This window comes from Salmo salar, chromosome ssa03, assembly GCF_905237065.1.
Source record: "Salmo salar chromosome ssa03, Ssal_v3.1, whole genome shotgun sequence".
In the NCBI taxonomy this organism is placed as follows: Eukaryota; Metazoa; Chordata; class Actinopteri; order Salmoniformes; family Salmonidae; genus Salmo; species Salmo salar.
In genome coordinates, this window is record NC_059444.1 from 77593891 (window position 1) to 77736533 (window position 142643).

At 43.0% G+C, this 142643-nt stretch overlaps 9 protein-coding genes and 1 long non-coding RNA gene across 15 annotated transcripts; 4 read left to right on the plus strand and 6 right to left on the minus strand.

Moving 5' to 3' along the window:
• Nucleotides 1–24318: 24318 nt before the first annotated feature.
• Nucleotides 24319–56838, minus strand: LOC106601686 (uncharacterized protein C16orf52 homolog B). Its single transcript, XM_045715501.1, has 3 exons — nucleotides 55778–56838; nucleotides 37666–37878; nucleotides 24319–26159 (listed from the first exon to the last, which is right to left on the minus strand). The coding sequence occupies exons 1-3, from the start codon at nucleotides 55881–55883 to the stop codon at nucleotides 25975–25977; spliced, it is 504 nt and encodes a 167-aa protein (XP_045571457.1). The 5' UTR covers nucleotides 55884–56838; the 3' UTR covers nucleotides 24319–25974.
• A 3734-nt stretch (nucleotides 56839–60572) lies between these two features.
• LOC106601733 (cytochrome b-c1 complex subunit 2, mitochondrial) lies at nucleotides 60573–81992 on the minus strand. Its single transcript, XM_014194083.2, has 14 exons — nucleotides 81876–81992; nucleotides 77306–77398; nucleotides 76745–76894; nucleotides 76536–76600; nucleotides 75569–75625; nucleotides 72035–72159; nucleotides 71722–71819; nucleotides 71563–71620; nucleotides 67846–67941; nucleotides 67491–67690; nucleotides 67175–67255; nucleotides 66998–67074; nucleotides 66655–66808; nucleotides 60573–60919 (listed from the first exon to the last, which is right to left on the minus strand). Exons 1-14 carry the CDS (start codon nucleotides 81906–81908, stop codon nucleotides 60836–60838), a joined length of 1371 nt encoding a protein of 456 aa, XP_014049558.2. The 5' UTR covers nucleotides 81909–81992; the 3' UTR covers nucleotides 60573–60835.
• A 3373-nt stretch (nucleotides 81993–85365) lies between these two features.
• Nucleotides 85366–89234, plus strand: LOC106601742 (NHP2-like protein 1). Of its 2 annotated transcripts, XM_014194098.2 has the most exons (4): nucleotides 85366–85457; nucleotides 85751–85830; nucleotides 86414–86534; nucleotides 88541–89234. In XM_014194098.2, exons 2-4 carry the CDS (start codon nucleotides 85828–85830, stop codon nucleotides 88801–88803), a joined length of 387 nt encoding a protein of 128 aa, XP_014049573.2. In that variant the 5' UTR covers nucleotides 85366–85457; nucleotides 85751–85827; the 3' UTR covers nucleotides 88804–89234. The 2 variants fall into 2 exon arrangements, with proteins under 2 accessions (XP_014049573.2, XP_014049572.2); XM_014194097.2 differs by lacking the exon at nucleotides 85366–85457 and having other exon boundaries at nucleotides 85546–85830.
• A 175-nt stretch (nucleotides 89235–89409) lies between these two features.
• Nucleotides 89410–98839, minus strand: si:ch211-256e16.3 (kelch-like protein 20). Of its 2 annotated transcripts, XM_014194096.2 has the most exons (12): nucleotides 98623–98839; nucleotides 97081–97369; nucleotides 95081–95215; nucleotides 94682–94873; nucleotides 94109–94252; nucleotides 92907–93093; nucleotides 92483–92629; nucleotides 92163–92291; nucleotides 91680–91856; nucleotides 91192–91338; nucleotides 90792–90957; nucleotides 89410–90438 (listed from the first exon to the last, which is right to left on the minus strand). In XM_014194096.2, exons 2-12 carry the CDS (start codon nucleotides 97348–97350, stop codon nucleotides 90267–90269), a joined length of 1866 nt encoding a protein of 621 aa, XP_014049571.1. In that variant the 5' UTR covers nucleotides 97351–97369; nucleotides 98623–98839; the 3' UTR covers nucleotides 89410–90266. The 2 variants fall into 2 exon arrangements, with proteins under 2 accessions (XP_014049571.1, XP_045571458.1); XM_045715502.1 differs by lacking the exon at nucleotides 94109–94252.
• An 807-nt stretch (nucleotides 98840–99646) lies between these two features.
• LOC106601748 (ankyrin repeat and SAM domain-containing protein 4B-like) lies at nucleotides 99647–106702 on the minus strand. Its single transcript, XM_014194103.2, has 2 exons — nucleotides 106395–106702; nucleotides 99647–101522 (listed from the first exon to the last, which is right to left on the minus strand). Exons 1-2 carry the CDS (start codon nucleotides 106553–106555, stop codon nucleotides 100361–100363), a joined length of 1323 nt encoding a protein of 440 aa, XP_014049578.1. The 5' UTR covers nucleotides 106556–106702; the 3' UTR covers nucleotides 99647–100360.
• A 377-nt stretch (nucleotides 106703–107079) lies between these two features.
• On the plus strand, nucleotides 107080–110161 carry LOC106601749 (peroxisomal membrane protein PMP34). Its single transcript, XM_014194104.2, has 9 exons — nucleotides 107080–107431; nucleotides 107656–107716; nucleotides 107985–108051; nucleotides 108407–108561; nucleotides 108783–108899; nucleotides 108984–109129; nucleotides 109237–109332; nucleotides 109533–109615; nucleotides 109762–110161. The coding sequence occupies exons 1-9, from the start codon at nucleotides 107357–107359 to the stop codon at nucleotides 109907–109909; spliced, it is 948 nt and encodes a 315-aa protein (XP_014049579.1). The 5' UTR covers nucleotides 107080–107356; the 3' UTR covers nucleotides 109910–110161.
• A 5633-nt stretch (nucleotides 110162–115794) lies between these two features.
• On the minus strand, nucleotides 115795–124316 carry LOC106601672 (decapping and exoribonuclease protein). 2 transcript variants are annotated; one of them, XM_014194022.2, is made up of 7 exons: nucleotides 124223–124316; nucleotides 120293–120789; nucleotides 119780–120006; nucleotides 117999–118218; nucleotides 117195–117330; nucleotides 116941–117035; nucleotides 115795–116765 (listed from the first exon to the last, which is right to left on the minus strand). In XM_014194022.2, the coding sequence occupies exons 2-7, from the start codon at nucleotides 120781–120783 to the stop codon at nucleotides 116615–116617; spliced, it is 1320 nt and encodes a 439-aa protein (XP_014049497.1). In that variant the 5' UTR covers nucleotides 120784–120789; nucleotides 124223–124316; the 3' UTR covers nucleotides 115795–116614. The 2 variants fall into 2 exon arrangements, with proteins under 2 accessions (XP_014049497.1, XP_045571459.1); XM_045715503.1 differs by lacking the exon at nucleotides 124223–124316 and adding an exon at nucleotides 121101–121324.
• On the plus strand, nucleotides 124275–126974 carry LOC106601743 (serine/threonine-protein kinase 19). 2 transcript variants are annotated; one of them, XM_014194099.2, is made up of 7 exons: nucleotides 124275–124430; nucleotides 124657–124755; nucleotides 124859–125004; nucleotides 125336–125571; nucleotides 125926–126023; nucleotides 126101–126254; nucleotides 126710–126974. In XM_014194099.2, exons 1-7 carry the CDS (start codon nucleotides 124424–124426, stop codon nucleotides 126753–126755), a joined length of 786 nt encoding a protein of 261 aa, XP_014049574.1. In that variant the 5' UTR covers nucleotides 124275–124423; the 3' UTR covers nucleotides 126756–126974. The 2 variants fall into 2 exon arrangements, with proteins under 2 accessions (XP_014049574.1, XP_014049575.1); XM_014194100.2 differs by having other exon boundaries at nucleotides 126107–126254.
• A 425-nt stretch (nucleotides 126975–127399) lies between these two features.
• On the minus strand, nucleotides 127400–134273 carry LOC106601744 (ras-related C3 botulinum toxin substrate 1). 2 transcript variants are annotated; one of them, XM_045715504.1, is made up of 6 exons: nucleotides 133941–134273; nucleotides 131251–131322; nucleotides 129814–129931; nucleotides 129499–129561; nucleotides 129054–129217; nucleotides 127400–128777 (listed from the first exon to the last, which is right to left on the minus strand). In XM_045715504.1, exons 1-6 carry the CDS (start codon nucleotides 133973–133975, stop codon nucleotides 128717–128719), a joined length of 513 nt encoding a protein of 170 aa, XP_045571460.1. In that variant the 5' UTR covers nucleotides 133976–134273; the 3' UTR covers nucleotides 127400–128716. The 2 variants fall into 2 exon arrangements, with proteins under 2 accessions (XP_045571460.1, XP_014049576.1); XM_014194101.2 differs by having other exon boundaries at nucleotides 129058–129217; nucleotides 133941–134269.
• An 89-nt stretch (nucleotides 134274–134362) lies between these two features.
• LOC106601745 (uncharacterized) lies at nucleotides 134363–136987 on the plus strand. The gene is made up of 2 exons (XR_006769245.1): nucleotides 134363–134598; nucleotides 135513–136987. It is a non-coding gene; the product is annotated as an uncharacterized lncRNA (long non-coding RNA).
• Nucleotides 136988–142643: the final 5656 nt, after the last annotated feature.

Here is a 142643-nt window from a genome sequence, read left to right on the forward strand (position 1 = left end):
AATCTTATAGAAAATGTGTGGGCAGAACTGAAAAAGTGTGTGTGTGCAAGGAGGCCTGCAACCTGACTCAGTTACACCAGCTCTGTCAGGAGGAATGGGTCAAAATTCACCCAATTTATTGTGGGAAGCTTGTGGAAGGCTACCCGAAACATTTGACCTAAGTTAAACAATTTAAAGGCATTGCTACCAAATACTAATTGTGAGTATGTAAACTTCTGACCCACTGGGAATATGATGAAAGAGATAAAAGCTGAAATAAATCACTCTCTCTACTATTATTCTGACATTTCACATTCTTAAAATAAAGTGGTGATCCTAACTGACCTAAGCCAGGAAATCTTTACTTGGATTAAATGTCAGGAATTGTGAAAAACTGTTTAAATGTATTCTGCTAAGGTGTATGTAAACTTCCGACTCAACTGTATATACTTACAACAATAAGAACAAAAACAAACTAGCATTAAGTGTGTATACGGACGTTTCACACAGAACATACTAACCCAACACTGTAGCTCTATTACCTCCTACAGTACTAGATCAACTGTATGTTGTGCTATTTCATTGAGGAAACATGAGTGTATTACTCTACCTGAAAATATGGGCGTCCCCCAAACTATACACAGTTTATGTTTTCACAAACCAGTGTAGGAATGGACTGGTTTTTTAAAGCACAGATACACTTAACTGTAGGAATGAGTGATGATCTATGAGGGTATTAAAAGATGGAATGCTTAACATTTATTTACACTAATAGATACTAAAGTGTTCAGTATGAAAACACATTCTGTTTGTATTCGTTGGCATTAGTGTTGAATACAGCCAGTCAGTCACCACAGAACAGTGCACAGTAGCTCTCACTGTCCCTCACTCTTCCCTGTGTGTGTGTATGTATGTATGTGTGTCTTCCTCTACTAACACAGGCACAAACTGTTCTCGCATGTACACACGCATTCCCAAATGACTCATCTAAAATAACACAAGAGGCATAAGAAGCATATTAAAATAGACATTATACCCTAATGAAAATAAACGCAGGAGCGAGCTGAAATAAACAGTGGGCGCTGTGCTGGGTTAGGTCCGTGAGACTGCAGGGACACACACACAAAGGCCGTGAGACAGTCCAGCAGGCCTCTCCCCTCCAGCTCCATGCTGTTACATCAACATCCAGAGTCCTCTGGTATCATCATGGAACTTGAGCTAAAGTGACTGGGCAGCTTTTTAAGGATACTATAGCAACATCTGAAAAAGAATAGTATTTTATCCCACCAAAACACTTAAGGGATACGTGTCAGCTATAATATCCTTTCAATGGTGAACAATAATATGCCTGTCATCCCTCTGGGTCAAAGGTGCAATCTGTAGTTTCCTTTCTGGTTAAAGAAAACTACTTGGCAGGCTGACGGGGTACCTAAATGCATAGCCATGGGAAGTAGTTTGGGGGAGGGGCTAGAAAAACGTTTTGCCCACGCTGCAGACTGATATATCGGTCTGCTAATACAGGACTATTAAATGCCCAGGGCAGTACTTTTCTGATTTTCATAAATTATATTTTTGATTTAAAAAAAATTCAACAACAACAAAAAAGATTCCGATTTTTGAGGGGGTTCTGCAGCACCCTCAGCACCCTACTTCCCGCGGCTATGCCTAAATGGTGTGTGTATGTGTGTGTTTGAGCATGGATTATTTCAGCATTTAGTCTGATGGCCACAGGGGACAAAAAGGTTACACCTTGTGGCGGATGAATCAGAATTAGTTGGGTAACATAGATAATTAAGATGTTTTATTTGCATAATATGCTTACGTGAGATACTTGTCATTAGAATGTATCCCTTTGGACTTTGGTGCTATGCAGAATATCAGAAAGGGAAGAGGACAGAATGGAACATTGTCTACATATGTGTGTGTGTATGTGTGTGTGTTTTACTGAGGATGGGCCTCTATGAGATAGCACTGACAGAGGAGATGTACGACGTCTTTTGATAATAACGCCTAAATAGCATTCCATTGGATGAGCTAATGGTTCTGTTCTATACCGTACCAGGGAGAGACGGTTCTTTCATACAAAACTTAACCTTTGTAAACTGTTCCTAAGATCTGTGGTTCGTCATGTACGTTGAAGGGGTGCATCTTGGCTATAAAAGATCTTTGTACTTATGTGTAGTCACTTTTCAATGGTTCATTAGAGATAGCGCATCATTGAAAGTCAAGTGTTTTTGCAAAAGCATCTTTATTGTGTATTTAAGTATAACTCTGACTGGTGTGTGAAGTTTGTAACTCTCCTCATTTGGTAATGCAGAAATTAGCCACCACAACCTTTAAAGCACAATGTTATGACCTCGATGACCTCTCTTAGGACTTCTTACCTGAAGGTGTCGACGTCTCTGGGGCCGTCCCAAAGGCTGCTGGTCTCAGTACCACAGAACATCAGGTACAGCTGACGCTTACAGCTGAGCTGCTCTTCTATCAGAGACTGGCACACACACACACACACACACACACACACACACACACACACACACACACACACACACACACACACACACACACACACACACACACACACACACACACACACACACACACACACACACACACACACACAAACATAAACACACACACACATTCAATGCTTGCTGAGAGACAAAGCCCATAGTAAATGAAGTAAATGATGAGGTGAAACTAGAGGTTTAAATGTCTATCTAGCTCACCAGTAAATGAGAGGTGAAACCAGGGGTTTAAATATGTATTTATCGTACCAGTAAACGATGAGGTGAAACCAATGATATATACAAACTCTGGATTGCTGATGCAATATATTGGCCATTGAGAGGCTTTGAAGCCACTGGTCGGCCATATTAGCACTCCTTTGTAGGAGCAGTCCTCCATAGGAATGAATGGAATTCTACAGTATTTCAATGAAATGTTTCAAGGACAAAATTACATGTATTTAAGAATGTTTTTGTTGTAGTGAGGACACTAATATTAGTATTCTCTAAAGAAATACTTTAAGGTCATTTTTTTAATACACTGCTCAAAAAAATAAAAGGAACACTAAAATAACACATCCTAGATCTGAATGAATGAAATAATCTTATTAAATACTTTTTTCTTTACATAGTTGAATGTGCTGACAACAAAATCACACAAAAATAATCAATTGAAATCCAATTTATCAACCCATGGAGGTCTGGATTTGGAGTCACACTCAAAATTAAAGTGGAAAACCACACTACAGGCTGATCCAACTTTGATGTAATGTCCATAAAACAAGTCAAAATGAGGCTCAGTAGTGTGTGTGTGGCCTCCATGTGTCTGTATGACCTCCCTACAACGCCTGGGCATGCTCCTGATGAGGTGGCGGATGGTCTCCTGAGGGATCTCCTCCCAGACCTGGACTAAAGCATCCGCCAACTCCTAGACAGTCTGTGGTGCAACGTGGCGTTGGTGGATGGAGCGAGACATGATGTCCCAGATGTGCTCAATTGGATTCAGGTCTGGGGAACGGGCGGGCCAGTCCATAGCATCAATGCCTTCCTCTTGCAGGAACTGCTGACACACTCCAGCCACATGAGGTCTAGCATTGTCTTGCATTAGGAGGAACCCAGGGCCAACCGCACCAGCATATGGTCTCACAAGGGGTCTGAGGATCTCATCTCGCTACCTAATGGCATTCAGGCTACCTCTGGCGAGCACATGGAGGGCTGTGCGGCCCCCCAAAGAAATGCCACCCCACACCATGACTGACCCACCGCCAAACCGGTCATGCTGGAGGATGTTGCAGGCAGCAGAATGTTCTCCACGGCGTCTCCAGACTGTCACGTCTGTCACGACTGTGACATGTGCTCAGTGTGAACCTGCTTTCATCTGTGAAGAGCACAGGGCGCCAGTGGCGAATTTGCCAATCTTGGTGTTCTCTGTCAAATGCCAAACGTCCTGCATGGTGTTGGGCTGTAAGCACAACCCCCACCTGTGGACGTCGGGCCCTCATACCACCCTCATGGAGTCTGTTTCTGACCGTTTGAGCAGACACATGCACATTTGTGGCCTGCTGGAGGTCATTTTGCAGGGCTCTGGCAGTGCTCCTCCTGCTCCTCCTTGCACAAAGGCGGAGGTAGCAGTCCTGCTGCTGGGTTGTTGCCCTCCTACGGCCTCCTCCACATCTCCTGATGTACTGGCCTGTCTCCTGGTAGAGCCTCCATGCTCTGGACACTACGCTGACAGACACAGCAAACCTTCTTGCCACAGCTTGCATTGATGTGCCATCCTGGATGAGCTGCACTACCTGAGCCACTTGTGTGGGTTGTAGACTCCGTCTCATGCTACCACTAGAGTGAAAGCACCGCCAGCATTCAAAAGTGACCAAAACATCAGCCAGGAAGCATAGGAACTGAGAAGTGGTCTGTGGTTACCACCTGCAGAACCACTCCTTTATTGGGGGTGTCTTGCTAATTGCCTATAATTTCCACCTGTTGTCTATTCCATTTGCACAACAGCATGTGAAATTTATTGTCAATCAGTGTTGCTTCCTAAGTGGACAGTTTGATTTCACAGAAGTGTGATTGACTTGGAGTTACATTGTGTTGTTTAAGTGTTCCCTTTATTTTTTTGAGCAGTATATAATTTTTCATTTGTATGTTTAGCTCACATAATATAATTTTAAAGTATGCATTAAAGTGTCTGTAATAGAATAAACATGTCAAAAACTAATCTAGACATGAATAAATGCATTTTTATAGCTTCCAAAATATATTTTTTTACAAGGGAGGAGGAGTACCAAGATGGCTGCATGGTAGCTTTATTACACCGCCCCCTGTCAGTCATCCAGGGTTTATAAACATCACTGGGCGAAACCAGGGGTCTAAATGTATATCTATCTCACCAGGAGGTTCCTCTGTAGGTCTGGCAGTCTGTATTGGTGCAGTTAACATCTGAGGTGTCAACTATGACCCCTACTCTGGACCCCTTCACCAGCCCAAACACCTGCCACACACACAGGGGAATGGCACAGCTATACTGTCACTCTGGACACTTTAGGTTGTATAGCAATAGTTATATACTGTATATGATGATGAAGAAGAAGATCTACTATGCCATACCTTCATACTTCCTTGGTTCAGCCATCTTATTCTGCCATGGTACAGCTCAATGGCCCTGTAGAGTCCAAACAACACGTTCATTATCACAAACAATGGCAGTCACGGTTGCAGCTGTGTGTGTGTGGGTGACAGCACTTGTTTTGTGTGTGTGTGTGCTTGCATGCCTGCGTGGGTGGGTGCGTGCCAGTGTGTATATGTGTGCGTGGTACCACATGCCAGTGTGTGTGTGTGTGTGTGTGTGTGTGTGTGTGTGTGTGTGTGTGTGTGTGTGTGTGTGTGTGTGTGTGTGAGTTTGCACGCATGTGTGTGTGTGTGTGTGTGTGTGTGTGTGTGTGTGTGTGTGTATGTGTGTGTGTGTAAGAGAGGAGTACTCACTGGTACAGCTGGAAGTCAAAGTGAATGAGTGCTGCAGCAGTGATCTCCAGCTGTCTGCTGAGGCCTCCATCCTCCCCAGCACTGCCACCAACACAGAGAGGTCAGAGCAGAGGACAAGGGCAACTGCTATTAGGTCATAGTTCATACGTGGCCGTTCAGGCAGCCTTGCTCAGGCAATAACTTCCCAGATGGGATAATTTGGATGGAGGTGCATAGGGCATTTGTAACATGGAACGAGCTAGACGTGCTAGGGACCTGGGCACGTATTAACAAAGCGTCTCAGTGTAAAAGATCTAGTATCAGATCCCTGCTCTTTTTCATTATGATTTAAGTCAAAACTGATCCTAGATCAGCAGTTCTACCCTGATACTCTTTGTGAATATAGGCCCTGATATGTAAAGCTGGCCCCTGTCACACACACTTACCTGATCTTGGTGGTCCCGTGTGAGAGGAGTGTTGAGAGGGAGAGGCCGGAGCTGTAGAGACTGTGGGTCAGGAGCTAATCAGAGGAGCTCTTCCACTCCGCAGCCTAACCCTGTGACCTCTGGGAGCACAGACAGTAAGGTAGAGGACAGATACACTCTGAGGCTCAGTACTACAGACATAAAGTAAGCCTTAGTACTATATACTGTACATAGAAACATTTAGAGGGATACAGACTAAGACATAAGGTAGGCCTATAGCACAGACAGCATTACAGACAGACAGGGGCAATACGGACTAAAACACAGACAGCATTACAGACAGACGGGCAATACGGACTAAAACACAGACAGCATTACAGACAGACGGGCAATACGGACTAAAACACAGACAGCACTACAGACAGAGAGGGGCAATACGGACTAAAACACAGACAGCACTACAGACAGACAGGGGCAATACGGACTAAAACACAGACAGCACTACAGACAGACAGGGGCAATACGGACTAAAACACAGACAGCATTACAGACAGACAGGGGCAATACGGACTAAAACACAGACAGCATTACAGACAGACAGGGACAATACGGACTAAAACACAGACAGCATTACAGACAGACAGGGACAATACGGACTAAAACACAGACAGCATTACAGACAGACAGGGACAATACGGACTAAAACACAGACAGCATTACAGACAGACAGGGACAATACGGACTAAAACACAGACAGCATTACAGACAGACAGGGACAATACGGACTAAAACACAGACAGCATTACAGACAGACAGGGACAATACGGACTAAAACACAGACAGCATTACAGACAGACAGGGACAATACGGACTAAAACACAGACAGCATTACAGACAGACAGGGACAATACGGACTAAAACACAGACAGCATTACAGACAGACAGGGGCAATACGGACTAAAACACAGACAGCATTACAGACAGACAGGGGCAATACGGACTAAAACACAGACAGCGTCGACACAGGCAGTAATAACGTGGAGAAAGAACTAGAAAGACACAAACAAGATTTACCCCATTACCCTGTGGATTCAGCATCTGAATGACTATACATTAGACACAAACAAACTACAAATCAGTTCAATTAAATAATTTCAAGGGAAGACTAAACACTATTTATCCAGGTTAGTCTCATGGAGATAAAATGTATTTTTCAAGAGAGAACTTGACCAGCTCACCAGTAAGTCCTGTGTTTGGTTGACATGGGTGACCAGTAGGCCATCGTCTCTGTGAGGGGCAGACAGAGACACATCTTCCCAGGGAGGGCAGTCATCTCTGAGGGAAGTACTGGCCGCTTCCATCACACCTGTTCACCAATGAACACCCAATAAAACCCAATAAAAACACACTATAAAACACACTATATCTCCAACCTTCATTCAGCATGGCAATATTGTGCATCATGCAACCCTTGGTAACAGTGTGCAACCCGCTGCAACACCTTTGGAGTGTGTAACATCCTCATAGGCCAGTGGCTTATTAACATGGATAAATTGGCCATCACCTCTGATCTAATGACAGACAACACAATATGACACTCTTGACTTCTTCTAAAAGAGTTCCTCAAAGGCATCTGTAAGACCTGCCAAAGTACAGTAACGAGCATCCTCTTTGCACACCCAGGCTGCATCACATCTGGCCGTGATTGGGAGTCCCATAGGGCAGCGCACAATTTGCCCAACGTTGTCCGTTTTTAGCCCGTGTAGGCCATCATTGTAAATAAGAATTTGTTCTTAACTGACTTGCCTAGTTAAATTTAGGTAAAAAATTAAAATAAACACCCTTATGAAAGGACAGAAGGCAGCAGCTCCCTGTAGTGTGGCCGTAGCAGAACAAATGGAGACATCCAGTGTAGTTAGAAGAGTTTGTAGTGAGACACAGTTCAGACAGAAGCAGTAACCCTGTGAGCTCTGTGGCCACTGGGGAATAACAAAACAGCAGCACAGCACTGTCACAGACTGACTGGGGCTTCAGTGTAATCAATACCCATTGATTCTGTTCATGAAGGATCTTAGCCATGCAGCCATCTGTCAGACACCTGTCCACCAGAGGAGGTGGCAGGAGCTATAAAAGGATGGGCTCATTGTAATGACTGGAATGGAATGGAATGGACCGGAAGAAAAAATACAGTTTCCATGTGTTCAATACTGTTCCATTATTTCCATTCCTGCTATTACAATGAGCCCGTCCTCCTATAGCTCAGCCAACCAGCCTCCTCTGTGGTTCACAGACTTCCCAGGAGAGGATAAGAAGGGAGGGAAGGTAGTGCCTTCAGACTTCCCAGGAGAGGATAAGAAGGGAGGGAAGGTAGTGCCTTCAGACTTCCCAGGAGAGGATAAGAAGGGAGGGAAGGTAGTGCCTTCAGACTTCCCAGGAGAGGATAAGAAGGGAGGGAAGGTAGTGCCTTCAGACTTCCCAGGAGAGGATAAGAAGGGAGGGAAGGTAGTGCCTTCAGACTTCCCAGGAGAGGATAAGAAGGGAGGGAAGGTAGTGCCTTCAGACTTCCCAGGAGAGGATAAGAAGGGAGGGAAGGTAGTGCCTTCAGACTTCCCAGGAGAGGATAAGAAGGGAGGGAAGGTAGTGCCTTCAGACTTCCCAGGAGAGGATAAGAAGGGAGGGAAGGTAGTGCCTTCAGACTTCCCAGGAGAGGATAAGAAGGGAGGGAAGGTAGTGCCTTCAGACTTCCCAGGAGAGGATAAGAAGGGAGGGAAGGTAATGCCTTCAGATTTCTATCACCTGAAGCATGCGCACAACATACAAATACGCATTTGCATAGATGCATGCATTTTAAAAAAAAAGTTTTTTTAAACAACTAAATGACAGACATAGGTTAAATTATTTGAATTCCATTTTGTTCTTTTTTTCTGTGAGCTCAATGAGTTTTTCGAGAGATAAATCAAATCCAGTCTGAATCGTGCGATGTAGTAGTTTCCAACAGGCCAATATTCCAAATAGTTTAACCCATAAAATGTGGTAATTAACTACAATGCCTTATTTACTTTGAAGAACTACTAAAATAGTGATTTTGCCAGACAGCATAGGCAGCAGCTCTATAGAGATGAGGTGACTTGGAATTAAGTAATAAAGTAATTAAATAAAACAAATGTAATATACAAAACAACTGAAATATTTGATTAAAGTTGAATAAATGATGGTTAATAATTGATAAGCAGTAATAGCCAGTCACTACCATCATGGAACTTTCATTAACTGTTTAATTCTGTGTTGTTACAGCATTCAAACCACATAATGCACAATGCATTTAATGTTGAGAAAAAAAAAATCTAAACCGAAATCAAAACAGTGATTATTTTTTAATAATCGAACTGAAACAGAACTGACTTCAAAAAACACAAATCATAAAGCACTAATCCCTGAGCAGTACTTGCCGATTTTATGCACGTGTTTACATGGTTATGCGCATGCTTCAGGTGATATAAATCTCAAGGCACTACCAGCGCTTTGAAAAATGTATATATACTGAACAAAAATATAAACGCAACATGTAAAGTGTTGGTCCCATTGTGCATAAATTTGTTTACATCCCTGTTAGTGAGCAATTCTTCTTTGCCAAGATAATCCATCCACCTGACAGGTGTGGCCTATCAAGAAGCTGATTAACTTCTTTGGGACAGGGGGCGGTATTTTGACGTCCGGATGAAAAGCGTGCCCAAAGTAAACTGCCTGCTACTCAGGCCAGGAAGCTAGGATATGCATATAATTGGTAGATTTGGATAGAAAACACTATAACGTTTCTAAAACTGTTAAAATAATGAATGTGAGTATAACAGAACTGAAATGGCAGGCGAAACCCCGAGGACAACCCCCCCCCCCAAAAAAAATATCCTACCACTGATTTCAATGGCTGGCACTTTTATAATAGGGCGAAAATGTCCCCGATTGCAGTTCCTAGGGCTTCCACTAGATGTCAACAGTCTTTAGAAAGAGTTTCAGGCTGGTTTTTGGAAAATTGAGCCAGAAATTGTAGTTTTTCTAGGTGGCTCCCATTTTGGCTGTAGTGTTTCCTGGTAAGTTTATCTCTGGTAGAGAATAACGATTCTCTGTCTTAAATTTGATCGTTTATTTGCATATTAGGGTACCTTAGGTTTGATTATAAAAGTTGATTGACTTGTTTGGATAGGTTTATTGGTAACGTTTGGGATTCATTTGTATGCATTTTGAAGGAGGGAAAACGAGTGGATTATTGACTGAAGCGCGCCAGCTAAACTGAGTTTTTATGGATATAAAGAAGGAGTTTATCGAAAAAAAGGACCATTTGTAATGTAACTGGGACCTTTTGGAGTGCCAACAGAAGAAGATCTTCAAAGGTAAGGCATATATTATATCGCTATTTCTGACTTTCGTGTTGCAACTCCCTGGTTGAAAATGATTTGTTATGCATTTGTGTGCTGGGCGCTGTCCTCAGATAATCGAATGGTTTGCTTTCGCCGTAAAGCCTTTTTGATATCTGACATGGCGGCTGGATTAACAACAAGTTAAGCTTTATTTTGATGTATTGCACTTGTGATTTCATGAAAGTTGAATATTTATAGTAATTTAATTTGAATTTGGCGCTCTGCAATTTCACCGGATGTTGGCCAGGTGAAACGGTAGCGTCCCACTGATCCGCAAGAATTAAACAGCATGATCATTACACAGGTGCACTTTGTGCTGGGGAAAATAAAATGCAACTCTAAAATGAGCAGTTTTGTCACACAACACAATGCCACAGACGTCTCAAGTTTTGAGGTCGTGTGCAATTGACATGCTGACAGCAGGAATGTCCAACAGAGCTGTTGCCAGAGAATTTAATGTTAATTTCTCTACCATAAGCCACCTAGAGAATTTGGTAGTACGTCCAACCAGCCTCACAATCGCAGACCACGTGTAACCATGCCAGCCCAGGAACTCTACATCCGGCTAATTCACCTGCGGGCGGGATCGTCTGAGACCGGCTACCCGGACAGCTGATGAAACTGAGGAGTATTTCTGTCTGTAATAAAGCCCTTTTGTGAGGGAAAACAAATTATGATTGGCTGGGCCTGGCTCCCCAGTGGGTGGGCCTATGCCCTCACAAGCTCACCCATGGCTGCGCCCTGCCCAGTCATGTGAAATCCATAGATTAGGGCCTAATGACTTTATTTCAATTGACTGATTTTCTTATATGAACTGTAACTCAGTAAAATCACTGAAATTGTTGCATATACAGTGCATTCGGAAAGTATTCAGACACCTTGAATTTTTCCACATTTTGTTACGCTACAGCCTTATTATAAAATTGATTAAATATAGAGGTCGACCGATTATGATTTTTCAACGCCGATATCGATTATTGGAGGGTCAAAAGAGCCGATCCCGATTAATCGGCCGATTATTTCCTCTTTTTTTTATAATGACAATTACAACAATACTGAATGAACACTTATTTTAACTTAATATAATACATCAATAAAATCAATTTAACCTCAAATAAATAATGAAACATGTTCAATTTGGTTTAAATAATGCAAAACAAAGTGTTGGAGAAGAAAGTAAAAGTGCAATATGTGCCATGTAAGAAAGCTAATGTTTAAGTGCCTTGCTCAGAACATGGGAACATATGAAAGCTAGTGGTTCCTTTTAACATGAGTCTTCAATATTCCCAGGTAAGAAGTTTTAGGTTGTAGTTATTATATTATTATAGTAATTATAGGACTATTTCTCTCTATACGATTTGTATTTCATATACCTTTGACTATTGGATGTTCTTATAGGCACTTTAGTATTGTCAGTGTAACAGTATAGCTTCCGTCCCTCTCCTCGCTCCTACCTGGGCTCAAACCAGGGACACATCGACAACAGCCACTCTCGAAGCAGCGTTACCCATGCAGAGGAAGGGAAAAAACTACTCCAAGTCTCAGAGCGAGTGACGTTTGAAACGCTATTAGCATGCACCCGGCTAACTAGCTAGCCATTTCACATCGGTTACACCAGCCTAATCTTGAGAGTTGATAGGCTTGAAGGGGTGGGTATAATTTGTGGAGCGTTCCAACAGGAATCTGTTCCAAAAAACGTAAAAGGTTGCCAACCAACAACGCATACAAAGTAGCAACGCATACAAACCTAGCTAACTAGCTGCCAAATAGGCATCAACTCACCACGTTGCTTATTCTTAATGTTTGTCCATAGGCAAACAGACATGTGAGGACAGACATTTTTCGGAATAAACGTGATGAAATAGACCACTCCCTACCCGGTATCTTATTCTGCCGCTATACAACTTTGTATGCGTTGTTTTTTGGAAACCTTGTTATTTACGAAGTTTTTGGAATAGATTCCTGTTGGAACGTTCCACAAATTATACCCACCCAGGTTGAAGTCATAAACAGCGCAATGCTTGAAGCACAGCGAAGGGCTGTTTGAATGAATGCTTACGAGCCTGCTGCTGCCTACCACCGCTCAGTCAGACTGCTCTATCAAATCATAGACTTAATTATAATATAATAAACACACAGAAATACGAGCCTTGGGTCATTAATATGGTCGAATCTGGAAACTATCATCTCGAAAACAAAAGTTTTTTTCTTTCAGTGACATACGGAACCGTTCTGTATTTTATCTAACGGGTGACTAAGTCTAAATATTCCTGTTAGGCATTGATGTTTATGGTTAGGTACATTGGTGCAACGACAGTACGTTTTTAGCAAATGCGCTTGTTAAATCAACACCCGTTTGTCGAAGTAGGCTGTGATTCAATGAAAATGAACAGGCACCGCATCGATCATATGCAACGCAGGACACGTTAGATAAACTAGTAATATCATCAACCATGTGTAGTTAACTAGTGATTATGTTAAGATTGATAGTTTTTTATAAGTCTAATGCTAGCTAGCAACTTACCTTTGCTTCTTGCTGCCCTCGCGTTACAGGTAGTCAGCCTGTTAATCCTTGTGGAGTGCAATGTAGGGCAGGTGGTTAGAGCGTTGGACTGGTAACCGAAGGTTGCAAAAACAAATCCCCCCCCTGAACAAGGCAGTTAACCCCCGTTTCTAGGCCGTCATTGTAAATAAGAATGTGTTCTTAATCTGACTTGCCAAGCTAAATAAAGGTGTAAAAAAAATATATATATATATATATATATATATATATATATAAAATCGGTGGCCAAATATACAGATTACCGATTGTTATGAAAACTTGAAATCGGCCCCAATTAATCGGCCATTCCGATTAATCGGTCGACCTCTAATTAAATAAACATATTTCTTCATCAATCTACACACAATACCCCAGAATGACAAAGTGAAAACAGTTTTTTAGAAATGTTTGCAAATGAATTAAAAATAAAAAACACAAATACCTTCTTTACATGGGGCGGCATGTAGCTTTGTGTTTACCGAAAGGTTCCTGGATCGAATCCCCGAGCTGACAAGGTTAAAATTTGTTGTTCTGCCCCTGAACAAGGCAGTTAACCGACTGTTCCTAGGCCGTCATTGTAAATAAGAATTTGTTGTTAACTGACTTGCCTAATTAAATAAAAATAAGTATTCAGACACTTTGCTATGAGACTTGAAATTGAGCTCAGGTGCATCCTGCTTCCATTGATCATCCTTGAGATGTTTCTAGAACTTGATTGGAGTCCACCTGTGGTAAAGTCAATTGATTGGACATGATTTGGAAAGGCACACACCTGTCTATATAAGGTCCCACAGTTGACAGTGCATGTCAGAGCAAAAACCAAGCCATGAGGTTGAAGGAATTGTCGTAGAGCTCTGATACAGGATTGTGACGAGGCACAGATCTGGGAAGGGTACCAAAACATGTCTGGAGCATTGAAGGTCCCCAAGAACACAGTGGCCTCCATCATTCTTAACTGGAAGAAGTTTGGAACCACCAAGACTCTTCCTAGAGCTGGTTGCCTGGCCAAACTGAGCAATCGGGGGAGAAGGGCCTTGGTCAGGGAGGTGACCAAGAATCTGATGGTCACTCTGAAAGAGCTCCAGAGTTCCTCTGTGGAGATGGGAGAACCTTCCAGAAGGACAACCATCTCTGCAGCACTTCACCAATCAGGCATTTATGGCAGAGTGGCCGACAGAAGCCACTCCTCAGTAAAGAGCCTGCTTGGAGTTTGCCAAAAATAAATCGTTTTTGATTTGTCATTATTGGGTATTGTGTGTAGATTAATGAGGGAAAAAATATACCGGTAATGTACTGTACGTTAAAATGTAACGTTATTAAACATTCTGGCTGGTAGATGTGAGAGGAAACTTTGGTTAAAATTCTCATTTATGCCCAACGTCGGGTTTCCAGGAAAATAATTATCATAATCCCAAAATGGCCCTTTTTTAACCACATTGGTTTAAGGCATCATATTCTTAGACTACTCCTTATTTCAAGAGAAATACTATATGGTTTTGAAAACATGCGATTAAATTAGGTCATATCTGAATTAGATAGGATGCAGCAGAGCTTCAGAATCTTGTCATTTGTAAATTGATACAATTTCACCAGCAGGTTCTACGTTTGCTTGCAGGGTCGACGGTGGACAATCAGAGCGTCTTCTTTCTCAAGACATTCTGAAGGCGCAAAACATGGACGTGTCCGACATGTGCTTCGCGCCAGTTTATGCAATCATCGTTTTTTTCTCAAAGCTTTTAAATCGTATATACAGTTGAACAGATATATTGAGGGTGCTTCGCTGAGAGTTTTCGTGTGGAAAGTAGAGGCTGAGACAGTCGTAACCTACCCTCTTCAATGTTTCTCATCTCCAAGGTGACCGACAATTTCCGATCTGTGCGCGTGTGTGCGCATTTTTGAAGGAGAGCACATAAAGACATAGAGGCAGGTAAATGCATGGAACATAAAATGCCTGTAACTGTATTGGCAGGAAAATGTTATATTGATTTAACATCTGAATTCAAAAGGTTAATATTTTACCTGTAGGGTAGGCATAGGCAGGCCTAATAACACTGTTCTCAGCCTGGTCTCATAGACTAGACGTAAAATAGTAAATGTCAATCCGGGAAACCAGCATTAGTATGATATGTTACGTTTAGTAGTGTTGTTAAGACAAATGGTTACTTAAGACAAGAACAAAAGTAGGATGGTTAGTCGGGGTGGGTGTATAACGCGAACGTCTAGCAACCCAAAGATTGCAAGTTCGAATCTCATCAGGAGAACTTTAGCATTTTAGGTATTTAGCAACTTTTCAACTTCTTACTACTTTTTTCTTCTTTGTAACTACTTAGCATGTTAGCTAACCCTTCCTCTAACCTTAACCTTTTTAGCTAAACGTAACCTTAACCCTTTAACCTAACTCCTAAACTTAATCCTAACCCCCCCAAATTGTAACATATCATACGTTTAGAAAATTTGTAACATATTGTATATTTGCAAATTTGTAACATATTGTATATTTTGCAAATTTGTAACATATTCTACGTTTTGGAAAATTCGTAACATATAATACGAATTGTAATTCATAACATATCATACGAAATGGATGATGGACATCCACAAATTAATACATACCATACGAAACGAAACATAACATATCATACAAATGGAGTGTCTCCATGTACAGAATAATACAAAAGACTCTGAGACCAGGTTGCTGTTCTTGGCAGGCATGATCTATTCTGTTGGGCTTCCACTAAAACTTGTAGGCCCAAAGAGGGTTCATATAGGCTACGTTTTCCCCATCCTCTCTGGTAGGCCTATTGGTATTTTTTATAAAGTCCATAACCCTGCCATTGTGCACAATTACTGCATTAAATATAATATACTCATATTTCCACAAGGTGCTTGCTATGCATTGTATCAATGCACTCTAAAAAGAAAAGGTTCCTGGGGTATCCTTTACGGCTTCTTCAAAACAATGGGGGAACCCCTATAAATTCTTTGAAGAACCCTTTAAAAGGGTTCTTATTATTAATGATACGCATAACAATAACACAATATTTTAGTTGTCAGTGCTTATTATGATTTTAGTGGCAAAGCAGCATAAAGAAATCCAAATATGAGGTAAACTCCCAGCAGAGTCCCAAGTCCAAAGGGTATATCCTCTGGCGTGTTGATGTTAATGTGTTGATGTTCTCTGTATCCATAGCCATAATGATTTTGCAGTGAGTGGTGATTGAACAGGTTTCCTGTTATATTCATCAGAGGTGTAGGGAGGTTGAAGTCTGTGAATCCAAAAATAGTAATTATACAGATGTTTAACAAAACATGCACACAACAGTATTCATACCTTGGTTTTTGTGTTAAATGTGAATGAAAAACACTGTTTTGATGATGGTTTTCATATACGTACCCTGTCCGTATTGTAGAGGCCTATTGGGTTTTCATTGAAGAGGTAAGGGAAGAGGATGGTACATGTGATCTGCATAACATACCAGTAGACATACCTTTGTATGCCTCCTCGTCTGTATACCTGCAGACACAGACACAAAAGTGAGTAGTTCAGACATCTGCACCCAATACAGCTAGCCTTCAACATATTATAGCCGACATAATCTTACCTGTTTCTTGATTGATATCCATTGAATTGTGTCCATTTTCTGTTTTAGAAAGATTTGCACAAATATGAAAAGATAGATGGTATCATTACAAAACAATATCCATTTAGATCATATAAGGGACAAAACTTACCTTAAATTGAGGAGATCTTTACATTGTTCAGTTAAGTGCCTGCACCTGCTGTCCTTTCAAATTCAAATCAAAATGTTTCAGTTGGGCAGTTAGGTTCCTGCAGGAACCCCCACCAACTAAGGAGGTTCCTCGATGAACCCCACCTCCTATCGGGTTTTTGGAAGAACCTTTTGGGGGCAATTTTCAGTGCCAAGAACACTAAGGATCTTCAAAGAACTTTGACGATCTTAGAAGAACCCTTGTTGAACCCCTAATTTTTAGAGTGTAGGCTACAGCTTCCTGCCAAATTCACTACAGTGACCTCTCTCCTCACTGCTGCTTGGAGAAGGAGAGACTGCTGCAGCCTGGCTGGTATTCTCTGCTCAGGTGAACTAAATCGAGTTGGAAGGCCATCAAATGAGCAGATGGGCACAACGTTTCCATCTAAGTGCATTTGGCAGCACTGACACAGTAATCTATCACAGTCAACAAACGTGAAAGCCACAACGCATAAAAAGCATGCATTTAGCAAGGAAAAACATTGTTGCATTCAATTACAACCTTTGAAAATGAAATGTTTCCATATACAATATTATTTCCTGTGAGATTGTGTTCCTACACTTCCCACCCACGTAACGTATGCCCCTATACATCAGCACCTGTCAGTGTGTAGGCTATAACATCTACAGAGATGATATCAGCACCTGTCAGTGTGTAGACTACAACACCTACAGAGATGATATCAGCACCTGTCAGTGTGTAGGCTACAACACCTACAGAGATGATATCAGCACATGTCAGTGTGTAGGCTACAACACCTACAGAGATGATATCAGCACATGTCAGTGTGTAGACACCTATAGAGATGATGTCAGCACCTGTCAGTGTGTAGACACCTACAGAGATGATATCAGCACATGTCAGTGTGTAGGCTACAACACCTACAGAGATGATATCAGCACCTGTCAGTGTGTAGGCTACAACACCCACAGAGATGATATCAGCACCTGTCAGTGTGTAGGCTACAACACCTACAGAGATGGTATCAACACCTGTCAGTGTGTAGACACCTACAGAGATGATATCAGCACATGTCAGTGTGTAGGCTACAACACCTACAGAGATGGTATCAACACCTGTCAGTGTGTAGACACCTACAGAGATGATATCAGCACATGTCAGTGTGTAGGCTACAACACCTACAGAGATGATGTCAGCACCTGTCAGTGTGTAGACACCTACAGAGATGATGTCAGCACCTGTCAGTGTGTAGACTACAACACCTACAGAGATGATATCAGCACATGTCAGTGTGTCGGCTACAACACCTACAGAGATGATGTCAGAACCTGTCAGTGTGTAGGCTACAACACATACAGAGATGATGTCAGCACCTGTCAGTGTGTAGACACCTACAGAGATGATATCAGCACCTGTCAGTGTGTAGGCTACAACACCTACAGAGATGATGTCAGCACCTGTCAGTGTGTAGACACCTACAGAGATGATGTCAGCACCTGTCAGTGTGTAGACACCTACAGAGATGATATCAGCACCTGTCAGTGTGTAGGCTACAACACCTACAGAGATGATATCAGCACATGTCAGTGTGTAGGCTACAACACCTACAGAGATGATATCAGCACCTGTCAGTGTGTAGACACCTACAGAGATGATATCAGCACATGTCAGTGTGTAGACACCTACAGAGATGATATCAGCACATGTCAGTGTGTAGGCTACAACACCTACAGAGATGATATCAGCACATGTCAGTGTGTAGACACCTACAGAGATGATATCAGCACATGTCAGTGTGTAGGCTACAACACCTACAGAGATGATGTCAGCACCTGTCAGTGTGTAGACACCTACAGAGATGATGTCAGCACATGTCAGTGTGTAGACTACAACACCTACAGAGATGATGTCAGCACATGTCAGTGTGTAGGCTACAACACCTACAGAGATGATGTCAGCACCTGTCAGTGTGTAGACACCTACAGAGATGATGTCAGCACCTGTCAGTGTGTAGGCTACAACACCTACAGAGTAGTATGGAGCAATTAACAAAACATTTAGGTTACTAATATATGCCATTTAGCAGACACTTTTATCCAAAGCAACTTAGTCATGCATACATACATTTCACATATGGCAGTCCACAGCAGGATTCAAACCCACAGCCCTTGGTGTTGCAAGCACCATGCTCTACCAACTGAGCCACACAGGACCACAGGATATTGGGAAAAGAAAGGGGAATACCTAGGCAGTTGTACAACTGAATGCGTTCAACTGAAATGTTTCTTCCGCATTTGAACCCAACCCCTCTGAATCAGAGAGGTGCGGAGGGCTGCCTTATTCGACATCCACATCTTCGGCACCCGGGGAACAGGGGGTTAACTGCCTTGCTTAGGGGCAGAATGACAGATTTTTACCTTGTCAGCTCGGGGATTTTATCCAGCAACCTTTTCGGTTACTGGGCCAACGCTCCTACCCGCCAGTCTATGCATGTATCAATGTACCTACATTCATTAACCTCTATCTAGATATATAATGTCATTTTAATGATGTGCTTAGGATATATATGTGTAATGAATGGTTAATATTTTAGAGTTAGGAATAATATAAAAATGTTACCTTTATGAAGACAAATGTAGAGTATGCAGGAATTAAAACAGTCAGTTCATGAAATCCTTAAGCAGTGGATTTTATTTTGGTACATTTGCTCAATAACATAAGTACAGGTGATGAAAAGGGGTTCATTGTTCATAAACCACAAATCAACAGAAGAATACAAATAAAAACACATTCTGAAAAGTTAAAATCCCAAAATATATAAACAATTATAACCTGTGATATTTCCCAGACATACACCACAAAAAACATACATTGGTGATTATTACAATAATTCCCCAGCATTTCCGGCAGAGAAATACCAAATAATGTTCAAAATTGACATCGACTTGAGTGTGCTTCATCGCTAAAGACTCTTCATTTTAGTCCCATTGAGGAGTCAGTGGTTTGTACAGTGAACATCTCTCTCCTTGATAACCTCAATGTGGTCTGCTAATAAATCTATACAGACAAGATGCAGGTTGTTTCCATCATCAAAGCAATGTACCATTTTGACTGATATAGGCCTATTGTGTGTGTGTGCGTGCATGCGTGCGTGCGTGTGTGTGTGAATCTGTGTTGGTATAAGTAAAGACAGCAGAAAATATATAGGGACTGTGTACTTGATATGGCCCTATGAACATTTCATCAGTAGAATGAATCATCACTCATCATAGAAGTCAGCTATTCTTCCACAGTTCTCTTAGCTCTCTATAAATTATACAGATTTATAATAATAATTTGATGGGTGCTTATATTTGTCCTATTTCACACCAATACAAGTGTGTATTAATACGCATGTGTGAATTGGAAATGTGTTTTTGTATCTACCACTCTCCCTGAGACACTCAGAGAGTGGGGTCACGGACAGATTTTGAAAATAGATCCATAACATGTTCTTGGTGATTGGGTATCCTAATATGATCAGATTGTGCTCCTACTTAAAATGTAACATAATGTGGAGAAAAATAGGCTTTATATTCATCAATATGAAATAGACCCATCATTATTATGTCTGCATGGTGTTGCTTCAGGCCAATCTGATTGCAGGGTTTCAATTTGATTACGTTCTGAGCTCTCAATTAATCAAGCTTAATTAATTGAGCTCTTAATTGCGATTGAGTGGTCAATTTAAGATTAGCTCTTTGTTCAATTCATCACCACACGACCGTGATGCTTTTAGTCAAGTTCACAACTGATTCATCTTAATTAACTTGAACTACAAACAAATATTCTTAATTGATAACTAATTTGCATTTGAGAATGGTCTCAAACACTCTATACATTTCTCCCGCCGGTTTTAATCATATAAAACTGTTTTAAAATGGTTTCAGCGTGAATATAGATCTCCTCTGCAAACTGTTTTACCAATGACTCATTCCAAGCACGAGAATGTGGCAAATATAGAAATATAATTCCTAGAAGAGAAAATGGCATTCTATTTTTATGATGGCAAATGGATGGATTGGTTAATCACAGACGAGCTGAGGGACCAGAGAGAGCCTCTGACCGCTTGAATCCAGCCAGCACACCCACACTGCTCTCAGATCTGTCAGGGCTCATCAGCCAGGGCTCATCAGCCAGGGCCCAGAGGGAAGCCCATGTAATTCTAGGCTGGGAGACTCATCCTCAAACCTCATAACTTGTCACTCAAACATACACACACACCCACACATAGACATACATAAGGTACCTGCACATGCGCAGATGCATGCATGTGCACACATACACTATGGCTCTGTTAAGGCTTTCAGCTGTCATTTAGCTCAAGCTACTGAGAAAAACAACAACATTGTACCAACAGAGCAGAGCAGAACACAAAGAGAGGGGAAGAATCTCAGATGGTGAGGGAATATGGGTGGAAAGAGTGTGTGCTCAGACAGAGCAGATAAACAGATTAGACACGTACTGTATGTAGATGAGTCACCATTGAGGAGGAAGAGATGTGGCTGCTGTTCTCTATGCATGTAAAGCTGTTCTGCAAAGAAGTCATGGTCCAGTCTGAAGGCAACCATATCAGATCACTCCATAACAGAATTAGGGTCTGGAATTTTTTCGGGATCACGTGATGTCACCTGGAAAACCTCTGAACCTAAATTATATACTAGGCTATACACTCTTAGAAACAAAAGGTGCTATCTAGAACCTAAAAGGGTTCTTCGGCTGCTCCCATAGGAGAACCCTTTCAATAACCATTTTTGGTTGCAGGTAGAACCCATTATGTTACAGGTAGAACCCTTTTGGCTTTCATGTAGAACCCTTTCCACAGAGGGTTCTACATGGAACCCAAAAAGGTTATACCTGGAACCAAAAAAGGGTTATCTTATGTTGACAGACAAAGAACCCTTTTTGCTAAGAGTGTAGACTAGGCCCAGAGTTGTTACTGGTCAGGTCACATGGTCAGGAAAAGTTTCCTGTCTCTGGTTGACTGAACTTAATCCTTAGGAGTCAAAGCCCATATTTAACCTTTTTTTTGGGGCACTAATCTTTTAACTGGTACCAGGCTACCCTCAGATGCATCTTGTGTGGGTCATAGAGCAAAACAACCGACATGTTTATGAGATTCTCACCTTTCCGTGTTCGTGAGAGTCTCACCTTTTCACAGAGGGGTCATGTTAGTGTGTAGCCAAAATTGTTTGGACGCTACAGACAGAAGTTGGCAGATTGGCGGTACCGACTTCTGACGAGTCCCGTGACGATTGTGGGGGTCGTAGAGAACACCATCGTGAGAGTCTCATCTTTCCATAGAGTGGTCATATAGAGTACCACAGTATGAGTCATAATACCCATAAAACCTAGCAGTCAAACAAGGAAATGGTTGCAATCGTTTATCCACCATTCATTTTTCCCCATTGGAGATTTTATAAACACTTAAAATAAGGGCTGTTTCGTACAGGCTTACCCTGGCGTGACATTTTGATAACCGTGTAAATCTCTCTAGGACAAGGTGACTTTTATCAATATATTCGCCTGTATTTACCCCCACAAAAATGAAATGCTAATTAGCTGCTAATATGGCTGTCAAATAACTGCAAATGCCATGATGATCTGGACAAAACTGCCAAATCAAGGCAAAGGTAAGAATCTCTGGATTAACTATGTTAGATACATTTGGTTACATTTCTTTGACAGTATAGCTGTTAGCAAAGGTGTCAGCGAAAGATGACGCGCAGGAGCTTGCAGGGATTTGTAGTCTTGTATGGTGTCTACTTTGACGCTAATTAGCATTTTCAAATCTGAGAGTAAATATATTGATTAAAGTTACCTTGTCCGAGAGAGATTTACACGGTTATCAAAACGTCACGCCAGGGTAAGCCTACACGAAACCCAGCCCTTATTTTAAGTGATTCTAACATTCCCTATAGGAAAAATAAATTTAGGAAAAATGATTGGAACCATTTCCTTGTTTGACCGCTAGGTTTTACGGGTATTATGACACCTCCACTGTGGGGCTCTATTAGTTTGGAGGCCAAACCGTTTGGACACTACAGACATTTTCGTGAGAAGACCGGGATGTGTCATTGTCTGACAAACACCGCTGTAGCTTGGCCAACTTCCACCGCAAATGCTCCATCTTAAACAGAGAGATTTTGATGGAGATGTGTTTATTATGCTAATTACATTTCCACAGGGGCACGGACATAGACTCTAGGGGGTCAATCTAGCTGGTAAATTCATTTGAATGGCAAAATGGCAGACTTCACCTAATACCCAAATAAGAACCAGCTCTCTTTATCCAAACAACCAGATTTTGGACATTCCTCATTATAAAATGGCCCAAATGGCACACTATTCACTATATACCAACAGATCAGGGAAGAGGGTGCCACTTGGGATGCAACCTAAATGTTTTGCTCTGGTATGAAGTTCGCTCCATCTGTTGTTATCCAAGGAGAGTGAAGCAGGTGTTACTAATGACACTTTCATGGTTTAACTTCATTTTAAAATACTAATTTCTTTCTCTCAGAAAATAACTTGTGCAAACCTTGGACTGGTGGAAGTGATTGGTAAATGTGGCCCTTTATTTTGGATTTAATTGAGTATGGATCACATCACAGGCATTGATTAGTTTCAAGATGGTTGACAGACAAGATGCTGTAATTAGATGGAAGAGGAGCCTTGACTATTACACCTGTAGAGCTCGTCTTTATTTGCATAGTTGGTGCCTTTTATTCTATACAGTCAGATGATGTTAGTGACTAGTGTCTTGCTAATCACTTACCCAAACAGTCAATGTGCACTTCCATATAATCAGATTAGCATTTTGCTGTGGATACATCATTCCTTTTTGCACTGTAAATAATTAGTGTTTGTAAATGATGGAAGGAAAAATTTTATCAGTTGCATTATGTAAATCTTTGTCCATTCTTGGCTGGACACTGAGCACACAGACTTCTGAACAAAATCCACATTTAACAGAAACATGAATGCAGTATGAACGAATGAAAGGTCACTCATAGGTTTGACTGTAAAACTTAACTGGAGATTAAGTCAATTCAAAGGTGAATATGGCAAGCACTGTTAAAGTCTTCAAAGAAACAACTTGAATCAATAGTGGCGGAGTTGGGAGGGTACTGTACGTTTTGTTCTTCACTAACTTCACTGGTGCTCATTTCCAGATGAACAATACTTTACAGGCTGACTGAAAACATTTAGCCCTTCAACTGAGATGCACCTTGGTTGCCTCGGTCTTCTACATAGGTTTGTGTTGAAAAAAGTGCAATGTCTTAAAACGTTCAGATGGGAAGGCCATTTGGAGATGGAACATTCTTCTACAGATTATCCCATAAGAAACTGAAAAATATATAACTGAAACCCCCCCCCCAAATTAAATTTTTTTGTGGTAAAATAAATAAATAAATAAATAAATAAGAGGTCCTCTGGATTATTTTATATATTAGTTTTAGATAACTTTTGAAACAGGGAGGTTTCTCCTACTGAACATCGCCCTGGTTTTTGTCATTGCCTTTTATCAGAGACCGGTGTGATTGGCTACTCCCTAGCCAGTCAAAGACACTAGTTGATAAATTACAAACCAGGAAACACATAAACCAGCTGACATGGTGGCCCTCGAGGCCTGCAGCTGAACACTAACATGTTGAAACAGAATAAACATTATACAGTATGTAGAGTGATTGTGTCAGACTCAAACACATCTGTCTTTTTTCTCTTTTTATTCAGTGAAAGATAAATCATTTGCGTTGATCACAAGCTTTATGCCTAGCCGCCTGATCAAGACAATACAATTTCTTGAGAACTCATCGCCATGGTTTGGAAAACATAATAATAGTAGTTTGAATAAGAAAAAAATGAGGTAAGAAGTTATTTTTTTATACATTTGTGGTGCCTCTTCTGCTATTAGCTATACCGTTGAATGCACAGTGCTTCCTAAAACAGAAATTCTGATCATGGCACAACAACAAATCAAACTAGGAACCAGAAAGGGCTTCTTCACAATCCATATTATACAGACCAACACAAAGAAAAGCTGAGCAGGAATGGAAATGGACAACAAATACTTCACCATGACTTAGAGATTGAGCCCGAAACACGTGTGTGTGTGTTTGTGTGCAAGTCTTTTGTGCATCTGTTAGTGTGTGTGCGTGTGTGTTTCACAGGCATCGGGCACAGCACAGTAGTGAGGCACAGCCCCACAACGACCTGACCTGCAGTCCCTGATGCCTTTTATTACTATTTTACAAAGCAAAAAATCCCTCCTGCCTGATCCCATCCATGTTTCATAATAATCCAGGTGCTCTCAGTCTTCATTCACTTTTTCCTTTCCTGTAGAGCAGCTGGTAGGTGCTTGACTTACTGTGTGGTGCCTGGCCAATTAAGGAACCATGGTCGTCAGGGCCTGGGGTCCTACCCTCCCCTCTCTGGAACAGTGCACCTGTCTAAATCCCCTGGATTATATGGGTCATGGTGCTGGGGTTAAGGTTAGGGTGAAGATGGAAAGGCCAATGTAGCAGTCCACCCTCCCTCTTCCAAAGGGGACTTGCTCATGCCCAGCAAGCTAGGATGCCACCTAGGATGTCATCTCAACCAACCTTCCCCCTCTACCCAAAATAGCCCCCTCCCTAGTTACTGCCTAACCATGGCTGAAGTGACTCTTGTCCCAGGCCACACATGGGGAGGCAGAGAGACAATGACCCCATCAGCAGCCTCTTAATATACCCTTACAGCTCCTCCAGAGGTTTGTTGGCCCAAACTTCACCTCAAACCACCTCAGTGAAAAAGGGGGAAAGGAGAAAGCAACAACCCCAAAAAACACTAAATGGAAGAATCCAAAACAACTGAAATAGTGTAAGAAGCCAAAAATAGCAACAGGAACGGTTGAGATGACAACGGTTTGTTTTCTCGCTGGGCAGGAAGGGTGAAGTGGAGATCCTCCCAAAGGTGTGACGTCAGTTACTGTCGCCGTGGCAACGGCAGGGGGTTTGGGGAAAGAACCCCTCCCCACCCCCCCATGGACCGGACGTGTGTCTCCCGCATCGCTCTCCAAAGTGCAACAACAACAATGTAAAAATAACATGTTTTAAATAAGCAAAGGCAGAGAGGGAAAAAAAGCCTGAGTCAGTTCGACAGCGTCCATATTCGTCCGTGTCTATTCATCTCAGTTAGTTTGTTACTCCGCGTTAACCGTCCCAGCTGCATATCGTCACACCGTCCGTCAGAGACATCCCATCCCTGCTTTCTGGCCAGTGTTTTTCTTTTTAGTCGTCCATTTTTCTTTTCCTCCATTTTATTTATCTCCTTTGTATGTTTTTCCTCAGCCCCAGCTTAAATTCCAGGTGGCAGAGCGGTAGCCGCAGTCAGCCGGGCAGGCACACCTTGCCTGCGAACAGCAGTCCCACTATGGTGAAGAAGATGGAGAGGACAAAGAGGACGTAGGAGGAGCCCACCACCGTGTTGTTGGGCAGCTTGTATGGCTGGCCACCCACCTCGTTGATGTAGAAACCGATGGGGAAGATGAGCGCCGCCATACAGAACAGGATCACTGAGGGGGAGAGAGAGATAATGTTAGACATGTTGGAATTGTTTTACTATTTCCTGTGGTGTTTGCTACACTGGAGACCGCTCCGCTTTCAATTAGGATGAAACCTGGGATGGATTGGATGCTTGTCAACCAAATCTCCCTCTGGGATAATAAAGATCGACTTGATTTGTTAATTGATTGAGTGACTGACTAATTAATTGATGAATTTAATGACTGAATCGTCACTCTTCCTCAGTAGGCCTATATACTACCGCACAACGTCACACACACTACAGAACCAAAACACTCGTCCAAGGCCCCAGACATCATCACGCCTCAACCCTTTTACATAAATAGACCTTAGCTGTGAAGGAGACACACTCCAGTCTCACCACCGTGAATGTACCAAGGCCACGAACACACCAACCAGACCATGCAGGCTTTCAGAAGAGCTCCAAAACAGGCAGGCAGACGGGACGCTCTTCGGCATAGGATAATAGGGCCTTTCAGTGGGCGTCCAAGCAGATCAATGATCAGAGGGAGAGAGAGAGATGGATGGAGAGGGAGGAATGGAGAGAGGAGAGAGAGAGGAGAGAGAGAAAGTGTGTGTGTGTGGACGTGTTTAACTATACTTGTGGGGACCAGAAGTCCCCACAAGAATAGTAATCAACAACAAAAAATGGAACAACTGCAGACAGTCCCCACAAGGTAAAATGCACATTTCTAGGGGGTTTAGGTTAGAATTAGTGTTAGGGAAAATAGGATTTTGAATGGGACTGAATTGTGTGTCCCCACAAGGTTAGTTACACAAGACTGTGTGTGTGTGTGTGTGCGTGCGTGCGTGCGATCGTGCGTGCGAGAGTGAGTGAGAGTGAGAGAGTAGGAAAGAGAGAGTCGGAGAGAGAGAAGAGTGAGTTGGCGTTGTAACAAACTGAGGCAATTTTATAATCCACTCAGCTAGAGGGAGCCGAGACCAGGGAGCATCTCCCTCTCTTCAGACAGTCAGGGCAGCGGATAGAGAGGGACTCAGGACCTGATCAAGACACAAACACCAACTGAACACCCACACATGTACGCACAACATAGATTCTGTGGGCTTTGAGTGAATCTGTCCATCTGAGGCAGTGTTACTAATCTGAAAAGGCAGAGCCAAGGACTTACACAAACTCTATAAAACGTACTCAAAAGGTAGTATAAATATAGAGTTGCATTACTTTAAAAGGTTACTTTAAAAGCTAATTCGATATACTGTAACTTAATCACTTAGGCTAACGCTAATTCAGTGGACATGTGGTGGTCTGCTGTGAAATAACTTCTGCTCTCCTCTCTCCTACATTTTAGAGTATCCGCGTTCTCCCCTGTCAGTAGCCATTGAAGTGCCACCCCATCACAAACACTGTCACATCATGACGGGGCCGTATGAGACATACCAGGAGCTATAGGCGAGAGACGTCAGACATGTTCCCCAGGTATGTCCTACTAAGCGCTAGCTAGCTAGCTAGCTAATATACCAATACGGAGAGATAGCTAGCTACAGTACAGTCTACTGAGAGCTAGCTAGCTACTGGCTAATGTACCATATATAAACAGCTAGCTAGCTACTAGGCTAGCTATTGTAGAATCTACTGAGATCGTTTCTGTACAAGGTACTGAAAACTAGCTACAGCGCGATAGAGGCTACCCAAAGATAGCGGAGAGCTTGACAGTCATTACAGACATATGGACCATGAAAATAGGCCACCACTTACTTAATGTGGCATCCTACTCCGTGTCAAAAAAGCAACAAGTATCATTAGATAAAAAAAACAAGTACAAATAAATAAATAAATATATACAGCACCAGTCAAAAGTTTGGACACTTACTCATTCAAGGGTTTTTCTTTATTTTTACTATTTTCTACATTGTAGAATAATAGTGAAGACATCAAATCTGTGAAATAACACATATGGAATCATGTAGTAACCAAAAAAGTGTTAATCAAATCAAAATATATTTAAGATTGCCACATTGTATAAATGATTGGAGACAGGCGCAGGAATACATAATAGGGGGTTTTAATACTCCACAAAAAATACAACATGCCATGAAAAGGCACGGGGAAGAAGCCCAAAAAAACCACATATACAAAAACACAGGGATGTAACCCAAACAAAAGAGCGAGGTTAAACCTCTAATAAGTATACAGGACGAGACCCGTAATAACAAGTGCACAATACACGCAGCACGAAAGCCGAAACATCAAAGCACAGGTATTCACAAGACCGACGGACATGGGAACAGTAACCGACCAAGACAATGGTGAACAGAGGGCACATATATACAATTACTAATCAGGGGGAATGGGAACCAGGTGTGCGTAATGAGACAGTTCAGCGATGCCTAGAGGACGGTGACGTAGACCTCTGGAACTGGTGCACGGAATGAGCAGCAGTACCGGTGGGATCTGTGACAAAGATTTTAGATTCTTCGAAGTTGCCACCCTTTGCCTTGATGACAGCTTTGCACACTTTTGCATTCTCTCAACCAGCTTCACCTGGAATGCCTTTCCAACAGTCTTGAAGGAGTTCCCACATATGTTGGCTGCTTTTCCTTCACTTTGCGGTCAAACTCATCCCAAACCATCTCAATTGGGTTGAGGTCGAGTGATTGTGGAGGCCAGGTCATCTGATGCAGCACTCCATCACTCTCCTTCTTGGTCAAATAGCCCTTACACAGCCTGGAGGTGTGCTGGGTCATTGTCCTGTTAAAAAAACAAATAATAGCCCCACTAAGCGCAAACCAGATGGGATGGCGTATCGTTGTAGAATGCTGTGGTAGCCATGCTGGTTAAGTGTACCTCGAATTCTAAATAAATCACTGACAGTGTTACCAGCAAAGCACCCCCACACCATCACACCTCACGGTGGGAGCCACACAAAGACACAGCGATCGGAACCAAAAATCTCAAATGTGGACTCATCAGACCAAAGGACAGATTTCCACCGGTCTAATGTCCATTGCTCGTGTTTCTTGGCCCAAGCAAGTCTCTTCTTCTTATTAGTGTCCATCAGTAGTGGTTTCTTTGCAGCAATTTGACAATGAAGACCTGATTCACTCAGTCTCCTCTGAACATGGATGTTGAGATGTGTCTGTTACTTGAACTCTGTGAAGCATTTATTTGGGCTGAAATCTGAGGTGCAGTTAAATCTAATGAACGTATCCTCTGCAGCAGAGGTAGCTCTGGGTCTTCCTTTCCTGTGGCGGTCCTCATCAGTTTCATCATAGCGCTTGATGGTTTTTGCAACTGCACTTGAAGAAACTTTCAAAGTTCTTGAAATTTCCCGGATTGACTGACCTTCATGTTTCTCTTTGGTTATTTGAGCTGTAATATGGACTTGGTATTTTACCAAATAGGGCTATCTCTGTGTACCATCACAACCTTGTCACAACACAACGGATTGGCTCAAACGCATTAAGAAGGAAAGAAATTCCACAAATTAACTTTTAACAAGGCACACCTGTTAATTGAAATGCATTCCAGGTGACTACTTCATGAAGCTGGTTGAGAGAATGCCAAGAGTGTGCAAAGCTGTCATCAAGGCAAAGGGTGGCTACTTTGAAGAATGTCAAATAAAATATATTTTGATTTGTTTATCACTTTTTGGGTTGCTACATGATTCCATATGCGTTATTTCATAGTTTTGATGTCTTCGCTATTATTCTATAATGTAGAAAATAGTACAAATTCAGAAAATTCTGGAATGAGTAGGTGTGTCCAAACTTTTGCCCCCTTTTTCTCCCCAATATCGTGATTACGATCTTGTCTCATGCTGCAACTCCCCAACGGGCTCGGGAGAGTCACGCGTCCGCCTAAACATGACCCGCCAAACTGCGCTCCTTAACACCCGCTCGCTTAACCAAAGTTTCGGTGGAAATACCGTTCAACTGACGACCGAAGTCAGCCTGCAGGCACCCTGCCCGCCACAAGAAGTCGCTAGAGTGCAATGAGCCAAGTAAAGCCCCCCTGGCCAAACCCTCCCCAAACCTGGATGACGCTGGGCCAATTGTGTCCCTATGGGACTCCCGGTCACAGCCGGTTGTGACAGCCTGGGATTCGAACCAAAGGCTGTAGTGACACTTCAAAACACTGCGATGCAGGGCATTAGACCGCTGCGCCACTCGGGAGGCCATAAATATTTATTTCTGAAGAGACAAGCACTTGGCGTCCATTTCAAGACACCAATTAGTGTGTTATCACTTCTCTCAGCAGGAAGTCTAACACTGATAATAAGTCACTGCTCTGGCACCCAACAAAGTGGAGTGACACACCAGTCCTGATGGGGCACAATACGGTTTGTGTGTGTGTGTTCAGTGTGTGTGTGCAAGCAGTGACTGGGCACAGGGACAAGGTCAGGAGTAAAATCATTAGGGTAGTTATCGGTCTTAATCCAAGTGATTAGCCTCTTGGTAGGACCAGTTAATTATAAAAGCCATTGTTAATTAGCATCATGAAACTCCTCATGTTTGGTTTTATTTTGGGGCTTTCAGAATATTTATTTGAAGATATTGCAGCCTCCCCAGCTACCAAATGTTAGTTCCCAGGACGATCTACACAAAATACTCTGTCAGTGGGGGAAAAAATTTAACAATTGTAAAAAAAAAAATCTGGAAAAATAAAACACTAATATCTTGATTAGATAAGTATTCAACCACCTGAATCAATACATATTAGAATCATCTTTAGCAGTGTTTACAGCTGTGAGTCTGTCTGGGTAAGTCTAAGAGATTATCACACATGGATTGAGCAACATTTGCCCCAAATTCTTCAAGCTCTGTAAAAGTGGTTGTTGATCATTGCTAGACAACCATTTTCAGGTCTTGCCATAGATTTTCAAGCAGATAAGTCAAAACTGTAACTCGGCCACTCAGGAACATTCACTGTCTTCTTGGTAAGCAACTCCAGTGTAGATTTGGCCTTGTGTTTTAGGTTATTGTCCTGCTGAAAGGTGAATTAATCTCCCAGTGTCTGGTAGAAAACCTGTTTCACTCTGCTTTCTTCTAGGATTTTGCCTGTGCTTAGCTCTCTTTAGTTATTTTTTTTATCCTGAAAAACTCCCCAGTCCTTAGAAGCACACCCATAACATGATGCAGCCATGACTATGCTTGAAAATATGGGGAGTAATACTCAGTGAAGTGTTTTTGGATTTGCCCCAAACATAACACTTCGTATTTAGGACAAAAAGTTAATTGCTTTGCCATATTTTTTGCAGTATTACTTTATTACCTTGTTGCAAACAGGATGCATGTATTCTGTACAGGCTTCCTTTTTTTCACTCTGTAAATTAGGTTAGTATTGTGGAGTAACTACAATGTTGTTGATCCATCCTCAGAGTGTGATCGGAGAAAACAAACTTTAAAAATCACCATTGCCCTCATGGTGAAATCCCTGAGTGGTTTCCCTCCTCTCCGGCAACAGAGTTAGGAAGGACGCCTGTATATTTGTAGTGACTGGGTGTGTTGATACACCACCCAAAGTGTATTTAATAACTTCACCATACTCAAAGGGATATTCAATGTCTGCGTTTTTTTGTTGTTCACCAATCTACCAACAGGTGCCCTTCTTTGCGAGGCATTGGAAAATCTCACTGGTTGAATCGGTGTTAGAAATTCACTGCTTGTCCAGAGGTACAGAGATGAGGTATTCATTCAAAAACCATGTTAAGCACTATTATTGCACACAGATTGAGTCCATGCAACTTATTATGTGACTCGTTAAGCAAATGTTTACTACTGAACTTATTTAGGCTTGCCATAACAAAAGGGGTTGAATACTTATTGAGTCAAGACATTTCACCTTTAAAATGTTTATAAATTATTTGAAAAAAAATTTGAAAAAGAGAACTCTACTTTGACATTACGAGGTACAAAAAAAAAGGCAAGTGACAAAAAATAATCGCAATTTAATCCATTTTAAAGTCAGGCAGTAATACAACAAAATCGGTAAAATGTCAAAGGGTGTGAATACTTTCTGAAGGCACTGTATGTCAAATAACCAAAGGAGAACGTTTAGGGAAGTGTTCGCTGGGTCTTGTCTATAAGTGCAACTGTCAATCGAAAGTCAAACAAGATAATTCTCTGATTCCTGTGAATTACCACTGAACAGACGAACTGGAAATGGACTAAATCAAATCATGTTGCTTTGCCAGACATACAATCAAAGGCTTCCATTCACACTGAGTGCCCTAACTAAAGCTTCAATCATAGGGCTGATTTTCCAAACGCACATAGATGGAAATCAAAAGAGGCTTGGGGCAATAACTCCTCATATGCTTCCACAACACTACAGCTACACATCATGTCCTCCAGCCCAAACCCACACAGGCTATTTTCCCCCTCAGAAAGGGACTGATTTAGCCTAGCTAAAACAGCTCAGATGATGCAGCTGGTTCTCTATGGCTCTCTCTACGCTAGCAGGCAGGCAGGCTGGCTGAATGTGTCCTGTCTGTGCTGCCAGCTAGCGAGGAGAGTGTTGTGTGGCTAACCCCCCCGGACTGGGCAGACACGGCTAATATTTACGTCTGTCCTCACTGCCGCGGCTATGCGTTTTCCCCCCTGCAAGCCAGAACCTCAGTGTTTTTCAAACTACCTTAGCTGATACGTTACTGATTCTTAGACTAGTGCCTGTCAGAATACTGTACCTCACTGTATCTGGGGTGTAGTGTACAGCGAAGTCAGACAGTGGGGTTTGCTAGGGCATAGTAGTGTCTGGCTAGGGCCTAGTGTAAAAAGTGTAGTGTACAGGGGCAGACGGGGGAATAGCTAGGGCCTAGTGTAAATACTGTAGTGTACAGGAGACAGAAGGAGGCCTGGCTAGGGCCTAGTGTAAATACTGTAGTGTACAGGGGACAGAAGGGAGCCTAGCTAGGGCCTAGTGTAAATACTGTAGTGTACTGGGGACAGAAGGGGGCCTAGCTAGGGCCTAGTGTAAAGACTAGTGTACAGGAGACATAAAGGGGGACTAGCTAGTAGGCTTGGGCGGTATGCAGATTGTAATACCTTCATACTGAAAGTTACACAAGTAACAAAAAAATTATACTCAAAGTTGTACGCACAAAAAAAAAATACTAGACAGCAAGGCTCTTGATCCAGGAGGGGATTCTCTGCTGTTACCCAGCTAAACCTGATTTTGGAAGAAGCTAACCACTTAGCTAGATAGCTAACTAGCTTCTAAATTAGCAAACCAAATGCACAACTGCAGAGCATTTAGCACATTTTAGACAGTTAACTTATAAGATTTGTAGCTGGCAAACATTTAGTTGTGAATTCCATACTGTAACTAGATCACCTGGTGCGTGCTGCACAACAGTGAGTGACTCACAAGTCTCCGGTCTTTCATCGTTGTGTGCTTGTAAACAAACATCGCGACTGAGAACTACCAGTAAGCTTCATAATTAAAAATTATGTTACAGGTGAAATGAAGAATGCAATCTAATGTATTGCATGATAAACTGTAAACCACACTATCTTCCAAGAGAGTTTTAATCTATATTCTTCGTAGCTGTCTATTTACCACCACAAACGGATGCTGGCACTAAGACCGAACTCAATGAGCTGTATACAGCCATAAGCAAACAGGAAAACGCTCATCCAGAGGCGGAGCTCCTAGTGGCCGGGGACTTTAATGCTGGGAAACTTAAATCTGTGTCCACATCACCAACAAACTAACATGGTCCAAGCACACAAAGACAGTCGTAAAGAGGGCACGACAAAACCTATTCCCCCTCAGGAGACTGAAAAGATTTGGCATGGGTCCTCAGATCCTCACAAGGTTCTACAGCTGCACCATCGAGAGCATCCTGACTGGTTGCATCACTGCCTGGTATGGCAACTGCTCAGCCTCCGACCACAAGGCACTACAGAGGGTAGTGCGAACGGCCCAGTACATCACTGGGGCCAAGCTTCCTGCCATCCAGGACCTCTATACCAGGCGGTGTCAGAAAGGCCCTAAAAAGTGTCAAAGACTCCAGCCACCCTAGTCATAGACTGTTCTCTCTGCTACCGCATGGCAAGCGGTACCGGAGCGCCAAGTCTAGGCCCAAGAGGCTTCTAAAAAGCTTCTACCCCCAAGCCATAAGACTCATGAACATCTAATCAAACGGCTACCCAGACTATTTGCATTGCCCCCCCCCTCCCCTCTTTTACACTGCTGCTACTCTCTGTTAGTTATCTATGCATAGTCACTTTAACAACTCTACCTACATGTACATATTACATTACTTACCTCAACTAACCAGTGCTCCCGCACATTGACTCTGTACCGGTAACCCCTGTATATAGCCCCGCTATTGTTATTTACTGCTGCTCTTTAATTATTTGTTAATTTTATTTCCTTTTTTTCTTAAAACTGCATTGTTGGTTATGGCTTGTAAGTAAGTATTTCACTGTAAGTCTACACCTGTTGTATTCGACACATGTGACAAATAACATTTGCTTTGAAGTTGACTACATGTATTTACTTAAAAAGTAGCAACAAATATTATAATTTATTAAAAAACCCTTAATAGAAATAGTTCGAACTGTATTGATACTGTACCAATACTGTACCAGTACCAATACTGTACCTGTAGCACTGCACCTCACAGGGTTGCTGTTGCTGCTGTGTAATGGGCAAGCTGGGCAGTACCTGTATTGGTACTGAAAAACCACCCCGTGGTTATTTCCAAATATCCCGGTATATATGGTATACCGCCCAAGCCTACTAGCTAGGGCCTAGTGTAAAGACTGTAGTGCACAGGGGGACAGAAGGGGGCCTGGCTAGGGCCTAGTGTAAAGACTGTAGTGCACAGGGGAAAAAAGGGGGCCTGGCTAGGGCCTAGTGTAAAGACTGTAGTGCACAGGGGAAAAAAGGGGGCCTGGCTAGGGCCTAGTGTAAAGACTGTAGTGCACAGGGGGACAGAAGGGGGCCTGGCTAGGGCCTAGTGTAAAGACTGTAGTGCACAGGGGGACAGAAGGGGGCCTGGCTAGGGCCTAGTGTAAAGACTGTAGTGCACAGGGGAAAAAAGGGGGCCTGGCTAGGGCCTAGTGTAAAGACTGTAGTGCACAGGGGAAAAAAGGGGGCCTGGCTAGGGCCTAGTGTAAAGACTGTAGTGCACAGGGGGACAGAAGGGGGCCTGGCTAGGGCCTAGTGTAAAGACTGTAGTGCACAGGGGGACAGAAGGGGGCCTGGCTAGGGCCTAGTGTAAAGACTGTAGTGTACAGGGGACAGAAGGGGGCCTGGCTAGGGCCTAGTGTAAAGACTGTAGTGTACAGGGGACAGAAGGGGGCCTGTGCTGGCTGTACAAAGGGGTCCTTTCAGGTGGCAGTGGCCCTGGGCCAGCTACGCCTACTGGTAGCTTCCTTTCCCCAGCCAGCAATCATCACCTGTTAGACCCCTATTAGCTACCCCCCTCTCCCTGCACCTTTCATTCTGTAACACAGAGCACCAATCACAGATGCCCCTTATCCCAACCCCCAGCCCCCTCACTCTCGCTCTCTCACATACTCAATCTCTCCCCCACTTTAACTCTACCTCTCTTTTAATCCCCTTTTAGTCTACCACTTCTCCTCACTCTACCTCTCCCTCCCCTCTCCCTCTTTCCTGAAAGGTGAAAGCCCAGCCTGCCCATTACACAGCAGCAACAGCAACCCTGTGAGGTGCAGTGCTCAGCACTGTCAGGGAAATACTCAAGGCCCTCTTACTTTCTACCCCGTTTAGAACCCCTCTCTCCTCCTCCCCCTTTCCTCCTGCCATAGCTGGCTCTCAGATTACAAGTGATGCTTTTCTACCTCTCCAGTCTCTCAATCCCACTCTCATTTTCTCTTCATCTCCCTCTCTCACTCTTCCTGGTCCAGTTGTCATTCTGTAGTCTCCCCTTCACACATCTCAATCTCTACCCCTACCTACAAACATTCTCCCGTTCCTTCTCTCTCAATCTCTTTCTTTCTGGCGGCAGGTAGCCTAGCGGTTAAGAGCGTTGGGCCAGTAACCGATAGGTTGATGGTTCGAATCCTTGAGCCGGCAAGGTGGAAAAATCTGCCGTTCTGCCCTTGAGCGAGGCAGTTAACCCCCCCAACACCACCTGCTCCCGGGCGCCGATGACATGGATGTCGATTAAGGCAGGCCCCCTCACCTCTCTGATTCAGAGGGATTAAATACGGAAGACAAATTTCGGTTGAATGCATTCACTTGTGCAACTGACTAGGTTTCCCCTTTCCCTGTTCCTTTAAAATGCATCTCTTTGTCTGAAAGAAGCCATCAATGGTAGTCTTCACTGCAGTGACAGAGTGGGAGAGAAAGCGATCGAATGTGAAAGCACAAGAGGGAGAGCGGCAGAGACAGAGAGGGAGAGTGTGAAAGCATGAGAGAGAGAGAAAGAGAAAGTGAGAGAGTATCACTGACGACCTGATACAGCCAACAGAACCCTGGATGATTGGGACTATATCCTCCCTGTTGCCAAGGCAACCTCATCACTTGGCTCAGAGCGATGTGTGATTGTCAAAAAATTACTCATAATCACATTTAGCACGTGACACAGATTTGCAATGAAATCATTGACAACGCATCTTTTTAGAGGGGTTGGAGGGAAATTGATTATTGGGTGATTCTTGGGTAAACACACCATAGAAAATATAATCATTCTTATTCTCTATATATGACTAACAGATAATGAATGTGATGCACCAATTCAATCAACTGTGTCTGTGTGCTAGTAAAACTCTGCCTCTAGGTGTGTGAGTGAGTGAGGGGGGGGTGTCTCTTCTCTTTGCCAAACAACCAATCAGAATATGAACACCGACACAGCCTTACGAAACAGCCCAGCTCAGCAGGGCTGCTGAATGTTGGGTTGGTATTGAGTTAAGAACTGTCTCCTCTGAATTCCTGTCTAAAAAGAGGGGATGAGTGTTGAAAGACAAAAAGAAGCGATTGAGTGGTACTCTATGACGCCCACACAGGTACCATAGAATGCACTTCTCAGTCGAAGAGCTGCAGGGAAGGGATGTTCTGGAGGCATCGAGGATAGAGAAGACACATACAAGTACGCACGCACACACACACCGCCCACACAAAAGACGCAAACATCACACACATTGGTTCCATTGGTTTACCTGAAATCAGCTTCAACACTGAAATGAAAGGCATGAATGCAAAGCTAAACCAATATTTTCACAGCACCCCTCTCCCTCGCCTCCCCCTTTCCTCTTCTCTCCCTCAACTTACTCTGTCTCTACCCCTACCCCTCCTCCGTGTAGGAGAGAGGGTATATCTGAGACCTCTGTATCTAGGCCTACAGCTTGTTTGGTCAAGCTACTTAACAGGGTGATAGAGAGGGTGCATTTTTTTTTACGTTTGAGTGACCAAGTACCACTATTTAGTGGTGAAGTGTAGTGTGTCTCTGAGTAACGTCTATCAGTAAAGGTACACTCAGCTGGTTGAGCTTGGCTTTGATTGGTCAAAGTACACTCCACCGTCATTAAGGTAGGGTCGTTTCGGTCACTAGAGTCACTTACTCCCGGTGAAGGCAATCCAGCGGGCGTATTTGGTGGCCTCGCGGCGCCAGTGGGATGCCACCAGCAGGCCACAGGTCACCGTGAGGGAGATGATACCCAGGATGATGAAGAAGAGCGTGGTGACCCACTCGGGGGGAAGCCGCGGGGGGATACAGGTGCGGTCCCGACCGTGGATGGTCTGGCACTGCCGCACCAGGCCTACCGTCAGGGCACCTATATATATATATATATAAATGAGAGAGTGAGAGAGAGAATAGGTGTTAGATCATACACACATTTAAATACTCACACCAGCCACACTGTTAGGGCACATCCTTGTAGGGCTGGGCAGTAAACCGTATTTTACTATATACAGGTATTGATACACAGTCTGGTTTGCATTTTTACTTTACCTTAGCTTACATAATAGTATTTGGTTTGTTATATCTAATTGAAAGGTAATAACTTAGTGATGTAACAAAAACAATATGGCAATCGCCCGTTCTTACCGTCAGTAAGAGACTGCGAACAGCTGAGAACTGCTAATTTCCTGGCAAGAGCTTCTAGTGCGCACCTGTGCTTTTTTTTGCCATGAATAGTGCCTGTGAGGCAGCGCAGGAGCCAAAGATGTGCAAATGTACTTTTTTGCCACAAATCTTGCCTGTGAGGCAGTGCGGGTGACAAAAGCACTCTAGAAATCGGCACAATGCCCCTTGTGGCGAAAATAACTGCCATTGAATCCATTTAAAATATATGGTACTAGGAAAGAAAAAGTGACTTTCACAAAATAGAGACATACAAAGACAAAACAAATGTGGTATGGTGTGGAAATAACAACAAATGAGTGAAGGAAATGCAGAAACTGATGAAAAAAACATTATTTTTGATTGAAGTTTGATTGAACCGTATAAAACAATCAGAAGAGAGAAAGCCCAATTAAAAACACTTAGAATGTATTTGTTGCCACCCTAGGGCCATGCACTACTCACGAAGCATATTTAGAACTTTTATATAAAATACTGTCAAATACCGTCATACTGTCAAAAATATGATATATTTTGTCCATATCGCCCAGCTCTACATCCATATCAGGGCAGCTGGAACACACACACTCAAACTGTTCCCAAACTGTTATCAAATTGGTAACAGAATTACCAACAAATCTGTAACAGAAAGACTGCAAATGAAATTGGCTACAATGGGAAATCATAGTAGTCACAAACCAGTTGGGTCACCTGCTACTGTCCTCCCTTCCACTGGTATACTGTTATGTTCAGCTCATAGGGTCACCTGCTACTGTCCTCCCTTCCACTGGTATACTGTTATGTTCAGCTCATAGGGTCACCTGCTACTGTCCTCCCTTCCACTGGTATACTGTTATGTTCAGCTCATAGGGTCACCTGCTACTGTCCTCCCTTCCACTGGTATACTGTTATGTTCAGCTCATAGGGTCACCTGCTACTGTCCTCCCTTCCACTGGTATACTGTTATGCTCAGCTCATAGGGTCACCTGCTACTGTCCTCCCTTCCACTGGTATACTGTTATGTTCAGCTCATAGGGTCACCTGCTACTGTCCTCCCTTCCACTGGTATACTGTTATGTTCAGCTCATAGGGTCACCTGCTACTGTCCTCCCTTCCACTGGTATACTGTTATGTTCAGCTCATAGGGTCACCTGCTACTGTCCTCCCTTCCACTGGTATACTGTTATGTTCAGCTCATAGGGTCACCTGCTACTGTCCTCCCTTCCACTGGTATACTGTTATGTTCAGCTCATAGGGTCACCTGCTACTGTCCTCCCTTCCACTGGTATACTGTTATGTTCAGCTCATAGGGTTACCTGCTACTGTCCTCCCTTCCACTGGTATACTGTTATGTTCAGCTCATAGGGTCACCTGCTACTGTCCTCCCTTCCACTGGTATACTGTTATGTTCAGCTCATAACGTTTTTTTTTTCTGTCGTCTGGTGGTCAAACCAAGAGTGTTAAAACAGTCCGAGTTTAGACAACCCTTCCCTCTCTCTCTGCCGTTCTTTCTGCCTTTCTCTCATTTCCAGTTAATGTCACCTCTCCCAGCTGACACCTACCCATGAGCCCCCTCCCTTTCCATTTAATTTAACCAGCATCCTTACCCACTGAGCACCGACCGACAACAGACCTCCATGGACGTTGAAAAGTAGTTGAAATTTGGTCAGTCCACCCTGGCCTTGATGTTAATGTCCAGAGACAGACCGGACTGGACCAAATCTGGACCAAATCACAAGTTTGGATAGTACAGTACAGTGAGTAGAGTACAGTAGAGTCCAATACAATACAGTACTGAGCAGGGGTTGGAACCGGTTCAGGGAACAGAACAGAAAACCGGAAAATAATGTCATTTTTTGAGGAAAATAATCAGAACCGCGAATGAAAGTTATCTATACTGTTCCAGAACAGAAATGTTATTTAAAAAGCATGAGAACCGGTTAATAACGTTACTTTATGTTCCGGACATTTTATTCCAGTCCCCCCAAAAAACACAAAGTTCCTATGCAACGCCCTCACCATGTCGCTAATCAACTTCTTCCAGTGTCTGCCGGCCTGCCACCTGGAAATATTTGCCAGTAAGTGTGCATGTGTAGACCCCTCCCCCTCTGAACCATAGTCTAGTAGCCTACTGACATTACAAGCGTGATTCAGAAATTAGGGAGATTTTAATTAGAGAATAATTCATTGACCTTTTCAATGCTAGTTAAGTATACTATAGTTATAACATTTCACATTGGATTTATTAACTACAAAAATATGTGTTTTTATTTTAATTCCGGTGCTGCTCTGCACACACAAGCTTGTTAGCTAGCTAGCAGGTCCAACGCTAAGCCAACTATGACGTTCAAAGACATTCAAAGTTCCTTTATAGAAGCCGCTCCTCTGTAGGTATAATTCTGTGGGCCTAATTCAGATAATACATGTCATAACAAGATTCCCAGCGCTTCAAGCCGAGCCTCCTCAACCCTCTCTCTCCCCACTGCAAAATGTCAGTCACATCTCACGCCCTACACTCATCTGTCAAGTGCATGTAAATATTTTGCCCGCTCCACCACAAGCTGCTCTATCTGCACTGATTTCAGAAGTTTAAAAAGGAACAGAAAGGCACCATATAAACCGTTACTTTTTTTTGGTTCGAACCGGTTCAGAACTTTATTTTGCTGGTCGGAACAGTGGAACGGAATGAAAACAATAATGGTTCTGTTTAGAACGAAATGATTGTAAAATTATTTTGGTTCCAACCTCTGGTACTGAGTACAGTACAGTGAGTAGAACATAGTATAGTACAGTCCAATACAATAGTACAGTACAATATAGTAGAGGACAGTAAATAAAAGCGTATTGTACAGTATATTGTCCTGTACTGAACTATACTGTACTCTACTGCGCTGTACAGAACTCTACTCATCTGTGCTGCGATGTCCAAACTTGTAAAACATGAGGAGAATGATATTCATACCCATAATTACACATTTCTGTGTAGTATAGATCAGGGACCCATGATGTATTCCCGTTACCATAATTCCACTTCACTTACTGTCGTTCAATAACCAAAATAGATTTTTGTTAAACTCAAGATGCCATAGCTGACACCCCATTCTTTCTGCAGACATCTTTGAATCTTATTGCTGCAATATGTAACTTTTTGGGCGACCCGACCAAATTCACATAGAAATGTGAGTTATAGTTCGGCCATTCACATTGAAAGCAAGTCTAAGAAGCGGTATATTTGTTCTATGAGCACTATTTCTATGCTTCTTCTTGTGTATTTTACTTTTGGGTTTGTACACCAGCTTTAAACAGATAAATACTATATTTTCTGTTATGGAAAATATAGTATTTCACAGCGATTTAGATGGTACAATGATTCTCTACAGTATACTTGCTTGTTTTGTCACAAACTGAAATTAGGCGAACTATTCAAATTTTTGCAACAAGGAAATGGTGTTACAAGTTCTGCATAGTGTATCTTTAATTCTGAGCATATATTTAACCGTTTTTGGAAAACGTGGTCACATAAAAACCTGAGGGAGATTTTACAGTAATTCCATTACCAAAGTATCCATCTGCACAGTTCTTACATTAAATTTGTTTTTGTAAAAAAAAAAGTGGGAATTGTTAAAAGTAGTCCTTGTGCATAGAGCTCTATTGTTTGTTAAACTTTGAAAATCAATGGTTTTTGTTTGGCATACATTTTAAAGTGAAAAGACTGAGACAAAGTGTAATTCCGTTACTGTGGAATTCCCCCCACCTTTAATCTGTCTGTGAATCAATGCCTGCTAGGGGCTCCTCTCTGCAGCCTACAGGGCCCAATTATGTCAGAGGAGGCTGAGGCTGTCGCTCTGTCACACACACAAGGACACACATACATGCACGTCTCCCACACACACACACACTGCAACAGATTGTAATGGTTCTTCTCACACACATGTGCACATACACACAGCAACAGATACATAATTATCCACTCCCAGGCACGTACACACACTGCATCCGGATGTTTGTCTTGACACCTCAGCATTCCCTGTATAAGGTTTCAGTTCATTAAGAAGTAGAGTCTTTGAATAAGTCTAAAATGCTGCAGGCTAACGTGACAGCAGTTTGCATCGCTACTATATATTTCATCTCACTTCTCCCATCAGACATAGTACAGTATTTCTCCCTTTTATTTATCTACCAAACACACAACTTCCTGTCCTCCCTCTTCCTCTTTTCCTACTTAACTTTCTCACTTTAAATTGAAGAGGCTTCTTTCTCTCCCTCCCTCTCTCCAGTTGAGTTCCTTCCCTGATCTTGAAGTCAGTCAGTAAGTATGCACATCTGTTGGTCTGGAACACGGAGGAGAGGAGATAATATCTAGCCTATGGCGGAGAGCCTACTGGAGCCATCTATCACTGATCAGACACACACTGAGGATTTATAGCCTCTGGACTGAGCCATGATGACGTCTGCCTGAGATAGACTAGCTCATGAGCACGCACACACACACACACACACACACACACACACACACACACACACTCTCTCTCTGATCAGACCACTGAGAACCATAGGAGAGACACTAAATCCGTGTGCGTTGGTCTTCATGGAGATTTCTACCTGAGTAAGCATAACGGTATCATATTATGCATGAAAGGTTTAGGTGGGAGGAACCTGTAGTCTTTTTCATGAAAGGTGGGCTCGGTTATGAAGAGTGGGTTTTACTACCACCTTCACCATAATCTTACCAGGTAGGCTATCGACAATACGTTCTCTTCTACAACAACTTGGAAAGACATGGTAGAAAAGATGATACAATACATATTGGTGGTCCAATGGTGGAGATGCTGAAAGACAGATTGGCCTGGGAATCTCCTCTTGTACTGGGGCAGGGCGGGTCTCCTCTCCTCTGGTATCCCACAGCGAGCCAAACAGTCCACTGGCCATCAGTCCAGAGGAAATCCTGTCCCCTTTATAACAGCTAGCAGGCCAGCACAACACTGCCTCTACAATAACAAGCAAACACAGCCTCAACCCTTCCCTAACCACACGTACAAACACTATGTAGGCCTAATGCTCCTCGGCTGGAGAATGCTTTCATGTGCTAGAACAATAGAGAACATTTTAGAGATTCTAGAATCAACATATTCTAGCTCTGGATATTGTAAAATAGGCTACATCCAAGAATTACAACATTCTAGAAGGCCATTATTTCCTTGCCTTGTGCAGTCTGCACTGGGGCCGACGTGTTCTTCTGTCAACCGGAAGAAGTCGGAGCTACTCAGCCTTTAGACTAAAGAAAGAAGGAGGTCGGAGCGAGGCAGACTAAAATGGCACCTGGAACGCCCACCAGAGCACTAGAGCTTACCCAGGAGCCTATTTCTGAAGTGAAGTAGGCCATATGTTCCTGCCTGGGTACTGTAACCTTGAACCTGTCTGAGGACGGGAAGTGTGTGTGTGTGTGTGTGTGTGTGTGAGAGTGTGTGGAACATCAGCGGGCTCTGATAGCACTAATAGTCTTGTTTTATGGCCATTTCCCCCTGGATCCTCCAGCCTCCTGATGATTCACTAGCTCTCAGTGGAATTCCTTACAACAGGCAGGCACGGCATGGCACACACACCACTGGACACGACACACACACGCCATGCAAAAACAGGGTACTCTGACACAAATTACACAAACGTACACACACACACTCCGTGAGACTACACATCTGGATAAATAAACCTGGAATCTAAAATGAAAAGTGTGAGCAACGGAGCGACGCCTCATTTCCCCCCAGTCCACCGCAGAGCAGAGCTGGTGAAGGGTACAGCAAGACCCACCACTGCTGCTGTGTACAGACAGACATCCAGATATACACACTGAGAAGAACAACCAGTAACACACTGTCCCACGCAGTAATAGAGCCTCGTCACACAGATACTGACAGTCCCCATAAAAACAATATTAACAGTTGTAATCTCCATGGATCCCCATGTCTCTATCTAACCGCCTCCCATGTGCCTCCCCTCTATTCTCTCTGTATTCACACAGCTCAAATCTGTTCCTCTTCTCCGGTGTTCCCTCCCATGTGCCTCTCCTCTATTCTCTCTGTATTCACACAGCTCAAATCTGTTCCTCTTCTCCGGTGTTCCCTCCCATGTGCCTCCCCTCTATTCTCTCTGTATTCACACAGCTTAAATCTGTTCCTCTTCTCCGGTGTTCCCTCCCTGTGCGTTCACTCTTCCCTGCCATGTCTGTTTTTTCACCATCTTCTGTTTCTCTCTGCCTCTCTGTGTCCCTGCATGTGTTCTACTGATCCCCGTCCCCTCCCTCTGTATTCTCTCCATCCTGATGTCTCACTGTTTATCAAAGCTTCTCTCTATGTTCATTCCTTCTTTCCCTCCATCCGTATTCACTCTTCTTTGAGTGAGATCACTGTTTCTCACCCCCCCTCTCTATCTCCATTAGATTACTGCTTCTCGCCCAGTCTGTGTCTAAACGAGAGGAAATGAGGGCTGTGTGAGTTGGTCCTGAGCATGGCAATGCTGTCATTAGTGTAGGTGCAGAGAGGTGTTAGCTACTGTTAGCCAGACAGCAGGCAGCACTGGAGGGATGAGTGGAGCAGGAGGCCTCTAAACTCTGCTGGGTGGAAGTATGGAGGTGGAGGTGGCAGGCAGCCACCGCAGGTTTTAACAGCCCGGCCGTTCTTGTACTTACATCACAGGGCTGCAGGGGAAGGTAGACTGTAGTGTTGACTGTCCCCAGACACACACACAAGTAGACTACACACACCCACACACACAAATTCAGACTACATAGCCACACACACAGGTAAAGACACGCATACATACATACAAACATTCATTCCAGAGACGTATACTACCAGGTGGCGTGGCGAGAATCTGTCTCCGCACCATGCGCTCTCACCACTGGTGTCCCCCAGGGCTCTGTTCTAGGCCCTCTCCTATTCTCGCTATACACCAAGTCACTTGGCTCTGTCATATCCTCACATGGTCTCTCCTATCATTGCTATGCAGACGACACACAATTAATCTTCTCCTTTCCCCCTTCTGATAACCAGGCGGTGAATCGCATCTCTGCATGTCTGTCAGACATATCAGTGTGGATGACGGATCACCAGCTCAAGCTGAACCTCGGCAAGACGGAGCTGCTCTTCCTCCCGGGGAAGGACTGCCCGTTCCATGATCTCGCCATCACGGTTGACAACTCCCTTGTGTCCTCCTCCCAGAGTGCTAAGAACCTTGGCGTGATCCTGGACAACACCCTGTCGTTCTCCACTAACATCAAGATGGTGACCCGATCCTGTAGGTTCATGCTCTACAACATTCGCAGAGTACGACCCTGCCTCACACAGGAAGCGGCGCAGGTCCTAATCCAGGCACTTGTCATCTCCCGTCTGGATTACTGCAACTCGCTGTTGGCTGGACTCCCTGCCTGTGCCATTAAACCCCTACAACTCATCCAGAACGCCGCAGCCCGTCTGGTGTTCAACCTTCCCAAGTTCTCTCACGTCACCCCGCTCCTCCGCTCTCTCCACTGGCTTCCAGTTGAAGCTCGCATCCGCTACAAGACCATGGTGATTGCCTACGGAGCTGTGAAGGGAACGGCACCTCCATACCTTCAGGCTCTGATCAGGCCCTACACCCAAACAAGGGCACTGCGTTCATCCACCACTGGCCTGCTGGCCCCCCTACCTCTGAGGAAGCACAGTTCCCGCTCAGCCCAGTCAAAACTGTTCGCTGCTCTGGCACCCAAATGGTGGAACAAGCTCCCTCACGATGCCAGGACAGCGGAGTCAATCACCACCTTCCGGAGACACCTGAAACCCCACCTCTTTAAGGAATACCTAGGATAGGATAAAGTAATCCTTCTAACCCCCCCCCCTTAAAAGATTTAGATGCACTATTGTAAAGTGGTTGTTCCACTGGATATCATAAGGTGAATGCACCATTTTGTAAGTCGCTCTGGATAAGAGCGTCTGCTAAATGACTTAAATGTAAATGTAATGTAAAATGTATACAAACAACACACACACAAACTGGCTTGCATATTCAATACCCGTACACAAACAAACACTACATACAGTCTTCAAAGATGGACTTCAAAAGGTAGGAAAACACATAGCCACGGTCTGAAGGTAGTTACCACTGCATACGTTTTCCAAACAACGTTTCCAGAAGACAAGTGTCTTCATATTCGTTCCATGACAGAAGGACAGACGCTTACACACACAGTTTTACTTAACACAACAACATAAAAGCGCTTGTTAAGGGAGAGGGCAGGAAGCTGGTAGTATACTTTTCAACAGCGAAGCACTTCTTTCTCCCCCTAGTCCCTCATGCCCTGACCATGTACTAAAACAGGATGCCGCCCAGTCAGTGCAGACAAAGATGGTGGAGGAGGATTCTGCTCTCTGGTACAGCTGGTACAGAGAAACAGGTGATGTTATTGTGGCTGTGTCCCAGCTTGGCTGTTGATAATAGCATGGCCACCTCCAACTGGCTCTTTCAATCTCTCTACACTCCCCTGCAACTCTTCCCTGGACAGGGTGTTGAAAATGTGTTCTCAGTTAACCTATCTGGTAAAGGGTTAATGATCAAATATTAACTTGCTACATTCACACATACAGCCTACAGTATGCCCACTGTAACTGTGCTTGCTCTACTAAAACAAGGCTAACCAAGACAGTTATCCAAACCTTATGCCCAATAGCACGCAAGGAAGCAACAGGGATGCTTTGACTGTACAAGGACGAGGACAAATTAAGAGCTATTTCCAGATATTTCCATTTTCAATGGTACGGCTTTGTTTAAACAACAAAAACTATTTCCTCAATTGTACCTCAGCATAAAGGTTGTTTCGTCCAACGATCAGAACAGAACATTTTCACAGCAGTGGGAGGGCTTGGCACCGCTTGCTGGCTTTGCCATTTAGAAGTAGACCAGAAATCACTCTAAAAACAGCCACCGACACGACCTATCACTGAGAGAGACAATCAGCCGTCCATGTCAACACACCGATGAATAGAACAGAAGAGGGAAAGTGTGAGAGACAGAGCGGGAGAGAGATAAGAGAGATAAATCATTTTCTCCCTTCGCAGCTGTAACACACATACACAAACACAGAATTTATACAAGCCATGACGGCCTTGCTGCCTGTTCTCTTTCCTGAAATTGTCACGACTATCACCTTGTGGTCTTCTACTATGGTGGACTTCTCCTCCACTGTGTTTTCAGGGTGATGCTGTAGCCCTCGGTTATAGGCATGGACTTGTGGAATGTCGGTGTTAATCCAATGTCTTTATGCCTCTTAGAATCTCTGAGCAGCGTGAAAATACAGAGAGAATCAGAAAAATGTTCAAATCTGTTGTCTTATCAATATATGTTGGTGTGTTCGTATCACCAAAAGTAGCACTCAAATCTTGCCATGAAAAGAGGACTTGGGCGGGAGTATAGAGTAAACTGTTTCACTTTAGTTTCACTAATATCCCTTTCACATAGGATTTACAGTATGTTGCATGTAATTGTTTTGCCATGTTTACATGACCCCCTTTCAAACTGGCCCATTTTTACCACATTCTTGCCGGCATAAGCCTTTTACATGTATATATCCCTAGCGCATGCCGGGACAGGTGACGAGTGAGAGTAGGGATGTGCAGATGTGTGTGGGCGTCTATTTGAATAAAATAGCTGTCATCTAACAAAAAAATGTTTATTGCACATAAGAGTTAGTAGGTGCCTGTACAGTGACTTCAGAAAGTATTCATACCCCTTGACTTATTCTACATTGTTGTGTTACAGCCTGAATTCAAAATGGATTTTAAAAAATCTCACCCATCTACACACAATACCCCATAATGTCAAAGTGAAAACATGTTTTTAGACATTTCTGCAAATGTATTGAAAGTGAAATACAAAAATATCTAATTTAGTTAAGTATTCAACCCCTGAGTAAATACATGATAGAATCAACTTTGGCAGCAATTACAGCTGTGAGTCTGCATCACATCCGGGCGTGATTGGGAGTCCCATAGGGCAGCGCCCAATTGGCCCAGCATTGTCTGGGTTTGGCCGGGGTAGGCCGTCATTGTAAATAAGAATTTGTTCTTAACTGACTTGCCTAGTTAAATAAAGGATAGCGGATGATTTAATGCTTTGCTAAATTCCATGTCTGCATCTTTGTGCTACGCTAAGAGAAACAAACTGAAGCAATATTCACATTGGTCACACAATGTCTTACAACCAATAATACATTCAGTCTCATAAATTACTTTCAGATGACTTAATCAAAAGCAGAGGCTGAAGACTGATGATAGAGCTCTTTGCTTGTTTCTGTTTTTTATGTTCAAATCTTTCTACTATAGCAATGTTGTTTGGGGGCAAATAGCGCATAGCCTATTAGTTACCTGTACAGGCATTACAGAAGTGAGGCTGTGTTAGGCCAATTATGCCAGTATAAATTGAGAACAGAAGAAGAAAAATTACAAAACAAACTGCATTTGTATGTTTGCTTTCCCTTCATCCCAAAATAAATCAGCCCAACAAATAACATTATCACTTCCATTAATGTGCTTGCTGGGAGTGTAAGATCTACAATTACCTCCCAAATTGTGGTGAGCAATTAGGCTAACCACTATGTATACAAACACATCACAATCAAACCATGATGACAGAGGGAAATTTTTGTGATGCGTCACAAAGGCCAACCCTGACAAAAATACTTGTTCTGCGATCCATTAAAAGGCTGCCAATGTGCTGGCAATTTTCTTCTCTATATTGAGTTACTTCTATAATGAATTGGACTGATAACACCTAACACCCGCAGCCTGTCACAAAACCAGGAGGGTATGATGAGAAGCACAGGACACCAAACACAGGCTTTGTGACTGTAAATCCCTGGGTGAGAAAAGCTAAGCCTGGTGCTAGCCTTCAGAGACGGGATGTTAAGAACGGTCTTTCCATCTCATAAACAGAGCCCAACAAAAGACCCACCATCATCATCAAAGAAGCAACAGGGGAAACTGGGGAGAGGAAGTGAGAACAGGGGGAGACATGAGAGGATGGTCGTTTGCACCGCTCTACTAAAACCAGCAGCCAAACCAAAACAAGCCCTTTTGGCCAATTGCAGCCTGAGTTGCACCTTGGAAAGTCTAATAAATTGTCCAGAATTAAAACATTATATAATTGGAATCGGTTATGACATTGTTTTCCCTATATTCATTTAGCAGTGGTGGCCCACCACTGTTAATTATTGCCACCACTGCAAAAAATGTTGTTGTTTATAATCAATATCGGCTGAGACTCGCTTTTAAATGGATAGTCGTTGGCTCAATGACTGAAAGTCTATGGGAACAGCTTGCATGTCATTGCCCTAACGCTACCCTTGCCACCACTGCTGAACAGAAATCCAAGGGGAAACACTAAGATGTGTGGTTTGCAATGCATGCAACCCTACACTCACCAGCACTTTGCTGTGGTAGGCTAATTGCAGGTGTGACCGTTATCAACAAAGCAGGAGTGAGGCAGATGGCACAGTCTACCAGGAATAGGTTACTGAGGCCATTGCTGAGTAGGCATACTGAAGCAACTCAGCATGCTTTCTAATTACATGTAATTACAATGTTATTTACTGTCGAACATGAGTTAGCTACTCTTCATTTCCAGTAAGGGTGTCAATATCGTCAAGTCGTTTTTGAAGACAAAACATGAATGTTATTGTCATAGAAGGCTTATATGAGTTGATGTGTGAGAGTGTGTGTGGACACTGTCTAATTGAAAGATAAAGACAGTGAACACACATCAAAATCAGTGTTTTGAAAACATCCATCCCTTTTCTTCTTAGAAAATAGGGCAATGAAAACAAATAGCTTCTGCTGCAGCAGCTGAAAGGTTACATTGGTTTCACATTGGTGCATGAACCCTTCCTGACCCAGTTCCTACTATAAGCCGTCATCATCGTGGGTGGAGACAAAGAAGAACATCAGCCTATTAATGGCATGTGGATATGTTTTGAGGCTTGTCAACAGAAAAAGACCAACTGGCATTCGGGAGGCCAGCAGGAAGCCTGTATTCAAGACTTGTAACAGTTGATCAAGTCTGTCGATTGACCTACAGGATTGATCTTGAAGTGGTCATTGACGTGGCCAATTGCTCTGATGACAGATCTATCTACTAAATAAACAACCGCTGCTAAGAAATTACTGGTTAGTGCTTCTTGGTCTTGCAAATATGAAATCATTACAACACTAACCTTACGTAATACATGGGAACAAGTGTAGTAGAGAATATAACATATCAAATCATTTCTCTGTGTCCCCAATATATCAGCAAAAACATTATATAGGCCTAAAATAATATCTACATGTGATATATAAATGATATGTTTATTATGCATCACTATTTTGGATTAGTAGCCCAGTGTTTCAAATCACAGAGGAACATATGTTCACTTGGCTACGCATGCCTCTCTCTAATATCAATATGCCTCATCCATTACTGTCCTGGTTAGTGATTACTGTCTTATTTCACTGTAGAGCCTCTAGCCCTGCTCAATATGCCTTAACCAACCATTTTGTTCCACCTCCTACATATGTGATGACATCACCTGGTTTAAACGTCTCTAGAGACTATATCTCTCTCATCATTACTCAATGCCTAGGTTTACCTCCAATGTACTCACAACCTACCTTACCTTTGTCTGTACACTATGCCTTGAATCTATGCTATCGTGCCCAGAAACCTGCACCTTTTACTCTCTGTTCCGAACGTGCTAGACGGCCAGTACGTATAGCCTTTAGCCGTACCCTTATCCTACTTCTCCTCTGGTGATGTAGAGGTTAATCCAGGTCCTGCAGTGCCTAGCTCCACTCCCACTCCCCAGGTGCTCTCATTTGTTGACTTTTGTAATCGAAAAAGCCTTGGTTTCATGCATGTTAACATTAGAAGCCTACTCCCCAAGTTTGTTTTACTCACTGCTTTAGCAAACTCTGCCAACCCGGATGTCTTAGTCGTGTCTGAATCCTGGCTCAAGAAAACCACCAAAAACCCTGAAATCTCCATCTCTAACTATAACATTTTCCGCCAAGATAGAACTTCCAAAGGGGGCGGTGTTGCAATCTACTGCAAAGATAGTAATACAGAACTCTGCAGGCTATCCAAGTCTGTACCCAAACAATTCAAGCTTCTACTTCTAAAAATTCACCTTTCCAGAAACAAGTCTCTCACTGTTGCCGCTTGCTATAGACCACCCTCTGCCCCCAGCTGTGCCCTCGACACCATATGTGAATTGATTGCCCCCCCATCTATCATCTGAGCTCGTGCTACTAGGTGACCTAAACTGGGACATGCTTAACACCCTGACCATTCTACAATCTAAGCTTGATGCCCTCAATCTCACACAAATTATCAATGAACCTACCAGGTACAACCCCAAATCTGTATACACGGGCACCCTCATAGATATCATCCTAACTAACTCGCCTCCAAATACACCTCTGCTGTTTTCAATCAAGATCTCAGCGATCACTGCCTCATTGCCTGCATCCGTAATCGGTCTGCAACCAAAACGACCACCCCTCATCACTGTCAAACGCTCCCTAAAACACTTCAATAAGCATTTCTCTACGGCTGGCCATGCTTTCCACCTGGCTACCCCTACCCCGGTCAACTGCCCGGCACCCTCCACAGCAACCCGCCAAAGCCCCCACCATTTCTCCTTCACCCAAATCCAGATAGCTGATGTTCTGAAAGAGCTGCAAAATCTGGACCCCTACAAATCAGCCGGGCTAGACAATCTGGACCCTCTCTTTCTAAAATGATCTGCCGAAATTGTTGCAACCCCTATTACTAGACTGTTTAACCTCTCTTTCGTATCGTCTGAGATTCCCAAAGATTGTAAAACTGCCGCGGTCATCCCTCTCTTCAAAGGGGGTGACACTAGACCCAAACTGCTACAGACCTATATCTATCGTACCCTGTCTTTCTAAGGTCTTCGATAGCCAAGTTAACAAACAGATTACCGACCATTTCGAATCCCACCGTACATTCTCCGCTATGCAATCTGGTTTCAGAACTGGTCATGGGTGCACCTCAGCCATGCTCAAGGTCCTAAACGACATCATAACCACCATCGATAAGAGACATTACTGTGCAGCCCTATTCATCGACTGGCCAAGGCTTTCGACTCTGTCAATCACCACATTCTTATTGGCAGACTCAACAGCCTTGGTTTCTCAAATGATTGCCTCGCCTGGTTTACCAACTACCTCTCTGATAGAGTTCAGTGTGTCAAATCGGAGGGCCTGTTGTCCGGACCTCTGGCAGTCTCTATAGGGGTGCCACAGGGTTAAATTCTCGGGCCGACTCTCTTCTCTATATACATCAATGATGTCGCTTTGCTGCTGGTGATTCTTTGATCCACCTCTACGCAGATGACACCATTCTGTATACTTCTGGCCCCTTTTTGGACACTGTGTTAACCTCTTACATCTAGACGTTCCGCTAGCGGAACACCTGCTCCAATATCCAATGATGGGCGTGGCGCGAAATACAAATTCCTCTAAAATCCGAAAACTTCCATTTTTCAAACATATGACTATTTTACAGCATTTTAAAGACAAGACTCTCGTTAATCTAACCACACTGTCCGATTTCAAAAAGGCTTTACAACGAAAGCAAAACAGTAGATTATGTCAGCAGAGTACCCAGCCAGAAATAATCAGACACCCATTTTTCAAGCTAGCATATAATGTCACAAAAACCCAGAAGACAGCTAAATGCAGCACTAACCTTTGATGATCTTCATCAGATGACAACCCTAGGACATTATGTTATACAATGCATGCATGTTTTTTTCAATCAAGTTCATATTTATATCAAAAACCAGCTTTTTTACATTAGCATGTGACGTTCAGAACTAGCATACCCCCCGCAAACATCCGGTGAATTTACTAAATTACTCACGATAAACGTTCACCAAAAACATAACAATTATTTTAAGAATTATAGATACAGAACTCCTCTATGCACTCGATATGTCCAATTTTAAAATAGCTTTCGGTGAAAGCACATTTTGCAATATTCTCAGTAGATAGCCCAGCCATCACGGCTAGCCATTTAGACACCGACCAAGTTTAGCCCTGATCAAACTCCGATTTACTATTACAAAAGTTTCATTACCTTTGTTGTCTTCGTCAGAATGCACTCCCAGGACTGCTACTTCAATAACAAATGTTGGTTTGGTTCAAAATAATCCATCGTTATATCCAAATTGCGGCGTTTTGTTCGTGCGTTCCAAGACACTATCCGAAATGGTAAATCAGGGTCGCGAGCATGGCGCAATTCGTGACAAAAGATTTCTAAATATTCCATTACCGTACTTCGAAGCATGTCAACCGCTGTTTAAAATCCATTTTTATGCCATTTTTCTCGTAGAAAAGCGATAATATTCAGACCGGGAATCTCCGTTTAGCTAAACAGAGGAAAGAAAACAAAGCTTTCGGTCGACGTGGGCACGAGCCTGAGTCTCACAGTACTGTAACCAGCCACTATCCAAACGCGCTACTTTGTTTCAGCCAGAGCCTGCAAAGCCACGATTCAGCATTTTGCCGCCTTCTGAGAGCCGTAGAAAGTGTCACGTAAGAGCAGAGATCCCCTGTAATAGATAGAGATAATCAACAAGGCCAAGAAATGGTCAGACAGGGTACTTCCTGTACAGAATCTTCTCAGGTTTTGGCCTGCCAAATGAGTTCTGTTATACTCAGACACCATTCAAACAGTTTTAGAAACTTTGGAGTGTTTTCTATCCAAAGCTAATAATTATATGCATATTCTAGTTTCTGGGCAGGAGTACTAATCAGATTAAATCGGGTACGTTTTTTATCCGTCCGTGAAAATACTGCCCCCTAGCCATAACAGGTTAACCGAAAAGCTATTTTAAAAGCTGACATAGCGATTGCATAAAGGAGTTCTGTATCTATCATTCTTAAAATAATTGTTATGTTTTTTGTGAACGTTTATCGTGAGTAATTTAGTAAATTCACCGGAAGTGTTCGGTGGGAATGCTAGTTCTGAACGTCACATGCTAATGTAAAAAGCTGGTTTTTGATATAAATATGAACGTGATTGAACAAAACATGCATGTATTGTATAACATAATGTCCTAGGAGTGTCATCTGATGAAGATCATCAAAGGTTAGTGCTGCATTTAGCTGTGGTTTTGGTTTTTGTGACATTATATGCTAGTTTGAAAAATGGGTGTGTGATTATTTCTGGCTGGGTACTCTCCTGACATAATCTAATGTTTTGCTTTCGTTGTAAAGCCTTTTTGAAATCGGACATTGTGGTTAGATAAAGGAGAGTCTTGTCTTTAAAATGGTGTAAAATAGTCATATGTTTGAAAAATTGAAGTTTTGGGATTTTTGAGGAGTTTGTAATTCGCGCCACGCCCTATCATTGGATATTGGAGCGGTGTTCCGTGAGCGGAACATCTGGATGTAAGAGGTTTTAACTAACCTCCAGACGAGCTTCAATGCCATACAACTCTCCTTCCGTGGCCTCCAACTGCTGTTAAATGCAAGTAAAACTAAATGCATGCTATTCAATCGATCACTGCCCGCACCTGCCCGCCCGTCCAGCATCACTACTCTGGACAGCTCTGACTTAGAATACGTGGACAACTACAAATACCTGGGTGTCTGGTTAGACTGTAAACTCTCCTTCCAGACTCACATTAAGCATCTCCAATCCAAAATTAAATCTAGAATCGGCTCCCTATATCGCAACAAAGCATCCTTCACTCATGCTGCCAAACATACCCTCGTAAAACTGACCATCCTACCGAACATCGACTTTAGCGATGTCATCTATAACATAGACTCCAACACGCAACTCAACAAATTGTATGCAGTCTATCACAGTGCCATCCGTTTTGTCACCAAAGCCCCATACACTACCCACCACTGCGACCTGTATGCTCTCGTTGGTTGGCCCTCGCTTCATACTCGTCGCCAAACCCACTGGCTACAGGTTATGTACAAGTCTCTGCTAGGTAAAGTCCCACCTTATCTCAGCTCACTGGTCACCATAGCAGCACCCACTCGTAGCACGCGCTCCAGCAGGTATATCTCACTGGTCACCCCCAAAGCCAATTCCTCCTTTGGTCGCCTTTCCTTCCAGTTCTCTGCTGCCAATGACTGGAACGAACTGCAAAAATCACTGAAGCTGGAGACTCATATCTCCCTCACCAGCTTTAAGCACCAGCTATCAGAGCAGCTCACAGATCACTGCAGCTGTACATAGTCCATCTGTAAACAGCCCATCTATCTACCTCATCCCCATACTGTATTTATTTATCTTGCTCCTTTGCACCCCAGTATCTCTACTTGCACATTCATCTTCTGCACATCTACCATTCCTGTGTTAAATTGCTATATTGTAATTACTTCGCCACCATGGCCTATTTATTGCCTTAGCTTACCTCATTTGGGAAAAGCTTCAATGAATGCATAACGTATAGCCCTACAATCTGCAAAGGGGAATCATTCTATCAGTGATGCTGTAACATTAAAAGGAAAATACAGTGGTCAATGTCAAAGATAAGAGTTAAATAATTCACCAATTACCTGCAGATTCGCCTGTGTTGATCCAGTCGGGGTTTGCAATGCTTGCGATTGCAAAGATATCCGCTGCCAGAAACAAACATCCTGATATAATTGTTAATTTATCCATATTTGCAGTCAAGTCTGTGCGCTTTAAATTAGCAGATATGAAAGACGTGGCTTAGAGTTCCAGGTAAGACCAAGGAGTTTAAACCTCAGAGATACCGTTTTTAGATATATGTTTACGTTAGATAGTTATCAGTCCACCTCACCCCCTTCAAATGAGATTCAACTGGTTTGGAGGTTCAGCCTGTCATTATTCCTTTGGACATGGCAGCAACAGCAAATCAACAAACCTTCATTCAGCTTACATATGGCTAAAAACGGAAGAAAAAAAAAATCACATCTCAAACGACCATCTTTTCGCCCCGAATCTTCCTCCGATAAAGCAAAAGGAGGTCGCGCAGCGTCAGGGCCCAGGTCTCCAGTCGCTGGTGTTCTCGCTCGGATCTGCACGGTAGCAGCAGCAGCATTTGGTTATTGAGACTAGCATGATAGCTAGCTATTTCCCACATTCGAACTCCGTGTGCCGAACAACAACCCAGAGAGGGTGCTTGACGGCCGAACCCCCATTTGAAGAAGTACTTTAAACCATTTTACGAACAAAACTCCGTCAGACAGAGGTACTAAATAATCTAATAATGCTGTGCCTTCAGTATGTCCTTGTTTTCAGCGAAGCTCTAAGGCTAGCTAGCCCTTCAGGAAAACGAGAACCCATCCTCCCTCTTGCTTATTCATGCCCCCTTCTTCTCCGCTGCTGGAATAGCATCCGTAGTGTAAATAGTCCGCTAGCTAGCAAGCTCTGGTGCCGACATAGCGAAGTAGGAACCAAGGCAGCTCAAGCAGGGTCGGCGGCTTTCGCATAATCTTTATATGGAAATACGATATTATTAAAGCCGCTAGGAAAGGTTGTGATTATGCTTTCCCTGATTAGCCCACTAGCTTGGCCCCATATCAACCGAACACCGTCCCTCACGCAGTGCGTTCCACAGACACAACAGCCCACTCACTCACTCACACACACACACACACACACACACACAGGGGGCATTCGCTATCGTCTCGCGAGATCGCTGCGTGAGAGACGTTTCAGACAGATGGGACCATGCAGAGGGGGTAGATGAGACCACTGATTTAGAAGGACATGACATTCATCAAATCGTTTATTATTCTCATCAGAGGAAGAAGTAACGCATTTTCTTTTAACACCCAAAGGCTCCTTATCCCATGTTTGAGTAAGTGTCCATTCTACCAGATAAAAGTGGTCCCCAATATAGGAGTGATGAGGGGGAACAACTACAATCTGAAATGTTTGTATGATTACCTTTTTATGACACATTTTTGCCAACAAAAGCATTTGTAGATGCCTTAGTTTATTCTCACTGACACATGCTGTAGTTAAGGTCAAAGCTGATCTATTAAGTGAGTGTGCCAGATAGCAGTACTTTGCTGGTCAGCGCTTTCCACTATTTCCATTAGAGCAGCAAAGCAATCAGCAGAACGTAACCACCCACCCACTCAACACAGCAGTCTCAGCAATGTGAGTCTTCACACTGGGCACAGTCAGTTTAACGTCTAGTTTTGATGCACGTTAGGTTGAGTTGTTAACTAACAGTGAATTCAATGTGAAATCAACCAAAAATGTCACCCTGTCATTGAATTTAGGTTAAAAGTAGGGTGAACAATACCTTTAAGTTGATGACTTTTTGCAAATCCAATCAGTTTTCCACAACATCATTACATTTTTTGGTTAAAATAACATGGAAACAACTTTGATTTAACCAGTTTTTACCCAATGTGTTTCTGCTTTGGAGAGAATATATAGATCACCCAGTTCTCATAAACTCAGCAAAAAAAGAAACGTCCTCTCACTGTCAACTGCGTTTATTTTCAGCAAACTTAACATGTGTAAATATTTGTATGAACATAAGATTCAACAACTGAGACAAACTGAACAAGTTCCACAGACATGTAACAGAACTGGAATAATGTGTCCCTGAACAAAGGGGGGGTCAAAATCAAAAGTAACAGTCAGTATCTGGTGTGGCCACTAGCTGCATTAAGTACTGCAGTGCATCTCCTCCTCATGGACTGCACCAGATTTGCCAGTTCTTGCTGTGAGATGTTTCCCCAATCTTCCACCAAGGCACCTGCAAGTTCCCGGACATTTCTGGGGGGAATGGCCCTAGCCCTCACCCTCCGATCCAACAGGTCCCAGATGTGCTAAATGGGATTGAGATCCGGGTTCTTCACTGGCCATGGCAAAACACTGACATTCCTGTCTTGCAGGAAATCACGCACAGAAAGAGCAGTATGGCTGGTGGCATTGTCATGCTGGAGGGTCATGTCAAGATGAGCCTGCAGGAAGGGTACCACATGAGGGAGGAGGATGTCTTCCCTGTAACGCACAGCGTTGAGATTGCCTGCAATGACAACAAGCTCAGTCCGATGATGCTGTGACACACTGCCCCAGACCATGACGGACCCTCCACCTCCAAATCGATCCCGCTCCAGAGTACAGGCCTCAGTGTAATGCTCATTCCTTTGACGATAAACGCGAATCCGACCATCACCCCTGGTGAGACAAAACCGTGACTCGTCAGTGAAGAGCACTTTTTGCCAGTCCTGTCTGGTCCAGCGACGGTGGGTTTGTGCCCATAGGTGAGGACCTGCCTTACAACAGGCCTACAAGCCACCAGTCCAGCCTCTCTCAGCCTATTGCGGACAGTCTGAGCACTGATGGAGGGATTGTGCGTTCCTGGTGTAACTCGGGCAGTTGTTGTTGCCATCCTGTACCTGTCCCGCAGGTGTGATGTTTGGATGTACCGATCCTGTGCAGGTGTTGTTACACGTGGTCTGCCACTGCGAGGACGATTAGCTGTCCGTCCTGTCTCCCTGTAGCACTGTCTTAGGCGTCTCACAGTACAGACATTGCAATTTATTGCTCTGGCCACATCTGCAGTCCTCATGCCTCCTTGTAGCATGCCTAAGCCACGTTCACGCAGATGAGCAGGGACCCTGGGCATCTTTCTTTTGGTGTTTTTCAGAGTCAGTAAAAAGGTCTCTTTAGTGTCATAAGTTTTCTTAACTGTGACCTTAATTGCCTACCGTTTGTAAGCTGTTAGTGTCTTAACGACCGTTCCGCAGGTGCATGGTCATTAATTGTTTATGGTTCATTGAACAAGCATGGGAAACAGTGTTTAAACCCTTTACAATGAAGACCTGTGAAGTTATTTTGATTTTTATGAATTATCTTTGAAAGACAGGGTCCTGAAAAAGGGACGTTTCCCCTGAGTTTATATTGCTTGCCTGTATGATCTAAGCTTTTACAGAACACAACCCTAAATTGACACTAGAATATGCAGGCGACCCAACTTGGAAAAATTGTATCCTGTGTGTTCATATTCACTCAATTGTAGGTCCCATTGGCTGACCAGGCAGAATGACATAAACACACATTCTAATAGTGGAAGAGGTCCTTAGTCCTTAGTTGACTGTGTTATATGTTAAAATGTGTTTGTATTATGAATTGTATTAATGTTTAAGGACTCTTGGAAGGTTAGTCCAAATGAGGACTAAAAGAGATCCTAATAAAATAAAATCTATACCCATTTGAAGAGAAAAAAAGTTCTTAATTTGTTTAATAAGATTAGATTTTCTCAGAGGACCCCACACTATAGCCTTCATGGCATTTATGGCACAGGAGGTATATTAGTGCATTTCCCTGTTACCACACAGTCAGTCAATCACTGATTCAAGCACCACTTCACCACCTCCAATGGGATGTTGAACCTAAATAGAACCACATGGATATCTAGCTTTATTATTTACTATGTTCCTTGAATACATGAGTCACTGACATCCAGTCGTTATCCGTGATGATTTGTCATGTTTAGTCATCAAGGCCTTTTTTGCTCCTCTCTCTAGCCATAGCTGTTATTCTTAAAGGCTGCTTTTGCTGTGCCATATTTTTGATAACGTGTTTGACCAAACTCCAGATTGATCAATATACTTAACACAAATTTTAACTTAACATGCAACAATTTCAAAATGTTTACTTAGTTACAGTTCATAGAAGGAAATCAGTCAATTGAAATAAATTGACCCCCCCAAACGATCCTACAGGTGAAGACGCCGGATGTGGAGGTCCTGGGCTGACGTGGTTACACATGGTCTGTGGTTTAAAGGCTGGTTGGACGTAAATTAACATTAAATTCTCTAGCAACAGCTCTGTTGGACATTCCTGCAGTCAGCATGCCAATTGCACGCTCCCTCAAAACTTGAGACATCTATGGCATTGTGGTGTGTGACAAAACTGCACATTTTAGTGTGGACTTTTATTGTCCCCAGCACAAGGTGCACCTGTATAATGATCATGCTTCTTGATATGCTACACCTGTCAGCTGGATGAATTATCTTAGCAAATGAGAAAAGCTCACTACCAGAGATGTAAACAAAATTGTGCACACAATTTGAGAGAAATAAGCTTTTTGTGCGTATGGAACATTTCTGGGATCTTTTATTTCAGCTCATGAAACATGTTGCGTTTATATTTTTGTTCAGTATATAAACAATACCCCCACAATTTTCCATCATTCTAACATACGTGGCTGCTACACTAGATGCAACATTTTTGCCGATATGGCAGCTCCAACAGATTTTCAAGGCTCTTCGTCTCCCCCTGCAGCAGCTGGGCGGAATAACATCAAAGATATATCATTACTCATTCACCTTGGTGATCAAATCAGACTGCCATTACTGTAGATAGACCATTTAATGAATTTACATCAAATATACAGAGAAATTGACAACAAAAATCATAATTATTCCTGATACCTGTGTACAATTATTGCAGAACAAACTTTAACATGATTTGTTAACAAAGAATTATCGTTTGCTGTGAGATGAAGTCATGGGCTTCATATCAGAACCAGGTTCCTTTTTCCGGAGTAAGCAGCCAGGCACAACCTGCCCAGGTTAAAATGTTAAATAACTGTTTCATTGTTTATGGTTTGTTTCTTTTCACAATTCATCCACGAAGGGTGTGTTGGCGAGGTGTCCGATAGCTGCCATCGATTTCTTGCCGTCCACAAACTTTCTCGCAGCCTGAAAAAACAAAATAATACACTTATCACATTGTCCTTTATTCCCCTTCAATGTGTCCCCAGCTGACCTGCTATAAATAAATGTAAATGTAGGAGGCACACAGAAATCAGTCTTCAAAAATGTTATTCATAGATCTTTTTTTTCCCTTTCTTTTTTACTTGGAGAATGGCGTTCCGATCACCTTACCCAAACATTATTATTTTACAAGACAGATGGAGGTATAGTTTGGAAGATAGACATAAAGAGGGAAAGAAAGGATTTAGGGGAACATACAGACAGCAACCCCCATAGCCAAGGGGGCAATATATTCACCATAAATATTCACAGGCATACACTGAGTGTACAAAACATTAGGAACCCCTGTTCTTTCCATGATAGACTGACCAGGTGAAAGCAATGATCCCTTATTTATGTCACCTGTTAAATCCACTTCAATCAGTGTATATGAAGGAAAGGAAACAGAAGGATTTTTAAGCCTTGAGACATGGATTGTGTATGTGTGCCATTCAGACGGTGAATTGGCAAGACAAAATATTTAAGTGCCTTTGAGCAGGATATGGTAGTAGGTGCCAGGCACACCAATTTAAGTGTCAAGAACTGAAACGCTGCTGTGTTTTTCACACTCAACAGTTTCCCGTGTGTATCAAGAATGGTCCACCACCCAAAGGACATCCAGCCAACTGACACAACTCTGGGAAGCATTGGAGTCAACATGGGCCAGCATCCCTGTGGAATGCTTTCGACATCTAGTGGAGTCCATGCCCGATGAATTACATTTACATTTTAGTCATTTAGCAGACGCTCTTATCCAGAGCGACGTACAGTTGTGAATGCATACATTTCATGCATTTTCTTTTTTTTTGTACTGGCCCCCCATGGGAATCAAACCCACAACCCTGGCGTTGCAAACACCATGCTCTACCAACTGAGCCACAGGGAACCTGAATTGAAGCTGTTCTGAGGGCAAAGGGGGGTGCAACTCAATATTAGCAAGGTGTTCCTAATGTTTTATACACTTAGTGTATATCGAATGTGAATAGATACAGTTGAAGTCGGAAGTTTACATACACCTTAGCAAAATACATTTAAACTCCGTTTTTCACAATTCCTGACATTTAATCCAAGTAAAAATTCCCTGTCTTAGGTCAGTTAGGATCACCACTTTATTTTAAGAATGTGAAATGTCAAAATAATAGTAGAGAGAATGATTTATTTCAGCTTTTATTGCTTTCAACACATACCCAGTGGGTCAGAAGTTTACATACACTCAATTAGTATTTGGTAGTATTGCCTTTAAATTGTTTAACTTGAGTCAAACATTTCGGGCTTGAGTCAAACATTTCGGGTAGCCTTCCACAAGCTTCCTGCAATAAGTTGGGTGAATTTTGGCCCATTCCTCCTGACAGAGCTGGTGTAACTGAGTCAGGTTGGTAGGCCGGCTCGCTCGCACACGCTTTTTCAGTTCTATAGGATTGAATTCAGGGCTTTGTGATGGCCACTCCAATACCTTGACTTTGTTGTCCTTAAGCCATTTTGCCACAACTTTGGAAGTATGCTTGGGGTCATTGTCCATTCGGAAGACGAATTTGCAAACAAGCTTTAACTTCCTGACTGATGTCTTGAGATGTTGCTTCAATGTATCCACATCATTTTCATTCCTCATGATGCCATCTATTTTGCGAAGTGCACCAGTCCCTCCTGCAGCAAAGCACCCCCACAACATGATGCTGCCACCCCCGTGCTTCACGGTTGGGATTGTGTTCTTCGGCTTGCAAGCCTCCCCCTTTTTCCTCCAAACATAACGATGGTCATTATGGCCAAACAGTTCTATTTTTGTTTTATCAGACCAGATGACATTTCTCCAAAAAGTATCATCTTTGTCCCCATGTGCAGATGCAAACCGTAGTCTGGCTTTTTTATGGCGGTTTTGGAGCAGTGTCAATATAGGACTTGTTTTACTGTGGATATAGATATTTTTGTATCTGTTTCCTCCAGCATCTTCACAAGGTCCTTTGCTGCTGCTCTGGGATTAATTTGCACTTTTTGCACCAAAGTATGTTCATCTCTAGGAGACAGAACGCGTCTCCTTCCTGAGCTGTATGACGGCTGCGTGGTCCCATGGTGTTTATACTTGCATACTATTGTTTGTACAGATGAACGTGGTACCTTCAGGTGTTTGGAAATTGCTCCCAAGGATGAACCAGACTTGTGGAGGTCTACAATTTATTTTTGAGGTCTTGGCTGATGTCTTGATTTTCCCATGATGTCAAGCAAAGAGGCACTGAGTTTGAAGGTAGGCCTTGAAATATACTGCTCAAAAAAATAAAGGGAACACTTAAACAACACAATGTAACTCCAAGTCAATCACACTTCTGTGAAATCAAACTGTCCACTTAGGAAGCAACACTGATTGACAATAAATTTCACATGCTGTTGTGCAAATGGAATAGACAACAGGTGGAAATTATAGGCAATTAGCAAGACAGAAAAGGAGTGCTTCTGCAGGTGGTGACCACAGACCACTTCTCAGTTCCTATGCTTCCTGGCTGATGTTTTGGTCACTTTTGAATGCTGGCGGTGCTTTCACTCTAGTGGTAGCATGAGACGGAGTCTACAACCCACACAAGTGGCTCAGGTAGTGCAGCTCATCCAGGATGGCACATCAATGCGAGCTGTGGCAAGAAGGTTTACTGTGTCTGTCAGCGTAGTGTCCAGAGCATGGAGGCTCTACCAGGAGACAGGCCAGTACATCAGGAGATGTGGAGGAGGCCGTAGGAGGGCAACAACCCAGCAGCAGGACCGCTACCTCCGCCTTTGTGCAAGGAGGAGCAGGAGGAGCACTGCCAGAGCCCTGCAAAATGACCTCCAGCAGGCCACAAATGTGCATGTGTCTGCTCAAACGGTGGCGGTGGTGCTTACAGCCCAACACCGTGCAGGACATTTGGCATTTGCCAGAGAACACCAAGATTGGCAAATTCGCCACTGGCGCCCTGTGCTCTTCACAGATGAAAGCAGGTTCACACTGAGCACATGTGACAGACGTGACAGAGTCTGGAGATGCCGTGGAGAACGTTCTGCTGCCTGCAACATCCTCCAGCATGACCGGTTTGGCGGTGGGTCAGTCATGGTGTGGGGTGGCATTTCTTTGGGGGGCCGCACAGCCCTCCATGTGCTCGCCAGAGGTAGCCTGACTGCCATTAGGTACCGAGATGAGATCCTCAGACCCCTTGTGAGACCATATGCTGGTGCGGTTTGCCCTGGGTTCCTCCTAATGCAAGACAATGCTAGACCTCATGTGGCTGGAGTGTGTCAGCAGTTCCTGCAAGAGGAAGGCATTGATGCTATGGACTGGCCCGCCCATTCCCCAGACCTGAATCCAATTGAGCACATCTGGGACATCATGTCTCGCTCCATCCACCAACGCCACGTTGCACCACAGACTGTCCAGGAGTTGGCGGATACTTTAGTCCAGGTCTGGGAGGAGATCCCTCAGGAGACCATCCGCCACCTCATCAGGAGCATGCCCAGGCGTTGTAGGGAGGTCATACAGGCACGTGGAGGCCACACACACTACTGAGCCTTATTTTGAATTGTTTTAAGGACATTACATCAAAGTTGGATCAGCCTGTAGTGTGGTTTTCCACTTTAATTTTGAGTGTGACTCCAAATCCAGACCTCCATGGGTTGATAAATTGGATTTCCATTGATTATTTTCGTTTGATTTTGTTGTCAGCACATTCAACTATGTAAAGAAAAAAGTATTTAATAAGATTATTTCATTCATTCAGATCTAGGATGTGTTATTTTAGTGTTCCCTTTATTTTTTTGAGCAGTGTACATCCACAGGTACACCTCCAATTGACTCAAATGATGTCAATTCGCCTACCAGAAGCTTCTAAAGCCATGCCATGACTTTGTCATGCACAAAGTAATGTCCAAACCGACTTGCCAAAACTATAGCTTGTTAACAAGAAATTTGTGGAGTGGTTGAAAAATGAGTTTTAATGACTCCGACTTAAGTGTATGTAAACTTCCGACTTCAACTGATATATATATATATATATATATTTTTTTTTTGTTATTTTTTTTTTATTTGTTATGTCTTAGCAATGAAGGTCAATAATGCAGTAGTAACGTAAGGTGTTAGAATCTGATATATGTTGATAAGTGACTGTCCCTAACAGTGCCTGTCCCTCTCTGTACAGGTGATCAAAGCTGCCATCATCCAGCTGACAGGGGTTGCGAAGGGAGGCGTGTCCGAGGATGATGTCACCAGAGCAAGGTGAGTTCACTAAACAACATGGCTCATTAAGTGGACATGAAACTTGGCGCTGTCTCTCTGTGGTTTTATTTTTATTTAACCTTTAACCTGTTGGGGCTAGGGGGCAGTATTTGCACGGCCGGATAAAAAAGGTACCCGATTTAAACCAAGCAGGAAGTGGAAAGTCTGAGAATTGTAGTTCTTCTTTTGATTCTCTATCTAAACTACAGTGTCTGTGGGGGACGTTGCACTTCCTAAGGCTTCCATTGGCTGTCAACAGCCTTCAGAAAGTGGTTTGAGTATTTTCCTGTGACTGGGCAGATAATAGGAGCTCAGTTACTGAGTGGTCTGCCTGGCAACAAAGGGATTGGATATGCGCAGTCACGCGAGCGCGCCATTCCTTCTTTTTCTTCTTGAATGAATATGCTATTGTCCGGTTGGAATATTATCGCAATTTTACGTTAAAAATACCATAAAGATTGATTTTAAACAGCGTTTGACATGCTTCTAAGTAAGGTAATGGAACATTTTGACTTTTCGTCTCTGGTTCCGCGCTCGCGCATTATGCCTTTGGATAAGTGATCTGTACGTACGAACAAAACAGAGGTATTTGGACATAAATATGGATTATTTGGAACAAAAACAACATTTCTTGTGGAAGTAGCAGTCCTGGGAGTGAATTCTGACGAAGATCAGCAAAGGTAAGAGAATATTTCTGATACTAATTCTGAGTTTAGGTTGCCCCGAACTTGGCGGGTGTCTGTATAGCTCACCGTGATGGCTGAGTGATGGCTGAGCTATGTACTCAGAATATTGAAAAATGTGCTTTCTCCGTAAAGCTATTTTAAAATCTGACACAGCGGTTGCATCCAGGGGTAGTCTATCTATAATTCTTTAAATAATTGTTATATAGTTTGTCAACGTTTATGATGAGTATTTTTGTAAATTGATGTGCACATTCACCGGACGTTTTGGTGGGAATACTGAACATCACGCGCCAATGTAAAATGCTGTTTTTGGATCGAACAAAACATACATGTATTGTGTAACATAATGTCCTAGGAGTGTCATCTGATGAAGATCGTCAAAGGTTAGTGCTTCATTTAGCTGTGTTTTATTGACACATGTTCTTGCTTGGAAAATGGCTGTGTGATTATTTTTGTCTATGTACTCTCCTAAGATAATCTAATGTTTTGCTTTCGCTGTAAAGCCTTTTTGAAATCGGACAATGTGGTTACATCAAGGAGAAGTGTATCTTTAAAATGGTGTAAAATAGTTGTATGTTTGAGAAAGTTGAATTATGACATTTTGTTGTTTTTGAATTTGCCGCCCTGATATTTCACTGGCTGTGTCCCGCAGATACCTAGCCCATAGAAGTTAACCAAGCCAGTCAGTTAATAACAAATTATTATTTACGTTGGTGGCCTATAATGCCTTCTTGCCCTAGCAGTAGTGAACGTTGAAGTGTACTCACGTTGACGACGTCTGCGTGGCTGACAGAGTCGATGCTCTGGGCAACTGTCTCTGGTGAGTGGTAGGCTCCGCTGGACAGAGCCTGGGCCCCCATCTCCTCCAGCAGGCCCTCGGAACTCTCCATGGACATCAGGTACTCCGCTTTCAACTGCTTCCTACCAGGTAAGAGGGGGGACAGGGTCAAAGGTCAAATCAAGGCAAGAAGGTATAATAGGCCATCAATGTAAATAATAATTTGTTATTAACTGTCTGGCTTGGTTAAAGGTGAAATAAAAATAAAACCACAGAGAGACAGCGCCAAGTTTCATGTCCACTTAATGAGCCATGTTGTTTAGTGAACTCACCTTGCTCTGGCGACATCATCCTCGGACACGCCTCCCTTCGCAACCCCTGTCACCTGGGCGATGGCAGCTTTTATCACCTGTACAGAGAGGGACGGGCACTGTTAGGGACAGTCACTTATCAACATATATCAGATTCTATCATATTCTTATGTTACTACTGCATTATAGTGTGCTCACCTCTCCTGCGGAGTCGGCTTGGGCGATGGAGTAGACTCCAAAGAGTCCAGAGTCAGCATATGTGGCATTGAACGCTGTGGCCTGCATAGGAGACAGAAATAAGCATTAGATGAACTTCTGTACACAAGATAGTCCAAGATCATTGTGCTTTCTAACCTCCACACCTTTTATTTTTCTCTGTGCGTAATTTAGACAATCATACAATGAAGACTCCAGTTATGTAGAATTTCAGCTATGTAGAATATCGATTTCTATTGTAGTGACCACAACCAACAACACAGGAATAACTGTAGCAACAAACAGGGAAGTTACTCACATCGAAGGGCTGTGTGGTTGCCTTGGCGATGCCCTGGCTCAGTTTGCTGGTGACGTTGGAGCCTCTCTTTACGTGTGGCCCGGCTCCCAGAACCCTTTGCAGCACACTAAAGGCATTGGCCTCCGCTGATCCAGTCACACCGCCCTCGCTGGCGATCAGCGAGTGGACCAGACCGGCCCCGTTCTGCACCCGCAGCTCACCTGCAGGGACACACAGTCACACACAGTTAACCACCATCAAGGTACGAACACACAACCCATCTTGGCTCACACACTGGGGTTGACTGAATCAGTGGCCCAGACTAGAGCTCAGCAGTTAGGCGTGCATTGCTTCTAAGGCTCTCTATGGGTCTTACCTCCGCGGTATACAGCCTTGGCCCCACCAACTCCAGCCCCACTGCGGACACTGAGAAACTGCTCTCCTACCTGCCTCAGCACAGAGTGATTCACACCTGGGGAGAGACGGCATAGACAAGGGTCATGTCACTGGAAGACACACCAGAGAGCCAGCAGGAGACACACACACACACAGGTGGACTGTCATCACATAGACATCACATGCCCTCAGTTCAGTGTTTCACACAGGGGTACATACTAGGGCCGGGAATTGCCAGGGATCTCACGATATTATCACCATACTTAAGTGCTGAAGCGATATGTAGTGTCATTCTATATGTATTGCGATTCGATACTGTGATTTTATTGCGATTCAATATATATTTTGCTCACCATATGTCTGCTGCCGAGGGACAAGAGAGAGCCATGAGAAAATGACTTTTGATCAGTAAGGGAAATATACTACATGGCTAAAAGTATGTGGACACCCCTTCAACTTAGTGGATTTGGCTACTTCAGTCACACCCGTTGCTGACAGGTGTAAAAATCGAGCACAATCATGCAATCTCCATAGACAAACATTGGCAGTAGAATGACCTGTACTGAAGCGTTCAGTGACTTTCAACGTGGCACCGTCATAGGATGCCACCTTTCCAACAAGTCAGTTTGTAAAATTCCTGCCCTGCTAGAGCTACCCCAGTCAAATGTAAGTGCTGTTATTGTGAAGTGGAAACGTCTCGGAGCAACAACAGCTCAGCCGCGAAGTGGTAGGCCACACAAGTTCACGGAACGGGACTGCCGAGTGCTGAAGCGCGTAAACATTGTATGTCCTCGGGTTGCAACACTCACTACCGAGTTCCAAACTGCCTCTGGAAGCAACATCAACACAATAACTGCTCACCAGGAGCTTCATGAAATGGGTAAGTTCAAGCGTTGGCTGGAGTGGTGTAAAGCTCGATGCCATTGGACTCTGGAGCAATGGAAACGTGTTCTCTGGAGTGATGAATCGCGCTTCACCATCTGGCAGTCCGACTGACGAATCTGGGTTTGGTGGATGCCAAGAGAACGCTACCTGCCCCAATGCATAGTACCAACTGTAAAGTTTGATGGAGGAGGAATAATGGTCTGGGGCTGTTTTTCAAGGTTCGGGCCCCTTAGTTCCAGTGAAGGGAAATCTTAACGCTAGAGCATACAATGACATTATAGACGATTCTGTGCTTCCAACTTTGTGGTAACAGTTTGGGGAAGGCCCTTTCCTGTTTTAGCATGACAATGCCCCCATGCACAAAGCGAGGTCCATACAGAAATAGTTTGTCGAGATCGGTGTGGAAGAACTTGATTGGCCTGCACAGAGCCCTGACCTCAACCCCATCGAACACATTTGAGATGACTTGGAATGCCAACTGCGAGCCAGGCCTAATCACCCAACATCAGTGCCCGACCTCACTAATACTCTTGTGGCTTAATGGAAGCAAGTCCCCGCAGCAATGTCCCAACATTTAGTGGAAAGCCTTCCCAGAAGAGTGGAGGCTGTTATAGCAGCAAAGGGGGGAGCAACTCTATATTATTAACCATAATTCTGGAATGAGATGTTCGACAGGTAGGTGTTGTCATGACTGTCCTGATCAGGTCAGGTTACAGGAGACCACAACCCTACAGATTATCTCTCACCCCCAACAGAGGAGGAGAGATCTAGGGGTCTGAAGATGTGGGGGTTTTATGACCCCTCACGCCCATGGTAAATCTTAGGCAATAGACAAAATTCCTTTGTCCTCTCACTATGGAGAACCAGCCTCAGAACATTAAACATGCAATAAAGGGACTTTGGAACAATGGTTTCAGTCAGCCACAATGGTGGTCATGACGATAGATGGAATATGAAAATTAATGTCATTTTTGTCTGGTTATTAAAGGTTAAAGGACGATGTTATTACGGAAACATTATAACTTTAAGAGTTTTCCTAGTATATGCTTGATGTTTATACATTGTACGTTGTGTGGAAAATGTCCAAATCAAAGAGAATGTTTTGGTAAAGATGAAATGTGATGTTAGTTGTCTATAATTGGATTGGAGTTAAATCTAGACCTTGCCTCTTAACTTGGTACGCCCAGAGAATTGCCCTAAAGGTGGTTACGCCAACTTCTGACCCGAGGGTATAAGACATGTGAGTTAAGAATGATCATATCAGACTAAGTGACCCGTGCTGCAGCTAAGGTCTGAAAATTCAACGAACCCAAAACAAGGTTGAAGACAAAGAAATATTTTTCTACCCAAGCTACGGATGAGTAGCTGTGTCTAAGCGGGTGAATTCAAGCCGGACCACCCGGGCTCCACTCCCCATCGAATCGTGGTATCTACGCTGTTTCCATTCCTACGCTGTGAGCTCTGAGCTACAGAGCTGGCTGTCCTCCGAAGATCCCTTTCAGAACAAGGGTGAGGAATAAGGCCACTAAGCCAAAAGGACACTGACATTGTGAGGACAACCAGAGAGTTGCACCAGAGAAGAGCGTCATTGAGATGCCTAAACGGGCCACGCGGAGAATCCACGGAGACCTTCAACACGTAATTACATCATTATATTCTGACCCATAAGAGCGGCAGTTTGGGGCAAGGTTAGGGTTAAAATAAGCATAGCTGACAAATGCATGTTTCTCTCGTGTACTTTCTCTTTTTCTCTCTTTTTGAAATCCCCATTTTGGGTAACACGTCACAGTGTGTTAGCCCGTTATACTAAGTTCTAATCAATAGTCTAGACTGTGTTTTTGTGTATCTTTTATTATCATTTTGCTTTCTAGTAAATAAATAATCAACTAAAATTGGTGTGGTACGAACTCATTGGTGGGTCTGTACAGATTCCCGGATTATGCGACGTTCAGAATGAGACTGTAGAGGAAATTGATTAATTAGCGACTGTTGTAAAATCGATATTCTGATATTCTTTGTGTTAATTTGGGAAATAGAAACTCAATAAAACAAATTTTCCCATGGTGCCCCAGGTTTATATTCATTTAATCACGCAATTATAAACCGTTAATCATTCGATGAGCAGAAGTCGTCACATTAACTAATACAACATCACTACAGTGTCCACATACTTAAGACCATGTAGTGTAAGTGCTGAAAACAAATTAGCTCCCTATTTAAAAAGAAGATAGAGAACAGGTTTTGGGGCAGGTACAGCCAACTAGCGCAAAAACAATATTGCGATATTATCAAAACAATACGATATCGTCAAAAATAATATCTCAATATGTAACTAGCGATTTATTTCCTATCACTTGTACATACCAGAGAGCAGTCATGTCACACACACACACAGTGCGTCATACTAGAGCAGAACAGCTGACCTCTACTCCACATATCTTTAGACAGCCTTTAACTCTAGGGTTTGAACAGAGGCCAAAGGAAATGTGATGTGTACACAGTACGCACGCACACACAGAGGGAGAGAGTGTTTACGTCGGCCTAATTCAAAAGATGTGACCCAATCAATAGGGTTGTTCCGATTCCCTACTCTTCTTCCTGAAGTGTGCACTTGCTCAATATCCCCTCAAGGATTTAAAAGTAATATATTGGTTAGAGTGAGTTTCCACAATATTTCTTTTCAATCCATGAGGGGCTGCACACTTCAGGGAAAAGGTAGGGCAAGGAATCAGAACAGCCCCAGAGACATGCTGAAGGAGCTGCAACATGTAGAAAGGAGAACCCAGGGTGACATTGGATCAAAAAGACTCACCTAGTCCTACAAGAGCCATTCTGGCACTGGTGAAATTGTTCTGGACAAAGGACTGCAGCTAAGGGGGATAAGGAAGTAGGAGAGAGTTTGAGAGAGCTAAGCTGTGACAAACACAAGGTAGCACTATAGTGAACAACACAGCTATTAACACAGTCTTACCTGTTCACCACTGACTTTGCCAACCATGTAGTCAGGACAGTACAGGGAGTTGGATAGAGCATTTTTGTAAGCAGCTTCATGCAACTTCTCAATGACACCTTCAGAGAAATAAACCCCATATAAAAAGACTTCAGTCAGTGTGTTGGCAAGGAGTACTAATAACAGGATGCTAGACAAATGACTATAGAATTTTTTTTTATCTGCAGCATACAAATATATACTAAACCAAAATGCTACTGGTAATTCAATAAAACATTAATTCAACAAGGAGCAATAGTGCTGGACAAGTGAATAGAGAGGAAGTGTTGCTGACCTATCTGTGAACACTGCTGGGCCAGGGCCCGGTCTACCTTGACCCTGGAGGTCAGGTCATCCACCTCCCATGGCCGGAACTCTGGGGTCGTGGTCACGTTGATCAGGTACTCCATCACTGTGTCTCTGAGGAGAAGGATGGACGTTGGATGGGCAGACACAAACATACGGACACACACGGACAATGCAACAGTCATAACTCTCAACATACAGTGGCAAGAAAAAGTATGTGAACCCTTTGGGAATAACTGGATTTCTGCCTAAATTGGTCATCAAATTTGATCTGATCTTCATCTAAGTCACAACAATAGACAAACACAGTCTGCTTAAACTAATAACACACAAACAATTAGAAGTTGTCATGTCTTTATTGAACACACTGTGTAAACATTCACAGTGCAGGGTGGGAAAAGTATGTGAACCCTTGGATTTAATAATTGGTTGACCCTCCTTTGGCAGCAATAACCTCAACCAAACATTTTCTGTACATTCGTGGCCAAAAGTTTTGAGAATTACAAATATAAATTTTCACAAAGTCTGCTGCCTCAGTTTGTATGATGGCAATTTGCATATACTGCAGAATGTTATGAAGTGACCAGATTAATTGCAAAGTCCCTCTTTGCCATGCAAATGAACTGAATCCCAAAAACACATTTCTACTGCATTTCAGCCCTGCCACAAAAGGACCAGCTGACATCATGTCAGTGATTCTCTCGTTAACACAGGTGTGAGTGTTGACGAGGACACGGCTGGAGATCACTCTGTCATGTTGATTGAGTTTGAATAACAGACTGGAAGCTTTAAAAGGAGGGTGGTGCTTGGAATCATTGTTCTTCCTCTGTCAACCATGATTACCTGCAAGGAAACACGTGCCGTCATCATTGCTTTGCACAAAAAGGGCTTCACAGGCAAAGATATTGCTGCCAGTAAGATTGCACCTAAATCAACCATTTATCAGATCATCAAGAACTTCAAGGAGAGTGGTTCAAATGTTGTGAAGAAGGCTTCAGGGCGCCCAAGAAAGTCCAGCAAGCGCCAGGACCGTCTCCTAAAGTTGATTCAGCTGCGGGATCGAGCCACCACCAGTACAGAGCTTGCTCAGGAATGGCAGCAGGCAGGTGTGAGTGTATCTGCATGCACAGTGAGGCGAATACTTTTGGAGGATGGCTGGTGTCAAGAAGTGCAGCAAAGAAGCCACTTCTCTCCAGGAAAACATCAGGGGACAGACTGATATTCTGCAAAAGATACAGAGATTGGACTGCTGAGGACTGGGATTGTTTGGGGCATCCGGAAAAAAGCTTGTCCGGAGAAGACAAGGTGAGCGCTACCATCAGTCCTGTGTCATGCCAACAGTAAAGCATCGTGAGACCATTCATGTGTGGGGTTGCTTCTCAGCCAAGGGAGTGGGCTCACTCACAATTTTGCCTAAGAACACAGCCATGAATAAAGAATGGTACCAACACATCCTCCGAGAGCAACTTCTCCCAACCATTCAGGAACAGTTTGGTGACGAACAATGCCTATTCCAGCATGATGGAGCGCCTTACTATAAGGCAAAAGTGATAACTAAGTGGCTCGGGGAACAAAACATCGATATTTTGGGTCTATGGCCAGGAAACTCCCCAGACCTTAATCCCATTGAGAACTTGTGGTCAATCCTCAAGAGGCGGGTGGACAAACAAAAACCCACAAATTCTGACAAACTCCAAGCATTGATTATGCAAGAATGGGCTGCCATCAGTCAGGATGTGGCCCAGAAGTTAATTGACAATTGGTGGATTGCAGAGGTCTTGAAAAAGAAGGGTCAACACTGCAAATATTGACTCTTTGCATCAACCTCATGTAATTGTCAATAAAAGCCTTTGACACTTATGAAATGCTTGTAATTATACTTCAGTATTCCATAGTAAAATCTGACAAAAATATCTAAAGACATTGAAGCAGCAAACTTTGTGGAAATTAATATTTGTGTCATTCTCAAAACTTTTGGCCACGACTGTAGTTGCGGATCAGATCTGCACAACAGTCAGGAGGAATTTTAGACCATTCCTCTTTACAAAACTGTTTCAGTTCAGCAATATTCTTGGGATGTCTGGTGTGAACTGCTCTCTTGAGGTCATGCCACAGCATCTCATTCGGGTTGAGGTCAGAACTCTGACTGGGCCACTCCAGGAGGCCTATTTTCTTCTGTTGAAGCCATTCTATTGTTGATATACTTCTGTGTTTTGGGCCGTTGTCCTGTTGCGTCACCCAACTTCTATTGAGCTTCAATTAGCGGACAGATAGCCTAATATTATCCTGCAAAATGTCTTGATAAACTTGGGAATTCATTTTTCCGTCGATTATAGCAAGCTGTCCAGGCCCTGAGGCAGGCCCAAACCATGATGCTCCCTCCACCATACTTTACAGTTGGAATGAGGTTTTGATGTTGGTGTGCTGTGCCTTTTTTTCTCCACACAGTGTTGTGTGTTCCTTCCAAACAACTCAACTGTAGTTTCATCTGTCCACAGAATATTGTGCCAGTAGCGCTGTGGAACATCCAGGAGCACTTTTGCAAACTTCAGACGTGCAGCAGTGTTTGTTTTGGACAGCAGTGGCTTCTTCCGTGGTGTCCTCCCATGAACACCATTCTTGTTTAGTGTTTTACGTATCATAGACTCGTCAGAGATGTTAGTATGATCCAGAGATTTCTGTAAGTCTTTAGCTGACACTCTAGGATTCTTCTTAACCTCATTGAGCATTCTGCGCTGTGCTCTTGCAGTCATCTTTGCAGGACGGCCACTCCGAGGGAGAGTAACAACAGTGCTGAACTTTTATAGACAATTTGTCTTACCGTGGACATATGAACATCAAGGCTTTTAGAGATACTTTTGTAACCCTTTCCAGCTTTATGTAAGCCAACCATTTTTTATCTTAGGTCTTCTGAGATCTCTTTTGTTCGAGGCATGGTTCACATCAGGCAATGCTTCTTGTGAATAGCAAACTCAAATTTTGTGAGTGTTTTTTATAGGGCAAGGCAGCTCTAACCAACATCTCCAATCTCGTCTCATTGATTGGACTCCAGGTTAGCTGACTCCTGACTCCAATTAGCTTTTGGAGAAGTCATTAACCTAGGGGTTCACAAACTTTTTCCAACCTACACCGTGAATGTTTAGATTATGTATTCAATATAGACAAGAAAAATACAATAATTTGTTTGTTATTAGTTTAAGCAGACTATGTTTATCTGTTGTTGTGACTTAGATGAAGATCAGATAAAATTTGATGACCAATTTATGCAGAAATCCAGGTAATTCCAGAGGGTTCACATACTGTTTCTTGCCACTGTAGATGATGAATCAAGATGATCTCAAGTGGCCCTGTGGGAAGCCTCTATGATAAATAGGTAAGAAACACAGCGTCTAATTACACCATGAATCAACCGTGTCCTCGCATACAACGGGCCCGTAATTCAAGTTTCCTCATCCATCAATTCAACACCAAAGTAAACCCACACACTATGAGGGAGTCTGGCTGTGGTAGTAAGGGTACTTACAAGTGGTCTCTCAAACACTCCACAGAGTAAACCATGGTCTCCCTCGATGACGTTACGCTGCAGACACACAGAAAACAGACATCTTAGCTACATCCTCCAGACTAGACTAGCTATGATGCACATTGGTTTGCAATGAGGTGAAAATAGGAACATTCTTGTGCTGTGTGTGCAGATAGGCATTTACTGGGATGATTCATGTACTAGCTGGCACAGCCACAAAGTCATAAAATCTGATTTTAAACCTAACCTTAACCATACTGCTAATCTTAAATTGAGACGAAAAAAAAACACATTTTTGTTTTCATAACTTTGTTTACGATATAGCCAATTTTGACTTTGCAGCTGGCCCATCTAGCGGAACACTTAGCTTTGCCCCCAGGACAAGATTCATCCCAATAAATGTCAACCTGCATGTGACTCTGTGCTTCTCTCATCTTGTTCATTCTACTCCATCCTAAAACGTGAGCCCCCCGTTGACTCCAGGGCAACTGTATGTGTGTGCATCTATAATGTAGTGAAGCTATAGCTTGTGTGAGGTATGGGTGTTGAAGTTGGTGTTAATGTTTCACTGCCTCCTACATTTACGTTTATTTACAACAAGTCAGGCGGGGACACAGAAGGAATAAGGGACAAGGAGGGAAGGGGTACACAACACAAGTGTATAATATAATAATATTCCATAATATTCCATTTAGCAGACGCTTTTATCCAAAGCGACTTACAGTCATGCGTGCATACATTTTATTTATGGTTGGCCCCGAGAATCGAACCCACAACCCTGGCAGTACAAGCGCCATGCTCTACCAACTGAGCCATACAGGGTAACATAGGGTATATTGTAGCATACACTCTGTATGTGGAGATAGGGTGATAGGGAACAGTATAATGTATACTGCATGAGGACAGAAATGGGCTTAGGGGACAGGGAGGGAGGGGACATAGTGCTGTACTCTCCATACTCACTGACCTCAGACTACCCCCCACTGCCTCCACACCACGACAGATCCTGAACGCAGACGCTCCCTTAGTAGTCTGAAAACAACAACAGTGACAGTGTTCATTCATTAACTTAAGGACTTTAAAAAAACTGTGTAGTTGTGATGGAAATTGCCCTTATTGTTGAAGTCATTCATAAGTCAGAGAGATCAATCCATTCATAAAACCACTGGGACTTACCAGGTTGGCTGCCAACCGCAGGACATGACTGACTCCCTGGTTCTCCACAGTCTCATAACGAGTGCCTGCTTTCACAAACACACCCACACTGGACACGGGAGAGTAGTTCTCCAACGACGCGATCACTAGACCGTTGGGCAGCTTGGACATCTAGTAGAGAACACAGGGAGGGAGAGTTATGATGTCACAGCTGGAACACACGTGAGACTGGCAGCATTGTTGTTTTGGAAACTGCAGAGTGAATAAGAGAGTAAACATTCCATTCTGTTCAACCGAGGTAAAGTTCTTGTGATCAACTACACAACCAAAAGTTCATTTTCCAATATGGAGGGAAAAATATGGCTGCACAGTAAGTAAAAGTGTGTGCATGGTAGTGCCTAAAACAAGTCTACACATGAACATAATCACAATGCTTAGCCATAGAGTAGAGCACATCCTCATCCCTGACACGCCACGCAAGGACCCACCAAGAAAAACTCCACACCCCAGTTTGGGCTACAACTAGGTCCCAGAGTTTTTCCTGTGATCCCATGTGAAAACGTCTTGGCCTCTATGACATACCTGTACACTCTGGGGGGGCAGGGCCGCCCCAGCCTTCAGGCCAGCCAAGGGCTCAGTGAGGACATCACTCCTCCTGGTGGCATAGCATCGTATCTGGGGAGGGAAATTATAAAAACCATGTCAACAAACACTCACCAGCACTTCCTCAGCTAGGGAATTACAATATGATACACTATTCAATTCATGTGGAGGGATCTAGATTTCCTTCTGTCCTCAAATGACCCCAGTCAAATGACTTCTTATTGCTGAAAATAATACTACAGGTGGATTAAACCAAACCATCATAACAGGTTTTGTTTAGGAGGATGTTTTGTGATACGAGCAGCTTCCTCTAGACCTAAAGACGGGAGATGAATTCTGAGCCTGGTCTAGACTAGAGCAGTGGGTATTCTTGATGATATTTAGTCCACTCTGAGGGTAGACTCACTGGGTGCCAGGCCAACCTGAAATATGTAGTATGTTAAGCCTTCTTCTTATTTGTCCTTCCAAGAAGACACATCATACATTGGCTGTAGCACCTTGGTTAAGATGAGGGTGAGGTGTAGGGAAACTCAATCAGTAGTAAGGCTAAATCCTAAAGACCTGATATGATCCAACCCCCAGTCAAACATCTAATGTTAGAAGAGATTATGGTGTCTGCTTGACCAGACAACCCGACAACAATATGAAAGAGAGAAATAGAAGCTACTCATTTTTGTTGCAGTATGTAGTCTTCCAGATGCTTTAATGTGGAAAATGATTTATGTTATTTCCACAGAAATGACCAAAACAGGTGTCTCCAACCTTTTCTGGCATGAGAGCTACTAAAAACAAAAGTGTTGCGAGCTACTCATTTTTTCCTAGCTTTCAAATAGGCCCAACTACTTACTCTTGTACACTATGTTTTCTGTTTTATTTTTCCTGGTTTTAGATTTGTTTAAGTTTTTCACTTTCAAAAGTATAATTGTTCATAGAATAACAACAAAATTGGATGGTCTGAGTCCATGTCAACGGTTAAATCACATCAGAATTATTTTTTTTTGTTTAGATATGTAAGAAAACTTAGGTATGTAAAAATGTGTAATTCCCCTTAAGTTACGCAATTAAATGGCCAAATGCGCATCTAGTGAGTGAGGAATGTGCTAGGACCTTGAGATGGCGGAAGCAGAAAGCGCGTCGAGTAGTTAGCGAGAAAGATTATTGGAAAACAGTGAAGAATGGAACAAAATGGGCTGAAGTTGTTGTGGAAAATGAGTCTGATGTATCGTTCCTTGTTGGAGTACGTTTTTTTTTGGATAAAGATGTTTATTTGGGAAACCCTTTTGAAGTCACGAGGATGGGAAAAGTGGATGCAGTCAAAGTAACCAGAAGTGGTATGGTGTTGATATTGTGTCTATCTAAAGAGCAAAAGGAGTGTGCATTGTGGCTCTCGAAAATATCGATGCATGAAGTGAACAGCTTTGATTTTCGGAGCAGGGCACCGGTAAAATGTTATTTCTGGCGTCCTATTGGACATTGATAATCATTATCTTAGGCCAAAAATTCCAGGAGTAGTTAATGCACGTCGCTTGACACATATGGAGAATGGGAAAAAGGAGCCGTTTATCTGTATTATTGTTTAATTAGTATATACCACCCTAAGATACGCCGTAAAAGCGTTCGTCCAAAACCGATGCAATGCAAGAAGTGTAAAAAGGTTGGCCATGTGTCAAGTCTTTGCAGACGGAAGGAATGTAATTGAAGAGTCTTAATGTAAAATGTTGCAACTGTGGTGGTGGGGATCGTATTTCCGAATTCCCTGAGTGCCCTGTTAGGGTGAAAGAGGTTGAGGTGTCAAAGATCAGGGATGTAGGAGGTGAAGAGCTTTGAAGGGGCAAGAGGCCACAGTTCTGAAGAAGATGTGGCGGTGAATATGCCACAACCAGTTGCAAATGTTGAATACACTTATTGTGAAAAAGGTGTATTTTGTAGCATTTATAGCCACAGTTATTAATTGTACTGCACAAGTGTCCAAGAAGCTGGACATCATATCTGCAGCAGATAGGTTTTTGGGCCTCCAAGACTTAATGGCAGAAGCACTGCAAGGACTACTATCACCAGGCTATGTTCCGGCATCACAGGATCCTTCTGAGCCTGTGTAGGGACCTGCTTAAAACAGAAAAGCTTTAGTTTCATTAACATTTCGTTACAGATAGTTTGTATGGATTTTTTTTTATGCATTTCTTACCCCAATTTTTCCCCCCTTCCTTTTTTGAGCCTTATTATCAACTCGTACAGTAGGTGGCGGAATGCACATATAATTGATGCGAACGCCATTATACCAAAGAAGAAGAACTAACTTTGCAGTTAACATTTAATTGAGAAGGTTTTAGGGAAACTCTGTGTCAACCCACAAAATGGTTATCATATTACTGGCTACACATAGTGTGAAGGAGAAACACGCGCACCACACAGACAAACGCAATATTGCTGGAAATGAATAGGCAGATAGTGTTAGGTTTGGCTTTTTAAGCCAATAGTGGCTAACCAGGAGTTGGATAATGTCAATGTTGCGTTGATTAGATAGTAACTGGGAGCTTGCTGTGTCTGATACTTGATACTTGTCAAATTGTATGTACAGAATTGTTTGGCAAGCTTCTCGTAGGTGGGCTGTGAGCTAATTGACCTGTTGGAGACGTCTGACCTAAACCAATCTGGAACCTGATATCTGAAAAGCTAATAAACTGAAAAGCTAATAGGCATGCTGCAAGGAGGCATGAGGACTGCAGATGTGGCCAGGGCAATAAATTGCAATGTCCGTACTGTGAGACGCCTAAGACAGCGCTACAGGGAGACAGGACGGACAGCTGATCGTCCTCGCAGTGGCAGACCACGTGTAACAACACCTGCACAGGATCGGTACATCCGAACATCACACCTGCAGGACAGGTACAGGATGGCAACAACAACTGCCCGAGTTACACCAGGAACGCACAATCCCTCCATCAGTGCTCAGACTGTCTGCAATAGGCTGAGAGAGGCTGTAGGCCTGTTGTAAGGCAAGTCCTCACCAGACATCACCGGCAACAACGTCACCTATGGGCACAAACCCACCGTCGCTGGAACAGACAGGACTGGCAAAAAGTGCTCTTCACTGACGAGTCACGGTTTTGTCTCACCAGGGGTGATGGTCGGATTCGTGTTTATCGTCAAAGGAATGAGCGTTACATCGAGGCCTGTGCTCTGGAGCGATTTGGAGGTAGAGGGTCCATCATGGTCTGGGGCGGTGTGTCACAGCATCATCGGACTGAGCTTCTTGTTATTGCAGGCAATCTCAACGCTGTGCGTTACAGGGAAGACATCCTCCTCCCTCATGTGGTACCCTTCCTGCAGGCTCATCCTGACATGACCCTCCAGCATGACAATGCCACCAGCCATACTGCTCTTTCTGTGCGTGATTTCCTGCAAGACAGGAATGTCAGTGTTCTGCCATGGCCAGCCAAGAGCCCGGATCTCAATCCCATTGAGCACATCTGGGACCTGTTGGATCGGAAGGTGAGGGCTAGGGCCGTTCCCCCCAGAAATGTCTGGGAACTTGCAGGTGCCTTGGTGGAAGAGTGGGGTAACATCTCACAGCAAGAACTGGCAATGTCTGTGGAACTTGTTCAGTTTGTGTCTGTTGTTGAATCTTGTGTAAATTTGTATTAACATATGTTAAGTTTGCTGAAAATAAACGCAGTTGACAGTGACAGGACGTTTCTTTTTGTTGCTGAGTTTGTCGGCTAAGCCTATCTGCAGACAGCTGAGTTAGACACCAAACACTTGGCTGCCACTGCGAATTCTGTCTGAGGTGCAAATAGTCTATAATAAAACACCTCAATGCTGATGCTTTGGACCTCAAGCATTAGCAAGTAGCACTGGGAATTCTGCAGCACACTCCAGATATAATATAATACATTGTTCAAAAACAAGGCAATATCAAAACATTAACTTGTCAAGCTTCCTAGAAATCAACAGTATACTAGATAAGACGGGAGAAAACCGGTGGCTTGTTGTCAGACTGTCGTACCTAAAGCTGCCAGTTACTAAATCCCATCACTACCAATCAACATTGCAGTGTGATTACTTAATAGGTGATTTGAGACATTGACTGTTCCATGGTATGTCACCTGGCTTGGATTGTCAGTGCGGGATTGATCTGAAAAACCAGCAGAACCGCAATGACCTTCAATGGGTTGAGCTGGAGTGGAACCATGGGCTACGTGACAGCTAGCTAGCAATACAGCCTGCCAGCGATTCGCCAGTAATGAACATGCCATTGTAAAATATAGTACATAGCCTCATTTGTAAGTAAGAATGGCTATTATAGGTTCATAAAACCGATTGGATACATTATCTCGGTCAAGATTATAGAAGTAAGCACGCTTAGCTAACTTTACTAGGGTAACCGACAGGCTAATTAACCATCCGTTTCCACTAGCCAACCTTGGCTACTAAGCCGGCGAGTCCACGGGGTGGGTTCCAATTGACTCCCCAACGGAAAGAATGCACGAAACCTCATGACACATCGTTGTAAAATACACGTTTAATAGGATAGAGTAACGAGACTCACGGAGAATTTATTTAGAGTTCGGATCCCTTTCATGACTCCCGTTTCTCTCCTTCAGCCGCAGTAAAATACAGATATGGACGCCCTGACGTCCTACCCACAATGCACCGCTCTTCACAGCCAATCCAAAAATGGTAAAAAGATTCGTCAAAGATATTTAACTTTAACGGGCCAATCGGTAGTTGAAACAATACTGTTTTGATAAAAAGCTGAGGGATGAGCCTGGAGAAATGTTACCAATTAAATTCATAGACAGAGCTATGGATGCAAGGACTGACCATCCATGATATCCAAATTAAAGTTGTAACCATGGTTTGAGGCTATACAATGCAGAGGAGGCTGGTGGGAGGAGCGGGCTCATTGTAATAGATGGAATCAATGGCACGGAGTAAAACATGTGGTTTCCATGTGTTTAATACGTTACAGTATTCCATTCCAGCCATTATAATGAGCCCACTCCTCCCACCAGCCTCCTCTGCATTGTATAGCCTCAAACCATGGTTACAACTTTAATTTGGATATCATGGATGGTGAATTTTTACACTGCTGCTCCATTCCATCATCCTATAGCTCCTTCCACCAGCCTCCACTGATACAGTGTTTGTTTACATTAACCTTGTTTACAACCATTGGAATAATACAAGCTAATATTTTGGGTTCTGATGAGGTATGACTAATGACATCATTGGGTACGATAGTTAGGGTATATACCATTCATTTATAAGTGCAAAATGGAAGTAGCAACTGCAGACTGCCCCTTTAACAAGATTAACATGGATCAGATTCAGAAGTTGTATGGACAGGCTGAGTCGACTGTAATGCATTTTCATATTGGAACTTTTGCCATAAGGGTATGTGTTAAATACACTACAATAAAACAAAACAGTTGTGGTGACTGAAGGAGAAACAGCTGAGCTGAAGAGAGAGGGCAGGTCTGGTGTGATCAACTGGGCTTGTCATCAAACCCACCACAAGACTGTCTTAGCCCACTGAGCTAAAGCCTATGCATTAGCTTGGGGAACTAGCGCAAGTCTTCAGGTCTCATGCAAGGTTACTCACACAAGTGAGACTGACTGCAAATGGATTTGAACCCATCTGCGCAATACAAGACTGGTATTCTTTCCTAAAAGCCTAGGCATTATAAGGGAGCTAATGCAAGTCTTGGTGTCTTGCAGCCATTAGCTGTTGGATTTTGAAATTTGAGGTATGCGGATTCTCACTGACTTAAAAAAAAACTATGTTCAGAATGTGCACTATCCCTAAATTCATTACAGCTGAGAGTTTCGTATCTCGATAGAATACTATTTCTACTGCGCGATTAAAGTTCCTCCTCCCGGGTCGCCGGTAGCTTCCACCATAGACAATCGGCACATAACTAATGCCGTGGAGAAAGAGATAGGTGAAGTTAAGTCAGCCCGGTTAATTGGAAACGGTACATTGCTAATATTTTGTGGTAGCCAGGCTCAGCAAGGGAAGATTCTGCAAATGGAAAAGCTTAATGGGAAGAAGATTAAAAGCCATGTCCCTGGTGCTTATTCTAGGTTGAGGGGAGTCATCACTGGGGTCCCAATATATATGTCCGCTATGGACATGAGATTAGTGCCACCTTAATTGGGGAGGATAGGCTCGTGGTAATGGCTGGAGCAGAATAAGTGGAATTAATCAAATATTTCAAACACATTATTTCCATGTGTTTGATGCCATTCCATTCCCTCCGTTCCAACCATTATTATGAGCCATCCTCCCTTCAGCATCCTCCACTGGTCCACAGATGTGAAGGGAAGCAGAGTGATTAAAGCCAAAATGTTGATCAGTAGGAAAGAGGGTCAAACAAGCGAAAGCTTATCAGTGCTGCTGAGGTTTGAGAAAGTTTTGCAGAGAAAGCTACAGATAGGATTTCTTAGTTTCAATGTTAGAGAATTTGTCCCATATGCATTACAATGTTTTCAATGCCAAAGAATGGGACATGTAGCGCCTCAATGTAAAGGAAAGAAAAGATGTGCCAAGTGTTGAAGTGAACATCTGACCGTAAGGCGCTACAGAGGGTAGTGCTTACTGCCCGGTACATCACTGGGGCCAAGCTTCCCGCCATCCAGGGCCTATATACTAGGCGGTGTCAGAGGAAAGCACAAAAAATTGTCAAAGACTCCAGTCACCCAAGTCATAGACTGTTTTCTCTGCTACCGCATGGCAAGCAGTACCGGAGCGCCAAGTGTAGGTCCAAGAGGCTCTTTAACAGCTTTTACCCCCCAAACCATAAAACTGCTGAACAATTAATCAAATGGTCACCGGATTATTTACATTGACACCCCCCCATTTGTTTTTTTACACTGCTGCTACTCGCCGTTTATTATCTATGCATAGTCACTTCACCCCTACCTCCATGTACAAATTACCTCAACTAACCTGTACCCCAGTACATTGACTCGGGAACCGGTACCCCCTCTATATAGCCTTGTTACTGTCATTTTATTGGGTTACTTTTTTATTATTTTTTACTCTAGTTTATTTGGCAAATATTTTCTTAACTCTTTTTTGAACTGCACTGTTGGTTAAGGGCTTGTAAGTGAGCATTTCACAGTAAGGTCTACACGTGACAAATAAAGTTTGATTTGAACATGATTACGGTGAATGTGGAAGGAATGTGAAGGTTAAGCATTATAATTGTGGGGAGAACACAGTGCAGCATTTGGTGGATGCCAGGTGCAAAGAGAGGCTAGAGAGGCTCAGAGATAGAGGATCAGTCATGATGTATCATATGTATAGGCTATAAGACAGATTGGTAGAACTGCAGTGTGGACTGATGGAGCTTCCATGGATGTTCCTGTAGTAAGTGGACCAACTGTAGGACCTACTGTAGGGGCTGGTGCTTCTGATGGGCCTGGCATTGTTTCAAGGCCTGTTCAGAAATCTTGCGCTCATGAATGTGCAGTGTCAAAGGACACTGATAATGAATAAAGTTGACTTCATAGCTTTTATTGGAAAGGTTATCAATACGACTCTGGTTGTGGAAAGCAGAAATGCAAGGTTGAAGGTTATTGTGGAGACGGCAAAATAGATATTGGGAGTAACAGATGTTACTGTTGAAATAGTTTTTGACATGGGGAGGGTTTTGGGGGGAGGGTGTGGTAGTAGTTAGTACTGATTTATTTGGTTTTGAAAGTTATTTTCATGGTAGCACAGAACTGGGCAGATCATGGTTGATCGTACATTTCAGCACAGTAGGTGGCGGTATGCACTTTAAACGTTTGTTTGCGGACCACCATGATATCATAGTAGTAGAATAAGAAGAAGCAGCAGCAGAAAACTCGTTGGCTACACAGACTCCCCAAAGACTTTTATAACTAAACCAGGATAGACCACAGCTCGTCGTTTCAAATAGAAACACATGAGTCATAGTGGGCAGAACAAGCAAGGAGGTGGGCAGAGCCAAGCACGAGCTAGCGAGATCCTATTGGCGAGTTCTAGCAGTATTTACATATTTCCCTTAGGCAACACCTACTCTATGAAATGCGAGTGTGCAATAACTCAATTCGCCTTTATGCTCCTTCTAAACAACGCAATTTTGTTTTACTTTGGCAAAGGGTAAAGTCTACAAAACTTACACCACTCTCTTCGTAACATACTTTACTTTTGGGAACAGAAAACTGTATTGAGATTAAATGTTTAATCTATGAGAAAATGTGTAGAATGTCTGCCAAAATACGTCAAGTTCCATTTTATCCCACCGCCGGCCAGTGGGCTTCCTCTTACTACCATATTTGTTAGTGAGTGGAAACTCCAAGCGGATGCTTCACATTTAAACATTCGGTGAAATATCTGTCTCGTCGTTCTATCTGTGGATTCACTTTGCACATTTTTAATACGTCTTTCAACAGGTTATTTCTGTCCTCTGTGAAGCACACGCCGAGAGGACAGAGGGATTTAACATCTTAATCACTGGAAAATTGAAGAAATGGTGAGCTCAGAATAATCGAAGTATGCCTGTGCTAGCTAAGTTAGTTAGCAAGGTAGCTAGCTATCTGTTGTTCAAATCAAATGTATTGGTCACATACATTTAGCAGATGCTATTGCGGGTGTAGCGACCAACCGACTAGCTGTCTTATTGTAGAGTTTATGAAATGTCTGGCAGCACCACGCCTCATCAGCGTGGTATTGTAACGTTACCACGTGTTTCCTCGATGTTTAAGATACATGGATATATTGGGGACTTCTAAACTAACTTGCATTATTGATTCCATGAAAGTAATTGTCTGATTTGTACAGATTAGATATTATTATTCCTAAAAGAGTAGCAAAAATGTATGTGTGGCGACTGTGACCGAGATATGTGTTTACAACATTCACTGTAGTAACTAGCTAACGTTAGCTATGCACTCTGGACAACCGCCAGTGGTCGCTATTGACCTGTCCTTTGAGTGGATCTGTCAAAAGACCGATAAAAAGAGCCCCCCCCCCCCCCAGCGGCTGTCCACGCTGTGTTGATATGTGTGGCCTGGTCCCCATATTAATTCTAACCACAATATATTTAACCTTATTAGGCTGATGCAGAAGTCAACCCCAAGGCCTACCCTCTGGCTGATGCCACACTGAGCAAAACCATCCTGGACCTTGTGCAGCAAGCTGCCAATTACAAGCAGCTCCGCAAAGGGGCCAATGAAGGTGAGACAAACCTATCTGTAGTGGAACTACATTGTTTTGGTTGCAGGGTTGGAAACGCACAAGATGTTTACTCCAACAAGGTGACGAACTCTATGCATTTTATGCACGCATTGACGACGACAATATCGAGCCGGGTTTGAGGGTCGTCACCGACCCAGAGGACTGGGGGGATCTCGTCTTTAATCAGGTCAACACCCGCAAGGCCGCGGGCCTGCTGGTATTCCAGGGTGTGTTCTCAGCATGCGCAAAACAGCTGGCAGGCATATTCAGTCATTTTCAACCTCTCCATGTCCCAGTCTGTAATCCCCACATGTTTTAAGATGACCACCATCATTCCTGTTCCTAAGAACCCTTCATGCCACAATGACTACCGCCCTGTAGCACTCACTTCTGTAATCATGAAGTGCATTGAGAGGCTGGTTATGGCACACATTAACTCCACCATCCCAGCCACCGTAGACCCACTGCAATTTGTATACACCCCCAACAGATCCATAGATGACGCAATCTCAATTGCTCTCCACACTGCCCTCACCCACCTAGATAAGAGGAATACCTATGTGAGAATGCTATTCATTGACTACAGCTCAGTGTTCAACACCATTATTCCCTCCACGCTCATCACCAAGCTTAAGACTCTAGGTGTGAACACCTCCCTCTGCACCTGGATCCTGGACTTTCTGACGGGCCAACCACAGGTGGTGAGGGTAAACAACATTTACCTCCACCACGCTGAACCTTAACACAGGGGCCCGTGCTTAGTCTCCTCCTGTATTCCCTGTTCACCCACGACTGTGTGGCCACCCACGACTCCAATACCATTATTAAGTTTGCTGACGACACAACAGTGGTTGGCCTGATCACCAGCGACGATGAGTCAGCCTACAGGGAGGAGGTCAGTGACATGACAGTGTGGTGCCGGAGCAACAACCTCTCCTTTAATGTCAGCAAGACCAAGGAGCTGATTGTGGACTACATCAATGGGGCGGCAGTGGAGCAGGTAGATGGCTTCAAGTTCCTCGTGTCCAAATCACTAAAGACTTAAAATGGTCGAAAAGCAGGCGCGAAGAATCTGTCGTGAAGAAGGCGCGACAGTGCCTCGTCCCCTCAGGAGGGTAAAACTGTTCTACAGCTGTACCATTGAGAGCATGTTGACTGGCTGCATCACTGCTTGGTATGGCAGTAGCACCGCCCTCGATCGCATGGCGCTACAGAGGGTTCTGCGGACAGCCCATTACATTACGGGGGCAGAGCTCCCTTCCATCCAGGACCTCTATATCAGGCGGTGTGAAAAGATGGCCCGGAAAATCGTCAAAGACCCCAACCACCCAAGCCATAGACTATTTTCTCAGCTGCCATATGGCAAGAGGTACCGGTGCATCAAGTCTGACACCAACAGGCTCTTGAACAGCTTCTATCCCCAAGCAAAACAACTGATAAATAGTTAACAAAATAGCTACACGGACCGAGTTTACCTTGTATCTTTATTGGCCTGATATCAGTATATGCACTCGCTAAGCACACACACTGTCACTCCAACACACTCACTCCATTTGGTCGTTTGCACATAATATGCACATGCATTTATACTGACTGTACAGACCTGCACACCCACTCACATGCAAGCTGCTGCTGCTCTTAACTTATATCCCATCGCCTAGTCACCTTACACCTATATATAGCTACCTCCATCACTCCAGTATCCCTGCACATGTAAATATGGTATTGGAACTGACTTTCTAAATATTTCCTGTATATAGTATGCTTACTTTGTATATTTATCTCGTTCTTTATTTTTTTTCTAGTAATACACTTATTGCATTGTTGGGTTTTGAGTTTGTAAAAAAGGCATTTCACATTAACTTGCTACTGTCTAGCTCCTAACATGTTCGGAGGAAGACTGCATTTCATCCAGACCAGTAATACAATCGACATGCCTCTGGAAAAGTACCTCCTCACAGCTTGATTTGTCACTCTCTAACCTCTGCTCGCCCTCTCTCCCCCAGCCACTAAAACACTTAACCGCGGTATTGCTGAGTTCATCGTGATGGCTGCAGACGCAGAGCCCCTGGAGATCATCCTCCACCTGCCACTGCTCTGCGAGGACAAGAACGTGCCCTATGTGTTTGTGCGCTCCAAGCAGGCCCTGGGACGCGCCTGCGGGGTCTCACGCCCAGTCATTGCCACTTCGGTCACCATCAAGGAGGGCTCGCAGCTCAAGCCCCAGATCCAGTCTACCCAGATGGCCATTGAGAGACTGCTGGTGTGAGCAGAGAGCTCAGGATGGGGGTTGTAGGGTTAACGATGGGACGGGCTATGATTTAATGTTGTCCTGCTTTGTTTCATGTTCTGTCAGACTCATGTATAGAAGATTCTATTTTGTAAGGCTGTGTCCATTTTGAAATGTTGGGACAGAATAGGTATATCTGAAGCGTTGGAACAAAAATGGCTTAACTTGTTTTTAACATTGTTGTAAATGTGGCAATTATATATAAAGAGAATACGGGATGTCAAACTAAGCATAGAATCATACTTAGCTTTCCTTATGTTGACTGTTTTCCTTCATTTGGTGTGGTCAAAGGTGGCCATGTTCATTCCAGTATTTGTAGTGTTTCATTTGGGAAACATTCCTACATAGGTTTTAAATTATAATTTGATTAAATACATTGTCACTGTGTAAGTGATTGTGTAATTATGGAAGACCCTGTCTCAGTTAAAATGATCCTGTTCAAGTTTCAGCATTGTAATCAAAGGAACCTATATGGGCAGATGGATGCATGACCTGGTAAAATGGGTTTAGATCCTGGCATCTATAGGGGGGGGACAAGATTAGGTTGAGATGCACCCAGAATAGTCAGATTCAGTAATAACCATATTGGCATCCATATGCTTTTATTAAATTCACATTTCCACTTTTACAGAATTAAAATGACTACTGGAAAGCAACATTTACTAAGCAAACCGATTAGACAAATATAACCTAAACCATATAACAGGCAGTCAAAAGGCAATTGTGAACAGACCTAAACTTGCATGACAAAACATGTTTGGCTTTTGTTCACCAATTTGTCTCATACTGGTTCACAATGGATTCTTTGGCCAATAAAGAGCATCTTTTATAAAATGGGAAAAATAATGATCTTCCAATTGTAATAAAATGGGCCATCAACTAAAGAAACATCAAATAAATACAAAACGTCACATTACAAAAATACAGTACGATGGTTGTGGAGAAAACACCGTTGTAAGGTGACAGTTCTAATGAAACAGCCTGACCCCAAACGTTTACGTAACATTACGAGAGGGTTCCATAAGTGGGTGACGAGGGTCATCCATCCTAAATGATACCTTTACCATTGACACAGTGACATATTGCCATGGCAACAGAATGGAACCATGCCATTGAGTAAGAACAGGCTTTCATGGTGAAATAAAGACCACTTTTGTCAGGCTTGCCATTGAGGCAGTCACACAACTGTCCTCCATGAGTTAAGCCTTGAGGCGCAGTGACTTGGCAAGGTCAAGACTCACGATGAGACAGAATAGCAGCCCTACTAAGGTAGTTAGCTGCCCTCTGGCATTCTCTCTGGCACAGAGTGACTTCTGTTCACCTGAACAGCCAGGGTCAGGTTGACTGTTTGGCAGAGATGCATAGTCGGAGCTCTCCAAAAGGTGGCAGTCTGGAGCAATACAAATGAATGGTCTGGAGTTCTCCATCAGTCTCTCTTTCCCTCAGTCCACAGAGAACTCGGTCTCAGAGGCAGTGCCGGGACGGCTGCCCCCATGGGCGTCCTTCCTCAGCTGCAGAGAGACACAGCTCAGCCAGCTCCGGCTGGTGGGCATCTCCCCCACGATCTCCCAGCTGTCTGTCTCCTCACAGTACCGCTCGATGGTGTCGTGGTACCTGGCGGACAGATGGAACAGGTTGCGTAGGCTCTGGTCAAAAGTAGTGCACTACATATGGAATAAAAGGTGCCATTTCATCAAAAGTAGTGCTATGAATAGGGTGCCATAGGCAGCCCAGATACTTTTCATATTCTCCTTAAAAATATATTTTATAGGCCTTGCACCTGCCAAATAAGGGTCGTATTCAGTAGGCACCAAACGTGAGAAAACGGACTGAAATAGGGAGAGAATACGTCAACTTGTTCAATAACAAACGCTTGCTTTCATTTTCTGTTGAAAACCATTTTGCTCAGGTGTGGCCTAATAAATACAATCAAGCTGAATATGATTAGACATGGAGCTGTCTTTTACCTGTCCCAGCCCTCCTCTCCACCCAACACATAGATCTTGCCGTCCACCACGGCCACACCGGGCCGGTAGCGCCTCTCCCTCATATGGGCACACATGGTCCACTGGTTACTCTTGGGGTCGTAACACTCCACCTTGTCTGTGTTCTCTGTGGACGCATGCCAGCCACCTAGGAATGGAATACAGGAGAAAATCCTAATGTATTTTTCCACAGACAATGTGGAAATATCCTCTGGCTTCAAACTAGGGCCTTACTACTTTTTTCCTGATCAGGTCACGTGTTCAGGGAAAAGTCACTATGTATCAAGCATCTTAGAGTAGGTGTGCTGATCTTGGATCAGGTCCCCCATGTCCATGTAACTGTATTCATTGTGATCTAAAAGTCAAAACTGATCCCTGATACCTATGACGTAGATTTTCCCCTTCAGGGTGCAGGCAGCAGAGCCGGAGCGAGCGATCTGCATGGGGGCCACCTCAGTCCATACAGACGTTTTAGGGTTGTACACCTGGGCCAGGTCTGTGCCGTCACCATCCTCTAGAACAGCACCACCTAGGAGCCAGGAGGACACCGATAAGTTACTATCCAATATTAAAGATGACCTGTAGACAATTCAAACTACCGCATATAAAGCAATTTCAAAAAAATTATATAAACCAAGCTGAACCTATAGAGTTGCTGTGACTGTCCACAGTAAATACTTTGCCTGCGTTTATACAGTCATCCCAATTCTGATATTTTTCCCACAAATAGGTCTTTTGACCAATCACATCAGATCTTTTTCAGGGCTGATCAGAAAAGACCAATTCATGAAAAAAATATCAGAATTGGGCTGCCTGTGTAAACGCAGCCATAGAGTTCTCTGGAAGTGGGTGAGCAATGATCTCCCCTACCTGTGACATAGAGCAGTCCATCCAGTGCCACCACAGCAGGGCTGGTGACGGCCATCTTGACCGACTCCATGAACTGCCAGGTGTTGGTGTGGGGGTTGTAACACTCGACCGAGTCCAGGCGGGAACGGCCCTCCCAGCCCCCCACCGCAAACACATAGCCATCCAGCATCACCAAACCTGGAGGGGAGGGAGGGGGACATATTCATGGAAGATCCGGCCTGCTCAACTTTAAACAGAGAGGAGTTATCCAATGGAAGTCTATCTTCAATCAGAAGTCTGCCAGCAGTCACAAATGATGTACTGTATTGGCTATTGTTTTATTCCATTACAGAAGTCATGGACGGGGACCTAACCTGTTACAAAAAAAAGTCAAGTCCCCGGCTGTCCTAACCAGTGTTATGGAATAAAACTAATTTTAACGCTGACATGTCAGACAGTATGTTAAAATGGATAAATAAATGGCTAGAATTGACTGATTTCTACCTAGCTCAGAGCGGGCTACGTTCATGGGGGCCATCTCCAGCCAGGAGTCGAAGCAGGGGTCATAGCGCCACATCTCTCTGCTGGCCGAGCCATCAGGGAACTCCCCTCCAGCCAGGTACAGAGTGGAGCCTGGGGGAGAGAACATGGAGATTGGAATAGATTAGAAAATAATACAATTATTTTGTGAGAAACTGACATTTCTCTTTTCTTCATCTCATTCTCAAGCATTAGGTCAAATGTAACAAAGGTCCTATAACAATCTATAACATACAGTAGTATCACTAAGTGTTAATATACAAACTAAACCAAATGGTCCTCACCTGAAACCACCAGGCCGTGTTTACTGACAGCGAAGGGCAGGCAGGCCAGACTCTTCCACTGGCTGGTAAGGGGGTCAAAACTCTCCACGCTACGCAGCACCACCTTATCATCCTCTCCCCCCACCGTCACAATCACCTCAGCTGTCCCTGTCACAGAGAGAGGCCAGCAGAGAAGGATGTGACTGGGGAGCCACAGAGACTAGTCCCTTCAGAGAGCTGGTCATTGTATTAGAGGCAGTTGGTAGAACAATCCTCCAGGCATACCAGGGTTTGCGCTTCGGAAAGCTAATTAAAGCGCTAGGCGTGTGGAGGAGTTTGGCAAGTGGGAGGTTAAATGTGTGTGTTCAAGTCCTTCTGTTTGTCAGGGTGACAGGGTGTATTTGGAATGTGTTTATGTGCATGTAGCCATGCGTGTGGTACCTACCTGTGGACCTACGTGGGCGTGCTCGGGGGCAGTAGAGCTCTCCTCGTCGGTCCTGTAGCAGCAGGTAGTCCTTGGCCTCAGAGATGAGCCTCTGACAGCGCTGGGACTCCCGGACCACCTCCAGGGACTCAATCACATCGTGGATGTAGTACGGGCTGATCAGGGGCAGGCGGATGTGCTCCAAGACCTGCAGGGAGACGTGGGTTAGAATGACGACATACACTGAAAACAAACACACCTGCACTCACTGGACACAGACACAGGTAGGCATCTCCATCCGACCTCTACAGTTTTATATACACATTAAAACAAGGCCATAGGACCTAACCTTCAATTTAGCTCTTTTCATTTAATGGTTAGGTCCTATTCCATTTTTACAGAGTGACCTTGATACCTCCAACTTCCACTTAACATGATAGGATCGCTGACCCCTGACCTATCCAAAATGACACCGACTCACATCTGAGAGGCTCTAAATTCGATTGGTGCCAGGTCAGGGTGACACCTTCCAGGGCCCATGGTTACTATAGGACCATACAATGGGGTTCTAACCTCTATAAGAATATTTTGAAGATAAATACACAACGCAAAGGATGAGAGGACGAGTGTACTAGACTACTAATGGTCAATAACGAATTGTAAATAGGAGTTGGTTTTCAGTGCAACATCTGTGGAATGTCACTCCTGAACTCAGAGCGACGTGGGCTACATGTGCCACCTTTTCATTGGTCTGTACATTGAGTCGGGAGCAGGATACTGGTTATTTGGCCATTTGCCAAGTTGTACTGCAAGGACTTCTGATTGGTCAACCCCAGGCTAGGGTGGGGGGTTATAAATGACATCCTGTTCCTTTGTTCGGTGGAGAAAAGCTGAGGACAGGGGAGACTGAACATCTGACTCCCAGCATAACATCTTGATTTGTCCTCTCTGAATAAACCTATTTTTCTCCCCCTGATTTGCTTTGGAGTTTGTGTTATTGAAGAATAACACATTTCTAACACCCCTAACGTTTAGTTAACGCTGAGTGACTGACAGCTGGGGTTTCAGACTGTCAGATCTACTGGGGATTCCAGAGCTTAAAACCCCACACACCACAGTCAACTGTAGGGAGGGGGGCGTAGCACAGAGCTGGACACAATCTGTTGCCTAGATACTGCTCAACACACAGACCACTGCATTGACTGTTGTGTTTCCACGCTGACCTTTTCAAAGCTCTGCCTGCGGGTGGCGCTCTTGTCCAGCCACAGCATGGTGGCCTCGAACACAGTCTCCTCCTTGGCTACGTTCAGGTGGTCGCTGGCGATGATTTCCGTCAGCTTGTCTGCACACAGAGAGAGGAACTCCTCCTGGGGGGGGGGGGGGGCAGTGTTCAAAAGAATTTGAAATTTAAAGCTAAAAATTGCATTTCTTATTGGAACAAGTCAAGGTAGTCCCTCCCTGTTTAAGTCTAGTTTCTTCCTTTTGGTGCCTAATGAACATGATCCAGGGCTGGCAAGGGGCCAGCAAGGGGAACAAAAGACAGTTGACTATGATGTCACTTCCCCTTTCTCACATACACAAAGAATGGGAATGTCTAAACAATGAGACATGAGAAATGTCCTCTCCATCATCTGCACTGTTCTGAAGAAACAACACGGGTGAAACCAAATAGCTCTCTGGGATCATTGTGTTCAATGCAGCACAGATGAAGGAGAACAGAGGTGAAAAATACATTTGAAACTATTGAGACGCCCCAGGTTTGGACTACACAACCCAGACCTCCTTTCCTATTTCACCTGTTGGCAGACACTGCCGAAGTGCTGGAGGATGTAGTCCATGCTGCGTTTCTCCAGCTCCCTGCAGGAGTGGGCCTCAGCGAAGCAGTGGATGCCCACACAGTTCATCTCATCCATCTGGCGCTCCATGAAGCGGCAGCAGGCTTCACGCACTGCCATCACGTCCAAGAGGTTGGCCGCAGCCAGCAGGGCCTGGGGGTCACAGGTCAATGACATTTGATTTCAAGAAAGTCAACTCAGGACATTTATTTAGGAAATGAGAAGCGCCATTTACTGTACTTATAACTAGGAATGAAACTGACTTCAACTCTGGTGTAGTTCAACTTTAATTTAACAACTGCAATGCTAAACCAGAAGCTGACTACAAAGTGAGACAGGAAGATAACGGTTCGACCTCACCTGCACGTTGGCCTTGGAGATGACCACCTCAGCCGTGTAGGCGTAGCTGACCAGCATGCCAATCATCTGGGACTCCACTCCGTTGATGGCCACCCGCTCCTGTCTGGACTCCATCAGGTCTGTGGAGAACATGGCCTGGGGAGGGCAGAGCATTAGGACAAGAGAGAAGCAGACTCCTGCCAATGGAAAAGCGCCAACAACAAATGACCACATTTAAGTACTTCAGGTCTGCAGTGAGTGACAATATAAAAGATGCACGGTCATCAGTAAACTGTATCCATTCAGTAAATGGAATAGTTCAGGAGCAGGGGCACCGTCAGCTTGCTCATCCCTGTTGCACCACTGTATTGCACTCTGGATCTATGTCGTATAGTAGTTAGAATAATCATTGGGGGGGGGGGTGCTTATATTTGTCCTGTTATACACAAGTGTGTAATTTGCATATCCCAACTCCCCCTGAGACACCCGCATGGAGTGGGGTCACGACCAGGGTCACCATTGTACAGTTCCCCTGGAGCAATTAGGGTTAAGTGCCTCAGGGGCAAGGAGCCTGTGCTCTAGGGCACAGCGACAGTATTTTTTACCTTGTCGGCTACGGAAGTCCAACGCTCGAGGCCACCGACTTATATTAACGCACAGTCTGACTGTCCGGTATGAGTTGGTAAGTGTTAGTGTATCATACGCAAAATTGCCACTGGGGATGAGAGGGACATGTCCCTTCCCCCAATATTCCGAACAGGTTGATTGTAGAATAACAGGACATTTTGATTTAAAACTGCAAAATTCTCATCCTCATGGCAAATAGCATGAGATGAGCTATAAAACAGCACGTTTCTCTCTACCCCATGGAAAATGTGTAGAACTGCAAAAAAATTGCTTTAAAACTGCAACATTTTCTCTCAGCCTCATGACAAAATGTGTAGAATAGCATTTATAAAACTGCAATGCATTAGTCGGGCCCCGTTCGGACGCACTGAGCCTCCTCTGCTGTCTATACAGACACACTATATATTCGCGCGCCTCCCGCTTCAGTACCAGTAAGTGAAATATTACTAATTTACAGTTTCAATGAAGACTCTCCCCCGACTCTCCCTCTAACAGGCATTCAGCCAGTCCTGAGTTCAAGATATGTTTTAGCTCAACCTCCACCTGTAAACTATGAAAACTACAAAACTTGATAGTCAATGTATGATCAATTTAGTAGATGATATCCTATGTAAATATGAATGTGCATCATCATTATAATAGTACTCAGTCTTCCTCTTTTGTGTATTATTAATATTTTAAATACTTTCATTGATGGTGACTTATCCTTTCACTTATACCGTTTTCAAAGTACCCCTCAAGAGAGGGCATAAATTCATGTCAAACTGTAGAATTGCAGGAACTTTCTTTTTATATGTAAATATTCACAATTATAATAAAACTCAGTCTTGATCTTTTTTGTCTTCTTAATATTTGCCTTGAAATACCTTAATTCATGATGGTGCTGACTTATCCTTCCACTTGTACTGTTTTCAAAATACCCTTCAAGAGAGGCATTATAAAGTAATTTCAAACTGTGCACAATTGCAGGAAATGCCTTTTAAAATTTCCCCAAAAATTCTGGGGCACGACTCCCAGATCCAACGTCTACTGTTTGTCCCCCCGAATATCTACCCACAATTTAATTTACATATACATTTTAGTCGTTTAGTAGACGCTCTTATCCAAAGCGACTTACAGGAGCAATTAGGGTTAAATGCCTTGCTCAAGGGCACATCGGCAGATTTTTCACCTAGTTGGTTCGGTGATTCAAACCAGTCACCTTTCGGTTACTGGCCAAATGCTCTTAACCACTAGGCTACCTGCTGCCCTTGTAGTGTATGGAGAAGTAGTGTATGCATTCTATGTCTGCTCTTGGACAATGTATGTTTTTTGTACTCTTGTCCCAATGATAACTTCAACACTCCCTGTGGGGATTAATAAAGTTGTATTGTACCGTACACCACTGTCCATACCTGGAAGTAGGAGCTAAAGGAAGCCAGTACGATGCGGTGACAGGGGAACTCCTGCCCCCCACAGCACAGTGTCACATCACAGAAGGCATTGTTGAGACGCAGGCTGTTCAGGCCCTCCAGGACCTTGTTGGGGTGCCTGGCCTCTACAAACACATAGTCCTCACTGTCCAGCGAGGCCAGGGGAAAGCCAGAGTCCTCAAGGACAGGAGATGGGGGCAGGAAGAAGGTGGCGGATGTGGCCGAGATGTTCACAGCAATGATTTCGGCCATCCTTTCACTTTAGTCAAGCCTGTAGGGGAGGAAGAGGCAGATAGACTGTAGGCTACAGTCTCTTTACCCAGCAGATCTGACCCACTCTCTTACAGCTGCACTAGGGTCAGACAGCATTCCTGTGTAGATTAAGAAACCGTGGACCTGGCGCGAGATCTGGCTCAGAAAACATACCTCAATCCAGGGATGAGAAATGTGTTGTACTACGAATTGTCCCATTATCCCAACTGTTACACTGACGTCATGCTAGTTATAGGTAGACACAGCAACCATTATGGAATGGCATGGCGCATTGAACAACAAAATGGCTTCTATGTCTTCTGCTATCTAGCATGAGGACAAAAATGACACTTTTCCAGAAAAACTAGCAGTAATTCAATCTTCTCAGTTGGGATAATGGGACAATTCGGAGTACAACGCATTTCTCATCCCCCCAGGTCTGCTCCGCACGGCAATGCCATTCGACTCCAAAACGTTGCAATAATGTGTATAACAACTCCGTATAGCTCTGCATTGACATGACTGGTTGGCGGTATATCCTGTATAAACACAAACTCCCTTCCTTGCCAGCTCTGCGAATTGCAAGAAGTATGAATGCCTTGACTTCTGCAGAGCCACATCGGAGTAAATGCTGTGTTTGACTGAGCATGCAGAGCCTTTAAAATCGACACAGGAATGCTGTCCAACCCTAGAGCAGCTTTAAGCAAGCCGGTCGAATCTGCTGGCTACAGTCTATTTTTCCCCAGCTTGCCTGTCAAGAATATTTTCAGTCCACTGGGGCAACAGTCTCCTCTCATATACTGGCCTCTCCATAGCAAATACAATAATACAAAATAAAAAAAGAAGTAAGGTTAGTGAGGGAATTCATAGCAGCATCACAAGTGTCTAGTACAATTTCAAGACCAGATAACGCCATTCCTGTTCACACAACATAATACTGTAGGAATTACATTTCCCCCTTGTTATGGCAATTACACAATTTTCAAACAATGCAATAATTTTGAGGACGCAAACTGATTCCTTTGATTGAAATAGTGCATTGAAACTGAAATTAGAACACTACATATACAATGAATCTGATTAAAACACTAACAAGCTAGTTTGTTATTGCCGAAGATTTCTGGAAAGCGCTCAGACTGACTGACACTGCTGACAACTGCTAAGTTAAATGATGACCGACAGTTGCCTCCTAAAATTGTTATTTATTGCCCAAAATCTAAGACTGCAGACCATGCACTTCTACCCTGACATCGTGATAATATGTTACATTACCTGATAAACATTGCCGCATCAATAGAACAATCCAAATTTGTCAGGTCTCGACAGATTTTTTTTTTAAGAGTCGTGACCACCAGACGACATGTCTTCTTTTCTCTCTGTATTACTTTCTCAGCAGAGTGAAACAGAGCTCCTTATCGCCTCCTGCTGTTTAGGTCCTCGAAGGTCCTTGCTTGGTTACACCGATAGAGATATAAGGTTACACCCTAAAAGGTTGATCCATCATGTACCTGTTCAAAGTATAATGTAATAAAACACATTTTGTGTATATCAGTTAGTCACAGTGTATTATTTATCTAATTTGAAGCTCCACCTAGGTGTAACTCCACATATTATCACCAATAGCCATAATACCACTCCAGTGACTCATGGTTACATCAGAGATAGACTTTGTAAATGTCAGTGGTGATCCTATGCAATGTATGATATGGTCAGATTTCATATAATGACCATAATCTGCATACTGGCACATACAAGACTGGTTATACAACCATTCGGATGGCCTTACTATAAAGTTTCATACGGAAAACAGTTTAGACTTAAGCGATACTTCATCATCATGACCATGACAAGTTGTCCACCAGACACAATCCATGTAGATTAACTGGCTTAAACTTGTCTTCTCCCTCTCTCTGTGTCCTCTCCATTGAAGCCAGAATCAACAACTTTCCATCTGAGCTGACTGCTGGTGCATGGGACTCCTCCTCCCTTCATTTCCTGGTTGACTGGGTCAGAAGGATCTCCTGACCATGGCCTGCTAGGATTCCTTCTGTCTGCCTCTCTATCAAATGAGCTGTGTGTCTAATAAACATTTAATATATTTTTTTAATTGGCTAGATTCACACTACTAGGGCTCAGAGATTTTCCTGGTTAGGTCACCTGGTAAGGAGAAACTCATGGCTCACTACAGTTTAGCATGGTATTTATCTACTTCACCAGTGATTCAGAACTTTCAAGTGCCAAAAAATCCAGTCAGAGAAAATGTATGCATGCAACTCACATGGAAGAATTGATCAACTGATTTAAAAACGTTATTTATTTTGGTTGTCATACGTTTTTTTTTTATCAATGTACAAATCACAACAATTAAAATTCACATACAAAATGGCACAACTGAATTCATCACAATATCGTCTCCTTTCTATCAATCATCAAAGGAGGGAACAAGAAAATCAAGATCAGAACAGAACAGTTTCCACTTAATAGGCTCTTACATTACATCATTACTCAAAATGAGTTGTGTGCTTCTCAGAGACATGCCAAAAAGAGCATGCACCTGAAATTATGTTTGAAATCTGACAGTGTTTCTTCCTTCATGAATTAGTATTGCAAGATGGTGATTGGTAGTGGTTGTGGTGGTGTTATTGCCACTCCATTAATCTAAATGACATTCCTGCTCAGTTCAACCATCGCCGATTATCTCATCACAGTGCCAGGCTTATCCAGCCCATTGAACCCCCCACTGTTTTGGGTGAATCAATGGTAACTTTAGCCTGTGGCGGCTATAGCAAAGTAATGAAGGGCTGCAGTCACTCCTAGTCCAAGGTAAGAGAAAGATTAAAGAATTTGTCTTTAAAGGATAGAAAACCAGGATATGTATTTCCTTCAAACTCTCAACTTTGCATCAGTGTTCTTTACATTCAAAAGTATTGTCACTCTACATCCTCCTACTTGCATCCATCCTACTTTCTCCATTCAGCCATATTCAACCACCTCCAATATCATCATTTCATCACAGGAAGCTGTCCTTGATGGCGCCAGGTTTCTCCAGTGCATTTTTCCGGCGAGCGGCAGCTTCCAGGATCTTCTTGCGGGGCCCCAGTTGGATGCGGATGCCCTTGAGGTCGTCGTCGGAACAGAGCATCAGTGCCTCCAGGTCCAGCTGTTCGCGGGTGAAGGCTGGGGAGAAGTCTGGCAGGGAGATGGATGAGAGGAAGGCATCCAGCGGGGAGGTCTCCTCATCCTGGTCATCATCCAGGCCGATCTCCTCCTGGTTCCAGGGCAGGTTGCCATCCTCCTCGTCCTCAACAAAGCCTGTGTCCTCCCCTTCTGTGTCGAACCCCTCCCTACGGATGAGGAAGCCCAGGTTTTCATTGTTCCCACTGGGGAAGTCGTCAGGCTCTATACCCATCTCCATGGAGAAGTTCTTCCTGAAGACCATGTTCCCCAGGCCGGGCCGTTTGAAGATGGACTCCTTGGCTCCTGGGCCATCTCCTCCTTCGTCATCGTCATTAACTTCATCATCTGTGAATCTTCTCATCCCTCCGTCCTCTTCCTCATCGATCTCGTCCTGCTCGGAGAAAACGCCCATGAACTCAGGCGTCCCAGAGAGGGTGCCATTCTCCTGCTTGACGAAGATTACGTTCCCGTCTCTTCTCACCTTCTCCGTCGTTCCTTTATCCTTTTTCCCGAATATCCTCTGGAGGGTCCCCTTCGACCGGGCCGTAAGCGAGCCTGAGGTATCGGAGGCGATCAGCTTGGAGAACTGCTCGTTCACACTGTTGATGGTGCCCATCTTGGAGAACGACGGAGATGCCGTGCTGGCCTCTGACACTGACCCTTGGTACATCTTATCCATCTTGCTCTTGTGCCTTTTTTTGACCCTCTCACACAGCTTCACCCGTGTTTCAGCCTCTTTGGTGGCCTCCTTCTTCAGCCTGGCCACTTTCTTGGCATTCTGGATGGTCTGCTGTGATGCTGCACTGTCCAGGAATCGCACGCAGTCCATGCGGTCGCCCGACGCTGCCACGTCCATAGCTGTGTGGAAGTCGTTGTCCTGGGAGAAGAGGTTGGCGCCGAAGTTGACCAGGAAGCTGAGGATGTGCATATGACCGTTGGTGGCGGCGTGGTGCAGCGGCGTGTTGCCCCAGATGTCACTCCTGTTGGGGTCCCCTCTGAAAGAACACAGAAACATCTGTCAATCAATCAACAAACCAATTCATCAACCAACCAATCATACATTTCTATGACACAAGATTAGATAAAATATGTTTTATCTCTGTGATTTCTGTTCAGCTTTGGCTCATCATTGTAGGTGTGAAAGGTAGGCAGTTGGACAAGTTTTATGTTGTAAGTAAAAAAGTCACACCAGATGAGTACATGGACAAGGCTGCACTGAAGGAAAGCCTTTGTTCAACTAGGAAAACTGACTTTGGTATGTTTGCTTTTAGATTATTCCACAGTTTTTCTGTGTGTATTTTTTTTTAAACACTGAAATGTCATTATTGACTCCCTGATTTGAAGTTATGGAATTCATCTTGATGATTTGTGTAATCATTGCTTTCTGGAATGATGGTGATGCTACCAGATTGTCTTTGTCCCTCTCCTGCTTCTCCTCCACAGAGCAGTCTCGGGTACAGTAGGCCTACTTTACACCTTCACTGTGTGTGTGTGTTCATTTATTGACAGCGCCCAGTCTGAGGTTTCTTTCTCTTTTTACTCTCGGATCTGAACGGGTCTCTAGGATCTGAACCGGCACATGTCTGTTTGGGTTTGTTTTTCCACAGGCCTTTTTCAGAACTGGTCTGACTGTCCTGGGTTCCATTCGGAACGGGTATCTGTTTTTTTGTTTGTTGATGATGCATTTTGGATCGGGTAGGAAAGCCACAGATCCATTGTGCAACTTTTTAGACCTGTGAAGACCTTTACCTCAAAGCCGGTATCAATGCTGAGGATATGAGAGTGGAGTAGTTTAGACTGCCCCACCCAGGCTCTGCCAATACTGAAGAGACAACTATAAGGATCAGATGATCTCCTACAGGGGAAGTACAGCACTGTTTAAAGACAAACTGAAAAGATGCAACACCTCCATGAAACTGACCAGGGTACAAGGCAATGATGATGGATTTTTGCAAGTACTTTACTAAGACAAAGTCAGGGTATGATGATCTCACCGTTGAAGTCCGTATTAAAGGTAAGGTTACATTTTCTGTCAAATGCAATAACCTATACAGTCTGCATTATAACATGTATTAATTTTCTCAAAACCTCACTTCAGTATTTTAAATCCTGTATACCTTTGTGTCTGTAGCTGTTGGATCCCAGCCAGTGATCTCAATTGAGGAGCTGAGAAGGGTAGCCATCGTTCTGAGGTGTAAATCTAAAGGCTGGTATCCAGGACAGTGAGGGAACCAAGGGAGCCAAATTGTATGGTTGGTATTCAGAAATACAAAGGAACACTGAGGGATTCTACTCTGCCAAACTAAAGGTCACTCAACAGGAGACAAACAGAAACCGATTTGATATGTATTGTTCAACAGAGCCTGCTCAATGAAATGAGGAAGACGGAATGTCACATCCCTAGTCAGCTGTTCCAGTGTGTTAAGTACAGTCGTGGCCAAAGATTTTGAGAATGACACTAATATTAATTTGCATATACTCCAGAATGTTATGAAGAGTGATCAGATGAATTGCAATTAATTGCAAAGTCCCTCTTTGTCATGCAAATTAACTGAATCCCATTAAAACATTTCCACTGCATTTCAGCCCTGCCACAAAAAGACCAGCTGACATCATGTCAGTGATTCTCTCATTAACACAGGTGTGAGTGTTGAAGAGGAGAAGGCTGTAGATCACTCTGTCATGCTGATTGAGTTTGAATAACAGACTGGAAGCTTCAAAAGGAGGGTGGTGCTTGGAATCATTGTTCTTCCTCTATCAACCATGGTTACCTCCAAGGAAACACGTGCCGTCATCATTGCTTTGCACAAAAAAAGGCTTCACAGGCAAGGATATTGCTGCCGGTAAGATTGCACCTAAATCAACCATTTATCGGATCATCAAGAACTTCAAGGAGAGCAGTTCAATTGTTGTGAAGAAGGCTTCAGGGCGCCCAAGAAAGTCCAGCAAGCGCCAGGACCGTCTCCTAAAGTTGATTCAGCTGCGGGATTGGGGCACCACCAGTACAGAGCTTGCTCAGGAATGGCAGCAGGCAGGTGTGAGTGCCTCTGCACGCACAGTGAGGCAAAGACTTTTGGAGGATGGCCTGGTGTCGTCAAGAAGGACAGCAAAGAAGCCACTTCTCTCCAGGAAAAACATCAGGGACAGACTGATATTCTGCAAAAGGTACAGGGATTGGACTCATGGTGAGTGAAGGGGTCTCATTCAGGAGAGGGATCGCGTCAAAGAAGACCTCAACTGTCAGCTGAAAAACCTAACTGAGGAGCAGGATCAGATCAAAGATGACCTCAATCGTCAGCTGATTGTACTCATTAATCAGTTAGACTTGTGAACAGGAAGTGGTCAAGATCTTGAAACCATCCAAAAACATTCAGTGGATGTGACTCTAGACCCTGATACGGCACATTACCATCTCATTCTATCTGAGGATGGAAACAAGTGGAACATGGAAATATACATCAGACACTGCCAAACCAGAGAGGTTTGATACTTTTCTCAGTGTCCTGAGAAAAGGAGGCTTTTCCTCTGGAAGATTTTACTATGAGGTGCAGGTTAAGGGGAATATTGAATTGGATTTAGGAGTGGCCAGAGAGCCCATCAACAGGAAGGGGATGAGAACACTGAGGATGGATCCTGGATTTTGTGGCTGAGGAATGGGAATGAGTACATGATTCTCACTAATCTTCTTGTCTCGCTCTCCCTGAGAGAGAAGCCCCCAGAAGGTGGGGGTATTTGTGGATCATGAGAAGGGTCAGGTCTTCATCTACAATGTGGAGGCCAGGTCTCATATCTACTCTTTCACCGGCTCCACCTTCACTGAGAAACAATATCCTATCTCTAGCCTCTGTTGTAAAGATGGCGGTAAAAAACATAAACCTACTGATCATCTCTCCTGTAGACAATACTGACACTGACTGATTCTATAATTCTATAAAAGGCATTTAAATATTTTGTCTTGCCCATTCACTATCTGAATGACACACATACACAATCCATGTCTAATTGTCTCAAGGTTTAAAAATCCTTCTTTAACCCTTCTCCCCCCCTTCATCTACACTGATTGAAGTGGATTTAACAGGTGACATCAATAAGGCATCATAGCTTTCACCTGGATTCAACTGGTCAGTCTATGTCATGGAAATAGCAGGTGCTTCTAATGTTTTGTACACTCAGTGTCTATAGACATGTATACATATTAACACATATGTCCATATCAACATGAATCTAACAATACAATATAATCAACAACACTTGAAAACTGAATAATGAGTCATTAATTGATGTTGTATAATAGCATTCCTATAATAAATGAATGAAAAAGGACTGTCACCAACGCAATACTCATGAAGTACAAACTAACCCTTCCTTATGGGTTAATTGGTAAGCCATTAAGAACAAAAGTCCTCCTTTGTTCCATCACTACCTCTATAAAACTCCCGATTGCAGTATCTTAGCAACAGGTGATCATAAAACCGAGTTTGTTGCAGTACATCCAACTGCTAACGCCCAACGTGGAAATAGGCAGCTATGATCACAAAGGTATGGTAGACATCATTCCAATCATTTTATAAAAATACACTGAGTTCAATGTTGTGAAAACTTCGTAATCCATTGTTAGTATGCTTCAATTAAATAATCAAGCAATTGGTCGGTTGTCATCTTGACAGAAATAAATAAGAGAGATGAAATTGGTCTGTTTTTTTCCTGCAGTATGAAAGCAGGGGAAAGCTGTCAAGGGAATGAAGGGCTCTATTGTTTGTCATTAATTACATGATTCCCCTTGGCTGATTAAATATTTGGCTCTGCTCATGGGAAAATGTGGTCTAAAAGGTTGTGGGGGGAGAGTTTCAGAGTGGCATGCATGTCTAATGCACAAAAATAACATGGGTGAAATGTGACATGGACATACAGTACATTGTAGAATATAGTTAAAATATCAGAGGCATTCAGTCACCATTTGAGGACGGTGGTTTAAGTTGATAGAGAAACGTGTGAGGTTGAAACCCATGTGACCCAGCTAACCTCACCTCTCACCTATACATTTTTAATGAGGATCGTCTCTAGTAGGTTTATGGGCATCAGGAATGAGGTGATGGGCATTCCTTCTATCACATGAATTAACAATAAAGTACACCTTTGCTCTTCGTTCAAGTATTTGGTTTGGAAACGAGCAGCAGTGCCTTTAATAGGATCAGCATTAGGCCACTTCTGGACTTTTATCCTCCAACTGCATCCCTCCCAACAAAACATGTGTCATCAATATTAAAGGAGATAAAATATTACAGTATTCATTGGATTGGTACTATAGGTTTTGTGACTATTTTGTAGGTTACTGGAGGACGCCATTTATTGTTGTGTTTTAGCAACTCATCAATGTAGATTGGAAATATCAGTCCTCATACAAGGAATAAGTTACTGACAGTAATGGACATGGACTAGGAAGAGGTCAAAAGGTCAACCATAACCTATAGCTTCTATCCTTCCTCCTCATGTCCAATTGTAAATGAGAACTTGTTCTCAACTTGCCTACCTGGTTAAATAAAGGTGAAAAAAAAAAAAAAAAAAAATATTAGGCAGAGTTTCTGCTATTTTTTCATTGGATTAGAAGTTAATTGATCTAAACATACATAGGTTAAATTAAATCAAAAGAGATCCAAATAAATTCACATTCTAATAGTTTAGACTTAGTTAAATCAGTTAACTACTATGAGAAAAATCATTTCTAAATTAGGTTTCAATTGATTGTAATTAGTGATTGTAAAAACGTCACAATAGGTATATATTGCTAATATACCACTTATTAAACTATTTTGGGATGTTAGGTATGGGAAGGTAGGCTATGACTTCTGAATATCAATTGCACTCACCCTCGGCTACATATAAGTTGAAGGGCCTCGACGTGTCCATGAAAAGCAGCCCATAGCGTAGGCGTCATCCCGTCCTCGTCCGGAGAATTCAGGTCTTTCCTGGTGGCCTCTTTCAAGAGGTCCAGGTAGCCATCGATCGCTGCTTTGTGGTACCTAGACATGTTTACTCTGTGTTTAGAACACTACACTGTGAAATGAAATAAAAAGGCACGTATTTTAGCAGAAATCTGGCATTTTGTTCTTCCTTCCAGCGCGTTGGAGCGCCACAATTGCGCATTGGAGATGTGAGTGGTTTGGTCAGAGCGCTGGGCGTCATCATATCGGTGGAACTCACTGCCATAAAACAAAAGCAAAGTCCATATGCGATTTGTCATGCTGTCCCATTGAGGATATTCAGGAATCTACAATTAATATGCTGAGAGAAGTTATTAGGCTACTGTATAGGCCTAGGTTACAAGTTGCTAAATGATGGAATGGCAATGACAGAGACAATATATAGTCAAAATATGTTAAATGAATTGTGCATATATATCAGTAGGCATTTATTAATAAAATGTCATGAGGTCATAAAACAGGACAGTGGCCATACCTGGCTGGGCGCGCTTTTGAACTCATGCGCAAAAAGAAAGCGCACTAATCTCAGGTGGCCATTAGTACTCCATTCCAGTAGATGGCAGTATCGCCCTTTAGAGCGTTTCTGAACTCTGACTGACTGCACCGCCAAAATGAGTTATTAGGAAACAGAAATCTCCACAACGAAATTTGCCTTATTTATGGCACTGTCGGAGTACACAAAAGTCACTCAGCCACTCATCATGGAATGACAGCAGGTAAACTTACTCCACCACAACCAGTCTCACCGCAAGAAACTCAACCAGGGTGCTCTGCAGTTGCCGACCGACGATAGATTTGGCATTTGGCTAATATCGGCAGATCGAAGCTCTGCGCCCCTGAAGAATCAGATGTCTGACAATGGTGCCTCAGCGATCAACCTTTTGTCTTACGAGACACTGGTACACGCCGTGGCAGGTGCAGTGGTAAGGACATCTCAACGTAGTTTGCCTATGCATGAACAGTCCTTTAATAATAAAGACAATGCCAAAACGTTCGAATAACTACACTGAAATGTTACAACCGGTGCCTCTAGCTAGTTTGTTAGTTAGCATACTGTGTCAGATTGTATCAACTTTGTGAATTTGTCGTGTAACTTAGGTTTAACTACCCGTCTATATCCTATATATCATAATGCATTTGCTTCTAGGGTAGCATGACGGCGATGTCCGTCTTCTTTCCTTTGGATACAGCGAGGATCAGACTTCAGGGTGAGTTGTAGAGTAATTGGTTATCAGCAGTCAGTATATACCACCATCTTTGTTGTCAGTGTGGCCATACTTGTCTGCTATAACGTTGGTCTCAGCACCCAAGGGTCAGTGAGTTCACAAGGAAATTAGTGATGGATATATAGAAGTGGAAACATTGACAAGAGAGACCTTACCATTGCATGAGCATACCAGAGCTGCAGACTACTTACAATGTTACAATAATGTAAGAAAATGACAATCCCTTTTCTGCCTTCCTTTTCTGTTGCAGTGGATGAGAATCGGAAGTCCAAATCGACTGCCATTCTCCTGGCTGAAATAGCAAAGGAGGAAGGCCTGTGAGTATTGTATGGAACTGTACACATACTTTACTACAATTTACAATCCACCTTTGATTGCTCAAATCAATTGACTGGAAAGGAAAGCTGGCCTTGTATCACCGCATACAGGGCTTTCACTGTGCTGTTGTACCCATAGATCTAGAGTAGTAGAATGGCCATTCCTTTCAGTTCAAAGCAATGTTCCATGATATGTCCATTCCATCCATTGTATTTCTATGACTACTTTTATGTGTTGGGCCAGGAGTTTCCCCCAGTCAGATCACATGCACAGGAAAAACTCCTAGTCCTGGGTTCCCATGGCCCAATGACTTACTTTGCGTATTTCCCTGGTCTCTCTCCTCTCCCCTCCCAGGTTGTCTCTGTACAGAGGCTGGTTCCCAGTCATCTCCAGTCTGTGCTGCTCCAACTTCGTCTACTTCTACACCTTCAACACACTGAAGAAAGTCATGGTGGGTAATCAGGGCCGGTCCAGACCAGGAAAAGACCTCCTCATGGGCTTCATCTCAGGTAGGAGGACCGAACAGGGACCTTTTAGTGGTAATGGCTAAGTCACTATCAACCTACTGCCACCTATTTTGATGGAGTCTAAGTCATTGATGTAGTTATATTAGGGAAGGGGAGTCTGAGAGGTGGTTAACAGAGATTCATTGAAGAAAGTAGATTTGACCTCCATATTGAAATGTATTTAAATGTATTTCTGTTGCCCGTGTTGTGTGTTTCTCCCCCAGGGGCAGTCAACGTGCTCCTGACCACGCCCATGTGGGTGGTCAACACCCGGCTCAAGCTGCAGGGGGCAAAGTTCAGGAACGAAGACCTCAAGCAGACCCACTACAGAGGCATCTTTGGTGTGTGTTATTCACTGTTGTCTCTTTTCAGTACTAATAAAATGTGACTTACTATCATCATACAATGTGTGCTTTCGATTGCAGATGCTTTCTCGCAGATCATAGCCAGCGAGGGAGTGGGGACTCTTTGGAACGGTACACTGCCTTCTCTGGTGCTGGTCTTCAACCCTGCAGTCGTGTTCATGTTCTATGAAGCCATGAAGAGGAGAGCAGGCCGAGGAGGGAGGAAGGTGAGGGAAGGAGAGGAGGGAGCCAGCTTTCACACCTCTGTGGCGTGTCTGAGTGTCAGTCATGCTGAAAGTTTTTAAGCCTTTGTTTTGTTTTTGTCTGCTCCTAGATTACATCAGCAGAGATCTTTCTCATTGGAGCTGTGGCCAAGGCCATCGCTACCACGGCGACGTATCCCCTGCAGACCGTCCAGGCCATTCTAAGGGTAAACAAATGCACATGCAAACTTGTGTATCTATAAACGCACACACCTGCTAACTGAACACTCATAGCAGTGTTTCCCCAAAGTTACCCATCAAACTGTGTCTGATATCATGATTTTGTACTGCTCAGTAAAATAAGTCCATATTTCCTGTACTCACAGCTCATTTTGTTGATTAAATTGCGGTCTTTCTCTCCTCCCAGTTTGGGCAGCACAAGGCTGAGGGCAAGGGAGGTCTACTGGGCAGTCTCCAAAACATAGTCTACCTACTTATGGACAGAATCAAGTGAGTAGATCACACACACAATGGAACTCTTGCGTCTCAACAGTCTGACTACTGCAATGTGGTGGGAGATTTTCAGACCGTCTTGTGCCAATGAGTTCATCTTGTTGATCCATCGACGTGTTCCCTCCCTGTCCTCTCCCCTGCAGGAGGCATGGTGTGCTGGGCTTATACAAAGGCCTGGAGGCCAAACTGCTCCAGACAGTACTAACGGCAGCCCTCATGTTTGTGGTGTACGAGAAGATCACCGCAGCCACCTTCAAGGTCATGGGCATCAACAAGAAACTGAAGCACTGAGGTGTGAGCTAGCCCCTAGACCTCAACCTGCACTGGCTATACAACAGTGGTCACCACCCACCCTAGTCCCGGGTTTTGTTCCTGCCCAGCGACGAAACCCCTGGTTCAACGTTCAGATTGACCTATAGATATGACCACATATCTGGAACTTGATTCAGGTGTGTTTAGAACTGGGTTATGACAACCTTACACACCTGTCTCCAAGATGAGGGTTGGTGACCACTGGACTATTGACACCCCATCCCAACTTCCCAACATACACCGCAACCAGAGATGGTGTCTCTCCTCTCTTTTCCCCTTACACTCAGGGGTTTATTCCACATACAGTATTCATGTCTTCCCTACGATGCCAATATGGGTGAATCTCTCTGGAAATGGTTGTACATGGTCTTATAGGAGGTGCCATAACTGTCTAGCATATGCATTCTGTGGCAATTGTATTATACCTGACTGAATGGCATTACATTTGAAGCTTGTTATGCTTTCTCCAGCCCTATTACTTTGGAGTGCTGATAACAACTAGCAGTTTTACTAGCCAACTCCTTTTGGCTTAGACGTTGTCTTTCCAAATAGTTGTTCAGAAAGACGATGCCAAACAACTATTTGCTTAACGAGCTTGGACAATGCCCAAGCTAGTGAAGAGCAATATTCTCAAGAACGTTGAGGGCTTGAGTGAAGCATCAAGGCATTTGCAAACATGACTGTATTCTATTTAAAACTCTGTATATTTCACAGTGCTCCTTCAGCCCTTCGTTAAGACCACTGCAAACCCTTTCCGGAGAGATGTTACTGCTCTTGAAAAGTAGGTGTTGATTTCTCAGCTGGCTGTGACAGTTTGGTGCCTACAGTTGAAGTTGGAAGTTTATATACACCTTAGCCAAATACATTTAAACTCACAATTCCTGACATTTAATCTTAAAAATTCCCTGTATTAGGTCAGTTAGGATCACCACTTTATTTTAAGAATGTGAAATGTCAGAATAATAGTGATTTATTTCAGCTTTTATTTCTTTCATCACATTCCCAGTGGGTCAGAAGTTTACATACACTCAATTAGTATTTGGTAGCATTGTCTTTAAATTGTTTACCTTGGGTTAAACGTTTTGAGTAGCCTTCCACAAGCTTCCCACAATAAGTTGGGTGAATTTTTGGCCCATTCCTCCTGACAGAGCTGGTGTAACTGAGTCAGGTTTGTAGGCCTCCTTGCTCACACATGCTTTTTCAGTTCTGCCCACAAATATTCTATAGGATTGAGGTCAGTGCTTTGTGATGGCCACTCCAATACCTTGACTTTGTTGTCTGTAAGCCATTTTTCCACAACTTTGGAAGTATGCTTGGGGTCATTATCCATTTGGAAGACCCATTTGCAACCAAGCTTTAACTTCCTGACTGATGTCTTGAGATGTTGCTTCAATATATCCACATCATTTTCCATCCTCATGATGCCATCTATTTTGTGAAGTGCATCAGTCCCTCCTGCCGCAAAGCACCCCCACAACATGATGCTGCCACCCCCGTGCTTCACGGTTGGGATGGTGTTCTTCGGCTTGCAAGCCTCCCCCTTTTTCCTCCAAACATAACGATTATCATTATGGCCATTATGGTTCTATTTTTGTTTCATCAGACCAGAGGACATTTCTCCACAAAGTACAATCTTTGTCCCCATGTGCAGTTGCAAATCGTAGTCTGGCTTTTTTATGCCGGTTTTGGAGCAGTGGCTTCTTCCTTGCTGAGCGGCCTTTCAGGTTATGTCAATATAGGACTTGTTTTACTGTGGATATAGGTACTTTTGTACCGGTTTCCTCCAGCATCTTCACAAGGTCCTTTGCTGTTCTGGGATTGATTTGCACTTTTCGCACCAAAGTACATTCATCTCTAGGAGACAGAACGCATCTCTTTCCTGAGCGGTTTCCTGCGTGGTCCCATGGTGTTTATACTTGCGTACTATTGTTTGTACAGATGAACATGGTACCTTCAGGCGTTTGGAAATTGCTCCCAAGGATGACCCAGACTTGTGGAGGTCAACAATATCTTTTTTCTGAGGTCTTGACTGTTTTTTTTTATTTTTCCATGATGTCAAGCAAAGAGGCACTGAGTTTGAAGGTAGGCCTTGAAATACATCCACAGGTACACCTCCAATAGGCTAATTGACATCATTTGAGTCAATCAGAAGCTTCTAAAGCCATGTCATAATTTTCTGGAATTTTCCAAGCTGTTTAAAGGCACAGTCAACTTAGTGCATGTAAACTTCTGACCCACTGGAATTGTGATACAGTGAATTATAAGTTAAATAATCTGTCTGCAAACAATTGTTGGAAAAATTACTTGTCATACACAAAGTAGATGTCCTAACCGACTTGCCAAAACTATAGTTTGTTAACAAGAAATTTGTGGAGTGTGTGTGTGAAACGAGTTTTAATGACTCCAACCTAAGTGTATGTAAACTTCCGACTTCAACTGTATGTGCTGAATAGCCTATGTTTGGCCATCTGCGGTACGCACTATTGGCACAGGACAGAAAAAACTGGATGCTATCAGTGTTTTGTATGACTTGAGTTTTCTGAGTCGTCATACATAATGTACATTCGCGTCCAATACAACAAACATATCTTGGCTTCAATTACGTACTAGAAGTGGATCTCATTTTTATTTTATTTTTACTCCTGAAATATTTACCTTGTATTGCCTTTTAATGAAGCCAGTCAACCATTTCTCACAGTCTTATGATTTAATTCAGAATACAATAATGATTATTCTAAATGCTTCTCTTATTTAAAACAAATTTTCCCCAACCACCTAACAAGGAACAACTCTGGGCCCTAGTTCTTATTAAAATACTGGTTTACCATAAGAGTTTAACCTAGAATGTCTGCAAGACAAAAGGCTACTTTTATTTATTTAGGGTGTCAGTATAAGATAAGTGTTACGTCATGTTTCACAAAACTGTAGCCAGGAATGTTCAGTTAGTTTTACTTCATTGCTGCTCAACAGGTTTGTCTTCATTAGGCACCATTAGGAAACAGGGAGGCATTACATGAACTTGTCCAATAAGAAACCCTCATTTTCATTTTACGTTGCACTAATGTTTTCTGTTTTGTGCCCTAATGAACATAACCAAGATGAAAAGGAGAGTTGGTTGGGTCTGTCTATAGAGAAATCAGATAAATACTAATTTTTTACATTTAGATAAATAATCTTAATCTCTAGATTGGATCAATATTTTTCCAAATTGAAACGAATAGTATACCTTTTCTATGCTATCTTGGAATATATCTTGTCTACTTAACTTGCATAGAACATGTTTAGGGGTTTATATTAAAATCTAAACTAGTTAAATGAAAATGGACCAACTAGAAAAATCAATACATGTACATTTGGCGGTGATAATTTCACTGCAACATTTTGCAATCTGTAATGTTGTCATGCATTGTTGTCATTGTTCACTGGAATTCTTGAGCCTGTACTTTTTTTTTTTAATGCTAAGTGCCTCCAAACCTAGGGACTAGCGATGGTGATGGACCAGATCTGTTGATGGCACTGTAAAGACTGATGACACACATCACGTACTGACTGTGCTGATCAGTAGTCAAATCTGTCATGTCTTAAAATCAGTAGTTCATACAACCCATAATCTGCTGCCTTGCTTAGCCTAGACAGTAGGCTATGTATGTAGAGATTGGATGTTCAGAATATGAACAGTATGTGACCTGTACTAAGAAAGCTGACTGTCTTCCACAGCAATACATTTATACAAGTTATAATAACTGCTTCTCTACATTTTACTATATCTTTGTTGCACAGAAATTCGGACTTACAGTGCATTCGGAAAGTATTCAGACCCCTTGACGCTTTACAGATTTTGTTACGTTATTTTTTAAATTCTATTTAACTAGGCAAGTCAGTTAAGAACAAATTCTTATTTACCATCACCAAAATCGGAAGACGCTGGGCCAATTGTGCGCCGCCCTATGGGACTCAATCACAGCCGAATGTGATGCAGCCTGGATTCGAACCAGGGACTGCAGTGACGCCTCTTGCACTGAGATGCAGTGCCTCAGACGGCTGCGCCAATCAGGAGCCTTATTCTAAAATATATTCAATATTTCCCCCCCCCCTCAATCTACACACAATACCCCATGACGACAAAGCGAAAACAGGTTTTTAGAAGTTTCTGCAAATTTATTTAAAAAACATACCTTATTTACGTAACTATTCAGACCCTTTGCTATGAGACTCGGAATTGTACTCAGGTGCATCCTGTTCCCATTGAACATCCTTGAGATGTTTCTATAACCTGATTGGAGTCCACCTGTGGTAAATTCAATTGATTTGGAAAGGCACACACCTGTCTATATAAGGTCCCACAGTTGACAGTGCATGTCAGCAAAAACCAAGCCATGAGGTCGAAAGAATTGTCCGTAGAGCACTGAGACAGGATTGTGTCGAGGCACAGGTCTGGAGAAGGGTACTAAAAAATGTCTGCAGCATTGAAGGTCCCCAAGAACACAGTGGCCTCCATCATTCTTAAATGGAAAAAGTTTGGAACCACCAAGACACTTCCTAGAGCTGGCCTTCTGGCCAAGCTGAGCAATCGGGGGAGAAGGGCCTTGGTCAGGGAGGTGACCAAGAACCCGATGGTCACTCTGACAGAGCTCCAGACCTCCTCTGTGGAGATGGGAGAACCTTCCAGAAGGACAACCATCTCTGCAGCACTCCACCAGTCAGGCCTTTATGGTAGAGTGGCCAGACGGAAGCCACTCCTCAGTAAAAGGCACAGCCTGCTTGGAGTTTGCCAAAAGGCACCTAAAGGACTCTCAGACCATGAGAAACAAGATTATCTGGTCTGATGAAACCAAGATGTGACACTTGGCATTCAGGCCAAAGAGTTCAGTCTGGAGGAAACCTGGCATCCCTACGTTGAAGCATGGTGGTGGCAGCATCATGCTGTGGGGATGTTTTTCAGTGGCAGAGACTGGGAGACTAGTCAGGATCAAGGGAAAGATGAATGGAGCAAAGTACAGAGAGATCTTTGATGATAACCTGCTCCAGAGCGCTCAGGACCTCAGACTGGGGAGAAGGTTTACATTCCAACAGGACAATGACCATAACCACACAGCCAAGACAATGCAGGAGTGGCTTCGAGACAAGTCTCTGAATGTCCGAGTGGCCCAGCCAGAGCCTGGATGAACATCTCTGGAGAGACCTGAAAATAGCTGTGCAGCAACGCTCCCCATCCAACCTGACCGAACTTGAGAGGATCTGCAGAGAAGAATGGGAGAAACTCCCCAAATACAGGTGTGCCAAGCTTGTAGCGTCATACCAAAGAAGACTCGAGGCTGTAATCGCTGCCAAAGGTGCTTCAACAAAGTACTGAGTAAAGGATCTGAATACTTATGTAAATGTGACATTTTTTTATTAGTTATACATTTCTAAACCTGTTTTTGCTTTGTCATTGTGGGGTTTTGTGTGTAGCTTGAGGGGGGGAAGGGGGGAGGGGGGGAAACAATTGAATCCATTTTAGAATAAGGCTGTAACAAAATGTGGAAAGATTCAAGGGGTCTGAGTAATTTCAGAATGCACTGTATGTGGTTATAACAGTCTATTTCCACTTCTGACTTGAGGAATGATTAAGGACGTACAGTAGGACATGACAAGATGTGCCTTGGAATTCATGGACAACTCAGACTAGTATGCATCCTGCAGATTTTAAATTAATAATAATTCTGTAAATGGCATTGAAATAAATGAAAGCTATGACAGATTAACATTTTCACAAAGCAAATTGTGTTTTTTTTTTTAGTTAATTCCATTCAGCACAACTGCATTGTAGAATCAAACTTTTACCTGGGATGTTTTCTACCATCTGCGACATTGTTAATGCTTCATTCAATAGAGGTGTAATTTATTATAGGACAAAGGATAATGCATTCTGACACTGGACAGTTTCCATGAAAACTTTGGTTAAAACTGTTTATGCAATATTGATGTTCTTACAGTGCATATGTATTTTTTTGTGGCATAATTTAATTAATGTACTTCAGAAAAGAACATGATAAGTGATCGATATGCCCATGGGGTTAATTTTAAAAAGGTTTGATTGGGAAATGAAATCTTGTTATGGTACTATCGTTCGACAGTTTCAGAGCAGACACTTCAAACCGCAACTGTTACATTCAAATCACTGAATTTTGTAATAAAATAAAAAAATACAAATCAGAGATGAGGTGAAAAACGTAAATACTTCACATTAAAAGAAAGACACAACAAACCATTAGGAAAGACATGTTTTCTGTAAACCTGGACACCATTTGTGAGGAAGTCCCAAAAGCTGGTTTGTGAATGCTAAAGTCCATGCTGATCCACACTACATAACTCAGCCACTCTGGGAGGAAAATGGAAGTTCAATAAAACGGCTTTCTTTATCGTCAAAAACCGACCCGTCAGAACCCACCTACTCCTTCAGGGCGCTTGGTGTGTTTCTACTTCATTATCAAATAACAGGTTTCAGCGTTAAAGTATTGTTTCAAGTCCATACTGGTGAAAACCTTGGCCTGTACGCATAAAGCATATCAGAGTAGGAGTGCTGATCTAGGCTCAGTTTTGCCTACTAAATCAGACTGAATAGGATGAGGGACCTGATTCTAGATCAGCACTCTTACTCTGAGACGCTTTGTGAATATGGGCCATTGTCAGGTTTGTTCTGAATCAGGTCTGAGGTGGGTGGTGGTGTGTCTCACGACTGGTTGAACTGGTCATCTCCCTGACGTACCAGTCTGGTAGGAAGGAGTACTGAGAGTCTCTGTGGATGGAGTAGGTGACGTCTCGGTGTGGATCCCATGAGAACAGGTGCACCACCCTGACAGAAAGAAATAACATAGTTAAATAGAGTCAGAACGTTTCTAGGGAAACCCTTGACTGTATGCAATAGCAAGTTCTCTTAAGCTTTTTTTAATGGGAGCAGAAAGTAAAGGTTATGAGCACTGTAATAAAATAAGTACTCTAAAAAGAATCTTAACCATATCAAGCATCACCTTGGATTGTCTTCTGTGACCACACTCTTCACGAAGGACAGGAATTCACAGCAGAAGTTCATGCAGACAGTTGGCTTCCAGCAGTTGGTTTCATTCTGTGTGAGAGAATAGGGACAACCACTTAGGACAAACAAGCACGCACATTGTTTTTAAACTCACAAAATAGGCATCCTATATTACACAGACCTACTGGTATGGGACCTGTTACAAATGTGTATTTTCTTTTTCAGAAGAAAATAAAACACAAACCGTACCTTGATAAGCTGAGATATCTTGGAGATGTGGTAAGTCTCCACAGACACAACCACTCCGTCATGATCACGGAAACCAGCTACGATTCGTGGTACCCCAGGAAGAAAGGACTGGGCCCACCACTTTAGTAGTTTAAACCTGGATGGAGAACATACACAAGAGAAAACACACATTTTCACTCTCTTGGGAAAATGTTCCAACTGAAGATGTGAGGAGCTAGCCTTGGTTCCAGTTTCATTCTGTGTATATTCATCAGCAAAACATGTCTTTACCAGACAGTGACAACAGAGCTGGTTACTGGGCAATTCCATGGCAATGGAATTACGCTGAGACTCAGATTTTTCACTTTAAAATTTATGTCTAACAAAAAACATTTAAAAGTTTAACAAACCATACAACTCTATGCACAGAGATGACTTTTAACAATTTACACTGAGAATTGTACAAATACAGGAAGAACTGTGCAGATACAAAGTTTGGTAACAGAATAAAACTGAAGGAGATTTTACCGTAATTCTGTTACCAAACTTTGCACCTGCACAATTTTTCAAGTAAATGTTTTTTTTTTTATTGTGTAAATTGTTCAACATAGTCAGTGTGCATACAGTTGTATGGATTGTTAAACTTTGAAATCAATGGCTTTTGTTTGGCATACAGTTTAAAGAAAAATATGACTCTCAGCGAAATTCCGTTCACATGGAATTGCCCAACTGCAGATATCCAGAGATATAAGATACGGATATGCAGATGTGCAATCCGTCTCCATAATAGGGGGCTAGTGCAGAGCGTATCTGGGAATAGTTTACCTGTGGAAGTTACTGCGTTGTTTGGGGGTGGAGATTTCCAGTGAGGTCTTCATCTCGATGTAGTTGGCTGGAGGAGACGGGGCCTTGGGGTCTTTGTCCCGACAGTCCACCTCGCCAGAGAACAGCAGTCTGTGCTCGGCTAGCCGGGTCTGGACTACAGTGCAGAAGGCCTCGTTGGTGTTTACAACCCCACCTGGATCTGGAAGACTCTGGGCGTCATCTGAAAGAAGATTACAGACATTTCAAAACCATCCAAGGCCTCCAACTACCATCCCAAGTATGAGAAATATTATGCATTTCTGGGTGTAGGCTTTTCAGGAACTGTACACCAATCTCAAGTCATACTGATATAAAACCATCAATAAAAACCATCAGCAATCAATCATCTGAAACTCCACCACAACATACAGTGGCTTGCGAAAGTATTCACCTCCCATTTTTCCTATTTTGTTGCCTTACAACCTGGAATTAAAATTACTTTTTTGGGGGTTTGTATCATTTGATTTACACAACATGCCTACCACTTGAGCATGCATAAATATTCACCCCCCCAAAGTCAATACTTTATAGAGCTGCCTTTTACAGCAATTACAGCTGCAAGTCTCTTGGAGTATGTCTCTATAAGCTTGGCACATCTAGCCACTGGGATTTTTGCCCATTCTTCAAGGCAAAACTGCTCCAGCTCCTTCATGGATGGGTTCCGCTGGTGTACAGCAATCTTTAAGTCATACCACAGAATCTCAATTGGATTGAGGTCTGGGCTTTCAATAGGCCATTCAAAGACATTTTAATGTTTCCCCTTAAACCACTTGAGTGTTGCTTCAGCAGTATGCTTAGGGTCATTGTCCTGCTGGAAGGTGAACCTCCGTCCCAGTCTCAAATCTCTTGAAGACTGAAACAGGTTTCCCTCAAGAATTTCCCTGTATTTAGCGCCAGCCATCATTCCTTCAATTCTGACCAGTTTCCCAGTCCCTGCCGATGAAAAACATCCCCACAGCATGATGCTGCCACCACCATGCTTCACTGTGGGGATGTTGTTCTCGGGCTGATGAGAGGTGTTGGGTTTGCGCCAGACATAGCGTTTTCCTTGGTGGCCAAAAAGCTACATTTTAGTCTCATCTGACCAGAGTACCTTCTTCCATATGTTTGGGGAGTCTCCGTGAGTTTGGGTGGGCGGCCCTCTCTTGGCAGGTTTGTTGTGGTGCCATATTCTTTCAATTTTTTTATAATGGATTTAATGGTGCTCCATGGGATGTTCAAAGTTTCTGATCTTTTTTATAACCCAACCCTGATCTGTCCTTCTCCACAACTTTGTCCCTGACCTGTTTGGCGTGCTCCTTGGTCTTCATGGTGCCCCTTGCTTAGTGGTGTTGCAGACTCTGGGGCCTTTCAGAACAGGTGTATATATACTGAGATCATGCAACAGATGATGTGACACTTAGATTGCACACAGGTGGACTTTATTTAACTAATTATGTGACTTCTGAAGGTAATTGGTTACACCAGATCTTATTTAGGGGCTTCATAGCAAAGAGGGTGAATACATATGCACGCATCACTTTTCAGTTTTTTTAAAACATGTTATTTTTTTTCATTTCAATTCACCAATTTGGACTATTTTGTGTATGTCCATTACATGAAATCCAAATAAAAATCAATTTAAATTACAGGTTGTAATGCAACAAAATAGGAAAAATGCCAAGGGGGATGAATTATTTTGCAAGGTACTGTAACAACTCAGTGTGTACAGCAAAAGAGGAATAGAAGAAGCCATCCTCTACCTGCACAGGTGTACTGTTCAAATTTGTACCCCCAGTACATCATCTCCTCGTGCCTCTCGGTGCGGTTCTCCCGGTCCCGGCGTGCAGCCTCCGTCTCTACCTCACTGATGTACAGTGTCCCCCCCATCCTGGTCACAGCCAGCAGCCAGCCCTCCCGGGTCTCATAAGGCGTGGTCAACAGCTTGGTTAGGTGGCCGCGCCATGTCACAATGTCTACACCTAATGCACTGGTAGGAGAGGTCGATCAAAGAATACATGTCTGTCAGAACACACAGGTTAATATAGTCACAGTCATTCCTTGTGACTAGGAATCACAGAATTGACTGAGGATATTGAGTGTGTGTATATTGAATATTGTGTCCATCACAACTGATCCCATTCTGAAATGTTTATGGCCTTGATGACTGACAATTAGTGGGCCTATATCTGTATAACTAGACAGAAAGGTGTTGCTATTGATGAATAATGTATCAATCAAAATAACATCTCTTAAACTGACACTAGTGGTGTTACCATGGGGAAGAAGAAGCAGCTGTGTCCTTCGACTGCAGCTTGGACCTGTTTGCCAGGATCCATCTGAGGATGTGGTCCAGTTTCTCCTTCACCCTGTCGTCCCTCTTGACGAAGCGGCTCCTGTACCCGTCCCTCAGGTCGAAGTTAGGACAACTCTTCTCCGGCTCCACGTAGTAACGCAGCTGCCGGGCATCATTGAAAAACCTGCGCTCAGAGTCCAGGGAGAAATGTCCCACCTCCACAGGCTGTTTGTATAAGGGGAAGTCTCTCTCGTACAGCTGTCGTTGTATGCTCAGGCTCTGGGTTGGGGGGCTAGATGGGGGTGTTGAAGGGCCAGCCGGGTGATGGTTCTGACCGGGTCTGAAGCGCTTGTGTTGGAAATGACCTCTCCCACTGTCATCCATGTCTCTCTTGAATGTTGACTGGTGGTTGTCGTGGTGATTGGAGTTTGGATGTTGTTGTCTGTGGTGGGACTGGTGGCGTTGGTCCATGGTGATCTAGGAAGAGACACATATATCTGGTTAATAATCATTCAAATAACAATCTGATAGTCTGTGTCTGACTCAATCTCTTCCAATCTTTCCTTTTTGTATACTACTCCTAATTAAAAGCCCAAAGCAGTCCAAATGTGACTTTCCTGTGGTTTTTACATATTTCCACACTTTGAAGTGTGTGAAATTAAAAAATCATAATGCCCTTTTAGCTGTTTGAAAGACTGCCTGAAATGTCAGTCTATTTAGGTGGGATGGAGTTTTAGCCTGCCTGGTGTAGATTAATTAATAGACCAATAAAAAAGCGAGTTCCAAACCTGGGGCAAAACAGACGGAGTTGGCTTAGATTGTTGACAGGAGGAAGGATGGCGAAAGCGGACACACTGATGTGGATTGGGAATCTAATGGTGGAAGAATCAAGGAGAATTTGAATATTGCCCAAAATAATGGAAAATGGAGCAATTTGGCGTACAGGGCTGAGAATGACCCTTCGTATCTTGTAGCAGTGCGGTTTGTTAATGACGAGCAGCTGATCGGATTACTAATCTTGAAGAATCTATTTGATACAGTCAGGTCCATAAATATTTGGACATTGACCAAGGTATTATTGTTATTTTAGCTGTCTACCACAGCATATTGGAGTTGAAATTAAATAATGAATATGAGCTTTCATTTGAGGGTATTTACATCCAAAGCGGGTAAACGGTGTAGGAATTACAGCACTTTTTATATGTGATCCCCCTTTTTTAAAGGACCAAAAGTAATTGGACAATTGGCTGCTCAGCTGTTCCATGGCCAGGTGTGTGTTTTTCCCTCATTAGTTAATTTACAAGTAAGCAGATAAAAGGTTTAGAGTTTATTTCAAGTGTGGTATTTGCATTTGGAATCTATTGCTGTTAACCCTCAATATGAAGTCCAAAGAGCAGTCACTGCCAGTGAAGCAAGCCATCCTTAGGCTGAAAAATCAAAACAAACCCATCGGAGAGATAGCAAAAACATTAGGTGTGGCCGAATCAACTATTTGGTACATTCTTTAAAAGAAAGAACGCACTGGTGAGCTCAGGAACATCAAAAGGGTGAAAGAGAATGAGGTGGCCAAAGTCAGGGCTGTCAAGAGCATTTCATATGCAGCAGCTGTTAAAAGGGTTGAGTGTTCGAATGGTGCTCCTGATGAGTCCATGGTTGTGGAAGGCCTTCACTGCAGGCTGCAGTGGTTGCCTTTCACCAGCAGGACCCAAATATTTTGAAGGTTAAGAAGGTGGACTTTGTGGCCTTTATAGCTATGGTGATTAATGGTACTGCCAAGGTGGAGAGAAAGTCCAGAAAAATAGATATCATTGTGGATGCGGCGGAGCGGTTCCTGGGATTGAAATATTTCTCAGCGGAGGATGGAGTATTGTCACAAGCCGTACCACCCTCTCAGGCCCTAGAGCCTGTGAAGGGAGATATTGAGATTTGAAGGAAGGAAGTCAAATAAAATTTTATTAGTCACATGCGCCAAATACAACCTTACAGTGAAATGCTTACTTACAAGCCCCTAACCAACGCAGTTGGTTAGTTTAAAAATATGGATAAGAATAAGAAATAAAAGTAACAAGTAATTAAAGAGCAGCAGTAAAATAACAATAGCGAGACTATATACAGGGGGTACCAGTACAGAGTCAATGTGCGGGGGCACCGGTTAGTTGAGGTAATATGTACATGTAGGTAGAGTTATTAAAGTGACTATCCATAGATGATAACAACAGAGAGTAGCAGCGGTGTAAAAGAGGGGGGGACAATGCAAATAGTCTGGGTAGCCATTTGATTAGTTGTTCAGGAGTCTTATGGCTTGGGGTAGAAGCTGTTTAGAAGCCTCTTGGATCTAGACTTGGCGCTCCGGTACCGCTTGCCGTGTGGTAGCAGAGAGAACAGTCTATGACTAGGGTGGCTGGAGTCTGACAATTTTTTGGGCCTTCCTTTGATACCGCCTGGTATAGAGGTCCTGGATGGCAGGAAGCTTGGCCCCAGTGATGTACTGGGCTGTACGCACTACCCTCTGTAGTGCCTTGCGGTCGGAGGCCGAGCAGTTGCCATACCAGGCAGTGATGCAACCAGTCAGGATGCTCTTGATGGTGCAGCAGTTGAACCTTTTGAGGATCTGAGGACCCATGCCAAATCTTTTCAGTCTCCTAAGGGGGAATAGGTTTTGTCGTGCCCTCACCACGACTGTCTTGGTGTGCTTGGACCATGTTAGTTTGTTGGTGATCTGGACACCAAGGAACTTGAAGCTCTCAACCTGCTCCACTGCAGACCCGTCAATGAGAATGAGGGCGTGCTTGCTCCTGTAGTCCACAATCATCTCCTTTGTCTTGATCACGTTGAGGTAGAGATTGTTGTCCTGGCACCACACGGCCAGGTATCTGACCTCCTCCCTATAGACTGTCTCGTTGTTGTCGGTGATCAGGCCTACTACCGTTGTGTCATCGGCAAACTTAATAATGGTGTTGGAGTCGTGCCTGGCCAAGTTTTGGTCTTGTCAATGTACTATTTTTATTTGGGCAGATTAAGTTAATTTTCACTGTCATGTATGGTTTTGGTTTTTCAACCCATCCAGTTGGTGGTGGTAAAACACCTTTCGGGGTTCTAGTCTGCCATAAAACCTACAGAAGAAGAAGTTGCAAACCTCTCTGCTAAGAGGTTGGTTTTCCCCTCCCCGCTCCTATCAAAATTCTTGTTTGAGAAATTGCTCTTTGGTAATAAGCTATTTCAGTTTCTTTTTGACCATTTTAATTCAAAACAATCACTGTAATGTACTTGATTGTTACCCAGAAATGATTTGATATTTAAAAAATAAAAAAAAATGTCTGCATTGGACCTTTAACTGATCTGGAAGAACAGGATGGATAGATGGAGAGCCAGAATGGGTCAACCACATTGCTTCTTCCTATTTATTCATGGACACTGCAGTCTTTCTAGAAAATGTTTAGACATCGCTCTCCTTTGGGATGCAAACCACAGAAGCAGTCTGGCTAGCTAACTAGTGACTAACGTACAGTACCCAAACCTTCGGTTTCTGCCACTGCTGTCTCATATGACTGGCTGAAAGCAAGCGTAACTAAATTAGGTAGCTATGTGGACTAGATAGTTAATATCACTGTATTTGTTATTACATAAATACTGTAATATGTTACATCAATGTAATAACAGATTTTTTTTTTTTAATTACACTACCCTCCAGTCAATGTAACTTCAGCATTGCAAATGCATGGCTAGCAGTCTAGCGAGCTAGATAGCTAGCTAGCTAACAGTTGATGTAAATGCACAATAATATTAACTTAGTAGCAGTTCCCTTCAACACAAACTGCATGCATGCTACATTATGTTATGCATGCTACTTTCTATGTTTTGATAAAGCAACGCAGATGCAACTCATTTTACAAAATGTGAATTTACTCACCACCGTCTTATTAGCTAGCTAGCTAGCTAACGTTACTTCTGTTTTGCAGGATGTGTAATAGTTGATGCTGACGGATAGGTGGCGGTGTGTTTCGGAGTCGGGTGCTGTCTTGTCATTCTGACACAATCATTTTGTCCGGTGAATGTTTAAACGATTGGAAAATCTTGTTTGACAAGGAGTTGCTACAGCAATGCTTACTTTATGTCAGGTATGGACATCCATTTTATTGTTAGTGAATATACTTATGGAAAACAAACCAATATTTTGTAATAATACCCTTATTATAAACTTTACCCTAGTAGACAAATGGCTAGAAGCTAATTTATTTTAACGTTAGCATGCTGCTGTCTGTCTTCATAATAACAACTAGCTACTGTATCTAGCCACTAACGTTAGCAGTCCACAACGATTGTTAATGTTTTCATGCCTCTCAGTTATGAACAGAAAACGGGCCCTTATATCAGACACGTTTAAATTGAACAAACGAAGAGTTGGCAATGAGAAGCAGTTTGGAGCTGTCAACAATGGAGAAGGTGCCTTTTCTCAAACCTAAATGTAACTAGCTAGCTAAATGTGTCAGTGTTCAGTATGTTTGACTTGTTGTCCGTTTCCTTTCTTGTCCCTTTCTTTTCCCAGCGGGACCACTGGACGTCAAAGCCACCCTGCAGGACCTTATGACATTATTCCCACGCAAACTCTTCAATGACGCCCTTCCACAAATTGTCCTAAAACACCAACTCTACAGCATACACAATGATAGGACCCAAGTGGACAGGCAGCTTGTAAACCCAATGAATATTGCTGGAGCAGTGTTCTTCAAACCTGGTGGTCTCAATCAAATGTTTTTGTTTATTTTTATTTAACCCTTATTTAACTAGGCAAGTCAGTTAAGAACAAATTTTTATTTACAATGACGGCCTACACCCGCCAAACCCGGACGACGCTGTACTGGGCACTATTAAAAACCTCCACACTTTGTTGGTCTCCATGACTGGGTTTAAAGAACACTACTAGTTCTGGAGAAATATTCAAATTTGTCAATTTAGACCATTGCCTTGGTTGATCCATCTATGTTAATGTCCATCATCTTAATTTTCATCATCTCTTTGTTAGAGTGACTTGAGGGAACAGGGAGAGCTGTTGATGTTCCAGCTGGGCTTTGACGCCGAGGCCTTTGGGTTGGTGTTCGCTGCAGACTACAAGGCTAAAGTCCTGGCTGGGGAGGAGGGGAGAGGGACACGGGGCACAGTGGATAAATTCCTGGAGAAAGTGCTGCCCTCCTGCAATGACCTGAGCTTCAACAAAGACAAAATGCTGAAGGAGTTTCTCTTCACAGACTCAGAGATAACGTACGAGGATTATTTTTTATTTTTTCAAATTAATCTTGGTCTCTTAATGTATTGAAAGTCTTTGTTTGAATTCGTTTCTACTAGAGCTTGTTTGCCAGACACAGATTAAGCCTAGTCCTGGACTAAAAGGCTATGTCAATGGAGATGCTCTATTATACATGATTTTTAGTCCTGGTCTAGGCTTGATCTCTGTTAAAGAAACCGGCACTGTGTGTGTAAGATTTAAATAAAAATTGAGGGTGGTCGTCTATGCTGCATCTTATCCTTTTCATGTATCTGAAAGTCTCTGCTTGGATGCATTTGCTCCATTGTAAATGAGTCACATAACTTGTGCTATATCTCACCCCCACCCAGGCAACTGGTGAAGTCGGGGGTTCTGACTGTGAGGGACGCTGGCAGCTGGTGGCTCTCCATCCCCAACTCTGGCAGATTCACCAAGTACCTAATACAGGGTCAGCTACCAAACAAAGAAGTTATTAGCACTACTTTGCTAATGGAGTGTTGACTGTTTACTATCTTCCTCCCCCTGACCCAGGTCGTAAAGCTGTGCTGGGCATGGTTAAGAAGTCCAAATATAACGAAGTCTTAAAGGCAGAACTGGAGGAGAGGCAGACCAACTCACAGGTTAAATTCCAGATCAAGTACCATATCCATGACATCATTGGTGCCGAGCTAGTAGAATGGTGAGACTGGTTTTCATGTCAGTAGGACCAATAGTTTTCCCTGAACATCATGACACTCTTGCACACATCCACCACTAATGCTGCTGCCATATTGTTTACTGTTATTATCTGTCCTGCTACCAGTCACTTTCTCCTAATCCCTGCCTACATGTAATGTACATATCTACCTCAACTAATCCAGTATCCCTGCACATTGTAAATCTGTCACTGACCATGTATACAGCTTACATGTTCCTTTTTTTTCTTGTGGCTTTTAAGTTATACTATTTTGATGTTGACTGAATACTGGGAAGGGCTTGCAAGTTAAGCATTTTACTGTACTTGTGCATGTGACAACTTGGAACTTGACCATGAAAAACTCCTGGGCGTAGCCATCAACTATTCTTGTCGACTGAAGTGTATCTAATACAGTTGGTCATGTTGTAACCAACTAACCAGCTCTTTTCTTTTTTTAGTATACCCACAACTTCAGGAACATTGTTACGGTGTGTGGACTACTGAACTCAACTGACTGGATACAACCTGTTTCATGGAAGAAACCCTTAAAGCAACTGAACATGACGAGAGGCCATGTTACACCAAATTAATCTGTGGTTAATCATTTGTTATTGCCTTGTTTTTCTGGATGTTTTTTCTGCAAATAGGTAAACCCAAAGTGCAACCTTGTAGGTTGAAATGCCAATGGTGTAAAATAAAACCTTGTCTGGTTTGTAAATCGTTTAAGGTTCCTTGTTCACTTGTTTTTAAGACAATTGCAATGTGTGGACCCTACAACCAGCTGTACTCATACTCAGAGTCCTCAAAGGAGGAAGTACAATAGCATGTCAGTCCGTAAGAAAAAGCTTAAACACGAATTGCAAAACTCAATGCTGTAACTACTATAAATATGAATCTCACTTGAAGTCAAGTACTGTGACATATGAATACCTCAAAGTAAATGCACACAGTATGTTTAATTCAAATGTAATGGTTCTCAAGTGACAAATTGCTTTATCCATAAAACCAAAGGGCCACAACATTGGCTCAGTTGGAGCGCAGCTTGATGCCTGAATAACAGTTCCATATCTTGTAGTTCAAATATGTAAATATAAAAATGTATATGTAGGACATTTCATGCCATCTGCATTAATTACAAAAGGCTAGACTTGTAGTAAAATTAAAGGTTTATTTGTAGTTGGTAAACAATATAGCGTTCATAGTTTAAAAATACAGCGAGTGATTAACTTCAGTGGAATGTTTTTAATACAAAATAGCCAATTGAATTCAAATGATTATAACCAAAGATGAATATATATACACACTACGTCGTTACTGACTGTAGCTTAGTTACCGTTAGAACATTCCTCAGTCATTTAAATGCTCTCTCCTTTGCCTTCCAAGTAGTTGTGGCTACTGTGAATCAAATGGGCTATTCACAAAGAAAATACACAGAAGAAATCGCTGCATGAATGGTTTCTGATAAATGCCCAAAGACTATAAGAGGTGCTTTTATCTGACATCGACACCCAAAACTGTCCTCACATCCAATCTTCTCATATAAAGTGGCAAGCTTTGTTTTTCTCAGGCAACGATTCGGTTCAGACAGCAGGAGCGGGTGGGGGACACAGCAGGAGCGGGTGGGGGACACAGCAGGAGCGGGTGGGGGACACAGCAGGAGCGGGTGGGGGATACAACATTTTTGACTGACAGGTCCAACGAGGCACGCCAGCTCTCCCATTAAATACTGAAGGATCACGCCTTTTCCAATCGACAAAAAGCACTGTTGGCTAGACCAGTGTTTCCCAAACTCAGTCCTAGTCAAATTAGATTTATGGTACATTAATTAGTAGTTGGAGGTGAAAATAAAACTGGTGATGCTATTAACTTGGCTAGTTGTGGATTTCCATGTTATAAAGAATGCCACCCCACAAATAGAATGCCATCTTACCCATGTAACCATTAACTGCAGTGCATCATGCCAAATTATTAGCTGTACTGTTAGGAGGTAAACCTAAAAAATGATCAACAAGTTTAGTGTCTGTCTGCTGTACAGCTCTAATATCTGCAGTACGCAGTTTGGCAAATTCATGCTCCACCCAAAACAACCTCTAAAGACTGTAAACAAACAATATGGACTATGAGTGTAAGAGCAACAAATAGAAAACATTTCAGCATCCTTTTCACAGAAGTTTAAATCCATTTGTAGAAGGCCTCTGGAATCTCTTACACTTCAGTGATGTGTGTCTATGCAAAGAAAAGGACTGGGTTCAGATTGTCATCAAAACCCATTCCTAAACCTATCTGTATGTTCAGTTTCTTTTAACAAAGATTCAGAAGTAAAATGCTTTTGTGTCTGCGTTTTCTGTGTCTCCCCACCCTGCACGGCGAGTGCCCACTTCCTGTCTGCGGGGTTCTAGAGCAGGGAGCACTTCCTTCTCCTCTTCTTGACGGGCGGGGGGCAGAGGACCGCCCGGATGGCCTCGTCAAACACAGTCTTCAGGCCGCGCTGGGTCAGGGCCGAGCACTCCAGGTACTTCACCGCACCTGAGCGACAGGAGAGAGTATGAGGAGACTGTTACTACTACTGCATGGCTCTGAAGGGTGTGCATGTGCTGTCCTAGCAGGAGAGAAGCCAGTTACTCTTCACCCACTCTCTTTGAGACATCACTTTCTAAAGCCTAACTCAGAGAGCATGACTTCATAAGTAATGCATGAGTACAACCACTTTCTCCAGGTTGAGAAGGTTATCTGCATTCAAAGCATGAATTGTCCCTAACAGTAAACACACTCCCTAAACCTGCATTCATTGTCACTGAACACGTACCGATCTCTTTGGCCATGGCCAGGCCCTGGGGGTAGGTGATAGGGGTGAGCTTCTTCTCCCTGAGCTTCTCGATGGTGTCCTTATCGTCCCTCAGATCCAACTTGGTGCCCACTAGGATGATGGGCGTGTTGGGGCAGTGGTGCCTGACCTCTGGGTACCACTATGAAGAGAGACCACATCGGGCATATCACTTTCATAGGGTTCCCATTCAATTTGTCATTACAGTTTCCATGACTTTTCAAAATATTGATCAATATAACCAGTAAAAATCTGTAATCTTATGAAGAATCAAAATGGACTGTCTTTTCCAAAATGACTCTGAAAAATAGAGCTAAACAATATAAATGTGTTTGAACTGAACATCATGTCCTGTGTTGTAGACAAGCTCCTTGTATTGAATTCTTAAGAGCTATGATGAGTTGCTTCAAACAGGGCACCCACCTTGGCACGGACGTTTTCAAACGAGGCAGGACTCACGAGGGAGAAACAGATAAGGAACACATCCTGGAGCGAGAGAGAAAGGAGGAATAATCTCAGTGAGTACCTGTGATAATCACTTCCGTAATCACAGTGTTCCTTACATATGTGTTTCCTTATATCTAAAACATCCTTATTATTACTACCCACAGAGACGAGGACTAGGATATTTTTGACAGAATGTCCTGTAAGTACACAAAGGCTTCATTTCAAACAAAGCAATAGTAAGTATGTTTCAGCTGTTCCCATGGCAATGCATATCTGGTCTGTCAATCTTACCGTCTGTGGGTAGGAGAGGGGGCGGAGTCTGTCGTAGTCTTCCTGTCCTGCTGTATCCCACAGGCCCAGGTTGACTGGTTTTCCATCCACCATCACATTGGCAGAGTAGTTGTCAAACCTGTAGGGATCAGTCAACCGCTATGAGTTTGGGTATAGGCTAATAATCAACTGCAGACAACAAAGGAGAGAGAAGTGTATCCTATTTACCTTGATGTGAAAACCTAAAGTGCTATAAGGGAATAGAAGAACGTCTCTAGATATTTTTACATAAGCTCGTAATCCTTATTTAAAGGGACAATCAACAGGTGAAACAATAAAGCGTCTCCCCACCTCTTTTGGTAGAAAGTTGAAGGCTGGCCCTGGAGAAATGTAACCACTGAAATTCATAGACTGACCTATAGATGCAAGGACTGACCATCCAAGATATCAAAATTACAGACCAATTTAGACCTGTGACACCAAGTGGGGGCAATTAATTATCAGGTAGAACAGAAAACCAGCAGGCACCAAACCTCATGGGGTAAGAGTTGAATACCCATACAGTGTTGGTTTACATTTACAATAATTACAAACATTGGAGTTAAACAAGCATACATTTTGGGTTCTGCTGGGGTATGACAGTTAAACTAAGCTCATGGTGCATTAATCAGTTATATTCTTTAAGAATCAATGAGTCTCTCTCATTCATTTATAAATCCAAAAATGGAAAGTAGCAGCTGCAGATTTCCCCTTTAACATTATCATTTGAATGTTTTACAGTAGTCCCTCTGATGAAGAACGGGTTCAAACAGGTGAAAACCTCTTGGTAAATCTGACCAGTGACCATCAATAATAAAACATCTGGTCACTTATCTAAACCAGTTTATGTCACTGATACAGATCAACATAAGTTAGTGCCAGGTCTGATAAGACCTAAAAACCCTTCTGGTAATTTACGTCGCCGTGTTTTCCCCAGGTATTTCTTCCCCTAAGGGAGCGCACACACCCCACCGAATGTTGATCTGCTGGTCATCTGCCATTTGTTCGGCGCAGTATGTTTTAGGGACCAACCCGCCAGAGGACGTCTGACTGCCAACATTTTCATGTGATTCTACATGTAGAATTGTTTAGCAAATTACATCTGGCACTCTGTTCAGAGATGCTAAGTACTCTTGGCTGGCAAACGCTACCGGTGTGATGCTAAGGCCCCCAGGTTAGCATGATTAGCATCCCAAGCTGCCAACAAACATTTTCCCATTTAAACTAATTGAAATCCTATTTGCAGGTTTAGGTGGGGGGCAAAAGACAGCTATGTAGAGATGCCCTACCTGCCTCGCCTGAATAATGGTTGTGGAGACTGAGACAAGGGGAGAATTAGAGGGGTGTGGTGCTGGGGGTGTCTGGCTCCAGGGGGTTCCCAGGCCAGGCCTCCCAGCCGGGGGCTGTAGAGGTACTCACACTGTGGGGATGTACTCTCCAGGGAAGGCGTTGGTCGTGTAGCTGATCAGCAGACATGTCTTACCCACAGCTCTGGAAGAGGAGAAAATAAAGGCACATGTCAATGTTATGGAACAAATCATAGGCGTGCATGCCATATGCCAATTTTATAGCACGATGTCGATCCTCTGAAAGAACCATGCTAAAGACATGGCTATGGTCTATTATAGAGGGCATTGAGGTCCCTACCGAACTTGAATCTGGGTGGGTGGACAACACACACTTCAAAATCTACCTTGAACGATTGTATGCCCTGCAGCCAGGAACTCAGAGACTTGGTTCAAATGAGTAAGAGGTTCAGTAAAACCAACTCAAGTCCGTAACTCTTTGAAATGAGGCCTAGTCACTATTTCAAATGATAAAAGGCTAGCCGACGAATGGGAGTGGACAGTTATATTACCTCCTTAAATCAAAGAATAGAACAGTTCAGCTGTGGTTCCATCTATGACGTGTGGGCTTTAATTTCTCCTGCTGCCTACAATATCCACCACACCCAGCCCAGAGGCTGCATACTCTTGTGTACACCCTCCCATCCCTCCTACACATTATGAGTGGTGTGCCCAAACAGATCAGAGTTTTTCTGATACAGTCATCCAAAAGTGCACAGTTATTTGAGTGGCTAACTACCAGCCAGGTGAGGAACAGGTTTGACCAAGCACCACTAGGGTAACTAAAATATGTTACCTAATTGTTGGGTAATACCTACCTACCAACCACTAGTTAAGGCATTGTATCTAGAAAATAAAGGAAAGCCGCACACTCTAAGAGCTCAGATGCAAAAATTTAATAACCAACGTTTCGACAGCGAAGCTGTCTTCATCAGGGTATCATCAAACACTGCGAGATGAGTCATTTATATAGTGTCAAGAGACACACAGGTGTTTGTAATAATGGCCAAGTATGGCCTAATATCATTGGTTAACTCAAATATTTAAAAAAATGGCATACAAAGAACATACAAAAAGACAAACAAATGGATAGCATACGATCATAGCATGGTATGCTATCCATTTGTTTGTCTTTTTGTATGTTCTTTGTATGCCATTTTTTTTAAATATTTGAGTTAACCAATGATATTAGGCCATACTTGGCCATTATTACAAACACCTGTGTGTCTCTTGACACTATATAAATGACTCATCTCGCAGTGTTTGATGATACCCTGATGAAGACAGCTTCGCTGTCGAAACGTTGGTTATTAAATTTTTGCATCTGAGCTCTTAGAGTGTGCGGCTTTCCTTTATTTTCTAGTGTTCTACTCTGCTAGCCAGCACCTCGCCTTTAAAGGTGTGCGTTTCTTTTTTCTAGATTAAGGCATTGTATCTACCTGGTTAGTAAACAGAGGTCGGTGAAGTGAATTGAGTCACCACGTCTTAGTACCACGCTCACACCTCAGGTTTGACCTGAGGCCATTTAACTTGGTTGGGAACTGCAAACATCAAGGAGTTATACAGTCTAGATAAAATACTCCCTATGATCCAGACATGAATATTCATATATAGAGTGAGTCAGTCCACCTGTAATGGTCTGGGATAGTTGAATGCATTCAGTGGGTAAGTGACTAGGTATCCCCTTTCCCTCTCTTTACTTCACACCTGGAAAATGTTTCTACGGAAACATTAGCTTGCTGGCAAAGATGATGAATACCGGTTAACTGTTTTCACAATTTAGATTCAATGAAATGACCAAGTAAACAATGACAGAAATAACTGGAGACAAGGTTTACTTGAGCCCCAAAAAAATACAAAAGCTTCAAATACAGCTTGCCAAGTACCTCAACTCCTCCATGAAGTTGAGTGCAGACTGGAGTTTTTGAAAGGAACCTCCGACTTCAATACTTCAAAAATATACATTTGTAAACCTTTACATGTATCTATGTTTGTCCTCTGTTGCGTGCCTTTATTTGTTTGCTTTAAGCCCTACTTTTTAATAAAATGTTCATCAAATACAATCGCTGACTGTTTCCATGTTGATTCAATTGTCTGAGTTGCCATCATACAGCAACAGGGTAACAGTCAGTGGTTGTATTTTATTAGCGTTTTATTAAAAAGTATGATTTTAGCATACAAATGGCCTGCAACAACAGAGGACAAACACAGGTACACGGTAAGTGTTTAATCATTTACTTTTTTAAGTATCGAAGTATAGTTACTAGTGATGGGGGAAAATCGATAGTTACATATCGCAATATAATTTTTGGCCAACATTATATCCGTATTTTACTCCAAGTATCGAATTGTAAAAAACAAAATAATAATTGGTAGCGGAGTTGAGATACTTGGCTAGAATATAGACATGTTTCAGCATCTGAATGTACACAGCTATGGCAGAGCAGTGATTTAATTCATAAAGTTCACACCCACTTAATTTAGTCCCATTGATGGGGACTAAACCAGCTGATTTGCACAAATAACAAATGTGAGAATCAGCATGTATTTGCTTACGTAATGTTGGATTGTCATTGTTGAACTTGTTAGTTTGGTAGTTACCTAGCCTTTAGCTAACTTTTCAAACTAACTAACATTAGCTAGCAAGTGAACACATTTTCTAGCTATATTATTTATTTATTGACTTTCACACCAAATATAGATAGTCACTTAACTATAATGGTACATCATGTATTTATAGTTAGTAAACGTTCATAAACTTACCCGTCCCCAACCACGACACACTTTATGGCCTGCATTGTTCCGGACCGTACTACCAGACTGGTCCAGATGCGTCGCTAAGTCCGTTTACTAGCTTAGGTGCTAGCTTAGTTACCCACTCTTTTGTCTGAACTTGTTCAAACTTGAAATGTCTGGAATTATTTAGTCAAAATAACACTGATTGGCAAGGTTAATGTGTGCCTTTTCGAAAGTGTCCAATAAGATATATATTTTTTGAAGTGATCTTGCTACATTCCCATACTTTCTCAACTGGAAATTATGGAGCAAACAGCTGCTACCACCCATTGAGGAAAAAAACAGAGCTGCGTTTTACATCGCAAAACCGTGCGGAACTATCCGTTCACCGGGTCACTTCCGGTTGCTTTAGACGCCCACGCACGGATTGAAATCACTGATGTGCAGTAGTTTAATCCTAAAACAAAACAGTACATTGTGATAAAACGAAAGAAGCATCAAATTAAGAAAAGTGATATAAACTTGTATCTTTCACACAACATACATCCAATTATTTAGAAGTAAGTTAGCCGTTTGAAAACGTGTACCAAAATACACATTTGAGAAGTGTGAACAACTTTTTCAGTTTTCAGGTAGTGTGGAGTTATCAGAAGATAATATGCTGACATCGTGATGTTGACATACGGTATGGTATGCAAAGGTATCTGGTATACTTAGTAACCAGAACAGTATAAGAGAGACTAGTTTATCCAAATGATTATATTCTCAAAAAAATAACAGAGTATTTACGGACACCATAGACAGTTACACCATGATGACGTTGCCGGATATCATTGCAACTTCCGTGAGTCACACTGTTAATGTTCCGTTTGACCAAAACGGGAAACGAAGGGTGGATTTATCGGTTGGGGTGGGGTACCTCGTCAAAAGACGAAAATATGAATGTTAAAAACTCCAGACAACGATGGCAGTATGCACTGTTGTATCTTCTTAACTTGTAAATACGATTCCGGTGGATAATCGCCGTTGCAGACATTGTCTTATGGCGGGTCTGTCTTATTTAGTGTTCCGTTTTTCGGGGTCCGCTGGTCGGACTTACGGGGTGTTTTCAAAAGGATTGACGAGGACTTTGTTGATATTTTTTGATCTCGCTTGGCGACTGCGAATCAGATTCCCATACCTCTACCTCATCGCTTCGATGATGTTCAATGTACGATTACAGGTAAACATAATCCTGGCTAACCTTGCACCTAAACGGTGCATACAATTAACTAGAGCGAACATATTATCTTATCTTCACAGATTGACTGAGCTATCTTAGCAGCTAGCTCGCTTGCTAGCTAACGTTTGTTAACGCGACAGCTAAATAAATAATAAAGGTAATTTGCTAGTTTGCTAGCTAGTCTAAGAAGCCACAGCATAAAGTTTGGCAATGCAAATCAAGTTTGAAGTACAGTATCACGACCATAAAGGAGGCAGATTTAGAAAGCCACTGCCCACTTTGACACGTCATGCTTAGTTGAGTGTCATTTCTTGTTTTCATACATTCACCATATGTCAGATTTTTAGCTAACTGTCTTTGTCTTTTCCTATTTGCAGGTCCATATTGAGATTCACTGAGTGAGTTACAACTGCCACAATTGAGGACCCAACAACCCAGACTCAGTCACAACTTCCCAAAGAGACCCTGCAGACCTCACACAATCAACAATGTGGAAGAGGGCACTAGTATCAGGGGCCAGTATGACAATGCGCAATGTTACACGACCGTTGTCTCAGCCACCCCTTGTCATAGGAACCCAGTGTCTTTGCTTGGGAAGGACACCATGATGATGTCATTAACAATGGCTGCCGGGTGTGCTGAGATCTGTGAGGTTGTACTGGGATATATCTCTCACAGCCACTCGCCACCAGAGATTCTTGAGCTACCCATCTGGTCAGAGGAGACATAGGAAAGGATGACCAGTGGAATTCAACACTGCCTTTTTGTCGCAGACCACAAGGAGGACTGAGAAACAAAAATTACAATGACAACAATGGAATGAATGTTTTTGGAACCATTCTTATTTCTTCTTCCTCTTAGAGTTCTGTTTGATGTGTTCATCAGTGCTCATCTGTTGTCGTCTCCGAAGGAAAAACTGGAAACTTGTCATATAGTTCCCCTCATAATGAAACATAAGTATCCACTAGCTTGCATCTCCACCGCATGACATAAACCAGTGCATGTTTTCTATTCTCAGTGGTTTGGGCATTTCTTTTGAGCGGTTTTGGTAAAGTTTGCTAGCCAATGGAAGGATGGTGCAGTGAGTTGGAAAGTGGAAGAGGAGAAATTTCAGTGTAGGTCAGCAGGGCTACTGTTACAACCTTTCAGTGTAGCTCAGCAGGGCTACTGTTACAACCTTTCAGTGTAGCTCAGCAGGGCTACTGTTACAACCTTTCAGTGTAGCTCAGCAGGGCTACTGTTACAACCTTTCAGTGTAGCTCAGCAGGGCTACTGTTACAACCTTTCAGTGTGGCTCAACAGGGCTACTGTTACAACCTTTCAGTGTAGCTCAGCAGGGCTACTGTTACAACCTTTCAGTGTAGAAATTGTCACCTTTCAGTGTGGGTACGGTCACCTTTCAGTGTGGGTACGGTCACCTTTCAGTGTGGGTACGGTCACCTTTCAGTGTGGGTACGGTCACCTTTCAGTGTGGGTACGGTCACCTTTCAGTTCTAGAAATGGCAAGGTGCTTGTTGTGTAATGTACATCTATCCTTAGTGTCACTTCTTCTCACTGATTTGGAATGGAATGTTGCAGTGTAGGTGTCAGGCAAAGAGGAAGGATCCAGGAAAGGAATGACTGCATGACACACACACACTTGTGTCACCCACTTCTCTGTATCGGTCAATGGAGCTAACGAGGTGGCATTTTACATTTGAAATAAATGGTTTATGATCGTCTTTGGTATGCACTCGTCCTTATTTCTCAGTAAAGTGTTTGTGGGTTTTGTCATTTGAGTCACTGTATTAAAAGGGTAAGGAATTTAATATGGTTGTACCTCCTTGGAAACAATAAATTATTAAACAATCAACTATTTCTGTCATTTTATATTCTATGAAATTACTTTTAGGTTATAATCTTCATCATCTTGGATTCATACACAAAACACTATCCTCTGCCCTCTACCCTTCTACACCCTCATGGTAATGTTTACTAAAGTGGGTAAGATCTATAGTAAGGATTTTTGTGTTAAATCTGTTATTTAACCTGTATATCTCATCCAATCTATTATTAGAGAGTGACCAGAGGGCATAGCAGAGATACCATTTCAAAGGAGAACAGTGTGACTATTGAGGTCATTCATTCATCCTTCCAAGATGGATTACATAGCCCACAGATAATTTACTATGTGGATCAATTCATTTAATTAAATGTGGATTTCAGACAATTTCATTACAGTCAATTCAACATATCCCCTTAATGATGAAGCAGGACATTGTCTCTGATATCAAGATGACCCATTGGTAAAGCTGGTGCTGATCTGTTAAAGATTGTCTTAGAAACATATTGTAAGGGAGTGAACGTTATTTATAATAAGGGTTACATGGAGAAAATCAGACCTCTGAAATGAAAATAGTTCGCCCTTCCTTCAGCAAAACATATTTGACTTAAACCCTCCCTGAATGCTTGGAAAAAAAACAAGTGACTCTCTATACCCAAATGATAATTTAAACAAAGTGAATAGCAGAGAACATTTTGTTGTTAGTAAAATGAAGTCTAATTAAAATGAAGATGTTGAAATGAATTATGCCTACTCAAATTTGCCTACTTTCAGCACCATGAGCTGTCCATTTTAGATTGCTTGTGCCGCAGCTGCAGCTTCAAGTTTCAGCACCACAATCTGTCTTATTGTGAGGTCAATAACTCTGATAAATAGGCCTACACCATGGGCAAGAAACATATTGTTTTAAATCAAATCAATTATAGTAGTAGCAAGCTATCAAAGTTGACCTCCGGTCCTCTTTCTCATCTTCACGCTCTCCTTGAACTGAACAGAAAATAAACTATAGTCTAGTCCGCACGCAAGATAGTGAGTTTTTTGGACTAGGCCTAATCAAAAATTATTTTCGGAAGAAGCCTTTGACACTCCTCCTGAACTGCCACCGTAGGCCTAAACAGCACAGCCATTGGCTAGGCAGCACACAAACAAGTGTTTGATCAGTAAGAGCAGAGCTGACCCGTGCTCAGGGTTGGAATATCCATTGCAGTGTGTAATGTAATGCTGCCTAGTTTTATTTACACCATCCCAGCAGCTATCTTAGAAATATAACTTTGCCCTGTGCTTCTCCAAGCATGCACTTCGTAGCCTATAGGCTGTGGATCATTTGATTGAGACCACACAAAATAGCCTATAGGCTATGGATCATTTGATTGAGACCACACTAAATAGCCTATAGGCTATGGATCATTTGATTGAGACCACACTAAATAGCCTATAGGCTGTGGATCATTTGATTGAGACCACACTAAATAGCCTATAGGCTATGGATCATTTGATTGAGACCACACTAAATAGCCTATAGGCTATGGATCATTTGATTGAGACCACACTAAATAGCCTATAGGCACACTTGATATTGCACACCCAGTGGAGAATCAGAGATGAAGGGCGCCACCGGACACACATTGATACATAGCCTAATAAGCAACTAATTCTAAAACACTGAGAAATATTGACATTTCATCATTTAAAATTTTTCACGACCCTGGACTAGATTAAAAAACTTAACCCTCCCCTTGACTGAAATTGGAAAAGCATGACCCTCCATTTTCTTCCAGGTACCCATTATGTAAATGTTGATCCTTCCCTAATGGAACAATAATACTGTATTAAATATGCATAACAGAATATGGTTTGAATATTCATAATGGCAGTTGTCCTATAGCTCACTAAGAGCTAAGAATTTGTGAGAATTGTTGGGTAGTACATCCTTTATAGGAGAATTGTTTGGTAGTGTATCCTTTTATCTTGACTTTGCTACAAGTGACTCAGCTGATGTTCTATGCTTGTCCACACGGTGGCAGCAGCTCCTCACTGCTAGTTTAGCACCTTCCCAACTCTTGCTGAAAGCACATCACTCATGCCCCCTAGACCTAGTATAAATGGAAAATATAGAAGTGAGACGAAATAAGTAATTTGCTTTTTGGTCAATAGTAATGTCTATCACTGGTGACTTAGTCCTACCATCATTTTAGCAGCGAACAGCTCTCTGATTCTCCTCTTTTCTCATCTCAGATACAATCTCCCCAAAACTCTTTAAAACTCTTTAACTAGATGTACTTGTAATGTAAAAGTGTCAATGTGCAGTGAAACAAACGTTATGCTGTAAACCCACCAACAGCCCTACTTTGCACTCGCCGATTAAACTCAACTCCACGATTTACGAGTGATGACTAATGTTGGCGGACTGGACCTCCGACATCACATCAAGTGATTTTGTTTGTAAAAAAACCCTGCTGATTTCAGCACCCAAAGAATAGCCCGCAAATACACACGACATTGTTGTGTGCTGAAATCAGTAGTTTTTTATAAAAATGTTGGCGCTCCAGTCCGCCCACACAGTCCGCCAACTCCATCGTAAATCGTGGAGTTGAGTTTAGTCGGCTAACTTGGCACTTTCTTTTGCTATAGCTTGCACTATGGATTTCTATATCTGCAAAATGCTGATACCTCGCACAGTGCTAACTGTACCCGGACGAAAACTTCTGACCGAGTATTTCAATGGCAGGCACATGTAAAAACCATAAGGTTGCTAAGGCAACTGCATTATAATCCTCCATGTGGCAACCCCGAACCCTCCACCTCCTCTTTGGAAAAGAACATGAATTCATTTCTCTGGGATTTGCCACATGAAAATATTTTAATAATAGGGTTAACATAAAGGACGGACAGAAACAGAATGAGAGAGAGAGTGAGTGGAACAAGCTGATCCTAACTGTTCGAGGCCAATTTCTATTTTGCCCTGTTTATCAATCAACTGACTGGCTTTCTTGATGTCTATAGTATTCTCTCTGGTATGCAATTTGGTTTCCCCTCAGGTTATGGATGTGTCACTGCAACCTTAAAGGTCCTAAATGATGTCACCATTGCCCTTGATTCTAAGCAATGTTGTGCTGCTATGTTTTATTGACTTGGCCAAAGCTTTTGATACAGTAGACCATTCCATTCTTGTGGGCCGGATAAGGAGTATTGGTGTCTCTGAGGGGTCTTTGGCCTGGTTTGTTAACTACTTATCTCAAAGAGTGCAGTGTATTAAGTTAGAACATCTGCTGTCTCAGCCGCTGCCTGTCACCAAGGGAGTACCCCAAAGTTCAATCCTAGGTCCCACGCTCTTCTCAATTTACATCAGCAACATAGCTCAGGCAGTAGGAAGCTCTCTCATTCATTTATATGCAGATGATACAGTCTTATACTCAGCTGGCCCCTCCCCGGAGTGTCCAACAAGCTTTCTCTGCCCTTAACCTTGTTCTGAACACCTCCAAAACAAAGGTCATGTGGTTTGGTAAGAAGAATGTCTCTCTCCCCACCGGGTGTGATTATTACCTCTGAGGGTTTAGAGTTTGAGGTAGTCACCTCATACAAGTACTTAGCAGTATGGCTAGACAGTACACTGTCCTTCTCTCAGCACATATCAAAGCTGCAGGCTAAGGTTAAATCTAGACTTGGTTTCCTCTATCGTAATTGCTCCTCTTTCACCCCAGCTGCCAAACTAACCCTGATTCAGATGACCATCCTACCCATGATAGATTACAGAGACGTAATTTATACATTGGGGTAAGGGTGCTCTCGAGCAGCTAGATGTTCTTTACCATTCGGCCATCAGATTTGCCACCAATGCTTCTCATAGGACACATCACTGCATTCTATACTTCTCTGTAAACTGGTCATCTCTGTATATCCTTTGCAAGATTCACTGGTTGATGCTTATTTATAAAACCCTCTTAGGCCTCACTCCCCCCTATCTGAGACATCTACTGCAGCCCTCATCCTCCACATATATCACCCGTTCTGACAGTCATATTCTGTTAAAGGTACTCAAAGTAAACACATCCCTGGGTCGCTCCTCTTTTCAGTTCGCTGCAGCTAGCGACTGGAACGAGCTGCAACAAACACCCAAACTGGACAGTTTTATCTCTTCATTCAAAGACTCAATCATGGACACTCTTACTGAGACTTGTGGCTGCTTCGCGTGATGTATTGTTGTCTCTACCTTCTTGCCTTTGTGCTGTTGTCTGTGCCCAATAATGTTTGTACCATGTTTTGTGCTGCTACCATGTTGTGTTGCTACCAGGTTGTTGTCATGTTGTGTTGCTACCATGCTGTGTTGTCATGTGTTACTGTCATGCTATGTTGTTGTCTTAGGTCTCTCTTTATGTAGTGTTGTGGTGTCTCTCTTGTCGTGATGTGTGTTTTATCCTATATTTGTATTTTTAATCCCCCTGTCCCCGCAGGAGGCCTTTTGCCCTTCGGTAGGCTGTTACTGTAAATAAGAATTTGTTCTTAACTGACTTGCCTAGTTAAATAAAGGTTAAATAAAAAAATAAAAAAATAAAGAAGTAGATTAATCTTTCCCCTCAAATACAGTCAACCACCATTTGTATACAGGCTACACTCAAAAACATGGAGGATGCAACATGAAGATCGTCTATTTAGCCTCTGGCTTCTATTTTTATTTATTTTATTTAACTAAGCAAGTCCTATAGCAACCAGGCAAGTCCTATGTGTTCTATAGCAACAAGGATGTGAGCTTTAGGCTACTTCTCTGTGTGATTTGGCCTGATGATGATGTGTGTGTCTGAGTGATAATTCTGCTACAGAGGGGTGTGTGTGTGTTTGTTCATACATGGTCACACAGGTGCATAGTCTGTGTGCATTGGGGCATGTACGTCCGTGCATGCGTATCTGAGTGTGTCCATATGCTGCTTTCCATGTGTTTAATACAGGGTGATAATGACATTTGTTTGGATGTGATAATGATGTATTTTTATGTGTACTGTAAACTTGCTGTAGGTGTAGACTATAGGTGCGGTGCATTCGGAAAGTATTCAGACCCCTTGACTTTTTCCACGTTTTGTTACATTACAGCCACATCAATCTACACACAATACCCCATAATGACAATGCGAAAGCAGGTTTTTATACATTTTTGCAAATGAATAAAAAATAAAAAACATAAATGCTTTATTTACGTAAGTATTCAGACCCTTTGTGAAGGGAAGGGGGGAAAGCTGATAATAGGATGCCTCTGTCTTTAAGTGGTCAGAATCATGTATAGCTCTGAACTGGATTTCCTCACATCAGAATCTGACATTGTTGTTGGTTTACTTAACAAAACACCTCAAATATGTCAGTTTCTTGTAGGGACACTACTACATCGTCAACAAGAGTGGCAGTCACTCACTCACTCTCATGTGCATTTGTAAAGGATACAGTCCTACATTACTATTCCAAGTTCACCATGCATGGAAAATGGATTAGCCATTCTAAATGTAATCAAACATGAATCCAGTTCATGTAATCTCAAATGCATTAGTAAAAAACTGTGATTGCACATGATCCTTCTGGATTGGACGTTGAGAATTGGTAATAATGATATGAGTATGAGATTACTGATGTTATTTGAGGCAGTAGAAGGAATGTACTGCTGGCTCCGTTCAGCAGAGCAGGCCACAGCATTGTGGAAATA

What these genes read in the sequence shown, in the direction of transcription:
- LOC106601686 (XM_045715501.1), bottom strand. Translation starts at nt 55,883, where the DNA reads ATGGATAAATTAACAATTATATCAGGATGTTTGTTTCTGGCAGCGGAT. An exon ending in CAACACAGGCGAATCTGCAG is followed by an intron (nt 37,879 to 55,777) that starts GTAATTGGTGAA and finishes ATATATATATAG; the next exon opens with GTGCCCTGACGGTAGGCCTG. An exon ending in CTGGATTGCCTTCACCGGGA is followed by an intron (nt 26,160 to 37,665) that starts GTAAGTGACTCT and finishes TCTCCCCCTCAG; the next exon opens with TGATCCTGTTCTGTATGGCG.
- LOC106601733 (XM_014194083.2), bottom strand. Translation starts at nt 81,908, where the DNA reads ATGAAAGGGATCCGAACTCTAAATAAATTCTCC. An exon ending in CCAGCAGTGTTCACAGATAG is followed by an intron (nt 71,820 to 72,034) that starts GTCAGCAACACT and finishes ATTTCTCTGAAG; the next exon opens with GTGTCATTGAGAAGTTGCAT. An exon ending in GCCACGCAGACGTCGTCAAC is followed by an intron (nt 60,920 to 66,654) that starts GTGAGTACACTT and finishes TTGTTTTTTCAG; the next exon opens with GCTGCGAGAAAGTTTGTGGA.
- LOC106601742 (XM_014194098.2), top strand. An exon ending in CCGCAAAGGGGCCAATGAAG is followed by an intron (nt 86,535 to 88,540) that starts GTGAGACAAACC and finishes TCTCTCCCCCAG; the next exon opens with CCACTAAAACACTTAACCGC.
- si:ch211-256e16.3 (XM_014194096.2), bottom strand. Translation starts at nt 97,350, where the DNA reads ATGGCCGAAATCATTGCTGTGAACATCTCGGCCACATCCGCCACCTTC. An exon ending in CCTTTAGCTCCTACTTCCAG is followed by an intron (nt 95,216 to 97,080) that starts GTATGGACAGTG and finishes TGCCCTCCCCAG; the next exon opens with GCCATGTTCTCCACAGACCT. An exon ending in TCGGCAGTGTCTGCCAACAG is followed by an intron (nt 94,253 to 94,681) that starts GTGAAATAGGAA and finishes CCCCCCCCCCAG; the next exon opens with GAGGAGTTCCTCTCTCTGTG.
- LOC106601748 (XM_014194103.2), bottom strand. Translation starts at nt 106,555, where the DNA reads ATGTCTAGGTACCACAAAGCAGCGATCGATGGCTACCTGGACCTCTTG. An exon ending in CAACTTATATGTAGCCGAGG is followed by an intron (nt 101,523 to 106,394) that starts GTGAGTGCAATT and finishes GTGTTCTTTCAG; the next exon opens with AGGGGACCCCAACAGGAGTG.
- LOC106601749 (XM_014194104.2), top strand. Translation starts at nt 107,357, where the DNA reads ATGTCTGACAATGGTGCCTCAGCGATCAACCTTTTGTCTTACGAGACA. An exon ending in ACGCCGTGGCAGGTGCAGTG is followed by an intron (nt 107,432 to 107,655) that starts GTAAGGACATCT and finishes ATTTGCTTCTAG; the next exon opens with GGTAGCATGACGGCGATGTC. An exon ending in CCACTACAGAGGCATCTTTG is followed by an intron (nt 108,900 to 108,983) that starts GTGTGTGTTATT and finishes TTTCGATTGCAG; the next exon opens with ATGCTTTCTCGCAGATCATA.
- LOC106601672 (XM_014194022.2), bottom strand. Translation starts at nt 120,783, where the DNA reads ATGGACCAACGCCACCAGTCCCACCACAGACAACAACATCCAAACTCC. An exon ending in TGAACAGTACACCTGTGCAG is followed by an intron (nt 118,219 to 119,779) that starts GTAGAGGATGGC and finishes ATCTTCTTTCAG; the next exon opens with ATGACGCCCAGAGTCTTCCA. An exon ending in GTCACAGAAGACAATCCAAG is followed by an intron (nt 116,766 to 116,940) that starts GTGATGCTTGAT and finishes TCTTTCTGTCAG; the next exon opens with GGTGGTGCACCTGTTCTCAT.
- LOC106601743 (XM_014194099.2), top strand. An exon ending in CCCAAGTGGACAGGCAGCTT is followed by an intron (nt 125,005 to 125,335) that starts GTAAACCCAATG and finishes TCTCTTTGTTAG; the next exon opens with AGTGACTTGAGGGAACAGGG. An exon ending in GGTGCCGAGCTAGTAGAATG is followed by an intron (nt 126,255 to 126,709) that starts GTGAGACTGGTT and finishes TTCTTTTTTTAG; the next exon opens with TATACCCACAACTTCAGGAA.
- LOC106601744 (XM_014194101.2), bottom strand. Translation starts at nt 133,975, where the DNA reads ATGCAGGCCATAAAGTGTGTCGTGGTTGGGGACGG. An exon ending in TGTGTCGTGGTTGGGGACGG is followed by an intron (nt 131,323 to 133,940) that starts GTAAGTTTATGA and finishes CTCCTCTTCCAG; the next exon opens with AGCTGTGGGTAAGACATGTC. An exon ending in CCCTCTCCTACCCACAGACG is followed by an intron (nt 129,562 to 129,813) that starts GTAAGATTGACA and finishes CTCTCGCTCCAG; the next exon opens with GATGTGTTCCTTATCTGTTT.